A 144179-nucleotide genomic window follows, 5' to 3' on the forward strand; every position below is an offset into this window, starting at 1 on the left:
TGAGGGCAGGAGAAGAAGGGGACGACAGAGGATGAGATGGTTGGATGACATCATCGACTCAATGGACATGGGTTTGGGTGAACTCCAGGAGTTGATGATGGACAGGGAGGCTTGGCGTGCTGTGGTTCATGGGGTCGCGAAGAGTTGGACACGACTAAGTGACTGAGCTGAACCGAACTGAAGGGAAAATAATTTATTTATAGCCTGCTCACTCAAAATGCAGTAGTTGCAGATTATTGTGTAGGTGTAAAGCGTCAATAGTGAAATACTTCAAGATGAACTATTTGTCTGCCCATCAAATACTAATCTTCTTTTTAAAAAGAGATTTCATTGATATATTTTTGGCTGCGCTGGGTCTTCGTTGCTGCTCAGGCTTTTCTCTAATTGCAGTGCATGCGCTTCCCGTTGTGATGGCTTCTCTTGTTGTGGAAAAAGGGCTCTAGGTGTGTGGGCTCAGTAGTTGTGGCTCCTGGGCTGTAGAGCACAGGCTCAATAGTGTGGCACATGGGCTTAGTTGCCCTGCGGCATGTGGGATCTTCCAAAATTAGGGATTGAACCCACGTCTCCTGTATTGGCAGGCAGATGTTTAACCACTGGACCACTGTAGATATCCCAAATATTAATCTTCTTGAGGGCACAGTAGGTTGCACATTATAGAGAATCAGTATATATTATTTGGATTGAGTTGAACTCTGATATTACTTGCTTTCATTACTTGCTGATTTTAACGCCCTTGCCTGAGCTCACAAAACCCCTACCATTTTGAAGTTGGAAATACCTGGTATACATGGCCACCTTAATATGGAGAGCAGTTTTACCATTTGTTAAAATTTGTTTATATTGGTGATCCTATTAATGGAAGTTTTCTAGTCAAGTCTTCATATGAACTGCCAGCAGATGAGTTTACAGTGCTGTCTTACATGCATCCTTGTATCATACACTCAACTTCTATCCAGGCCCCAATCCTCCCTCAAAATTATAAGAGGACTCTCCTGTAGAGGGAGGCTCAAGTTTCCTAGCACCATCTTAATTTGTATCTTTACCTTTCTTTGACATCTACATCTTGATGGAATTAAAGACTAAGGTTTTTCATAATTTAACTTGCCATCAGCATGCATTGAAATCAGAGCAGAAAAACAAATACACAGTGGCGTCAGAGCAGGAAGCCTTGTGCATAACTCAGAGGAATTCAAGCAAAGAGAATGTAATTGCATGCTGAAATCAAAATGCTTATTGATCTGCAAATCCTTACATATATACAAAGAGAAAAAAAAAGGTTTTGTTTTTTTTAAAAAAAACAAAGGACACCCAATCCACCCAGTTGTAACTTCCTGGCATTGTGTTGGCTAAATGATGACTGAGGGAAAGGCCCTGCCTACATGGTTTTCTATGTATTTTGTGTGCATCCTTGGAGACTGCCTTTTCTTCAAGTCATTGCTCAGCATAACTTCAAATATCTTAGGCTGAAAATCCATGGTTCTGGTTTTCAGCTTTCTCCTTATGAGAAAGTCGACTTTTAGGATTCATTAAAGTCTATTGATATTAAATAATATAAAGAAGCAGGCCTCAATTCATGCACACAGAATTGAAACTTGGCACACAATAGATCATGCTTCAGTTTATATTTTCTAAAACACTCTGTTAACTTGCCTATAAGAATTTTTGGTGCATCTTAGGGAATCAAATTTTCTAGACCTTAGTTGCTCATTATATATGTGTGGTTTTAGGGAGGAAGCCGAAACAGCACCAGTAATTTGAACAGGGAATATTAGCATAACAAATTAATCATGAATACAAAGGAGTTAAACCCTAAATGGGGTAAAAGAAGACTCTCGAAGGGGTCTTGGGATAGCAAGTTTTGAAACCAATGATTACAATATCTAGAGTGAGAAGAGCTGAGAATATAAGGACAGTAATTTAGCAGAGGGCCCTCCCAAGACAAGACTGAGGTTCAGATCTCCTGGAAGAAGGCAGGAACAGGCATCCTCCATTGTCAAAAAAAACTTGCCAGAGGGCACATAGCACAGCTAGTGGGCCACTGAGTGGGGAGAGTGTGGCTTGAGAGTGAAGGTGACTGGAACTGATCTGTGAGAGTCCCTAGGCTCCAGTGATCAATAATAAAGTGCCAGCGCTGGAAGGAAAGTGCCTTCCACTTGCTGTTGCTTCACAGTGTCCCTTAAGCTTTTTCTACTGTTGAAATAAACATTGTGTCACTGGCCAAAAAGAAATATTTAGAGAGTGTGCCTCTGATATCACAAACCAAGGCAAGGAAGTTGGGGTTGTGTCAAGAAGTGATTAACTGGCACACTCACATATATGATGAATCTAATTTAGGTGTCCAACCATTTATTTTTAATATAATGGCCAATATAACATGTATATGCTTTCTGTCATCCTCTCACTCAAGAGTAATACTTCCCAAAATCTTAGATGCCCAGAAGTAACTCACATGAAGAAAATAGGAATACTTTGAGACAATAGGTTTCCCTGGTAGCTCAGATGGTAAACAATCTGCCTGCAATGCAGGAGACCCACGTTCAGTCCCTGGGTAGGGAAGATCCCCTGGAGAAGGAAATGGCAGCTCACTCCAGTGTTCTTGCCTGGAGAATCCCATGGACAGAGGATCTTGGTGGGCTACAGTCCTTGGGGTCACAAAGAGTCGGACACAATTGAACAATTAGCACTAATACAAACTACTAAGATAATAAGTAGTTGCGTGAATTATGGTAAAGCAAAGAGAATATGCCTTACCTCCTAAAAGTGATCCAATTCATATAAGTATTTGTAGTCTGCATACAGACCCCATCAGTTCAGTTCAGTTCAGTTCAGTCGCTAAGTCGTGTCTGACTCTTTGTGACCCCATGAATCGCAGCACGCCAGGCCTCCCTGTCCATCACCAACTCCTGGAGTTCACTCAGACTCACATCCATCGAGTCGGTGATGCCATCCAGCCATCTCATCCTCTGTTGTCCCCTTCTCCTCCTGCCCCTAATCCCTCCCAGCATCAGAGTCTTTTCCAGTGAGTCAACTCTTTGCATGAGGTGGCCAAAGTACTGGAGTTTCAGCTTTAGCATCATTCCTTCCAGGACTGATCTCCTTTAGTATGGACCAATTGGATCTCCTTGCAGTCTAAGGGAATCTCAAGAGTCTTCTCTAACACCACAGTTCAAAAGCATCTATTCTTCGGCACTCAGCCTTCTTCACAGTCCAACTCTAACATCCATACATGACCTCTGGAAAAACCATAGCCTTGACTAGACGAACCTTTGTTGGCAAAGTACTGTGTTAACATTTATAAAAGTAGTTACACTGTCCACAAACCAGTGGATTTAGTTTGTTATTTTTTGGTGGGCTTCCTTGGTGGCTGAGATGGTAAAGAACTGACCTGCAATGTGGGAGACCCAGGTTCAATCCCTGGGTTAGGAAGATCCCCTGGAGAAAGGAATGACAACCCACTCCAGTATTCTTGCCTGGAGAATTTCATGAACAGAGAAACCTGGTGGGCTACAGCCCATAGGGTCGCAAAGAATCAGACACGACTGAGCAACTAACACTTTCACTTTTCACTTTTGGTGTTTTGGGTATGAACAGTGAAAAATGCCATTCTCTAATTATGAAGCCACAGATTCAATCAGTCATCCAATTGATTAGAAGGATTTATCTATCATTCATCTACTGTTTAAATGTTTCCTCTATGATGCCCAAATAAATAATTTCTAGTATTTAACCAGATATATGCGTGAGTGGTTTAGGGACTAATTAAAAGTAATCATTTTTATTTTGTATCAGGAAGAAAGGAAGCCAAGGAAGCAAGTTTCCTTGTATTTGATATTCTACAGGTTATGCCTAATTTGAATTAGGATTCATTTTCCACAGTGGCAATTCCCTTGTTTATAATTTAAAAAGCAATGATAATAGTAGCATCAGACTGTATTACAATTGCATCATGGAGGTAAGAAAGCAATAACCACTTAAAGCACTGTAATTACGTCAATGTTATTAAAACCTCTATGTGTGTTTTTAAATGTCAAAACCCTAACATTAATTACCTTTCTGCACTGAAGCATGAAATAGCTTCAAAGTCCTTAGCTAAACAAAGATTGTGACTAAATTAGGAAAGGTAAAGTCTGGTCCTGACAGCATCAAAAAGATTTGGCTATAAAGGAAAAAAGTATGTGTTACAGAACCATATGTTTGGTATTTTCCAAACGGACCATATTTCATGTGATTTTATTTTTCTTTTCAATTAAGGTGGCTTGTCAAACACAGACTTAAATGTACTTTACATTTTATATCTTCATAAGATTTTTCATGTAAAGATGTGTACAAACTGACAACTCTCTATCATACCTCTGGTCCCAATTTCTGGTTTGGAAAAATGGGTCCATTAGTAACTGTACAATGACAACACAGGGACCAGAAGATTTAGCCACAGTCAAAAAACAAAAGTAGTCTTAGATACCTGAATTTTAAAATAAGGTGTATGAGCTGTATTCTATAAAGTGTCACAGATATAGCTACTACCATTGAGCTTCTTCAGCTAAATTGGAGACAGTGTGGTATGATGGTAGAAATTCAGATATGCTCATCATACAGGACTTACTTCTTTCAAGTTCCAGCCATGCCTTATGCAGGTGATGGGGGCCTGGGAAAGATACCCAATCACTGAGGCTCAACTTAACTCATTTGGGAAGACAGCATGGATTGAGCTTATAGAGCTATTTATTGTAAGGACTGAAAGATCTACTCCTCAAAAAGCACTCAAAACAGAGCTTGATGCGATAAGTATTAGCTGTTTTACTTGAAATATGCTACAGTCTGGGTTCGATGCAGAATACAGGATGCTTGGGGCTGGTGCACTGGGATGACCCAGAGGGATGCTACAGGGAGGGAGGTGGGAGGGGGGTTTAGGATGGGGAACACGTGTACACCCATGGAGGATTCATGTTGATGTATGGCAAAACCAATACAATATTGTAAAGTAATTAGCCTCCAATTAAAATAAATAAATTTATACTGAAAAAGAAATATGCTATGGTTTTTTGTATCCATGTATTAGGAGTAAAACAATTTAATATTAGGTTGGTACAAAAGCAATTGTGGTTTTGGACCATGAATTTTAAATCATTATAACTAGGCTCAAATACATCTTTATTTATCAAAATAGGAACCATTACAATCAACATATTTTTGCCAATTAAAAATAAGTTTGTTTATTCCTGCAGCATAAATATCCGTGCTTCAGGATTCAAATAACTCTTGAAAGCATTTTCTGCCTCCTGCTGGCTATCAAAGCATTTTCTATGCAAAAACTTTGTCGAGATGCTTGAAGAAGTGGTAGTTGGTTGGCAAGAGGTCAGGTGAATATGGAGGATGAGATAAAACTTTGTAGGCCAATTTGTTCAACTTTTGAAGCATTCATTATGTGACATGTGGTGGCGCACTGTTGTAGAGAATTGGGCCCTTTCTGTTGACCAGTGCCGGCTGCAGGCACTGCAATTTTTGGTTCATCTCTTCTGCTGAACATACTTCTCAGATGTAATGTTTTTTCCAGGATTCAAAAGGCTGTAGTGGATCAGATTGGCAGCAGACCGCCAGTGACTGTGACCTTTTTTTGGTGCAAGTTTGGCTTTGGGAAGTGCTTTGGAGCTTCTTCTTGCTCCAACTGCTGAGCTGGTGGTTGCTGGTTGTCTATAAAATCCATTTTTCTTCACATGTCAGATTCTGATCGAGAAATGGTTCGTTGTTGTTGTATACAATAAGAAAAGACAACACTTCAAAATGACGATTTTTTTTTTTTGGTGGTCAGCTCATGAGGCACCCACTTATTGAGTTTTTTCACCTTTCCAGTTTGCTTCAGATGCTGAATGACCATAGAATGGTCGATATTGAGTTCTTTGGCAACTTCTCACATAGTTATAAGAGGATCAGCTTCGATTAAGGCTCTAAATTGTCATTGTCAATTTCCAATGGCCGGTCACTGCATTTCTCATCTTCAAGGCTCTCATCTCCTTTGCAAAACTTCTTGAAACACCACTGCACTGCAAAACAGCAATTACTTTTGTACAAACTTAGTAATATAGAATAGTTTAGGTAAATCTGACATTTTATTTATTCCCCGCCTCTTTCCTGCTTATTTTGTCTCTCACCCTCTGCTATTGGTTACCTTCCTATTTCTGTTCTCTTTATTTATACATTTTATTTCCTGTAGCCCCTCTTGTATCTTTGTCTAATGACTTAAAGCACTCTTAAAATATCTCCAGAACATTTGGTCTTCTCCCCTAAAATTGGGCATATGAAAAAAATTTGGACATATGGTTTGATCAGACATTCTGACCTAAAACATTAGGTTCAGGGTTAGACTTCATCGATTACTTATAAAGACCAGAAGAGAATAGAAAAAAGCTGAATTCAGCACTATTCATCAGTAAGACTTCCAGAAAAAGAAATGAACACCACTACCCAACTCTCAGATATTTTTACTTGAAAACATTACATGGTAGCTTCTTAAATCCATACACATAACTTAATAACTAATGTTACAATGCCTGAGTTTACAATTCTAAAGAATTTGGAGATGACTCTGTTTATTGATATATTTCTCTTTGGAGCAGTATCTTATTCACCTTCACTTTAGTGGCCATATTTCATCATACCTTATCTAACTGCAAGATGAAGATAAGTTAAAATGAAAAGAAATTACAGCATTACAGGGGAGACCATCAACCAATGTAAGAAAAAAAGGGCAACAAAAGAATGAGGTCACTGCAGCCACTCAGACAGAATTTCTAAGTAGGTATTCAGGTTCTGACAGCTTCTATCCAAGGACCTTCTTCTACCTATTGTCAGGCCTTCTCACTTGCCCCCAACCCTAATTATTCTACTAACCTCATATCCAGATCTAAATTCTCTAAAAAAACTTTATCTGAAAGGTCTGTTGTTTTTCAGTAGAGACAAAATGTCATTTATTAAATGCACCTCTTCTTAGTGATTAGTAATATCTGGAATGGAGGAATGAAGGGAGGAAGGAAGGAGAAATGAAAGAAGGAAGAAAATCTAATTTAATTCTAAGGTGTGAACTTCTGGTATTAGTAATTTAAACCAAACTAATCTTTACAGATGGTATCCGCACCTCAGTGAAATATACACTTGAACCTCAGAACTACCTTTTCTTGTTCTGAATGTGGACTTTCATCCATCCTCTGATGAGAGAACATTTGCAACTTTCCCATGACAGTGCTGCTTGCCAACCAACACTTGCATTTCTAACGTTTTGCCATCTTAGTGCCCCCATCACAGTGTTTGTGAAGTATCTAAAGAGTTTCTTCCACTTTGCCCTTCTTCTTTTATAAAAATGAATTTTAAATAGGAAAATGAAAAAGAAGAAGATGAGGGTCAAATTTACTACCATTGAGACAAAGATTGAAATCATCTGTACCAAGAAAAGGCTCTCATTGGACTGACTTACATGCAGATCATAAATTCAGCTGTTTAGGAAAATAACTTTAATGGATGCACATTAGTAACTGGATGTTAAGATATGAATCTGTGGCAAGTTTTTGCTGAGGAACAAAGAAAGTCACTCAGCTCAGTCACTCAGTCATGTCCAACTCTTTGTGACTCCATGGACTGCAGCACGCCAGCCTTCCCTGTCCATCACCAACTCCCGAAGTTCACTCAAACTCATGTCCATTGAGTCAGGGATGCAATCCAACCATCTCATCTTCCGTCGCCCCTTCTCCTCTCGCCTTCAGTCTTTCCCAGCATCAGGGTCTTTTTGAATGAGTCAGTTCTTCTCATCAGATGGCCAAAATATTGGAGTTTCAGCTTCAGCATCAGTCCTTCCAATGAATACTCAGGATTGATCTCCTTTAGAATGGACTGGTTGGATTTCCTTGCTGTCCAAGGGACTCTCAAGAGTCTTCTTCAACACCACAGTACAAAAGCATCAATTCTTTGACAGTTTTCTTTATAGTCCAACTCTCACATCCATACATGACCACTGGAAAAACCATAGCTTTGACTAGATGGACCATTGTTGGCACAGTAATGTCTCTGCTTTTTAATATACTGTCTCGGTTGGTCATAACTTTTCTTCCAAGGAACATGCATCTTTTAATTTCATGGCTGAAGTCACCATCTGCAGTGATTTTGGAGCCCAAAAAAATAAAGTCTGACACTGTTTCCATTGTTTCCCCATCTATTTGCCGTGAAGTGATGGGACTAAATGCCATGATCTTAGTTTTCTGCATGTTGAGTTTTAAGCCAATATTTTCACTCTCCTCTTTCACTTTCATCAAGAGGCTCTTTAGTTGTTTGTTTTCTTCCATAAGTGTGGTGTCATCTGTATATCTGAGGTTATTGATATTTCTCCCAGCAATCTTACTTCCAGTTTATGCTTCATCCAGCCCAGCATTTTGCAAGATGTATTCTGCGTATAAGTTAAATAAGCAGGGTGACAATATACAGCCTTGACGTACTCCTTTTCCTATTTGGAACCAGTCTGTTGTTCCATGTCCAGTTCTAACTGTTGCTTCCTGACCTGCATACAGGTTTCTCAAGAGGCAGGTCAGGTGGTCTGGTATTCCCATCTCTTTCAGAATTTTCCACAGTTTGTTGTGATCCACACAGTCAAAGGCTTTGGCATAGTCAATAAAGCAGAAATAGATGTTTTTCTGGAACTCTCTTGCTTTTTCGATGATCCAGTGGATGTTGGCAATTTGATCTCTGGTTCCTCTGCCTTTTCTAAAACCAGCTTGAACATCTGGAAGTTCACGGTTCAGGTACTGTTGATGCCTGGCTTGGAGAATTTTGAGCATTACTTTGCTAGTGTGTGAGATGAGTGCAATTGTGCGGTAGTTTGAGCATTCTTTGGCATTGCCTTTCTTTGGGGTTGGAATGAAAACTGACCTTTTCCAGTCCTGTGGCCACTGCTAAGTTTTCCAGATTTGCTGGCATATTGAGTGCAGCACTTTCACAGCATCATCTTTTAGGATTTGAAATAGCTCAACTGGAATTCATCACCTCCACTAGCTTTGTTTGTAGTGACGCTTTCCTAAGGCCCACTTGACTTGCTATTCTTTGGAAATCTGCATTCAAATGAAAACAAGATGCTGAATGAGGTTTAAAATTACCATGCAAGAACTGCAAAGCTGACCTGATTCTTAGTCCCTCACACATATCAAGTGTGTATACAAATATGGAAGTTGGAAAGGAGAAAGGAATGTTTGGGGGTACCATTTGCATAGTGAAGGCAACGCAAGGTGGAGTGCCAGAGGTACTGCCCCTTTCAACATGAGTCAACACACTGACTTTAAGGAAACAACTGCAGTGGTCTAGGGGACCTCCAACACAAGGGTGGAATTTGCTAGAATGACTCAAATTCACTAAAACTCAGCTACAGTGTTATTTGGGGAGAATAAAAAGAGTGGGACAAGGAATGGCAAAAGTCTGGTACCTGGGTGGCTATAAAGTTACCCATAGTATGAAGCAGAAGCTAAGTGTCTGTTCATGGTCAGAGGTAACAGCTCTCTATGAAGTGTCGACATTATAGATCCATCCTTAGACTTTGCTCACTGCATCCCCCTGGCTGCTTTGGGTCATGCAGGCTACAATGAGGGAAAAAGTAGCTGCAGTCCAGGTGATGACTTGCTTGTTTTCCTCTGTCTCTCCTCTGGGCAGGGGGAGACAGGGCCCAAGCACAGAAGTGAGTTTGTACTTGTTCATGGCTCTAAGTGGGGGATAGGGGAGGGGGGAATGCCTAAATAAGTTCCCAGGGTGGGGAACAAGGCTTTAGATAAACCAGAGGAAAAAAAGAAAGATAAAGAGCCACTCTAGTCTTTTCTTCAGCCTGTAGCTGCTACTGCAGCTCTCCCCTTCCCTCCCCTTGGACTCCATCTAGCTTCTCCTGGCAGCTGTGATGTGAAGGGTGTAAATGGTGAATTTACTGCTAGGGCTTCGAGTAAACTTGGCATGAAAAAGAAAAGGAATTTTAAATCACAGCTTTGTATTTTGTGGCTATGGCATGTAGATGTATGATAAAAACTGATGGAAACTGTTGTTATGTGCTTAATTGCATAAATGCTAGAGGGGTCATCTCCACCAGGGAAAAGAGCAAAGTTAAAAAAAAAATGTTACTGGGACACAGCTCCCTTGCTATCTGCCACCCGTGGGCAGGTTGGAATTGAAACTCTTAGTGCTGGAATCAAGTCTCCAACTGATGGTTTTTTTGCTGTGTTTTTGCCAATGGGAGTCTTTAGGGAAAGGGATGTTTTCAGATGAAGATACATATTTCGGATTTTAGACAACAGTTTTTATTTTGCTAATGAGCTCTCTAAAATCAGATTTATGACCCCTTAGAGGCTGATAATTTTCTGCCCTGATGTGTTTATTTTTTTGTGGGTCAACTTGAACTCTAAGACTGACAGGGTGAAAAGTGCTTGGGAAAGCCTGGCTTGCCTCTTGGACTTGGAACACAGGTGTCTGGCCCTACAGCGTCTCTGCTTTGCTACTGCTGAGAAAAACCCGCTGGCATTTTTGATATGCTGAATTCACAGGTTCTAACTGCTTGGACCTGACTCCAAGCTAAAACCTGATACTGCCCACTATGGGCTGTTTTATGGTCAGTATTGAGTTGTGTTCAGCTGAAAGCAGACACAGGCTCAATGAATGGGACTCAGACTCTGGAACTGCTAGACATTTATTTAGGACACTCTTAGAAAACTACTAGAGCTCATCAATGAATTTGGTAAAGTTGTAGGCTATAAAATTAACATCAAGAAATCTATTGCATTTCTATACACTAACAATGAAAGATCAGGAAAAAAAATTCAAGAAACAATTCCATTTACCCCACATCAAAAAGAATAAAATACCTAGGAATAAACCTACTTAAGGAGAAAAAAGACCTGTACTCCAAAAACTATAAGATAATAATGAAATAAATCAAAGATGACACAAACAAATGGAAAGATATACCATGTTCCTGGGTTCAGTTCAGTTCAGTCGCTCAGTCGTGTCCGACTCTTTACAACCCAATGAACTGCAGCACGCCAGGCCTCCCTGTCCATCACCAACTCCGAGAGTCCACCCAAACCCATGTCCATTGAGTCGGTGATGCCATCCAACCATCTCATCCTTTGTCGTCCCCTTCTCCTGCCCTCAAACTTTCCCAGCATCAGGGTCTTTTCAAATGAGTCAACTCTTCACATCAGGTGACCAAAGTATTGGAGTTTAAGCTTCAACATCAGTCCTTCCAATGAACACCCAGGACTGATCTTTAGAATGGACTGGTTGGATCTCCTTGCAGTCCAAGGGATTCTCAAGAGTCTTCTCCAACACCACAGTTCAAAAGCATTAATTCTTCGGTGCTCAGCTTTCTTTATAGTCCAACTCTCACGTCCATACATGACTACTGGAAAAACCATAGCCTTGACTAGATGGACCTTTGCTGACAAAGTAATGTCTCTGCTTTTCAATATCCTGTCTAGGTTGGTCATAACTTTCCTTCCAAGGTGTAAGTGTCTTTTAATTTCATGGCTGCAGTCACCATCTGCAGTGATTTTGGAGCCCCAAAAAATAAAGTCTGACACTGTTTCCACTGTTTTCCCATCTATTTGCCATGAAGTGATGGGACCAGATGCCATGATCTTTGTTTTCTGAATGTTGAGCTTTAAGCCAACTTTCTCACTCTCCTCTTTCACTTTCATCAAGAGGCTCTTTAGTTCTTCTTCACTTTCTGCCATAAGGGTGGTGTCATCTGCATATCTGAAGTTACTGATATTTCTCCCGGCAATCTTGATTCCAGCTTGTGTTTCTTCCAGTCCAGCGTTTCTCATGATGTACTCTGCATAGACGTTAAATAAGCAGGGTGACAATATACAGCCTTGACGTACTCCTTTTCCTATTTAGAACCAGTCTGTTGTTCCATGTCCAGTTTTAACTGTTGCTTCCTGACCTGCATACAGGTTTCTCAAGAGGCAGGTCAGGTGGTCTGGTATTCCCATCTCTTTCAGAATTTTCCACAGTTTATTGTGATCCACACAGTCAAAGGCTTTGGCATAGTCAATAAAGCAGAAATAGATGTTTTTCTGGAATTCCCTTGCTTTTTCAATGATCCAGCGGATGTTGGCAATTTGATCTCTGGTTCCTCTGCCTTTTCTAAAACCAGCTTGAACATCTGGAAGTTCACGGTTCAGGTACTGTTGACGCCTGGCTTGGAGAATTTTGAGCATTCCTTTACTAGCATGTGAGATGAGTGCAATTGTGCGGTAGTTTGAGCATTCTTTGGCATTGCCTTTCTTTGGGATTGGAAGACCAATATTGTCAAAATGACCCAAAGCAATCTACAGATTCATTGCAATCCCTATCAAATTACCAATGGCATTTTTCACAGAACTAGAACAAAAAATCTGAAACTTTGTATGGAGACATGAAAGACCACAAATAGCCAAAGCAATTTTGAGAACGAAAAACAGGGCTGGAAGAATCAGGTGCCCTTACTTCAGACTACTCTACAAAGCTATAGTCATCAAAACAGAAGGACTCTACTCTGTGGGGTCCTAACAGTAGGACACCACTCTGTGCAGTCTTAGCTCTGTAAACATCTGGATGCTGGCTGGACCAGCTGGGTCACTTACAGATGCCTCAGAGTGAGGGTGATTCTTCAAGGGGCCCATTTGAAATTGAGCTGTAGGTGCTCTGTAGTTCAGATGCACAGCTTGATGGCATTCCTCACTTGTGCTTCCTGCTGAAAGCTGCAGATTGTGTGAGGGCACTCAGGGGGACCCCTCTGCCCTGCTGGACGATCCAACTTTGGAACCCCTGTGCAGGGCAGGGTGGTAAGGAGAGAGGCCTCACCACTGTCAACTTATGTTCTGCTTTCCCAGATTAGGTGCAGTTTGCAGCAGTGGACTGACAAGCTGACTGCACTTCCCTCACCTTTCTCCTGCTGCCCAGGCTTTAAGAAGGCCCTTGGACCATTCAGTGCAGCAGTCTTCACAAAGGGTTTGATCTTTTCTAGGCTGCTCACCAGATAAATGATCAGGGCAAGAGGCATGGGGGAAGGGGGAGGTATATAAATCCATTTTTCCAAATGTTAAAAATCAGACTTTTGTTATCAAGCAAAGGCTCATGTGCCCATGGCACAGAAACCCAAACTCTGACAGTGGGTGTTTGCAGGAAAGTAAGAGTTTATTTGTAGGATGCCAATCAAGGGAGGGGCCTTCCCTGGTGACTCAGATGGTAAGGAATCTACCTGCAATGCAGGAGGCTGAGGTTCGATCCCTGGGTTAGGAAGATCCCCTGGAGAAGGGAGTGGCCACCCACTCCAGTATTCTTGTCTAGACAGAGGAGCCTGGTGGGCTATAGTCCATGGGGTTGCAAAGACTTGGACATGAGTGAGTGACTAACACACACACACACACACACACACACACACACACACACACACACAAGGGAGTAGAAGACAAGCCTCAGATCCTGTCCAACTTGGTCTTTGAGGTAGGGATGTTTTATTTTTTAATTTATTTTATTGAAATATAGTTGATTTACAATGTTGTGTTAATTTCTGCTGTATAGCAAAGTGATTCAGCTATCCACTGTGCTGTGCTCAGTCATATCCAACTCTTTGTGACCCCATGGACTATAGCCCACAAGACTCCTCCGTCCATGGGGATTCTCCAGGCAAGAATACTGAAATGGGTTGGCATGCCCTCCTTCAGGGGATCTTCTCAACCCAGGAATCAAACCCAAGTCTCCTGCATTGCTTCTTTATTGTCTGAGCCACCAGGGTGTATATATATATATATATATATATATATATATATGAACATATTCTTTTTCATATTCTTTTCTATTATGGTTTATCACAGGATATTGAATATTGTTTCCTGTGCTATACAGTAGGACGTTGTTGTTTCTCTATTCTATATGTAATAGTTTGTATCTGTTAATCCCAAACTCCCAATCCATCTCCACCCACCTTGGCAACCACAAGTCTGCTCTCTATGCTGTGAGTCTGTTTCTATTTCTTAGATATGATCTTTTTTGTGTCATATTTTAGATTCCACATGTAAGTGATATCATATGGTATTTGTCTTTCTCTGTCTGACTTACTTCACTTAGTATGATAATCTCTAGTTCCATCCATATCGCTGCAAATGGCATTATTTCATTTTTTTTTATGAATGAGTAGTGTTCCATTGCATATATGTACTGCATCTTTAGGGATGCTTCAAAGGAGAGAAACAAAGTCTGGGATTAATCATTGTCTTATGACCATTTCTGAACCATGGTTTTGGGAGTCAGGATGTCTCTGGTTTATGAATCACTGGCCAGGTGGACCATGGCTCGGGGGTCTGTGAGTTCATTTTGCCCTGGAGAAATAAGCTGAATTTGTACATTAATGATAATATTTATAATAGCAGTTTTATTACATTAATGATGTTATTAACAACAGAAATTTTAGTCATCTAACTGGTTGATTAGTGTTCAGTTAGCACAGGATTGAGGTCAGAGGGGACAAGAAAGGAAATAAAGTTTTGGATGGAGAGAGTAATCATAAACTTGGTAAGGGCACTTGGTTTTAGTCGGACTTGGTTTCAATTTCACCCTGATCAGTTCCTGAATATGATGTGTCTTTTTGTTTCAGTTGTAAAAATGTTCTGTGAAAATGCTTGTGTCCCTCTTGCCAGTGAAAGGTCTGGACCAAAAAGAACTAGTTAGGAAAAAGTGTAAAGTTAGGATTGGTGATTGGGCTCACAGATCTTGTAACAGTGGAGACGTAGAACAAGAAACCTTCAACACCTAAGTAGGCGCAGGGTGAGGGTGAGGCATTCAGGATCTTTGCTTTTCAGAATTGCTTCTGGGAGCTTTATGCTCTTTCTGAAGAAAAAACATTCCTTCGGGCTACCTAGCAAGCTGCTGTGGGAGTGAGTCAGATTCAGATGGGCAGCCATGCCCAGATGGCTTATGACTGTGACTGTGAGAGAGCCCATCTCTTTTGCGGTCCCCACTCACTACTTCCAAATGCAGTTCACCCCTTGGCAGGTGATGAACTGTCACCGGCAAAATGTTGGAATAGACCGCCTCAGGCAGTCCCTCTGAGAGCAAGGACTGAACGGAATGACTTCTGAATCATACAGTTTGAGAACCAGAGGACAAGAGGAACCATGGTGGGAAGCCACTCTGGGGACACTATGAGTTCTTGGACATGCCCGCCCCGTGCATGTCCTCTGTGGTGTGCCGGAACATCAGAAATTCTGTTTCCAGGGGACACATGTGCAGTCAGGGATTCAACGTCTTGGATTGTGACACCCTGACGATTGTGACACTGCAGGGCTTTGGGGTTAGCCTCTCCTTCCTGGCCAGAGCTTTGCTGGGCCCTGAATTGATGTTTATGGCCAGCTTTAAAAAAATAAAAAAGTTCAGACAGAAAGTTATAGAGGAAGGCCCTTGGCTTTCTAAGATAGACCTTTTTGGGTAATGGGGTGTGCTTTAACTGGCTTTGTGGAGATCACTTCTACAGGTTGGCCTCTCCCTGATGTGTTAGGTTCTACTGATCATAATTCTGTAAAGACTCCTCAGCCAAGGGAGTGGATTGTGAAGACAAGTTCACAGAGCAAGAGTGAGACTGCTATCTAGAAGGACCTGCTTGCAGGGTTGGCCCTTGGCTGATATCTGGGAACTTTGGTTTAGGGAGTATTCTCTTCCCTCCTTTCCCTAACTCGTAGGAGTGGCTCTCTGGGCCTAGACAGTTGATGCCAACAATGGGGTTTATGCTGAGCCCCTGCTTCTGTGTATTTGGGATTTTGGTACCTCTTAGGTCAAGGGTGACCATGTGACTAGCCCTCAAGAAAAACCCTAAATTCTGAGTCTCAAAGGGCTTCTGTGGACAAGAGATACTATACACACATTGCTGAATTTTTATTGCTAGGAAAAGCGTGCTTGTGATCCCCCAAGGGAGGGGGAAAGCAAAAGGAACCCTACATGTGGATTCCCCCAGGCTCTGCCTGTCTTTTCCCCTTACGATCTGCCTGTATATCCTTACCACGTCTCTGTGTAAGTCTTAGCCCTAAAGACAACTCTAGGCAGAGACCCACGAGACCTGGCAGATCCCTGAGTGGAATGGTGATCTTGTGGCCTCCTAACACAGCCACCAAAGGATATCTGAAATATTTTCTTATCACTTTATAGATGTAGATTATTTTCAAATTTCAATTGATCACTGCCCTAAAGTTTAGATATGAGACCTGCCACCAGATAGTTTTTTAATGTGTAAAGGAACGTACATTTCATACATTTCAAAATATTTTTTAAAATCTAATGTTTCTATTGAAGTGTAGTTGATTTATAGGATGGATGGACAACAAGTTTCTATTAAATAGCACAGGGAGCTGTATTTAATAATGGGATAAACCATAATGGATTGGGGGCAGGAGCAGAAGGGGACGACAGAGGATGAGATGGCTGGATGGCATCACTGACTCGATGGACGTGAGTCTGAGTGAACTCCGGGAGTTGATGATGGACAGGGAGGCCTGGTGTGCTGCAATTCATGGGGTCGCAAAGAGTTGGACACGACTGAGCGACTGTACTGAACTGTACTAATAACGGAGAAGAGTATAAAAAGGAATGTATCTGTGTATACCTGAGTTACTCTGCTGTACAGCAGAAAGTTTAACATTCTTAATACTATCTTTTGACATAACTCATTTTCTTTGGAATCCTAAGTATTTTATTTGCTGCATTATCAAGAGCCTCATTCTGAGAAGATGTCCATAGATATATCACACTGCCAAAGAAGTTTGCACAAAAGAAATTTCAAGAGTCCTTGCAATGGGTTATTAACCTGGACTAGATGTATTAATCACTGATGAACAATTTATTACCTATGTGAATAAACATTTAGTGCCCTAAATTTTATCCAGGGACAAGAAGAACTAGCTTCATTGATTGCATTTAAAGGGGCAGCAGTAGCCAACGATAAAGTCACTTTATATTTCATACCATACTCATTCAATGTGACAGTTATATATGTAATGCATCTAAAAGGTGAGATAAAATTGGGGATTTAGAATGATGTTGATTTTCTGGAACTATAGAGCCTCCTTATAGAATATAAGTTTCCTGAACTTTATTTACTGTCTACAGAAAAATCCCACAGTAAAACTCTGAAAAACCTTCTATTTCACTTTCAGTTACCTCTCTGATCAGAGATTTCCACTCGACTTTGTACAAAGACAGTCTTCCCCACAGCTAATGGGAGTGGCAAAGAGACAGAGCAAACCTACAAAAGTAATTTTTGTTTACATTGCCTAGGTGTTTAATATTTTTTGAAGCTGTCCTTAAACCCTGATGAACCTTTTCACAACCAAATGAGTGGTTAACAACTTAACATTATAACTTAATGTTCCAAATTTGATTTCAGCAGGTTCAATGGAGAGACTATGATAAAAATAGTGTATGAGTGCAAACCCCCTTCTCTGTCTTTAAAAGATGTACAGAGATGCATTTCCTGTTGGGAAATACTCCTTCGCAGTGACACAGCATGGAACAGAGGATTTTCTCATCGTCTGTAATTAGAGTTTTTCTTTAACGGACTACAAAAATATTGTGTGTAAAAATAATAAGAAACTTTATTTTACACTATTTTACACTTCTGCCCATAGCTGCTCCATTGTGCTTCATGGTGAACAGCACAAGTGTGGCCCGCGTGCCTTCACAACTTTGCACAGAGCATCTCCAGCATCATATCATCCATACTGACTGTGCCAATGATGGGCCTGAAGAACAGTTCAGCCAGGGTGTTAGCGCTGATGAATCTCAGAAGGAAGAGGGCACTGTTCAGTTCGGCAAACCTGGCCCGGTACACCCCGTGTGTCATCCTGACGTGTTCGCTCAGTATCTGTTGAGTTCCCCACTGAAGTCCCTGGATGTACTTCACGCACTGCAGGCCTGGCAGGTCTGCAGGAGAAAAATGGCAGAAAATAACTTGTTTAGAAACACTCACTCAGAACCCTTGACTAGCTTTTTCAATAGATCCTTTTGCTTCCTTGAGGAAATGAAAACCCACTCTAATATTCTTGCCTGGGAAGTCCCATGGAAAACGGAGCCTGGCATGCTGCAGTCCATGGGGTCACAAAGAGTTGGACATGACTAAGTGACTGAAAAACAAATGATATTTAGGGATGGGGGTGGGGGTGGGGCTTCCCAGGCGGCTCAATGGTAAAGAATCTGCCTAACAGTGCAGGAGACTCGAGTTTGATCCCTGGGTTGGGAAGATCCCCGGGTTGGCAAGATCCCCTGGAGAAGGACATGACAATCCACTCCAGTGTTCTTGCCTGGGAAATCCCATGGACAGAGGAGCCTGGTGGGCTACAGTCGTGGGGTTACAAACAGTTGTACACAACTGAGCACATACACATACCAATTAAAACAATGCTCAGGCTCCCTGGTTAAAAGTTCTTTTCAACAAAGAAAGTGCCAAACCAGTTCTAAGGTTTCAGGAGCAAAGCCTCCAAGAAGGAAACATCATGTGACTTATTTAATAGTCACTATGTTTGTAGGTTCATATTCAAAAACTGCTGGTCCTGAGCCAAATGCATATTTAACTCAGTAGGACCGTTGAATATAGTTTAATGAATAGCACTGCTCCAGTTCACTCGCTATGCACTTACAAAGACATTAAAATTATTTCAAGAAGTGTGCACCTTATGTTTTACCTGTAGGAAATGGGCCTTAGTATAAAGGTGAGAAGTTTTGCCAGCTAACATTTCACCATCCTCCCTTGAATTTCCCACCACTGTAATGATTACAGTGCATGGTGGTGGACTTCACAGCTGTCAACTGTGACTGACAGTCTCATTTTAATAATTTGCCTGCAGGCTGATTTTAGTCTGGAGTCCCATAATAATTTAAGAGTTAATACTGGCCACTTGGTTCATTGTACCATGACTTCTGTATTGGGGAAGGTTTTTAAAAAAGTGATTCCAGGGACTTCCCTGGTGGTCCAGCCTTTCAGTGCAGGGGTTTGCGGGTGTGTTCCCCTGGCTGGGGAGCTAAGATCTCACATGCCTCCTGGCCAAAAAACAAAAACAGAAAACAGAAACAGTATTGTAACAAATTCAATAAAGACTTTAAAAATGGTCCACATCAAAAAAATCTTTTAAAAATGGATTCTAATGAGCATTCCAAAAGGCTCTTTTAAAAACATTTTAAAGTAAGCAGTCTTTAAAGGGTTAAAGAGTAAGCATGAAAACATCATTGATTGCAACATGGTGCAAAAGTAACTTTTCAAATACAACCTGAGACCCAAGTAAAAAAGAATGAAATACAATACAGGGAAGATTAAATTCCTGTTAAGTTTTATAAAGAGGGTGGTAAGAGGAGGCTGCTTTTAAAAGTCCTTTAATCCTACACAATGGTGATATTACTGGACTATTACTGTAAACTCTTTAACTTGTATTTAAGTACCAATTTACCATTCAGTTTAAATGGTGTTGATTATTGTAATAATTTTCCTTCCCATTTTCTATGAATCCAACAGAAAAGTATTTTGAAAGCATCATGCTCATTGTCAGAGTAACAGAACCAGCCAGTGTTCTTTTAGAAAAAATACTGGCAATAGGCAAGTTATTTCTATTATAGGCAAGTATCAAATCTGATCGATGAGAACAAAAATAGCACAACATCTATAATCCATATTCCAATTCTGATTACCCCAGTCCATGCATTACCATCCCCTACTACCTACAGTTCATTATCCAGGCTTGAGACCCAATTTTACTGCACTGGGATTCCATTCACGTTGTTTTGTTGTTTAGTTGCTAAGTCATGTCCGACTCTCTTGCAACCCCGTGGACTGTAGCCCACTGGGTTCCTCTAGCTTCAGAAGAAGCTTGCATGAAACCACCAAAAATTGGAAGCTCCACCAGGTCTAAATTCATGGTTTATTAAAACTTCATCTTGTGAACTCTACTCTTCTCTGCTTTCATACCACACTCCTCTTTCTCCATCCTCCTCTAAAAGTGCCCTCCCTGCCCCAACCCTGCCCCCACTGCCCCACCAAGACCTACCCTGAAATTAATTTGAGGAAAGAGAAAGGCAGATTGATGGATTCCATGGGAGGGGGGAGGGACATTTTTAAACATAAAGATCAGGGGATACAAAATGATAAACACCAAAGAAAGGCCACACACTTAGCAGGCAGTACTTTTTCCCAGATAAAGTATATTTGTATTTAAAGTATACCCAACTTGGGTGGATTAGACTCCTTTGAGAGAGAATTCAGAAAAGCAGGGGAAGAGTAAGGGATGCAAAACAGGGTGGAGGAAAAGGTAAGCCAGTGGGATGTAAACTTCTGAAAGCTTAGAGCTTGTCTTACCTTTTTATTCCAGCAGAACAAAGCACATGGTAGATGTCTAATAAAATGCCTGAAGGAGCAAGAAAACAGTCTTCCCAACTATCTTAAGAACCACGTGAGAATCCATTACTATGGATGCACATTTGCAAACCTTGGACCAGAGCTACTGAATCAGAACTTCCAGAGGAAGAACCTGGAAAGATTTTGAATGACCCCCACCCCCAAGAGCACAGGCAAGTTTGGAAAAATGGTATAAGCAAAAGGTAAACTATAATGATCACTGGGATAAGCTGAGGTCTCTAAGTCCTGAAATGTGAGGTCTGAATTATCATCCCATTAAATACTGTTCTTGACCACTGCAAACATGCTAGGTAGGAAGCAAGGACATAACCCCAAGGACATGACAGCAAGACGCCTGGTGTCAGGATAAAGGATGTAGTGGGAGCATGGTGAAAGCTATCTGAAAATTTCCTGCCCACCCACGACCCTCTTGGAAAGATGCTGGTCCAAGATGACTCCAGTAGTAGGACACACTCGAGACAAAGTGCTGGGCTGTCCAGGGAGATGTTCTTGGATGATTTGGTTGTGCTTAGCAGGGCAGTGTTCAGCACCCAACAGGCACCCTGAAAGTGTGGGGCAGTGTACATCCCCTTGGGCCCAGGAGACTCACGTGCCACAACTCAGTGGCCATTTACTTTGGAGTAAGGTCGCTTGCAACTAGACTACCTAATCTGCCAAAGGGATGGAGGAAGAGCGAGAGGCCCAGGGGGTTGACAAGGAGGTCTCTAGGATATCTAAGAGAAAGAGATGGCAACCCCCTCCAGTATTCTGGCCTGGGAAATCCCACGGACAGAGGAGCCTGGCAGGTTGCAAGAGTACGAATGACTTAGTGACTAACCAGCCACAAGGTATCTAAAGGCTCTAAAACAGCGCTCCTGCTTGCAGTCCTGAACATGTCTTTTTCCTATCCCTTTGCTAACCTGTCACATTTAGACGATGAGATAGTTCAACTACTTAGGACCATTAAAATGACCACTCAGAGGCAGACCCACGAAACACCGAGTCCAGTGTTCTTCCTGCCAGTACCCCCCAGGGGATGGATGGTCTCTCTACGGATCCTTAACAAATGTTTCTTTTCTTGCCAGCCTTAACAGACTTCTGCCGACAAAAAAAGCCTCTGGTAAATTTCAGAGCTGAGTTTCACAAACAGATGTTGCAGAATTTGCAGCGAACCCAAACTTTATTTTCTTTTTTAAAAGTACGCTAGTGGATTTAGAAGATTTGACAAGGAATATAGCCAAGTTCCCCAAGCCACAAACTTTTCTGTGGTAACAAAAAGATGTGAGAGATCAAGTACAAACCTTAGCAAACAGCCCCCCTCCTCCTCTCGGCTGGGTTTCTGAAGCCACCACTCCCTGCCCCTCACGAGGAATGGGTTTCCGGAACTCCCCTATCTCTGCTGAGTTAGTCAGGATTCCTCACTTGTGCATCCTCAAACTCCCCTAACTGAAAACTCTTCGAGTGTCTGCGCCCCGGGGTAGGTACTGCGGAGAAAAGCCAGAGCCGAGGCCGGCGCCCTTACCCGGGTTGAAGAGTACGGTCCCCTTGAGGTAGGCGTACTCCTTGGTAGTTATATCCAGGCTCCGGCACTTGGCAAGGAAGCCCTTGATGGTTTGGACCTCGGCGGCCGAGGGCAAATACTCGGCCTCCAGCGGCAGGACCGAGTGCGGCAGCAGTGGGGGTTGGGGCGGCGGCTCGTTGCCCGCGGTCTCCCGCCGCCTGGTGGCGAGGATGCTCTGCAGCAGGCTGGGCTCAGAGGTCTCCACCGTCTCAAAGTTCAGGCGGTCCTGGGCCAGCTCCAGCATGAGCAGCGGCGCCCAGCAGCTGCGCAACAGCACTAGCTGCTGGTCCAGGGGGAGCACCTGGAAGCAGGGCAAGTACTTGACGAAACGCAGCGTCTTCAACAGGCCCGCCGACGCGGCCTCGCAGACCACCTGTGGGCTTTTGAGGGTCACCCGCCGCCTCACGCCGCGCGCGGGGTCCCACCAGGGGGTCCCCGGCGGTGCCTCTCGAGCCAAGTCCGTCGGCTTGGCGCCCGAGGGCACGTGGCAGGGGAGGCTGCCCAGCCGCGGGTGGTCTTCGCCGCAAAAGCAGCAGCGGCACGGGAGCGCACCGGCCTGCCCGCCCCGCAGTTCCTCTCGGCCCCCTAGCCTCCGCGCGCTGTAAGAGCGGTCCCACCACGCGCCCCCCGGCTGCGCCTCGGAAGCTTCCGGCGCCACGTGCGTCTGCTTGGCGCTGGTGAGCAAGCTGTACAGAATGCTGCCCTGCCGCGGGTGGTCTTCCCCGCAGAAGCAGCAGCGGTACAGGAGCACCGTGGTCCGCACACCCGTCAGCCCCTCTCTGCCCGCCGGGGGCTCAGAGCCACAGGAGCAGCCCCAGCACGCGGCCCCCAGTCCTTCCTCGGGCGCCTCCGGAGTCTCCTGCGCTTGCTTGGCGTTCATGAGCAGGTTGTAGAGGATGCTGCCCTGCCGCGGGTGGTCTTCCCCGCAAAAGCAGCAGCGGTACAGGAGCACCGTGGCCGGCGCACCGGTCAGTCCCTCTCTGCCCACCGGGGGCTCAGAGCCACAGGAGCAGCCCCAGCACGCGGCCCCCACCCGTGCCTTGGGCGGCTCCGGGGTCGCTTGCACTTGCTTGGCGCTCATGAGCATGTTGTACAGGATGCTGCCCTGCCACTGGTGGTCCTCGCCCGCCATGGCCCGCAGTGCCCGCAGCCTGGCTCTGTCCAGTGGCCGCCGCTTGCGATCTATTTATACTGAGCGCGCACGCACGCGCATCGGCCGTCTCCGCCCGGGCAAAGGCGCGGAGCGGGGCGCGGCGCTGGGTGTGTTCGCCTGTGACCTCGGCGGTTCAGAGGGGGCAGATGCACCTCACAGGCTAAAAATGGAAGAGGAGAGGAGGCATGGGCGCTCCTGGACACTTCCCCCCTTCGTCTCACTACACCCTTCCCCGCCTCTGGAAGACAGCTGAGCGCAGGGAGCAGGTATTGGGGGCACGCTTCCAACTCTCCATTGAACTCTGGCGTCTCATTGACTCCCTTTACTGGGAGGGCAGGGTTATCAAAAAGGGCAAAAATCTATTTCCATGCCTTCTTTGCAAACTTACATTAAATGACCAAACTTTGCATGACTTAAATTTTGTTTATGGATAGGGAGGTCTTATTTTCAGGGACTTGGAAAAATACAGACCATGGACCAGCAGTATCAGCGTCATAGGAGAACTTGGTAGAAATGCCCAGTCTCAGGCCCCAACCAGACCGTCTGACTCTGAATCTGCATTTTAACAAGATTCTCAAAGGATTTGTGGGCCTGTTAAATTCTGAAAAAGCACTGGTCTAAGAATGCTATCATAAGCTTCTTGTTCAATTCAAGCAATATTCATGAGCTCCCACTCAGTTGTAGCTGTTGTGTTAGCTGGGGACCATGTGACCAGGGTATAAAAGTGGCTAATATTCTGGAATATAATAATCAAAAGGGGCTAAAAAGTTGCTACAGAGAGAACTTTGAGTTCTTCTAGCGATATTGGGTAGATGTGCAATGCACATTTCTCCTCCCACCTTTTCTGAGCAAATAATGAGAAACACAGGAAGCCTGGATCCTTTGGTCCTCACTTGCCATTGGCCTCTGCTCAAGCTCCTTAGAGGCAATGGGATGGGCAGCCCCACATCACCACCTGCCCCCTGATTGCTTCACCAGCCATCTGGTTAACTTGAAATCACAATCTCTTAGTCCTCAAATTCCTTATCGCTGAAATGGGAAGTTTGTTTAGTGATCTCTTGGGTCCATGACTGAAAACATGAAGCAAGGGGACAGGTGAATATTGGATCCCATGTTTCTCTCTCTCTGTCTGTCTCTGTGTGTGTGTGTGTTTGGTTGGTTGGTTGGTGTTAGTTTCTCTGAGATGTGGAATTCTGAGCATAAGAGGAAAAGCTCGGGGACACTGATTTTGCATTCAACCTGAAATTTTATTCTGCCTGTGAGCAGCCATATAACACAGTGCTTAAATCTTCACACTGGCACCAGATAGCCTTGATTTTAACTCTGGCCCTGACACTCTGAAGCTCTGGTGGCCTTGGGCGATGTATTAGTTTCCTACTGCTGCTGAAACAAATTACCACCAATTTAGTTGACTTAAGGCAATTTCCCTGGTGGCTCAGATGGTAAAGAATCTGCCTGCAATGTAGGAGACCTGGGTTTGATCCCTGGGTTGGGAAGACCCCCCAGAGAAAGGAATGGCTACCCACTCCAGTATTCTGGCCTGGAGAATTCCATGGACAGAGGAGCATAGCAGGCTACAGTCCATGGGGTTGCAAAGAGTTGGACACGGCTGAGAGACTTTCACACACACACACACACACAGTTCTGGAGGCCGGAAGTCTGAAATCATTTGTTTCATTGGACTAAAATCAAAGTGAAATTCCTTATGGAGGCCAGAGGGGAGAATCTGTTTTCTTGCCTTTTCCAGCTTCTAGAAGCTCCTTATATTCCTTGGCTCCTGGCCACATCACTTCTACCTCTGGCTTCCATTTCCTTTCTGACTCTTATAAGGAACCTTTTAATTACATTGGGCAAATCCAGAAAATCCCGAATAATCTCTCCATGGCAAAGTTCGTAATTAAATCACATTTGAAGAACATCGTTTTATCATGTTAGCTAACATCTTCACAGGTGCTGAGGATTAGGACATGAACATCATTGGAGGCATTATTTAGTCATTCACGGGACAGTTACTCAAGCCACCTCTGCCTCAATTTCCTTATTTGTAAAACATGGGCAGTAGTCTCTGTCAGGTAATCCTCCTATGTGAGTTAATTCATATAAAATATTTGCTTGGTACTCAAGTGTTGGATGTATCAACCATTGCCTCTCCCTTTTTAAGATAATATGAGAGAAGTTTATGGCTTCCTGGATAGCTCAGTTGGTAAAGAATCCACCTGCAATGCAGGAGACCCCGGTTTGATTCCTGGGTGGGGAAGATCCGCTGGAGAAGGGATAGGCTACCCACTGCAGTATTCTTGGGCTTCCCTTGTGGCTCAGCTGGTAAAGAATCGCCTGCAATGCAGGAGACCTGGGTTTGATCCCTAGGTTGGGAAGATCCCCTGGAGAAGGGAAAGGCTACCCACTCCAGTATTCTGGCCTGGAGAATTCCATGGACTGTATAGTCCATGGAGTAGCAAAGAGTCAGACACAACTGAGTGACTTTCACTTCACTTCTTTAGGGTTAAGAGGTAATACCATCCCAGTGCCATCCTATTCTCTCTGTCCCAGGGAAGCCCACCTTTACCCCGAACCCTGAGATTATCTCCTTTTCTGCCTGTCCACATTTCTTGGCCCAGATTCAAAACAATGGGTGGATCACCTGGTCCACCACAATAACATATATTGGAAATATTAGCTCATCACGTGTTTCCAATATTCAGGTTACTGTTTGGGGTATTGTTACTGCTGTTTCAGGGATCTTCCTGCCTGACGAATGTGCCAACCAGCCTCTCTGAATAACCCAGCCTTCTTCTGTCCCCTCCTTACATTACCAATGCTAGTTACTTTTTATGGTGTTCTATTTTATTTTCTTCCTAATGGTGATCAAAATTGGATGTGATTGATTGATTTAGTTATTTGATGCTTGTTGATTGCCTCCCTCAACTAGTATGAAGCTCCCTTGAGGGAAAGGAGTCAGCCACACTGTATCCCAGCAACTAGAACGTCTGGCAGACAGTAGGTGCTTGAAATTATATGTGTTGGCCAACTGTATCTTGAGAGAACAAGGAGAAGGCCGCAGCTCCTATTCTCAACACAGAGGGCAAGCATTCCCACACAACTGTGGCTGCACTCAGCCTGGAGGGAGGAAAGGTTAGGAGTAGCCCCACTGGACTCAGAGCTTTCTGGAGGCCTTCTTAAAATTGTAAAAAAAAAAAAAAACTTTATTCAAGTATAGTTGATTTCCAGTGTTGTGTTAATTACTGCTGTACAGCAAAGTGACTCATATATTTGTATGTGTGTGTATATATATACACACACATTTCTTTTTCATATTCTCTTCCATTGTAGTTTGTCAGAAGATGCTGAATACAGTTCCCTGTGCTCTACAGTAGGGCCTTGTTGATCCATTCCATGTATAATGGTTTGCATCTGCTAATCACAGACTCCCAATCCTTCCCTCCCCTTTTCCTCCCACTTGGCAGCCACCAGTCTAGTCTCTATGTTCGTGATTCTGTTTCTGTTTCAGAGATATGTCCATTTGTGTCATATTCGAGGTTCTACATGCAAGTGGTATCACATGGTATTTGTTTTTCTCTGTCGGAATCCCTCCGTGTGGCAATCTCTAGGTCCCTCCACGTTGCTGCAAATGCCATTATTTTGTTCTTTTTATTGGTTGAGTAGTATTCCAATGTATATATATATACCACATCTTCTTTATCCATTCCTCTGTTGATGGACACTTAGGTTGCTTCTATGTCTTGGCTGTTGTAAATAGTGCTGATTATGAACATAGGGTTGCTGTATCTGTTTGAATTATAGTTTTGTCTGGATATGTGCCCAAGAGTGGGATTGCTGGATCATACAGTAATTCTGTTTTTAGATTTTTTGACGAACCTCCATACTGTTTTCCACAGTGGCTGCACCAACTTTAAAATCCCACCACAGTGAAGGCAGGTTCCCTTTTCTCCATATCCTCTCCAGCATTTGTTATTTGCAGACTTTTTGATGATGTCCATTCTGACGGATGTGAGATTTATCAGAGTAGCTGTGGTTTTCATTTCTCTAATAATTAATGATCTTGAGCATCTTTTCACGTTCCTTTTTGGACCCCTCTCCCGATTTTGGTACACAGAGTGCTACACATGCTGTGGTAAAGTTAAAACAGAACTGAGTTAACAGCCGAAAGACATGACTTTATTTGGGCCCTTCCACCCTAAAGATATAACATTGAACAAATCATTTAATTTCAGCCTTCACCATTGTGAAATGGGGATCAGTTCTGTAAACCACTATTAATGTGTTCAGCTGGTGTAAGTCTTTCAAGGGTTCTTCTTATTTCTCTCTCAATATAGCCCTTTACAGAAATGTTTGCTGACCTTTTCACTACATTGAAAATATAAAGTAACTTAACCCTCATTAAGTTCAGAGTTATGAAAACTTTACACTTATTCATTTCCTAATGATTTCACATTGAGGAAAGCATTTAACATTTTGTTAGCCTTTTCAGCTGTGAAACCAGAAAAAATGCTACAAATTCTTTTATATATATATTCTGGCCACATATAATTCAAGAGTTTTTCTAAAACTTTTTAATCTGATCAACTAGTTATTTTTTAAATCCTAGTAACTTAAACCCATTTTTGGTGGCTTTAATCATCTGCACCCTGCCGGTATTTGATGCCTTTGACTTTGAGGCATTGTCTCAAATTGAAACTCCAGTGCAGTGCTGAGAACCATGATCTTGTAATCTATTGGTGATAATTCCTCTTCTTTCCCGGGATCAGTCTTCTGACTTTCTCACTTGTTCACCAACTATGAAGGACTTTCTTGGTTCTTGGGATTGACTGCAAAAAGGAGAGATTGCCTGCTTATCCTTCATATGTATTCATCCTTGGAAATGTCAGAAGAAAACTGACTTCATCTCTCCACTTTCCATTTTTTCCCCCTGAACAAATAGTTTCTAAGAAACAAAATCATCCAAACAATTGCAGAGATCCCCATCAAGTTATGCCAGTCGGCCGCTTGCTACAGAGTTAGTGAAGACATAACCTTCCAAGGCAGGCACAGGCGTCTTCATTTGATTTGTTCTGTGTCCTCAGGCCACGGTGACAGCTAGACAAAAGGACACTCATCAGCTGCAACTGTCATGTACTGAGGTTGTCTGCAACTGCAGTTTGAGTATTTACACTGAGTCATTGTTCGATGACCTTGGTCCATTGAACACCTGCTCTGTAGAATCCTTTATCTGTTTCAACTCAGGGTGGGAGTAAAGCTACTCTGCCTGCCCCAGTGCAACCTTCAACTTCAAAGTAATGCAGTGTTCACTAAAGGATGGAGGAGGGACGTACAGGTGGGGATAAAGCTGGGTAAAATTGTAAACTGACCTTTGCACAGTGAGCAGCTCTTGACCTGGGAAGGCATGGTGATCTGAAACATGATAGGAATTTTCAATACAGCTGAAAAGAGCTGAAATGCCTCGGAGCTCAGTTCCTTCAGTAAACAGGTGCCAGGGAGTAACACTAGTGTTTTCCTTACTTTTCAATGTAAATATGGGGTAAACACCATGTAGGAAAATAGTGGCTGATAAAATCCAAGAGGTAACCTCCTTCCTCTTCTTTTCCAGGACCCAAAATGTTGAAAGCTCTCTTGATGGAAGAATTAATAGGCTCTAGTTGCTGACTCATGAAACCCCTAAAGAAGATCAAGTCATCATTATTTATTTCCTTCAGATGAGCTATGAAGAAGGTAATCTGTTGCCTGAGGGGTCGCATGGTTGCTGAGCTAGAATACTGACTCATCTGCTCACAGTAATTCTGGAATGTTCTAAAATCAGCTTTCTAAATCATTCAAACAGCCATTCTGTGCAAGGTAAAAAACGTTCCTCAAATCAATTTATTTTACTGCATCTACCAATTTTGAAGACATCCCAATAGGGGATGTTGATCAAGTGATCCAGTTAATAAATTCAGTTGACTAGCAGCTTTCAAGATGATTCCCCCGTTGATTAGCAAGCTATTAAAATTGATTTCACTGGCAGGTTGGAAAATCATTACTCTGTTGGTCCACACAGCTATGTCCCCAGTGCTGATGGTAGTTTTAGTTACAGCCTCCCCCTATACTGGGGTCTGGAACTAGAGTAATACCTTTCTCCCTGGAAATAGCTTTGTTTTCTCCTGCAACTTTTCCTAACAACTTCTTCCCACAACCCTTATATGTAGAGTGCCTTGTACATTCCCTGGCATATTAAAGGCACTCAACAAACACCCGCTTAATGAAACAGAGTGAAGTTTCTTCACAACTGCACATCTTTTAACTTCATTGGATTGCCCAGCCTTTTCTTCCTTCCCATCACTGTATAGGTTTCAACAACCTTGCCAGCCCTGGTAGAAAGGCCCTGGTCCATTTTGCCAAATACTAGCTACCTGTTTTATTTTTTTAATTTTGTGGGAGTATAGTTGATTTACAATGTTGTGTTAATTTCAGGGGCACAGCATAGTAATTCAGTTACACATATATTAATTTTTTTCAGATTGTTTTCCGATCTAAGTCATTACAGAATATTGAGTAGAGTTCCCTGTGCTATAAAGTAGGTCCTTGTTGATTACTTTATATATAGCAGTGTATGTATGTTAATCCTTAGCTCTTATCCTTCTCCTCTTATCCCTTCTCCCAAATCACATTTCCCCTTTGGTAACCATCAGTTTATTTCCAAATCTGTGAGTCTGTTTCTGTTTTGAAAATAAGTTCATTTGTCTCATTAAAAAAAAAAAACACACTAGATTCTACACATGAGTGATATCATATGATATTTTGTCTTTGACTTACTTTACTTAGTATGACAATCTCTAGGTCAATCTATGTTGCCACAAATGGCATTATTTCATTCTTTTTTGTGACTGAGTAGTAGTCCATTGTGTTTATGTTCCACATGTTCTTTAATCATTCCTCTGTTGACGGACATCTAGGTTATATTCATGTCTTGGCCATTGTAAATAGTGCTGCAGTGAACATTGGGGTGCATTATCTTTTTGAGTTATAGTTTTCTCCAGATATGTGCCCAGGAGTAGGATTGTTGGGTCATATAGTAGTACTAGTTTTAGTTTCTTAAGGAACCTCTGTACTGTTCTCCATAATGGTTGTACCAACTTATATACCCACCAGCAGTGTAGGAGGGTTCCCTTTTTCCATACCTTCTCCAACTTTGATGATGATTATTCCGACTGGTGTGAAGTGATACCTCAATGTAGTTTTGATTTGCATTTCTTTAATAGTTAGCAGTGTTGAGCATCTTTTCATGTGCCTCTTGGCCATCTTTGTGTCTTCTTTGGGGAAATGACTATTTAGATCTTCTGCCCATTTTTTGATTGGGTTGTTTTTCTTAACATAGAGCTGCATGAGCTGTTTGTATATTTTGAAGGTGAATCCCTGGTCAGTTGCTTCAGTTGCAAATATTGTCTCCCATTCTGTGGGTTGTCTTTTCATTTTGTTTCTGGTTTCCTTTCCTATGCAAATGCTTTTAAATTTAGTTTGGTCCCACATGTTTATTTTTGTTTTTATTTTCATTACTCTAGGAGGTGGATCAAAAAAGATTTATGTTAGAGAGTGTTCTGCCTATGTTTTCCTCTAAGAGTTTTTTAGTATCTAGCCTTACATTTAGATCTTTGATATGTTTAGAGTTTTCTTGGTGTGTATGGTATTAGAGAATGTTCTGATTTTATCCTTTTACATGTAGTTGTCCAGTTTTCCAAGCATGTCTTATTGAAAAGTGTTTTCTCTGTTGTGTATTCTTGCCTCCTTTGTCATAGATTAATTGACCATAAATGCATGAGTTTATTTCTGGGCTTTCTGTCCTATTATGTTGATCTATATTTCTGTCATTGTGCCAGCACTGTACTGTTTTGGCCATTGTAGCTTTTTAGAATAGTCTGAAATCAGGGAGCCTGATTCCTCCAAATGTTTTTCTTTCTTGGGATTGCTTTGGCTTTTAGGGGTCTTTTGTGTTTTCATACAAATTAAAAAATGTTTTGTTCTAGTTTTGTGAAAAATGCCATTGGTAAATAGCTACCTGTTGTAACCACTCTGATTTCTAACTTGATAATCTCAAAAATTATAATAAATATATTATCTGTGTTTGCTTTACAACATTGTCAAATGTATGAAATGATTAACAAATGCATCATAAATGTGAGTTATTACAGTTAGATTGCAATTTCTTTAAATCTGAAGCATCAGTCTTTGTGAAGTGATATATTGCTCAACTAAATCAAATATGTGCATTTGGAATTCTCTGTACATATATGTCTAAAATGCATTTGAAATAAGAGATTCTACAGTTGATAATAAGTCATTCAAGTTTGGAGTTAAATGTACCTAACATTAGTAGTGCTGTAAAACTTAATTGCTTTCTCTGAGGCTGGAATGACAAACACATGAAGAACAAAAAATACGTGAATGGATGTAGGTGAATTTCTTTGCAGCCAAGCCAAATGCTGGTGACAAAAAAACCCCAAGATTTTCATTTCCAAACTGATGCTTTTGCCATGATAGGTGTGTCTGTGTTATTAAAAAGAAGCTGTGTTAGCTTGAATTCTCTGGAGTAGAGCCCTCTATGAGTACTGCCCATGTGTCCTGGGGAGATGGCCCCAGAAAGCAGTGATGAGAATGCAGGAAAAGTGAAGCTGGGAAAGAGGGGAATCAAACATCAAGGTGCATGGCTGAGGTCACTGCTCTGGGCACCAGGAGTGACTTTACCAGGGCCTCCAGAGAGAGATAGAGACTGCCTCCCAGAATTGTCCACCCAGGGAGGAGCCAGCAGTCATTATTTGTTAGTTTCCATTTTCCAAGGTTTAATATTGCCCCAAGATTCCACCAGTGTCCGTAGTGTTGCAAAACACAGTTAATATGAAAAAAGGCCACAGGCCATATGGAACCAACCATCCACCCACTTGTGCTTAAATCAGAGGTGCAGGCAAGAGGATACTGGGCAGGGGATAAGAGACCTCTGAGAGAAAAGTTCATAGCTCAGCATCCTAAATTTACTGGCCTGATGTCAGTCTCACTTGATATGGGAATGAGTTGAGGTGAAAGAATGACTATATCCTCACTCTTCTGCTGAGTTTGTTCATCTTTGAAGACCATGTTACCATTATGTCCCAAGATGTCCATTTCTTTTGATAAGTAAGGCTTGAGTGGGAGAAGTAGGCAAGAACAATTGAATAAGTGTTGGTCCTGACTGGGCCTTTATTTAACAGTATTATCAGCTATCTTCATAGATAGATTAGGAGGAAAAAGAAAAAACAGCCTATACTATTTACCAATAAAATGGCACAATTTCACCAGATAGCCACAACTTTCTGCAAAAGTAGGGGTCATAGCCTTGCATGTATGTTTGAGGTATTTTTAAATACTTTGACATTATTCACAGGTTCTTAAGATTTTTTCAGTCTATTCCAAGAAGTTTAAACAAAACCTGAACATTTGCACAGACTTCTTGAGGTGTGGCTTGATCCAGGTCGTCAAACTACGTTGCCTGGACATGTTTCTGAAGCTTCTGACCTCTCATTCCAGTGTGAGTTATCCTTGATTCAGAGCCTGTATCCAACCCAGTAGTCAATTTTCTCAACTCTCCCTTCAAAAGGTATCTCAGATCCAGCACTTTCCCACGACTGTTATCAGTATACCTGGCTCACACCTCCCATCTTTTCTGATCTCAATTCCTGTAGTAACCTCCTAACTGATCTGTTTCTGCTCATTCTCTGCCTACAGCTAGTTCTCCAAGAGTTATGCTTAAATACAAGTGAAATTGTGGCTTCTCTAGCATGGCAGAGGTAAAGACTCTGTACTTCCAATACAGGGGGCATGGGTTTGATCCCTGGTTGGGGAACTAAGATCCCACATGCTGCATGGTACATCCACAACAAACAAACAAGCAGAAAAAAGCCCCTAAAACCCATAAAAATATAAGTGAGATTGCATGACTTTCTGTCACACCTAGTGGTACAGGACCTTGTTTTTAAAATCTTGCAGGAGCTGGCCGCGGCTCTTTCCAGCTCCTACCTGTCACTTGTATGCTCTAGCTACACAGCTCCCTTGATGTTCCTCAAGCCTACAGCTTCCCTCATCCTTTACACCTCTTCCTGCAGATAATCACACGGTTCATTCTTTTAACTTCCATTAGACTTTGTTCAAATGTCATGTCCTCAGAGAGACCCGCCCTGCCTGACTGCCGTGTCTAAAATGGAACGTCTGTCAGTCTTTATCCTTGTTGCTTTCTTTACTTTTCTTTTTGGGCTCTATCTGCCTAATCTTTCTGTCTGTTTATTGCTTGCTTCTCCCATGAGAATTACACATTCTTTTTTAAAAAAAATGTCTATTGGAGTATAGTTGCTTTAAAATGTTTGTGTTAGTTTCTGCTGCAAAGTGAACTAGCTATACACATACCTATGCTATGCTAAGTCGCTTCAGTCGTGTCCGCCTCTGTGCGACCCCATAGATGGCAACCCACCAGGCTCCCCCGTCCCTGGGATTCTCCAGGCAAGAACACTGGAGTGGGTTGCCATTTCCTTCTCCAATGCATGAAAGTGAAAAATCAAAGTGAAGTCAGTCATGTCAGACTCTTTGGGACCCCATGGACTGCAACCTACCAGGCTCCTCTGTCCATGGGATTTTCCAGGCAAGAGTACTGGAGTGGGGCGCCATTCCTTCCCATTTAGGTCACCACAGAGCATTGAGTAGATAAGGATTCCCTATGCTATACAGTGGGTTCTCATTAGTTAACTGTTTTATACATAGTTATATATATATATCAGTTCCAATCTCCCAATTCATTCCACCACCACCCCTTTCCCCTTTGGTGTCCACAGACTATACATTCTATGAGAGTGGAGATTGAGGCATTCACTGCTGTCTCTAGTGCCAAAAGCAGTGCCTGGACCATGGAAAGTGATGGATAATATCCTGGTTATTCTTCAGGTCTACTGCACCTGACTGCCTGTCTGAATTTTTGTTTGTTTGTTTGTTAGTTATTCTCTTGTTGACTGAGCAAGCTACTCCATTTACAGTCCCTTAACTGTTCACCTGAACAGTTGAACGGCAACCCACTCCTGCTCCCCATGCCTGCTTTCTCTGCCCTGGAAGCCTCTCAGGGCTCTGCCAGGTGGAAAATGCCAGCCTTCTCAGTAGCTTCTGTCTGTATGTACTCTGGGTCATGTCTTCCTCAGACCTGGTTGGTTGATCTATGAGTGTGACTGTATGTCCCTTTCGTCTTCCAAAAATCATTTACTTTATCATTTCAGTAGGATTCTGTGAGGAGAGGTACATGTATGTATTCCACCAGATACTTTGAGCCATGAGCTCCTGGTTAATAGCTTTTTAAGCATGAAACTGTTAGGACTGTGTGTGTGTGTTTCTTTAGAAATTGTATAATGTAAAGGGAGTATTCCAGGGCCTTAGCCAGAAGTGGTCTGGAGCCAATAAGATCCAGATTGGTGGAATTTGGTTTATAGGCTGGTAAAGGAAAACCATCCAGTGTCATTTCTGTAACCTTCTTTCAGCTGGAGTCTCATGGATGAATTAAAAGGTTCCACTAGGGACCAGACCCTGAAGATTATGTCAATAACCACTCAGCAGCATTTCAAGTGGGCCTTCCACATATAAGAAAGGACACACAAATAAGAAGTTAAACTTTTCACAAAAATTCTGCCAACATGCACCAGTACTAGAAGTGTTGTGCTGTGCTTAGTCACTCAGTTGTGTCTGGCTCTTTGCAACCTCATGGACTATAGCCCGCCAGGCTCCTCTGTCTATGAAGATTCTCCAGGCAAGAATACTGGAGTGGGTTGCCATGCCCTCCTCTAGGAGACCTTCCCAACCCAGGGATCAAATTCAAGTCTCCCACATTGCAGGTATATTCTTTACTGTCTGAACCACCAGGGAATATAGAAATGTATAAATAAAATATGATTTGACATTTCTCTCAAATCTAGAGCTCTGAGTGAAGTAACTTTTGAAAAATTTTTTCTGAAATTGAAAAAATTGAATATTTTTTTTGAAATTGAAAATTATATTTTTTGGAGTATAGTTGATTTTTAATATTAGTTTCAGATATACAGTACAGTGCGTCAATATTTTTATAGATTATACTGTTTCAAGTTATTACAAAATAATGGCCATATTTCCCTGTGTTGTATAATACATTTATGTTGTTATGTTTTTATACCTAATAGTTTGTATCTCTTAATCCCCCACCCTTCTCTTGCCCCTTCCCCTTTTCTTTCCCCACTGGTAACCACTAGTTTGTTCTTTATGAGTCCATTTCTCTTTTGTTGGGCTTCCCTGGTGGCTCAGAGGTTAAAGCATCTGCCTGCAATGTGGGAGACCTGGGTTCGATCCCTGGGTTGGGAAGATCCCCTGGAGAAGGAAATGGCAACCCACTCCAGGATTCTTGTTATATGCATTCATTTGTCTTATTTTTTAGATTCCACATATAAGTGATAACATACAGTATTTGTTTTTCTTTGCCTGACTTATTTCACTGAGCCTAACACCCTCACCATCTGTTGGTGGACACTTGGGTTGCTTCCATATCTTGGCTATTGTAAATGATGCTTCTGTGAGCATTGGGGTACACGTATCTTTTCAAGTTAGTGTTTTCACTTTTTTCAAATATATACCCAGGAATGGAATTGCTGGAGAATATGGTAGTTCTGTTTTTAGTTTTTTTGAGCCACTGCTATACTATTTTCTGCAATGACTATACCAATTTACATTCCCACCAACAGTGCTGAAGCATTCCCATTTCTCCGCATCCTGGCTAACATTGATCATTTGTAGACTTTTTGATGTTAACCATTCTGACAGGTGGGCTCCCCTAGTAGCTTAGTGGTTAAGAATTTGCCTGCTAATGCAGGAAACACAGGTTTAATCCCTGACCCAGGAAGATCCCCTGGAGAGGGAAATGGCAACCCATTCTACTATTCTTGCCTGGGAAATCGTATGGACGGAGGAGCCTGGTGGACTATGGTTCACAGGGTCACAAAGAGTCAGACACGACTTAGCGACTGAACAATGACAACATTCTGATAGGTGTGAGGTGATATGTCACTGTAGTTTTGATTTACATTTCTCTACTAATTAGTGATGTTAAGGAGTTTTCCATGTGCCTCTTAGCCATCTGTACGTCCTCTTTGGAAAAAAGTCTATTCAGGTTTCTCCCCATTTAAAAATCAGGGTTTTGTTGTTAGAGGTATCTGAGCTTTTTATATATTTTGGATATTCATCCATTATGGGTTATACAATTTGCAGATGTCTTCTCCCATTCAATAGGTGGTTTTTTCATTTCTTGATGGTTTCCTTTGCTGTGCAAAAGGTGAGTGAAGTAACTTTTGTGTTATAGACATCTTTTAATTTGGCAGGTAAATTTTAACCTCATAATAAAAGTACTTCCTTTTCAGACAGAAAAGATAATTCTAAATGTATTAGTTTACTTGGTATCTTTTTTTTGTTTGTTTTTGCTTGGTATCGTTTCAGTGTTCTTTGAGTAAGGGTCAGTACCAGCAAGTCCTATTAAAAGGCTTCACTGTATAGTGCAGTGTTTCACTATGTGTAAATTTCCGCTGAGTTTTAGTTAAGCAAAGCACAGTGGCTTTTGATCACCACTCCATCGATTACTTATAAAAGGGATGACTAAACAGGGGGCACATACTTAGTTAAAATTCCAAATATAGCTCTAGGAGGAAAGGGGAAGGAAAAAAATTGTTCCTTGATAATCACAAATAATAATGTCTCCCTTAAAATATCCTAAAACGGTTTCATCATAAAGGTATTAATGTTCACTAAGTCCTGACTATGTGAAGTGTGTCTTCAGAGCTGAGCACCAGCATCACTGGGGAGCTTGTTAGGAATGCAAAAGCTCAGGCCTGGCCCCGGATCTATTGAATCAGAATCTGCAGTTGAGCAAGATCCCCATGGTGATTTGTATGCACCTTAAAGCTTGCAAATGTGTGCGTGGTCAGTCATGTCCAACTCTTTGCGACCTTGTAGACTGTAGCCTGCCAGGCTCCTCTGTGTGGAATTCTGCAGGCAAGAATACTATAGTAGTTGCCATTTCTTTCTCCAGGGGAAAGGCGACCCCTTAGTTCGATCTAAGACACTCCATAAATCTCTGCTTCTCAAATGTGGCTGCTCTTTGATATCACTTGGCAAGTTTGAAAAATTACTTAAGACTGGATCCCACTCCCAGAGATTCTGGTTTAATTAGTATGAGGCATACTAGGTTACTAGTATGGCTAGTAACCTAGGCATAAACAGTTTGGAAAAACTCCCCAGGTAATTCTAATGAGCAGCTGAGACTGAGAATCAATCTTAAAAATGAAACCCAACATCATATTCATTATGTCATAATAAATGATAGTAGTAGTATTGGAGGACAATAAAGTCTTCAGAAAGCCCAGATGAAAGCAAATATGGAGACTGTAATTAATGAAAAGGTTTTGTCCCATTATCACATTAATACTGATCAGTTCATCAGATTAGCAGAGTGATAAGGGGATGGGAGAGAAATGATAGTAAAGGGTAGGACTTGAAATACAGGGTGAGGCATAGTAACCTAGACCTTGAAAAGTATCAGTCCCTAAATACATGGCCTTCAATAGCGAGGGTTCAGTACCTATGCTAGGGTGGCTAGCAAAGGGTCACCATCATTCACCTTTGGAAAATTGGAACCCAAGGAAACCTCAAGTGGTTCTCTTGTGCTTCCCTGTCCTGTCATGAGCATTGATATATGCCCATGACATATAAGAAGTTCATAAGAAGGAAGGAGGAAAGCCAGGTATTATTACTGCCTTTGCTTGAGTCCTCATCATCTTTTATTTCATGTCACTGAACTCCTAAATGGCTTCCCTGCCTCTCATCATCCTCCTAACTTCATCTTCCAAGTGCTTCCAGAGTGATCTTTCTCATGTAAGATTTTGATCCCATCAATCCATTGCTTAAAACCCCTCCAAACACATCCCCCTTACATGAAACATCACCTCCATCCCATAGTGGGTCTAGGAGGAAATTAAGATTTATTGAGCATTAAGTACTGCTTTTGTTCTCAAAACAAGATCTGTGAGGTAGGTATTATTGATCCCATTGTACAGATTAAGAAAGTAATGTCCTTTATCATGGGTAGAATATTTAATGTCAGAGGTGAAATTAGAATTCTCATGTGCCTGGATCTTCCCTGTCTAGCATGGTATAGAAGATCTTTCATAATCTCATACCTTTTGTGGATTCATCTTTCAACTTTTTCCCATGTTATAGATGCCCACGCAAGCATTGCTGCTGCTGCTGCTGCTGCTAAGTCGCTTCAGTCGTGTCCGACTCTGTGCGACCCCATAGACAGCAGCCCACCAGGCTCTCCTATCCCTGGGATTCTCCAGGCAAGAACACTGGAGTGGGTTGCCATTTCCTTTTCCAACGCATGAAAATGAAAAGCGAAAGTGAAGTCGCTCAGTCGTGCCTAACTCTTAGCGACCCCATTGACTGCAGCCTACCAGGCTCCTCCGTCCATGGGATTTTCCAGGCAAGAGTACTGGAGTGGGGTGCCATTGCCTTCTCCACACACAAGCATTACACATCCTCAAAACACATGCTTCTTACTATTTCTTTAAAATTAATTTCCTTTAAACTTTTGAACACGATATTTGTTTCTGTAATGTACCCCTTTAAAAAAAGAATCTTTGAACCCTTCTGTGGCCTTTCAAATTCAAATTCAGTGTTATTTCCTACATAAAGTATTCCCCAAACCCCCTCAATAGAATGTGTCTCTCTCTCTTCAGTGTAATTATAGTACTTTCCTCATATCCTGTAAGCTTTCAACATCTTGTTTTATAATTATTTTGGTCTCTTTATTTCTCTCTTATACAGTGAGGTTCTTGAGGATGCAAATCATGTCTTACTCATTTTTGTAAGCAACATCTTCTTCATCTTGGGATCTGTATCAGTCCTCTTGGGCTAAGTTATGCCATATAACAACCCCTTAAAACTGAGTCTCCTAAAAAAGCAAAGGTGTGTTTCTTGCTTATGTATGAGTAGGTTGTGGTGCTTTTTCATGCTGTCTTCTCTCCAAAATCCAGGTTGATAGAGCAGATTCCATCTGGAATGTGGCTGGTTTTGTGACAGAAAGGAGAGAATGTGATCCATGAGATTATAAATTTTCTGCTTAGAAATGAAACACACCTCACCTAGCCATATTTCTTTGGCTAAAGCAAGTCATATGGCTACTTCTAATTTCAGTAGTGTTATGATATATAATTTTACAGCAGGAGTGAGCATTTCAAGTTACATGGCCAAGTCCAATGTCAATGAGACAGGGGTTTGTAAGCCTCTCTCCAATGAGAGAAGGCAGTGAACAGTCCCGTCTACTGCAGGGCCATCTACATGCCAGGAACATTCCCCATTTGTCACACAGCAAGTTGCATTTTATATGAACTTGCATTGTATTCCTTTTAAATATTAAAGCTGCTGCTGCTGCTAAGTCGCTTCAGACATGTCTGACTCTGTGCGACCCCATAGACGGCAGCACACCAGGCTCCCCTGTCCCTGGGATTCTCCAGACAAGAACACTGGAATGGGTAGCCATTTCCTTCTCCAATGCATGAAAGGGAAAAGTGAAAGTGAAGTCGCTCAGTCGTGTCTAACTCTTAGCGACCCCATGGACTGCAGCCTACCAGTCTCCTCCGTCCATGGGATTTTCCAGGCAAGAGTACTGGAGTGGGGTGCCATTGCCTTCTGTGATACCAGGTACTAGGGAACACATTTTTTATATGCAGCTTCACCTATTACGGGCAAACCATATGTATTTCAACCCATTCACCACTCTTCCACTATAACAAATGTAATTCCCAATTTTATCCCTGATACGACCACTCAACCACTTCCACAGACTTCAAAGCAAGTCAGATTACTTTTCCTCCTCATTTTTGTGATGACTAAGAATATAATGCTAAGATTCAGTTTTGCAGATTAGGTGGGTCACAACATCGTATTTTAGATTCTCCAAATTAAGTCTCAGTTCTGTTTTCCATTATCTAGCCAATTAACAAAGCAGTTATAATACGTGGGTTCAGAAACTTTTTTCCTTCTTTGTCAATATTCACCAAGCCAAAACTTGGTTGAAGAAGGTTAAACTTTACTTAACAACTGCTATAAAAAGGTAAATGAGAGAAATAAAAAAGAAAGAAGAGGATTTTTCCCTATCAAACCTTTTATATTCAATTTATCAGTATCGTGGAGACATTATACCAAGGTCTGTTACTTTAGTTAACCTGTAAAAATGCAGATGTGTTTTTATTAGCATGAAAGCTGACCTTATTCCTGCTCCACGCAGTTCTGCACATGCCATGTTGCTCCTGCAAATGACATGATACACCTTTGAAACATAGACTGCTGACAGGGAATTTTCTGTAACAATCATTTTGAAGATAAATTAGACAAAGGCTTTTTGCCCTAATACGAGCATTTAACTCATGTGAGGTAACTAAAATATGTTTTATGCCTAAGTACTTGATTTAAATCTTAATTGAAATCATTGTGACACTATGCATATACAGATGTCCAAAATATTCAAACTCTATCATACCAGGATATTTTTCAATGTGTCCTGCATATTTGACCCATTTTGCATTATTGATCAGTGAGAGTCTTTTCATTCAGCAGATTTTTTTTGAACAGTTAGTATATTACACGTACTGTGCTAAGCATTTTCTGTCGATTATTTCATTCAATATAAGAGTGTCAGGAAATACTTTCTTTGAAAATCATACTGAAGTCAAGCCCTGAAGAGCACATGGGGTTTGCCAGGGGAAGAAAGAACCTTTCAGGTGGAAGGTACAGCTGGACAAAACCCTAAAGTGCAATACATCTTTGCATGTTCAAGGAACTGAAAAGAGACAAGTGTGGCTGGGACAGAGGATAAGTGGTAACAAGTGGGTAAGATGACAGTACTGTCACCATGTGTGGAGATGTTGAGCTAATGTATATTTTCTGTATCTAATATATGAGTGTCAATTTGTATTTATTTAAAAAGCAACCTCACTTGGCTTTGGAGGAAAGAGAATCCTCCTATACTGTTGGTGGGATTGTAAATAGGTGCAGCCACTATGGAAAACACTCTGAAGGTTCCTTTAAAAAGTAAATATAGCAATGACCATATGATCCAGCAATCCCACTCGTGGTCATATATCTGGAAAAGATGAAAACTCTTAATTTGAAAAGATACATGTACCCCAATGTTCATAGCAGCACTATCTACAATAGCCAAGACGTGGAAGCAACCTGTGTCCATTGACAGATGAATGGATAACGAAGATGTGATTCGTATATGCAATGGAATATTACTTGGCTGTAAAAAAGAATAAAGTGATGCCATTTGTAGCAACATGGATGGACCTAGAGATTATCTTACTAAGTGAAGTAAGCCAGACAGAAAAAGACAAATATCATGTGATATCACTCATATGTGGAATCTAAAAAGGTGATATAAATGAGCTCACAATATGTGACCTTTTGTGTATAGCTTGTTTCACTTAGTGTTGTGTTTGCAAGATTCATCCATGTTGTAGTATATATCAATACTTCTTTCCTTTTTATGGCCAAATTTGTCTCATTGTGTGAATGTACCACATATTGTCTACCCACTCACTAGTTGATGGATACTGGATGTTTAATTTTTATTTTACTGATATATTAAAGTATACTTGATTTACAATGTGTTAATTTCAGGTGTACAGCAAAGTGATTGAGTTACATATATATACATATGTTCATTCTTTTTCAGATTTTTTTCCCTTATAGCTTATTACAGAATATTGAGTAGAGTTTTCTGTGTTATACAGAAACGGTTTTTTTCTGCTTTGGGCTATTATGAATAATGCTGCTATCAACATTCATGTACAAATTTTTGTTTGGACATATGTTTTTATTTCTTTTGGGTATATACCTAGGAGTGAAATTGCTTGGTTATATGATAATGCTATATTTAACTTTGTGAGGAACAGTCAAACTGTTTTTCATAATACCAGCAATTTATGAGGATTAAAACTTCTCCAGGTCCTCACCAACATTGCTTATTTTCTGTTTGTTTCTGTTCTAACTATAGCATCTTAGTGAATGTGAAGTGGTATTTCATTGTGGTTTTTATTTAAATTTTCCTAATGATGCTCGTAATCTTTTGTGTGTTTATTGACCAGTTATTTGCATATCTTCTGTGGAGAACTGTCTGTTTGAATCTGCCCACTTTTTAACTTAGTTGTTTATAATAGCAGTAAGAGTTCTTTTTATATTCTAGATATTAATCTGTTGTAAATGTTTTCTCTCATCAATTGAGGTGATCATCTGTCTTTTTCCTTCATTTCTATAAATATGTATTACATCAATTGAATTTTATATGTTGAACCACCCTTATGTTTCTTGGATATGTTCCACTGGGGATGGTATATAATCCTTTTAACATGCTGCTGCATTATCTTTGCTAATGCTTTGTTGAAGATTTTTGCATCTATATTCCTGAGGGATATTGGTCTATAGTTTTCTTTTCTTGTGATGTCTTTGTATAGTTTTGATATCAGGATAATACTCATAAAATGAGATTAGAAGTAGTTCCTCCTCTTCTGTTTTCTGGAAGAGTTTGGGAAGGATCAGTGTTAATTGGTCTTTAAACATTTGGTTGAATTTATTAGTGAAGTCATTTGGTCCAAGATTTTTCTTTGTTGGAAGTTGTTTGCTTACTGATTCAATCCCTTTGCTTGTTATAGATCTATTCAGATTTTATATTTCTTACTGAGTCAGATTTGGTAGTTTGTGTGTTTAAGAATTTGTCCATCTACTTTAGGTTATCTAATTTGTTGGCATATAGCTGTTCATAGTGTTCTCTTACAATCCTTTTTATTTCTGCAAGGTTCCAGTGAAGTCCCTACTGTTCTTCCTGATTTTAGTAATTTGAGTCTATTCCCTTTTGTCTTTGGTCAGTCTAGCTTGTCAATTTTGTTCATCTTTTGAAGGAACCGAGTTTTGGTTTCAGTGATTCTTTTTATTATTTTTTCTAGTCTCTATTTTATTTATTTCCACTCTAATCTCTATTATTTCATTTTTCTACTAGTTTTGTGTTTAGTTTGCTCTTTTTCTGATTCCTTAAGGTATAGACTTAGGTCATTGATTTGAGTTTTAAACAGGTATCTTACAAGGATGAAAGGGGGGCTTAAAGCAACCATGTATCCAGGTGATACCTGATTAGTTCCAGAACACAGATATATAATCACTGTGAAAAAGTCTTGAAAGCGTTTGTCACTCAGTCATGTCCGACTCTTTGTGACCCTATGAACTGTAGCCTGCCAGGCTCCTCTGTCCAGGAAATTCTCCAGGCAAGAAGAGTGGAGTGGGTTGCCATTCCCTTCTCCAGGGGATCTTCCCAACCCAGGAATTGCACCCAAATCTCCAGTATTGGCAGGTGGATTCTTTACCATTGAGCCACTGGGGAAGTCTCATAATCAGTGTGTTTACCATCAAAAACTGCTGGGAGGGAGGAAAGAGGAGGAAAGGAAAAAGAGGAAAGGAGGGAGGGAGTAAATGAACTCTCATCCTTAAAGTCAATTCCAAGGGATAAATCACACCAAGTTTTTAAATAATTTAAATAACTGTTTGACCTCCCAGGTCAACTATGAAAAATATGTTGAGGTTTGTTATTGGTGGTGTTACTTAAATATTTGTTACTCTCTCTGTGCACGCTGTTAAAGCCTAATGAGTCAAAGATCACCAGAGACAAGCCTAGTTTGACATAATCTTATGTACTGCCTCAGTGAAGTGATAGAAGTGCACCCCGGAGAGACTGAATTGCTGCTCTCAATGAGAAGAAAGATGGAGGCATCTTTTGTAAGGTTTGGCTTCCTGTTGAAAGATTCAATGAAGTCAGTTAAGTGGGGATCAGTTCTGAACTGGTTGGTGTTTCTGAGGTGGGATCAGGGAAAGCAGGGATTAACTAAATGTTAGTGTTGTCATGACTCAAGGGCAGTTTAACAGTTGGGTATCCTCAGTGATAGATAGAAATAGCAGAGTGTACTTGGGAGCATTATTGGTAAAGTGAAAGTGAAAGTCACTCAGTCGTCTCCAACTCTTCACGACCCCATAGACTATATAGTCCATGGAATTCTCCAGGCCAGAATACTGGAGTGGGTAGCCTTTCCCTTCTCCAGGGGATCTTCCCAACCCAGGGATTGAACCCAGGTCTCCCGCATTGCAGGCAGATTCTTTACCATCTGAGCCACAAGGGAAGCCCAAGAATGCTGGACTGGGTAGCCTACCCCTTCTCCAGCAGATCTTCCTATCCCAGGAATCGAACCAGGGTCTCCTGCACTGCAGGTGGATTCTTTACCAACTGAACTATCAGGGAAGCATTATTGGTTAAGGAAAGTAGTAAAAATTAAAATCAGGACAAGGAGTAGGGAGAGTGATTGCATAGCCTTGAGTGAACCACATTTCCTGTTAATTTTTTGCAATTGTCTGTTTCTGTCCTCCCAGCATGATTAACAACAGAGTTGCTTTTTTTTTCTGTTTTAACCTGAGGCAGTTTTTTTTCAATCTCAGACAGATTTTCATTATTTTAGTGTCTATATTCTAGTCATCTGGTGAATGTCATGTATAATTAAGAGCTTGTTTAGTTGTAAATGACGTTAAATCTTTAGAGGTACTCTTTGCTACAAAAGCGTCATGATAAAGTAATTTCTATTCCTTTGGTTAAATTTCAGTTCTCTTTTAAAAATTGACTAGGAAGTATGTCTTTAGGACCTCCTTCTCTCTGTCTTGATCATTGACTCTTAGGGGATATAAAACAAGAGGGTTAATCAAGTATTGCCTCCAGCAGCTATGCCATAGTTTTTTAAATCTTTCATACTACTAAAAGAGCTAATTTCATACAAAGCTCAGTCATAAATAAATTGTCTCAGGGTATCTGAAAACTCCTTGAGGGCCAAGATCTTGTTATATTCACATTTGTACCCCCTCACAGCTTAGCACGGGGCCTTGTATATGTGACTCTCAATAAATATTTGCTGGGTTGAATCCTATTTGAAAAAGAACTTTGAGAGCACTACATAAAAGATTGAGTATATTGTAAGACAAGAAAGAAATGTTGATCTTAACTGTACCTGGAAGTGTGTATGTCATTTTAATACTTTCCCGAAGGCTAAGAATAATCAATCTCAAGAGACAAAACCACGTTCTTTTTTCCAAAAGGAAAGTGAGTTTCCACATCGATTTAGTGAAGCAGTGTCCTATCCTTTACTGAATACCTTCAAATCATCTTTATCATGTTTTATTTTTCTACCAATCTATCTAAAATGCATTTAATATAGAAGTATCTACCAGAACGTAGAATTATAGTAATAATGTTCATTCTTATTAGTTAGCATATTAACCATTATAATTACAGTAACTACATGCAACCTGTAACTTAGTGTTTCTTTTAGAAACAAAATTCTCCCTGAACACAATGAAGTCTATTGGTAATAATGGCAACCTTTGTAATTTTTTTCTTTTAACAGTCCATATCTGTGCTCTGCAGAACATTGGATAATAGTTTGTTTTATTTCATTTTTTGAAAAAGCCTTTTTTTCTTCAAACCTGCTTGTTTGAAAAAGTGGAAAAAAGCTTGCTTTGTTTCAAATTGAGCCTATATTTACAGTTTGAACAGTGCATTTATATTATGATTTCATTTATAATGTATATATGTCTGTGTGTATCCAGTAAGGGGAGAATATACAAAGAGCTATGAGAGTTAAGATGATCCAGACATCTCTTTCATCTTGGGAACACTGGGCATAATTTCAGAGAGGCTGAATGTGAGCTGGATATTGAGGAAGAGAATGTTCTTTTAATGGAACGCAAGGCTTTTCTAAGGAAGGGGATGATATGAGTATTGGATGCGGTTGAGAAAACTCTCCTTGAATTTCAGGTTTTCCAGTTTGGTGTGGATTGTTTTTTAAGGTTAATTTGGGTCAGGCGATTTTGATTTGGATTCCCTTCAAACTTGACTCTGAGACAAAGATTTGGGTGCCTGCAGGTTGTTTATTTGGGAATTACTTTCAAGAAGTATAAATGAGGAAGTAAGACAGTGAAGGGAGAAAAGCACCAACACAGGGTTCATTGATGAGCGAGTTACCTCTGTGGGCACCTGGGGCCCAGTCTCTTTAGGGAACCCCCTAGTAAACCATGTGGGACACATTATTTCACTGGAAGAGGGGAAAGTTGGGTCATTTATCTTTGAAGTCTCATTCTGCATTGGTTGAGAATTGAGGAGTAAGGTAACTACATCGACCCTTGTCTGGGTTGCTACTGTAGGCAGCAAGTCGCACTCCCCAGTTGTTGGGGAAATGCCTCAGAGAGAGGAGAAACACAAGAGCTTGAGATGAAAATTTGACAGCAGGTTGGGAATCGTGTCCATCTATAGCTTTAGGTGTACTCATGATAGCTGAGAGGGTATGGGAAAGGGCATCAACAGAGTCTACTTCAAAGACCTTGAATACCAAGGTAAGGCTTTCTTTTCTTTTTTTGACCACACAGTGTGACATGTGGAATCTAAGCTCCCCAACCAGGGATTGATTGCTGTGCCCTTTGCATTGAAAGTGCAATGCCTTAACCCCTGGATTGCTGGGGAAGTCCCAAGATGAGGCTTTTTCAACAGGTGATGGAACTCTTGAGATTAGCTGAGAAATAAGAAGACAAGTGTATCAGGAAGACACATAGTGAATTGCTTGCAGAATAAACACTGCAGGGCAAAGCAACCAGATATGGGATATGATTTATGCAGTAATAGTTAATCAGACTTTGAATTACACATGGTATAGGTAGAATGAGAATGAGTCAGTGGGAATGAAGAGAAGAAATATTCTGGGTAGCTGATTCATGTTGAGGTTTGAAAGAGAACAACAAAATTCTGTAAAGCAATTATCTTTCAATTTAAAAAATTAATTTAAAAAATAAATAAAAATAAAGTGACATGAAAGTAAAAAAAAAATATTCTGGGTAAAGTTTGAAGAAAAGATGTCAAATGATCATTCCTAGGGGTTATAAGAGAGAGAGCTGAGAAGGAATACAAACTTAGAAACTTTCTGTGAGGAGTAGAGACCTTTTTTGAGCCTAAATCATTTGGAGATTCATAGAAAGCCAAAGAATGTGCACTAGGGGTGGGGAGGGAATGCATAGGAATGACAAAAATTAATTTTTATCCACTCAATTCAGAATCTTAGGAACATTAAGAAATCTCTGATTCCTTCCAGTCTCATTTCCACCTGTGGGACAGGTTCTCATTTGAGTCATAGCTCTCAGTTCCACTATCCACTAGAATTATCCAAGAAAGCTTGTAAAAATCATGTCCAGGCCTCTTCTCAGGCCAGTTAGATTCCAGGAGTGACACTCAGGCTTTAGTGGTTTTTACAGCTCCCCAGATTACTCCACAAGGGAGAACCACTGGGTTATTTTCATCAAGTATTTAATAAATTCTATTTTAATCCTCAACATCAAGTCATCAGTTCTAATTCTGATTTTCTCTTATAAATGGGTTACTGTTTTGTTTGTTTGTTTGTTTGTTTTTTGGAAAGACTTAAATTTCTTATTCAACCATTGTGGTAACTGTACCCTGCTACCTTGATGACATTCAGTTCAGTTCAGTTGCTCAGTCGTGTCCGACTCTTTGCGACCCCATGAATCGCAGCACACCAGGCCTCCCTGTCCATCACCAACTCTCAGAGTTCACTCAGACTCACGTCCATCGAGTCCGTGATGCCATCCAGCCATCTCATCCTCTGTCGTCCCCTTCTCCTCCTGCCCCCAATCCCTCCCAGCATCAGAGTCTTTTCCAATGAGTCAACTCTTCTCATGAGGTGGCCAAAGTACTGGAGTTTCAGCTTCAGCCATCATTGCTTCCAAAGAAATCCCAGGGCTGATTTCCTTCAGAATGGATTGGTTGGATCTCCTTGAGTCTTCAAGTGACTCTCAAGAGTCTTCTCCAACACCACAGTTCAAACGCATCAATTCTTTGGCGCTCAGCTTTCTTCACAGTGCAACTCTCACATCCATACATGACCACAGGAAAAACCATAGCCTTGACTAGGCGGACCTTAGTCGGCAAAGTAATGTCTCTGCTTTTGAATATGCTATCTAGGTTGGTCATAACTTTCCTTCCAAGGAGTAAGCGTCTTTTAATTTCATGGCTGCAGTCACGATCTGTAGTGATTTTGGAGCCCCCCAAAATAAAGTCTGCCACTGTTTCCACTGTTTCCCCATCTATTTCCCATGAAGTGATGGGACTGGATGCCATGATTTTAGTTTTCTGAATGTTGAGCTTTAAGCCAACTTTTTCACTCTCCACTTTTACTTTCAAGAGGCTTTTTAGTTCCTCTTCACTTTCTGCCATAAGGGTGGTGTCATCTGCATATCTGAGGTTATTGATATGACATTACTAGCATCCAAATCCTCTTTTTTTTTTGCCAAACTTCTCTAGCCTCGAATAATATCTGAACTTTAGTCCTAAGGGTAAAGCTTTGTTGTCAGGCTTTCCTAATGCCGATAGATAGCCTGCCAGCTTGAATGTGTTCATCACAGTCCCATGTGCTGTCCCAATCTCTAATATAGGTAAAATTCCTCCAAAGTTCACAGCCAAACTTTGTTTCTCCTGATTTTAAAAATCATGTATTTTTTTTTCTGTCATGTTATAAGAATCCATTATGTTTTCCTTTTCTGTATGGGCTGAGTGAAACTTTAGATTTTGGGGAATGTAAAATTTAAATTTTACACTTAAGTTTAGGGAGTATAGTACACTCGCTACCAAGAAATTGAAGCCAGTTGACCAGGCCAACCACCTCTTCCAGCCTGCTCCCGCCCTGTTCAATATCAGAAGGTATTGAACCCCAATGTCTTGGCCTCCCACAATGTCATTATTCAACACATGTATCTACTTATCTTGTATCTGTATCAATCGTACCTGTTCCCTCTAGTGTCTGTTTATGAGATGTTTCTGTCTTTCTCTAATCTAATCCAAACCCTTGTGCTATGGATTTTATATTTTCCTTCTTCCTTAGTGATCTTACTTTATTTAATTCCCTCCTTCCTCCAGTTACTTAGATCTCTAAAAGACTATTTTTGTCTTCCATCTTTAAAACCACAAACAAATGGAAAGCAATCAAACAAGTCATCTCTTTTGGGTCCTAAGTTTTCCTCTTGTCAATCTTAGCCTTTCTCCTTCCCTTCACTGCCTGCTACTGCTAAGTCGCTTCAGTCGTGTCCGACTCTGTGCAACCCCATAGACGGCAGCCCACCAGGCTCCCCCGTCCCTGGGATTCTCCAGGCAAGAACACTGGAGTGCGTTGCCATTTCCTTCTCCAATGCATGAAAGTGAAAAGTGAAAGTGAAGTCGCTCAGTCATGTCTGACCCTCAGCAACCCCATGGACTGCAGCCCGCCAGGCTCCTCTGTCCATGGGATTTTCCAGGCAAGAGTACTGGAGTGGGGTGCCATTGCCTTCTCCACCCTTCACTGCCAAAAATAGTTTAAAAGTAGTCTACACTACATACATTTACTTTCTCACCACTTTATGATCTGACCTATGACAGCTCTTCTTTACTGAAACTGCTTTGCAGAGGTTCCCAGTGACCTTCCAAGTTGCTGAAACCAAATGTTTCTCTATCTGATGTCCTCCTTACAAAAGTTAATAGTTTCACTATCTCTCCCTTTGAAATGTACTCCACCACATGGAGTGACATCATTTTCTTGCCTCTCTAGCCACTCTACATCAGCCTCTTTTACAGGCTTAGCTTTACTCTGGCCTTAAACATTATTTTTTACTACAGTCCCAATCTTCATACTCTTCTAGACTTTATATATTTTCCAGGAGTTAATTCTTGCATTAACTCATGTTAATGTTCTTGTAAATGAGGCAGAGTGCCAAAGAATTGATGACTTCAAACTGTGGTGCTAGAAGACTCCTGAAAGTCCCTTGGACTGCATGGAGATCAAACCAGTCAGTCTTAAGGGAAATCAACCTTGAATACTCATTGGAGGGACTGATGCTAAAGCTGAAACTCCAGTAATTTGGTCACCTGATGCAAACAGCTGACTCATTGGAAAAGTCCCTGATGCTGGGAAAGATTGAAGGCAGAAAGAGAAGAGGGTATCAGAAGATGAGATGGCTGGATGGCATTACCGATGCAAAGAACATGAACTTGGGCAAACTCTGGGAGATGGTGGGGGACAGGGAGGCCTGGTGTGCTGCAGTTCATGGGATTGGAAAGAGTTGGACATGACTGGACAACTGAACAATAATTCTTGCATATCATCAATTCCAGGATCTTGATATCCCACACAAATATCTCATCCAAATTCCAGGTTTGTGTTTTCAACCTCCTTTTGCATGTACCACAAACACCTCAAATTGATCCTGTTAGTTCTCAAGCTATTGCCCCTGGCTACTACATCTACCACTCTGTTGAACATGCTTGGGAAAAAATCTCTAATGCTCTCCTAGCTGAAAAGTCCAATTGACATTCTCTCCTTAAAACATCATTTTGACTGCAGGGTTCTGTGGTTTCCTGTGGCATATACTTCTCTCTAAACGTTTCTTCTCTCTCTTTTTTAAAAAAGTATTTATTTTATTTATTTGCTGCTCTGAGTCTAGCTGTGCCACATGGGATCTCCCATCTTCATTGCAACACATAGGATCTTTAGTTGCAGCATGCAAACTCTTAGTTGTATTATGTGAGATCTAGTTCCCTGAGCAAGGATCGAACCCAGGCCCCCCACATTGGGAGCATGGAGTCTCAGCCACTGGACCCCAGGTAAGTCCCTCTTCTCTCTTTTTTACACACTTCTCTCTTTCCAACTTGCTTTGTAGATCTTGTTATTACTCCAGATTCTGATGTGGTATAGTTAACAGTTAAGTAGCATCCTCATGCCTGGTATGATGGAGAAAGACCATATGTAATGGAAAGAACGAGATGGTTGGATGGCATCACTGACTCAATGGATATGAGTTTGACAATGGTGAAGGACAGCAAAACTTGGCGTGCTGTAGTCCATGAGGTCACAAAGAGTCAGACATGACTGTGTGACTGAACTGAATGGAAAGAAAGTTAAGTTCCAAGATATTAATTAAGGAAGTGGTAAGAGAATGATGCTAGCATGACCCATGATGAAGAGATGCAAAGTTCTCTGTTTAGGTTCAGTACAAGTGAGAACATTTTTTTTTAATCAAATGTAATGACTTTAAGTTACTATCTCCAATCTTCAAGTTTTTCTGAATCACACTAACTCACAGCTATTTAAAGAAGACTAAAGACAAGAATGGAATATATTATAATTTACTGTTTTTTTGTGAGTTACTTGAAGACAGAACTCATTCTTTCATCTCTGAATTGCTAACATCTAATGCACTACCTGATCATTTCAATACAAACAAACAATATTTTGAAAACAAAGGAATGACTCAAAAGCCCTCAGTGCCCAGCTAGTGAGATGTTTGTACTTTTCAATCTATATAGCCTTCAGAAGCTCAGTAGCAAGAGGAGAAAAAAAAGGGTGGTGGGTACGTGTGCTGGTTGATCATTTGCAAGGTAGGCCCAATGGAAGGTGATGAAGTAAAACTAAAGGGGATCTTTTTTTTTTGTTTGTTTTATTTTTATTTTTATCTTTTTTTTTGGTTTCTTCCTTTTATTTTTTATTATTTTTTTTTTAAATTTTAAAATCTTTAATTCTTACATGCGTTCCCAAACACGAACCCCCCTCCCACCTCCCTCCCCACAACATCTCTCTGGGTCATCCCCATGCACCAGCCCCAAGCAAGCTGCACCCTATGTCAGACATGGACTGGCGATTCAATTCTTACATGACAGTATACATGTTATAATTCCCATTCTCCCAAATCATCCCACCCTCTCCCTCTCCCTCTGAGTCCAAAAGTCTGGTATACACATCTGTGTCTTTTTTCCTGTCTTGCATACAGGGTCGTCATTGCCATCTTCCTAAATTCCATATATATGTGTTAGTATACTGTATTGGTGTTTCAGTTCTGATAAAGGGGATCTTTTTAAAGAAGATGGATTGGATTCCAATGATAGATAAAAATATACATCTTGTAGAAACACGTATAGGATAGGTCATAAGATAGCAGGCTGTGATCAGAAGGGAAACTTCAGAGTTTCTAATCTTGAGTGAGGAGAGTGACTATTCCAGAGTCAATTAAAGCTGTGAGGAGATGAGGTAGGGCAAAGGTCTGTGATATGAAGTGGTAGGAAACAGGGGCAATGGGGATAGGGAAGAACACTGTTATCCAAGCGCCAAAGAAAGTAAGAGAAGTTTCTATCCCTGAGAGGTAGTATAGCTCAGTGCTTAGAAGTGCAGACTGTGGATTCAGAACTGAGGTTTAACTCAAACTTCTATTATTTACCAGCTATATGACCCTCAGTAAGTGACCTTGGGCAAATTTTTTGACCTAGCCGAGTCTAAGTATCATCATCTGTAAAACAGATAATAGTATCTGTCTAATAAGGTTGTTATCTGGATTAAATGAGATAACGCTTAATATATGGTAGCTAACATAGATTAAGCTTTCAGTAATTGTTATCTAAAACACATAGACAGAGACTTGCCTGGTGGTCCAGTGGTTAAGACTTCATGCCCCTACTTGCAGGGGGCTCAAGTTAGATCCCTGATCAGGAAACAAGATACTACATGCTGCAACTGAGACCTGGCACAGCCAAATACATACAGAAACAAACAAACAAAAAAAAAAACCCAAAACATAGACATTGGCTTTGAGGACAGGGCCATAATGATATGAGAGTTGGCTTGATTTTCAAACATTGAAAAGTGAGAGTAGATACTGAAATTCTTTCTAGTCACCGAGTCCAAATAATAAATTCTTTACAGAGAGTTGAAAAATAAGATCTCTCAATGTGATCATGGAACACTTTCTAGTAATCTTTGGAGAGCAACTTAATTTAGCCTGGGTTCCACAGAAAATCAGTCTTGCCGAAGCGAGCACAAGCAAATCAAATATTTATTGTGAATACTTTATAGAGGCATGTACTCGCAAGAATCAAGAGTGAGAGAAAGGAGTGCTGAGGCAGAAAGTGAAAGCAAATATTGGGTTGGCCCAAAAGTTCGTTCAGGCTTTTCTGTAAGCTGTTCTAGAACAAACTTTGTGGCCAACTCAGTATAAAGACCATGCTACGCGATTGGGCATAGCTTCATAATAAGCTAACTAGCTTCATCTTGACAGATGGCTTGAGGGCAGTACTGCCCTTATCCCAGGCAGCAGAGGGTACTTGCCTTGAGCCATGTTTAATACATGGGCTTCCCAGGTGGCTCAGTGGTAAAGAATCTGCCTGCCAATGCAGGAGACATGGGTTTGATCCCTGATCTAGGAAGATCCCCTGGAGAAGGAAATGGCAGCCCACTCCAGTATTCTTGCCTGGGAAATCCCATGGACAGAGGAGCCTGGCAGGCTACAGTCCATGGGGTCACAAAAGAGTCAGACACGACTGAGCAAGCATGATGTACAACACACAGGCACACATACACACACACACACACACACACACACTTAAAGAGCACATGTATGCCTGCTTCACTAGAGACAGAGCACTAAGGAGTTCTGGGACTGCCACAGTCCATGTTGTAAACATCTGCATTTGTGACTTATACCATGGAGACCCCAGGGAAATATCTCTTGATATCTCTTGCCTTATGTTATCTGATGCCAATTACAAGTCAACCCACTGCCATTGTTGGAAGTGGAGTTGTGCTCTGCTTCAGATTGCAGGGAAGATTTGAGTGGCAGAAGCACTTAGGTAAGAGAAAATACAAAACAATTCACTTGTTGTGAATTCTTGCATTCCCTCATTAGGAAGTGGCCTGATGAATATATATTTTTTTAACTTCACCTCCGTGTTTCTACAAATGCCCCCATTATCCTTCTAAGACCTCCAGGAAACTTAAAGGAAACTTTTTTATATAAGGAAAACATTATATGCTTCAGACCTTTCTTGTCTCTTACCTTCTCCAGTAACTCATACTTTAGAGAAGAGATGTGTTTCTGTTTACATGAGGTGCGTGACAGGAGCAGGTGTCTCCTCGGTTCAACATCCCCACCAGTGAGAACCTCACTGCTCATGTGTGCTCAGTCATTCTGTCATGTCCAACTCTTTTTGTGACCCCAGGAAGTGTGGCCTGAAAGGATCCTCTGTCCATGAAATTTCCCAGCAAGAATACTGGAGTGGGTTGCCATTTCCTTCTTCAAGGGCTCTTCCCGACCCAGGAATCCAACCTGCATTGCAGGCAGATCCTTTACCACTGTGCCACCTGGCTACTTATCTTAGAAGAAAACTTATCTCACTAAAGAAGTGCTAACATTTTTGGCATCTGAAGACAAGGCAAGTATCTTAAAAGGAAAGCATTTTCTTCCTGTTACTATGACTCTGTTCCTAGCAGAATAATAATAATGATAAAATAGTACTTACCAGCATTTGATCCTTCTAGAACTTGATTTATATAATAGGATCCACATCTCCTGTCTCCTGCTGTCTCACATTAGCTGTGAGTGGCTCCATCACACTTACCCTGAATGGGTGGTGTCAGCCTCAAATGAATTCTTTCAGATTCCACCTCTCTAGATTGATTGAGCCTGGTGGTCTGCACTCCATGGGGTCGCAAAGAGTTGGACACGACTGAGCGACCAAGTCAGCACAGCACAGGTTGATTGAGAAAGGAGTATGGAGGGAGATGTGAGGGGTGCAGGCTGAGAGGTCGTTCAGTTCATTGTGCATGTGAGGAAGTGAGATATAGTTGTGATTTTCTAACGTCTGATAGATTTCTAAATGACCTTTGCCCAGAATTTCTATAAATTCCTAACAGTAGAGTCTCTCTCATGTTCCGCACTGTTATCCCTGGCACCCAGAACAATACATTGTATGTGGGAAATGATAAAGACTGTTTAAATGAATCAGTAAATTAATGAGTAAAAATAATTATAATTCTGTTGGATTAACAGTATAGAAATAGAGCCAAATGTATAGGTATAATGAATTGTGTTGTGATCATGTGAATTCCTCCTCAAAGGCTCAATGACTCAGTGGAAGTAATTTACAGAAAATTTTAAACTATAACCATTAATATCTATAGTCCTTCTTATGTCAAATAAATTCTTCTTCTTAGGAAACAGAAAATAAAGTGGTACCAACATAATAGCCATATTTTTTTTTCTTTTACAGTTTTCACATTTTATGTTACCATATTTTTGTTCATTCCTTCATTGTGTGCACTTATTTTAATAACATCAATTATGTAAACATTTTGATATAAAATAAATACAAATTTCCACAATGATTATTTTCATTTCTGTACTAGATCAGAGACCAAAACAACATGATAGAATATATTTTATCAAGAATATCCTAGAAAATGTCCATCCTTCTGATTTTTTTAAAAGCAGGTACTATATCCAAATTAAATAACTGTAGATTGTTTCCATTTGTGTAAAAACAGATTTTAGATATGTGAAAACTATTCATACTTAACTACAAATGGATAAATTATTAAGAATTTCTTTATGTTCACAGTTTTCAAGTTAATTTATCCATTAATTCCCTTATTCAAATACAATCTTATAAGGGAACCTAATATATAAGACTAGTAGAAGGCATGTCACTCTGGTTGAAATAGGGGTGCAGCCCTGACAACTGCTTATTACCTCTACCACTGAGGCAATTGAGCTTGGAGGTGAATTCCAAATTCCCAAGGACTTCACTCAAAACAGTTAAACCACATTTCTCATGGTTTCTTTTTTGGTACTCTTCCAGGGGGCTGACAAAGCAGTCAAATTGTTGAAAAGTAACTGTACTACTTTGTGACTGATCATTAAGTAGCAAGTCATTTCTTGAGGAAACAATCTATAGAATTTAATCTTAGCAACAGAATCTAAGTCATATGATTTCTAAACACTAATATCATTTCAACTCTTTTTATGAGAATAATTCTTACTGTTTAACAAACATGTTCATCTATCCTACAGTATTGTGATAATGAGATTTCTTGAACAGGAAAAAAAAATTCTAAGTGCCTTAAGCCTGCAAAGAATACATATTATTCAGGTTCAGGAATTTATTCTGTCTGCCACAGACCCTCACTGTCTCTTGCCATATAGTTAGACTAAATTATCAACTTTTATCCCTGTCTTCAAACTCTTTCCTCTACCAAACCATCCTAAACTCATTAGTTGAACACTCTTGAAAACCCCTTCTGATTGTATCATATTCCTGCTGTAAACACCTGTAATGGCTACTTTTTTCCCACCAGAGTTTTAAAACTCTCAGAAATAAGTGGAAAATACAGTCACCAACAAATGCTGACGCATGACCAAACACATCACACAAGAATGTCAAAGATGCCTGATCTCTAGGTCTATGAATCTGTTTCTATTTTGTAAATAAGCTCATTTGTATCACTTTTTAAGATTCCACATGAGTTATATCATATGATATATGTCTTTCTCTGTCTGACTTACTCCAGTTCAGTTCAGTTCAGTTCAATCGCTCAGTTGTGTCCGACTCTTTACGACCCCATGAATCACAGCACGCCAGGCCTCCCTGTCCATCACCAACTCCTGGAGTTTACTCAAACTCATGTCCATTGAGTCAGTGATGCCATCCAGCCATCTCATCCTCTGTCGTCCCCTTCTCCTCCTGCCCCCAATCCCTACCAGCATCAGAGTCTTTTCCAATGAGTCAACTCTTCACATGAGGTGGCCAAAGCACTGGAGTTTCAGCTTTAGCATCAGTCCTTCCAAAGAACACCCAGGACTGATCTCCTTTAGAATGGACTGGTTGGATCTCCTCGCAGTCCAAGGGACTCTCAAGAGTCTTCTCCAACACCACAGTTCAAAAGCATCAGTTCTTCGGCACTCAGCTTTCTTCACAGTCCAACTCGCACATCCATACATGACCACTGGAAAAACCATAGCCTTGACTAGACAGACCTTTGTTGGCAAAGTAATGTCTCTGTTTTTGAATATGCTATCTAGGTTGGTCATAACTTTCCTTCCAAGGAGTAAGCGTCTTTTAATTTCATGGCTGCAGTCACCATCTGCACTGATTTTGGAGCCCAGAAAAATAAAATCTGACACTGTTTCCACTGTTTCGCCATCTATTTGCCATGAAGTGATGGGACCAGATGCCATGATCTTTGTTTTCTGAATGTTGAGCTTTAAGCCAACTTTTTCACTCTCCTCTTTCTCTTTCATCAAGAGGCTTTTTAGTTCTTCTTCACTTTCTGCCATAAGGGTGGTGTCATCTGCATATCTGAGGTTACTGATATTTCTCCCGGCAATCTTGGTTCCAGCTTGTGCTTCTTCCAGCCCAGCGTTTCTTATGATGTATTCTACATATAAGTTAAATAAGCAGGGTGACAATATACAGCCTTGACGTACTCCTTTTCCTATTTGGAACCAGTCTGCTGTTCCATGTCCAGTTTTAACTGTTGCTTCCTGACCTGCATATAGGTTTCTCAAGAGGCAGGTGAGGTGGTCTGGTATTCCCATTTCTTTCAGAATTTTCCACAGTTTTTTGTGATCCACACAGTCAAAGGCTTTGACTTACTCCACTTAGTATTAATATGATAATCTCTATGTTCATCCATGTTGTTGCAAATGGCATTGTTTTGTTCTTTTATTTATTTATTTTTTACTGTATTGGTTTTGCCATACATTGACATGAATCCAATGGCATTAAAACATATATACTATCAAGTAAGAAATGAATTGCTAGTCTAGGTTCAATACAGGATACAGGATGCTTGGGGCTGGTGTACTGGGATGACCCAGAGAGATGATATGGGGAGGGTGGTGGGAGGGGGGTTCAGGGTTGGGAACTCATGTATGCCTGTGTTTTGTTCTTTTTTAAGACTACGTAATAGTGCATTGGGTATGTGTACCACATTTTCTTTATCTGTTCATCTACTGATGGCCTTTTAGGTTGTTTCCATGTCTTGGCTATTATAAATAGTGCTGCAGTGAATATTGGGGTGCTTGTTTCTTTTTGAATTAGAGTTTTCTCCATGTATATATGCCCAGGAGTGGGACTACTGGATCATATGGTAGTTCTATGGGCTTCTCTGGTGGCTTAGCTGTAAAAAATCTACCTACAATGCAGAAGACACAGTTTTGATCCCTGGATTAAGAAGATTCCCTGGAGAAGGAAATGGCAACCCTCTCCAGTATTCTTGCCTGGGAAATCCCATGGACAGAGGAACCTGGTGGGCTACAGCTCACAGGGTCACAAAAGAATTAGAAGTGACTTAGTGACTAAACAACAATGGTAGTTCTATTTTTATTTTTTAAGGAACTTTCATACTATTTACCATAGTGGCTGCACCAGTTTACATTTCTACCCACAGTGTAGGAGGACCCTTCACTTTCTTAATGTCGTGCTGGTCTGTATGCTTCAGTTATGTCCCAGAAATGTCTTGCTGTAGCTCTTGATCCCACATTATTTAGGCAAAGCAAATTTTAGCTGGTTTACACCTGGAAGTCTTTTCTCCCTGTTAGCCATAGAGTAGATCTGTTGCTTCCCACTCCCATGTTCTTTTTAATGTGGTGACCATATGACTCAGTTTGATGAATTAGTCCCAGTTATGCCTGTTCTCCTGGCAAAATTATTAAAACTGCCTTCTTTTTGGAGCTTCAAGGAATCAGAAGGTACTAGGGGTACTAGTGCAGTAGCAGAGAGGAAGACAGTATGGAAGACATAGTGTGTTCATGGAATGAAAGGCTCAGTATATTAAGGATATTAATTCTCTCTAAACTGTGCAATATTTTAAAAACAATACTAATAAAAATTCCAGCAGTATTTTTGGTAAATATAGGAAAACTGATTCTAAAGTTTCTATGGGAGTGAAAATAAACTAGAATAGATAAAATATTTTGAAAAAGAAGAATAAAATGGGAGGAATCATTTTAATAGATATTAAAACTTACTGTATAACCAGGATAATCAGAAAAGGAGAGATACACATATAGAACAATAGAATATAGAGTCCAGAAAAAGACAAATGTAGCTATTTTGTTTTTATAAAGGTGTAGAAGAATCCAGTGGAGAAAGGATAGTCTTCTCAGCAAATGTTTTTAGAATAACTGATCATTCAAATGCAAAAACAGACCAACACAAAGAACTTTTAACCTACCTCACACTTTATACAAGGCTTACTTCAAAATGGATCATAGATTTAAATATATACATAAAATTATAAAACTTTTAAAAGGAAACATAGAACATCTTCATCACGTGAATTTAGGTGAAAAGTTCTTAGATATGATACCAAAGATACAATCTATTACAACAAATTGATAAATCAAAGTTTATCAAAATTAAAATGTTATGCTCTGTGAAAGATACTTTTAAGAGGGAAAGAAAGTTACTGACTGTGAGAGCACATTTTCAAATCATTTATTTAGGATCACATAAAGAACTTTCAAAACTCAGCAATAAGAAAACGGAAAATTTTATTAAAAATGGGAGAGAACTCGAGCAGACAATTCACCAAAGAGGATGTAAGGATGGCTAGTAAGTATATAATAGGATATAAGTATATAGTAAGATGTTTAATGTCATTAGTCATTAGGGAAGTGCAAGTTACAACCACCATGGTATCTCACCACAACCCTTAGAATGGCCAAAATAAAGAATAGTGACATTATCAAGTGCTGATGAGGATGCAAAGTAATGAGAATTCTCGCATAATTCTGATGGGAATACAAAAAGGTATAGCTGCTCTGAAAAAGTGACTTGATACTTTTTAAAAAAGTTTATTGTTGTTCAGTTCCTCATCGTGTCTAACTATTTGTGACCCCATGGACTGCAGCACACCAGGCTTCCCTGTCCTTCACCATTTCCCAGAGCTTCCTCAAACTCGTGTCCATTGAGTCGTTGATGCCACCCAACCATCTCATCCTCTGTCATCCCCTTCTCTGCCTGCCTAAATCTTTCCCAGCATCAGGGTCTTTTTTAATGAGTCAGCTCTTTGCATCAGGGTGCCAAAGTATTGGAGCTTCAGCTTCAGCATCAGTCCTTCTAATGAAATTCAGGTTTGATTTCCTTTAGTGTTGACTGGTTTGATCTCCTTGCTGTCCATTATGTTTTTTTTTAAAATGAGTACAAATGTGTTCCAATGAAACCTAACGAAAACAGATGGTAGAACAGATGTGATATGAATGTTCTGTGTAGTTTGCTGACCCCTACCTTAAAGAAATGAAAACTTATGTTCACACAAAACCTGTACACTACTGTTTAATGCAGCTTTATTCATAATTGCCAAGCATTCAAAGAACCTAAATGTCTTTCAGTATGTGAATGGGTAAGCAAACTAGTGTAGTTGTTCAGTGGCTTACTACTCAGTAATAAAATAACCATCGATAAACACAAGTTGGATGGATCTCAAGGGAATTACACTGAATATAAAAAGTCAGTATCAAGGTTGCATACTTCATGATTCCATTTATATGACATTCCAAAACACAAAACTATAGTGATGAAGAACAGGTCAGTTATTGACAGTGGGTTTTGGGGGCCAATATAATTATAAAGGCATAGCACAGGGAGTTTATTAAGGTGTTCTCTATACTGCTTGCAATGTTATTAACACAAATTTATGTGTATATTTAAGTTCAGAGAACTTTTCACATGTTAAAATTTTTAGAAAAAAAGTCAGTTTTACTTTATGGTAACTTTTTAAATTGCAGAGAAAATTAAAAGTGTACCCTACCTCTCTTAATGGGATCCTAGTTCCCCAACTAGGAATTAAACCCATGCCCCCTGCATTGGAAGGACAGAGTCTTAATCACTGGACCACCAAGGGAGTCCCCATCTTGAATGATAAATTATTTGGTCAACCTACTTGTTGACTCTTTCACAACAGTAATATCTACCCCTATTTTTATTCCTAATTTATAGACGAGAAAACTGAGGCCAATAGTTATTTAGTTATTGGTGGTTGTGCTAAGCGCTGAGCCTATGAGTTCCAAACGCAAAGCTTGAGCTTTGTGTATAAGATTACACAGCCTTCATCAGATGGCTGTTCACCAGGTGAGCTGCCTCTGTGCAGTGGTCTGATTACGTCAGGTCATCCTTTTTGCTGAAAGTTATCAACAAGTTGTGAGATAAGGTGGGCAGAGAGGACCTTTCTGGGGAGTTAATATTTTAGGCCTGAATGAAAGGAGGAGGTGAACCATGTCAATTTCAATGGTAATGTCCATTACAAGTATAGGAAACATCAAGTGCAACATTTGAAACAAGATCAGATCCATGTGTTCAACTAGTAGTAAGAAGGTCGTTGTGACTCAGGGAGAAGGTCATTGTGACTCGGGTACAGAGAGTGAAAAGGGGAATAGTAGGATAAACACTCAGAGAAGTAGACATTGCCCAAATCATGTAGAGTTTTGCAAGTCATCATGGAGACTGGATTTTAATGTAGGTATTGGGTTGGCCAAAAGGGTCATTCAAGTTTCTCTGTAACAGAGGTCAGTAAAACCTGAGCAAACTTTTTGGCCAACCCAGTATACTGGAAAACCAATTAAGAGTTCTAAATAAGGAAGTGATTCATCTGATTTATGTTTTTGAAATATTACTCTGCACTCTGGGGGAGCCAGCATGAGGGTGGAATGGAGGAGGATCAGTCAGGAGATTATAGCTGTATTCCAGGGTAGAAATGAGGGTTATTCCAGCTGGAGTGGTAACAGAGAGGCCATGGCAAACAGTGAGATTCAGGATACACCACCAGATAGGTGTCTAAGAGAGAGAGATGTTATTCAGGTTCTGGGGTAAGCACTGTAGAAGTTTTATCTCAGTGCAGTGGAATCAATGAGAAGTGGTCAGATGGAGGATGTATTTTTGAAGACACACAGGGCATGATAATTGACTGGAGGAAGGGTTGAGGGAAAAGGGAAGAATGAAAGTTAACTCTTAAGTTTGAAGACTGAGAAAATGGCTAAAATGAGTTACTTATATAATAAGATAGGAAATACCAAGGAAGCAATAGCTTTGGGAGGGAACTGAAAATCATGCTTCTTAATCCAAGTGAAAATGGCAAGCAATGGCAAATGGTTCCATGTATGAATCTGGTGTTTGGGAACGAAATCAGAGCAGGAGATGTAAATTTTGGAATTATCACTGCCTGGGTATTATGTAAAAGTCACAGGACTGGATGAGATCACATAGGGATAGAGTGTATACACACACACACAAAAAGGGACAAAGACTGTGCCCCAGGTCACTGTATTATTTAGACATTGGGAAAGGAAGGGTGCATTAGCAGATGAAATTGAGAAGGAGCAAGCTGATGAGGTAGGAGGAAAATCTGGAAACCCAAGTGAAGGAAAGATTTCAAGGATGAGAGTATCATCAACTTGTGTAAAATGTTGCTGAGAGGTCAAGGAAGGTGGGGACAGAAAACCGATCATGGGGCTTGGTGTTAAGTAGGTTGGTTACCGGTGACCTTGATAAGAACCTTTTCAGAGTAGAGGGAATAAAAATCTGAGAGTGGGAGGTAAGAATGTGGAGACTAACTCTTGCATGCTAGTTCTCTTTTTGAAGGAGTGGAGTAAGAGGGGCATGACTTCAAGTGGATGATTTTTAAGTGGGTCCAAATGTAATCTAGTTCACGGTTGATAAGAGTGTCTGGGTAATTACCATGTTTCAAGGACACATTGTTAGGGAGCTCTGTTGTAATTAGAGTTTTTTTAAAAATCAATAAAAGTTATTTTCTATCTTAAAATATAAATGTCATATATTAAATGATGGAGCAGAACCAAGTTAATATTTAATTCAATATGAGGATAATCTTTGAGGTCAATTCCATACATTTAAATGAAGCAAAAGACTAACTCTGAAGATAGCTTAATAACTTTACATCTTTGAGAGGCATCCCTAAAATCACCATAGCTGATAAAGCTATCTTCGGAGCTAGTCATTTAATACATGGCATTGACCTACTTTCTGTTTAATTATTTAAGAGTTAGCTGTTCAGTTGAATCTTGTCCTTGCAATGTGAAGAAAAGGACTATAATTTGTTGTACATTTTTTAGTCAAAATTATGGAGTTCATATAACAAAAGGATCTGTTACAAGTAAATGTAAAATAAATTATAGGATACTGAACTTGTTTTTAAAAACAATGGTTTTTCAGTATGAGGAATTTATATTACCATTTGATTACCATTTGTTCCTATTTCTTTTTGACGTTAGACAAATTGACTTCCAAGTTATTTACTTGAGTAGTAATTTACATCTCGTAGATGTGTAGGCAGTTTTGAAGATTGAGATGTTTCTTTTTTTTACTTTCCCTCAGTAAATAAAAAGTGGGTTTATAGGGGTGAACAACAAGGCTGTGTTACCTGTCCAAATATGATAAATCTCCTGTATGATATTATGTGTTATGATTTCCATATTTAAAAGCCTGATTACTTTCCTCTTCTATTCAAGATTATACACCTCTTAATTCACTGGCAGGTTATGACAAAAGCATTGCCCAAACTAAACTGCCACATTGGGTCTAGAGCAAGAGTCCCACTAGAACCACAAGCCTCCTCTTTCCCTCTGCCCAACACTGACTCTGACTCATAAATTAGCATAATGAGTGATGGATATTATTCGCAGTGAGAAACAGAGTTTTGCTAGAAGCCAGGAGTAAAAGAACTGATTCAAACTTTTGCAAACCACCAGGAACACTGATGACAGAAACCACATAACAAACTTTATAAAGTTGTTTCCAGTTTGGCTCTGAAGACAAAGCTAAGTAGATATGTGTTTTTGTTTTTGTTTTTAAAGAAAGAATCATTAAAAAGCGAACAAACCCAGACTTCTCTGGAGATCCAGTGGTTAAGACTTTTAAAATGGTTATCAAAAAAAAAAAAAAAAAGAATCTTTAAAACTCAACCCAGGACAGGTGAACAATAGTTAATTTATAATCACTATGTCACAGACTCACAGATGTTGTGAATATTCATATTTTAAACCACTCTTGTACATTTTCCTAAGTGGTTCCTTTTCTAAAACAAACACCCACAATCTCATCCCTGTGGGACATAATTTCTTGGTAAAACTCAAGGTCTTTATAAGCCTACATTTATACGAAAATTTTATAATATCAAAATTTCTTAGTAACATAGCAAGTATAATATTGAAATGAATAAATTAAAATCTAACAAATTATGTTTAATATTATCTTCTTTTTATGCTCATGTTCATCTCTAGATTCTTTTTAATTTTTATTGGGGTATGATTACAATGTTGTGTTTCTGCTGTACAGCAAAGTGAATCAGCTAAATATATACATATATCCACTCTTCTTTAAATTTCCTTCCCATTTTGAACACCACAGAGCATCGAGTAGAGTTCCCTGTGCTATCCTGAGTGTCATAGGATCCATAAGAGATCAACAATTGATATGAAATATATAGAATTTGGAAATAATTTAGAGAAAAGCAAAAATAATGATAAAAATGCGGTCTTGGGAAGTCAACAATCTGAACAGAGAGTGAATGTGTTTTTCAAAAATAGAAGACAAGGTTTTAATTAATTTTTGTCCTGCTTGCTTATAGAAAAGAAACAAGATTATAGTACCAACAGTTAGTGTTTAAAATAAGCAAGAAAATCAGCAAAGAGGGTATAAGAACAGAAAAAATAAGACAAAGAGATTAAGAGTAAAATAAGCACACAGGATACATCCCAAGAGGCTCTATATTGTATGTGCTTGCAGGAGGTGGACCGCCTATTTTATTCCGTGCTTCCCCTGAAGCAAATGTAAAAAGGTTAACAGAGTAAATTACATCATCATCCAGAGAAGATTTTTAGAACAACCACACCTTTTCCTAGTACTAGGACCAGACAAAAAAGCTATTATCTTACACAATTATCAGCACCCTCAACAACTGCCTTTCAGTGATACAGCAATGTATTTCATAGGACTGCTTCTTGAAGATTTCCTTAATGAATGATTAGCGTGAGAAGCATTTCTAGGAGATAGTAAGACAGTATGCCCAGGGTTGTCACATGGTCAGTCTGACATCATATAGAGTAAGACTTCAGTGCTGAGCTGTTGAATACAGTAGCCACTAGCTATATAAGGCTGCTTAGATTTAAATTTAAATTCAGTCAGTTCAGTTCAGTCGCTCAGTCATGTCCAATTCTTTGTGACCCCATGAATCACAGCACGCCAGGCCTCCCTGTCTATCACCAAATCCTGGAGTTCACTCAAACTATGTCCATCAAGCCGGTGATGCCATCCAGCCATCTCATCCTCTGTCGTCCCCTTCTCCTCCTGCCCCCAATCCCTCCCAGCATCAGAGTCTTTTCCAATGAGTCAACTCTTTGCATGAAGTAGCCAAAGTATTGGAGTTTCAGCTTTAGCATCAGTCCTTCCAATGAACACCCAGGACTGATCCCCTTTAGAATGGACTGGTTGGATCTCCTTGCAGTCCAAGGGACTCTCAAGAGTCTTCTCCAACACCACAGTTCAAAAGCATCAATTTTTCAGTGCTCAGCTTTCTTCACAGTCCAACACTCACATCCATACATGACCACTGGAAAAACCATAGCCTTGACTAGACAGACCTCAGTCGGCAAAGTAATGTCTCTGTTTTGAATATGCTATCTAGGTTGGTCATAACTTTTCTTCCAAGGAGTAAGCATCTTTTAATTTCATGGCTGCAGTCACCATCTGCAGTGATTCTGGAGCCCCAAAAAATAAAGTCTGACACTGTTTCCGCTGTTTCCCCATCTACTTCCGATGAAGTGATGGGACCAGATGCCATGATCTTCGTTTTCTGAATGTTGAGCTTTAAGCCAACTTTTTCACTCTCCTCTTTCACTTTCATCAAGAGGCGCTTTAGTTCCTCTTCACTTTCTGCCATAAGGGTAGTATCATCTGCATATCTGAGGTCATTGATATTTTTCCTGGCAATCTTGATTCCAGCTTGTGCTTCTTCCAGTCCAGCGTTTCTCATCATCTACTCTGCATATAAGTTAAATAAGCAGGGTGACAATATACAGCCTTGACGTACTCCTTTTCCTATTTGGAACCAGTCTGTTGTTCCATGTCCAGTTCTAACTGTTGCTTCCTGACCTGCATATAGGTTTCTCAAGAGGCAGGTCAGGTGGTCTGGTATTCCCATCTCTTTCAGAATTTTCCACAGTTTGTTGTGATCCACACAGTCAAAGGCTTTGGCATAGTCAATAAAGCAGAAATAGATGTTTTTCTGGAACTCTCTTGCTTTTTCAATGATCCAGCGGATGTTGGCAATTTGATCTCTGGTTCCTCTGCCTTTTCTAAAACCAGCTTGAACATCAGGAAATTCATGGTTCACATATTGCTGAAGCCTGGCTTGGAGAATTTTGAGCATTACTTTAATAGCGTGTGAGATGAGTGCAATTGTGCGGTAGTTTGAGCATTCTTTGGCATTGCCTTTCTTTGGGGTTGGAATGAAAACTGACATTTTCCAGTCTTGTGGCCACTGCTGAGTTTTCCAAATTTGCTGGCATATTGAGTGCAGCACTTTCACAGCATCATCTTTCAGGATTTGAAACAGCTCAACTGGAATTCATCACCTCCACTAGCTTTGTTCCTAGTGATGCTTTCTAAGGCCCACTTGACTTCACATTCCAGGATGTCTAGCTCTAGGTGAGTGAACACACTATTGTGATTATCTGGGTCGTGAAGATCTTTTCTGTACAGTTCTTCTGTGTAGTCTTGCCACCTCTTCTTAATATCTTCTGCTTCTGTTAGGTCCAGACCATTTCTGTCCTTTATCGAGCCCATCTTTGCATGAAATGTTCCCTTGGTATCTCTAATTTTCTTGAAGAGATCTCTAGTTTTTCCCATTCTGTTGTTTTCCTCTATTTCTTTGCATTGATTGCTGAAGAAGGCTTTCTTATCTCTCCTTACTATTCTTTGGAACTCTGCATCCAGATGCTTATATCTTTCCTTTTCTCCTTGGCTTTTTGCTTCTCTTCTTTTCACAGCTATTTGTAAGGCCTCCCCAGACAGCCATTTTGCTTTTTTGCATTTCTTTTCCATAGGGATGGTCTTGATCCCTGTACAATGTCAGGAACCTCCGTCCATAGTTCATCAGGTACTCTATCAGATCTAGTCCCTTAAATCTATTTCTCACTTCCACTGTATAATCATAAGGGATTTGATTTAGGTCATACCTGAATGGCCTAGTGGTTTTCCCTACTTTCTTCAATTTAAGTCTGAATTTGGCAATAAGGAGTTCATGATCTGAGCCACAGTCAGCTCTCGGTCTTTCAATTTAAATTAATTAACATTAAATACAGTTAATAACTTCATTCCTCAGTCACACTAACCCCATTTCACATCAAGTGGCCATTTGTGGCTGGTCCCATGGTGTTGGACAATGCAGATAAAAAATATGTCCATCTTTGTAGAAAGTTCTATTGGACAGTGCTAGTTTAGGCTTATAAAAAGAATGTACCAAACATTTTTCAGACAAGCTACTCGTTTTTTAAAGATAATTTTTCACTGAAGTATAACCTTTTTTTACAATATTGTGTTAGTTTCTACTGTACAGCAAAGTGAATTAGTTATATGTATACATATATCCCCTCTTTTTGAATTTCCTTCCCATTTGGGTCACCACAGAGCACTGAGTAGAGGTCCCTGAGCTATACAGTAGGTTCTCATCAGTTATCTATTTTACACATCGTATCAATAGTGCATGTATATCCGTCCCAATCTCCCAATTCATCTTCCCCTCTTGGCCTCCATACGTTTGTTCTCTATGTCCATGTCTATTTCTGCTTTGCAAATAAGATCATCTGTAACATTTTTCTAGATTCCACATATATGTGTTAATATATGATATTTGTTTTTACAGACAAGCTACTTGTGATAGTCATTGAGCAATTGTGAGTTCATGGTTGTAGTATCACAGCCACCAGTACGGCACCAATATCACATTGTTAAAGCCAGAACAATAGCTTTAATAGGCAATGCAGAGGTCTTACTAATTTCCTCCCAAAACAGAAGGAGTGGTAGTGGGCTTAATGCTTAAATGAACCAGGCTGGAGAAAGGCAGTGTATAGTAATGAAAAGATGAAGGTAGGACAATAAGAAACACTTTAAAGAGTTGGGGAGGATGTTCAGAGTTATGAGATTGCAATGAACAATTATATTTCAGTTATGAACAAGTGGCCTCCTACACCTTGAAATGCTATGAGCTTGAAGATTTGACTATATACCTAATAATAGTTTTTAACAGTGATCATTATCTTCACTTATGAAAGTTTTATTATCAGCCTCAGCAAAATATTTTGGGAATATAGAAAATGATGATCTTTGGCAACTGATTTTGTTATAAGCTCAGAATTCATAAACCTAGATAATATTTGAAAGTATTCACTTCTTCTCACACATTGCCTGCAAAACACTGTTGCAGTCCTTTTGGTATTAGCTTCATAGCCATTTTACAAAATACATAAGGAAAGAAGGCATGGTCTCACTGCTTCTACCTTTGTTCCCCTATAAATATTCTTAACATAGGTGCTCCTCTGTAAATGTAAGAAAGAACACAGCACTCCTCCATTCACAGTTTCACAGTGGCTGCCATCTCACTTGGAATAAGTACTGAAGTAGTGAAATGTACCCTGTTACCTCTCTTGCCTCCTCTCCTACTGCTTGCTAGGCTCAGCAGCACCAGCCACACTGGCATCTCTGCTCTTTGTCGAACGAAACGTGTATGATCCTTCCTTGGGGCCTCTGCTTTAGCTGGGCTGTGTGTCTAACCCATTCTCACACAAGACATTGTTTAGTTGACTCCTTCATCTTTTCCTTTAGGTTTTTGTATAATCCTCACCTTTTAAATGAGATGGTCTCTAACTACTCTATTTAATACTGCCACCTGCCCACCCCTTCCCAGCCTCCTAACCACTGCATGCCCCATATTCCATACCTCACTCTACTTGTATTTTTCTCATTGCACTTGAGTGAGTGAAAATCGCTCAGTTGTGTCTGACTCTTTGCGACCCTGTAGACTATACAGTCCATGGAATTCTCCAGGCCAGAATACTGGAGGGGGTAGCCTTTCCCTTCTCCCGAGGATCTTCCCAACCCAGGGATCGAACCCAGGTCTCCCACACTGCAGGTAAATTCTTTACCAGCTGAGCTATCAGGGAAGCCCATTGCACTTACCCTATAGTATATTGTAGTGCTGTATAATTGATTGATTTCTTACCTTCATTGTCCGTTATCTGTCTCATCTGTCTAGAATTCAAGTGCCACAAAGACAGAGCTCCTTATTTTTTAAATTGTATCTCTAACGCTAAGGAGAACGCCTGGAACACAGGAATTACTCAAAAAATATTTGTTAAATGAATAAATGAGTTTATGAGCATATCTCTTTCTAAATACATAAAATGATAGCTCTCCAGTTTCAACACTGATTTCTGGCTGTTTCCAAATACAAGTCACTAAACTGGGTAATTTTACAGTTGGAAAGGCCATTGACAGTAATGTAGCATAATCGTGCCTGTATGTATATAAGTAAACCAAGACCCAGAGAGATTAAGTGACAGTACAAGGTCAACCAACTAATTTACAGCAGAGCTAGAGGACTAGGGAGTCTCAATCCAACTACAAAACATGATTTTTAACACTCTTAATCACTCAGTCATGTTCGGCTCTTTGCAACCCTATGGAGTATAGCCCACCAGGCTTCTCTGTCCATGGGATTCTCCAGGCAAGAATACTGGAGTGAGTAGCCATTCCCTTTTTCAGGGAATCTTCCTGATCCAGGGATCGAACCCGAGTCTCTTGCATTGCAGATGGATGGTTTACCATCCAAACCACCAGGGAAGCCCTACACCACTGTTTTTCAGAGTTATACCAGAAAAGAGATGCTCACGTATTTTCAGCTACAGCCTCATCATTGAAATAAGTGTTATCCTAAGGAACAGCATGAACTTGAATGAGTACATTAGAAGGACTTCAGATAATCCCCCTCACCAAACTACAGTTTTTAAATATAGTGCTTTACTTGGAGTAACAATCAAGTATTTCTAGAAAAAGAATTAGGATCTCATCATAAATACATAAATTAAACCTTGATCATTTTCCACTTCCTTTATATTTTCTGTTGCCTGGGCACTACTTTATTCCCTTGCTGACAGCTGCAGTCTTAATGTGCATCTTTGAGAAAATAGGTGCTTTTTGGTCCAAAACACTTTTATCTTTGGCTTATTAGAAGCATCCATATATCATAGCCTGGGGAAAGAAGATAAAATAGGGCATCTTTCTTGCATATAAATCATGGCTTGTGGATCATTGCTGTTAATTAAAAATCCTTGCAAGGCTAAATTCACCATGATGGAAGCTTAGGACATCCTTGCTAAAGGACAAACCTGGAAGGAAAAGTATCTTCAAATTTCTATGAGAAAGAAAATAGGATCAGGTCTGTGTCAGTCCCTCTTTGGGATTTAGGTTAAAATTTCTTACACATATTATACAGATGTGAACACACTATTCTTTGATGTAATTTGATTACTTTTTTGTCTCAGTGACGTTCGCTTGTTTCACCAGTGTCTGGCAACAGAATAGTCTTGGTATTAACTGGAGATAGGAAATACATAGCCATGATCATGTAATGTGTAAATTTCACAAGGTCAGAACAAAATAAACAGAATTTTCACCATCCCATTTTAGTGACATATTCAAAAAAGAGGCCCATTAACCTTGAGTCTTGTTTGCATGGTTAGTTGATACCCTTAATGCCTAAAGGAAAATGGTTAGTGTAGGTGCCTTTTCAAGGTATGAACGGATGTTTATTTTAGGGTTGTGCCTGGTTAGTGCCAGTCAGGTCAATAGGATTATATTCCAGAAATTGATTTTTCCCCCAATGAGTAAATAATGAAGTAATTTAACCTCATCTGCTTCCTAATCTAAAACCTTTCACTTGTACCGTGAGGAAAGGCGGCTGTTTTCGCTCGCAATATGCTTGTGCACAAGGCCAGTAAACACCTTTGGGTTTTATATGAAGGTCATGCTGCGCTGATCATTCAGGAAGTGTGTACAGTTGAAGTGCATCTTCTGCTCCTTGCTGCCATCAATCCTGGCTTTCTGAGATGTCTTCACCTATGTTAAAGGGTGAACCCAAGACCGCATTAATCATGCCCAGGGGATTTCTCTCTCATTTATTTTAATTTAAGTGTTTATTCGGATATGAGCCAGGAAAGAAAACAGCACTTAGATGGAAGTAAAAATAAAAAGACATGTGGAAAGTAGTGACTGTTGAGATTATGCGTTATCTGGGCTTGCTGTATATAGTGCCTGTTATTTTTTTTACTGTACAGTCCGTGGCTTCTTGAAGGATCCTAACACACCCAGAAATCACAGTTAGATGAAAGATTTGACCCTAGTGTTATAAATGGAAATACCTAGTGGTCAAAGGAGTCCCATTTGTCTTTCTTCACGATTCATGAAGCTCATAATGATGATGGTATCTAACATTAGCATACACTCACTGCATGCCGATAGTAAATGTACACTAATACTGTACTTGTGTTCTTTCGTTTCATCCTTTTAGGATCAGAAATCTAGCTAGCAGTGGGTCAGGGTCAGAGTCAAGCCACTTGATCCCAAAATCTAGGTGTTTGGGCACTGGTTTCACAGCTTCCAGTACCTGTTGTTGTTGAATCAGTAAGTCACATCTGACTCTGCAACCCCATGGACTGTAGCCTACCAAGCTCCTCTGTCCATGGGATTTTCTAGGCAAGAATAATGGAATGGGTTGCTATTTCCTCCTCCAGTGGATCTTCCTAACCCAGGGATCAAATCCATGACTCCTACATTGGCAGGAGGATTCTTTACCACTGTGCCACCTGGGACGCCCCCCCCCCCCCGTGTCCATAGTTACTGGTAAGCTACAAGAATCGTTATCGTCCCAGTCATTTATTAGCTGGTCATGCCTCCTGTGTAGATACAGGATTATACTAGAGAGGACCTTTGGGGGAGCTTCCCATTCATTTGAGGAAATAAAAGAGAAAGGGGCTGAAAAACAGTATAAAAAGTGATAATTTAAAATTATTTTCCTTTCCTTTTCTTCCCTAATGCTTTAGAAATTCACACGTGTCTGACTCTTTGAGACCCCACTGACTATAGCCCTCCAGGCTCCTCTGTCCATGGGATTTCCCAAGCAAGAATACTGGAGTGGGTTGCCATTCCCTTCTCCAGGGGATCTTCCTGACCCAGGGATCCAACCCAGGTCTCCTGCATTGCAGTCAGATTCTTCTACCATCTGAGCCACCAGGGAAGGTATTTTAATTTTCTGAGAGTTTGTCTTATTTCCTACCAGACACAGTGATTGCAGGAAGAACATCTACTCTGTGTAATATACAATCACAAGTGCCTAATGAGTTGGTTATGGACAGGGAAGACTGGCGTGCTACAGTCCATGGGGTCACAAAGAGTTGGACACGAGTGAGCAACTGAACTGAACTGAATAGAATATTTGGTACACACTGGCTGACAGAGGTAAAGCTCACCATGTCAGCATTCTTCCTGAACACATAGCTTGACTCATTTTTCCAACCTCCCTTGAACATGTGTCTGAGTAATGGCCAATGGAATGTAAGCAAACAAGTAACTCTTCCAGGACTGGCCCATGGAAACCTTCCACTCTCTCCTCCCCAATCCATAAGTTGAATCCAGAGGACTCCAATGACCTCAAGGAAAGCAGGCCTATAAGATGGGAAGAGCTTTGGTCCCTGAATGGAACGTAGCCATCTATCCTTCTGGTCAATCCTCACTGGCGTGCAAAATGGTAGGCAAATCATGTTTCATTGTGTTAAGCCAGAATTTTCTGGTTCATAGGTTTCAGAAGCTAGGTTTATTTACCTTAACTAGTATAGAGAAACAAATAAAAGAATGAAGGAGCACTCTTGTCATTAAGGGGTTTTGTCTTTCCCATTTGAAAAGCCTTTTAGGAAATCATTGGGTAGTTGGAAAATACAGAAGATTTTTTATGACAGTTGCGTAAAGTGTGCTCAGAGGAACCACTTGGGAAAGACATCATGGAAATCTGAAAATCATTTGCCTCCACATATGTAAGTTAGGCTAGCTCCCAAAGGATAAAAAGAGAAAAGACAAAATTCATGCCTTCAGGGAACTTGCATTCTGGTGGGGAGAAGAGGAGAGTAGGTAGAAACTTACACCTCTGTATCATGACTCGTGCTCATGCAATCCTTTCTCTTTTCTCTTCTCTGTACTCCCTCCCAACCATCTTCCTGTGGCTTTATCATCTGTATGCTGACAGCTTTCCATATACAGCCCTCCCCCACAACCGCTTCTTTGAGATTCAGCTGCTTACCTGACATCTCATTTGGATGTCTCACAAACATCTTGAAGTCAGTACATAAAAATTGGAACTCATAATGGACCCTCCCCAAACCTGGTTCTCAACACACAAAAAATGGCACCACCATTCCCCCCACACAGTTGTGCGGGAAAGGGAGCAAGTTTCCAAATCATTCTTGACTCCTTCCTTTTCCTTGACTTCCCTGGTGGCTTAGACAGTAAAGTATCTGTCTATAATGCGGGAAACTGGGGTTCGATCCCTGGGTTGGGAAGATCCCCTGGAGAAGGAAATGGCGATCCACTCCAGTGCTATTGCCTGGAGAATCCCATGTAAGGAGGAGCCTGATAGGCTACAGTCCATGGGGTCGCAAAGAGTCAGACACGACTGAGCGACTTCACCCACTCACTCACTCCTTTTCCTTATTTTTTATCTCCTCTCAATCTCCTGTCAATTTTACCTTCTATTTCCCTAATCCTTCTACTCTTCTCCATCTTGGCCTTCATTCTTATCTAAGCCTGGGTGGTAGCAGATGCTACCAAACTAGCTGCCCCATGTATATTGCAATATATCTTTTATCTGTTACCTAAATTACATTCAGAATGACATTCAAAAAGCAGAAATATGACTATGTATCCTCTTAATTGAATACCTTTCAATGACATCTCATTTTAAATTGACGAAAATAAAATCCTTAACAATTCCAGAATCCTTGAATTTTCTGGCCCCTGTCTGCCTCACCACTCCCATGTCACACTAGTCCCTCTCCATGGCTTCATCACCCTGGCCTGTTTCTTGGATGTGTTCCATGCTCCTTGTGATATCAGGGCTGTTCACTCCCTGCAAATGGCTCTCCCAGTTTTGTCTCAGCAGAAACATCATACCCAATGGAATCCTCCCCTTCCCTCTTCTATATTATCAGGTTCCTTTCCCTCTTCTCACACAGTCACTTATTCAGTTCAGTTCAGTCACTCAGTCGTGTCCGACACTTTGCGACCCTATGAATCACAGCACACCAGGCCTCCCTGTCCATCACCGTCTCCTGGAGTTCACTCAGACTCGTGTCCATCGAGTCAGTGATGCCATCCAGCCATCTCATCCTCTGTCGTCCCCTTCTCCTCTTGCCCCCAGTCCCTCCCATCATCAGAGTCTTTTCCAGTGAGTCAACTCTTCACATGAGGTGGCCAAAGTACTGGAGTTTCAGCTTCAGCATCATTCCCTCCAAAGAAATCCCAGGCACTTATAATTGCAATTAAATACATAATTATAATTAGCTATTTAACTGTGACCTCCCTGGTTTGACCTTACATTCTGTAAGAACAGGGAGAAAGTCTATTGAGTTCACTGCTATATTCCTCCTGCCTGATACAGGGTCTGACATAAGATACTCAATAATTCAACACATGATGTAATACAGACATATCAGAGAGATCACTAACCACATTAGGGGCACTGAGATGCTTTCTCTGAGAACATACCTGAGCTTCTTTAGCAAGGATTAGTAAAAATTGGCCAATAAAAGTTGGTGATTGAGATCTCCCTGGAAGGGACTTCCTTGTTGGTCTAGTGGTTAAGACTCTGTGCTTCCAATTCAAGGGGCGCAAGTTTGATCCCTGATCAGGGAACCAAGACCCCCACATGCTGCATAGTGTAGCCAAATTTAAAAAAAAATCTTGAAAAATATACCTGAAGCACTTGCAAGCACTTCCTGTTTCCTACCCCATATGACATTTGAAGAAGCGGGAACACAGGGAAACTGAAGAATTCGCCAACATGACAGTCAGGATTTGTATCCAGATGTTTTGACTGGAGAGGCCCTGAGACATTATAACTGTAGACCTTTCTCTGTGAAAGAACCTCAGAATTAAAAAAAAAAAAAAAAAAAAAAAAAACAAAAAAACAGTAGTAGCCTATTAAAAATCTTCAGGGACTTCCCTGGTCATCCAGTGGTTAACACTCCATGCTTCTGTTGCAGGGGACAGGGGTTTGATCCCTGGCCAGGGAGCTAAGATCCCACATGCTGTGTGGCATGACCAGAAAAAATTTTTTAATGTTTTTAAAACATCAGCAGAACCGTGTCTCTGGTTTTGGACCCTGTTATACAACATCCCGGGAGCAGATTTATAATCAGTAGAACTACAGAGACTGAGGGTTGTCGGTATTTGTCTTTGCATTTGATGATGATCTGGGCTGATTGACGGGGCTGGGACTGGATAGATCTGGTTGTCTGAAATGAACCGCTGTATGACTGGCCAACTGGGAAGAGGGACTCCACTCATGAGGCAGGCAGCTGGGTGAGTGAGTGACTGCTCTCTACTCCTGGATTGAGTGCAATTGTAGATGACAGTCTGCCTCAGCTTGTAAGTTCTTGTCAAGGAGATGATCTCAAGCAAAATCACACTAGAAAACATTTACCAGTTGGGAAGTCTGTCTGAAAGGGACAGTGTTCTGTACTAGAAAAGAGACTGTGAGGCAGAGTAAGCATCCTTGGGGGTAAGAAAGCAATATAAGGAGCTACAATGATTGCAGCTCTGCTTCTCATTCAGGTGTTCCCTGTAGTTTATTTTCTTGGCAAAATTTTTGGAATATTACATTATCTGGAGACGGGGACATAGTGTATCCAGTATTCACCTGGATATTGCATAAGCAGTAGCTGCACTCCCTCTGATTTCCTGTGGCCTGTTTGCCAAGTTCAGGAGCCAAGAACTCGCTCCCTTTGTACTTCCTGTAGATCTCTCCAACAGGTCTAATCCTGCCATTCTTTCCTGATATACTGGACAGTGATTCTTTCAGTCAATTCTCTTCCATCTACCTCCACAAGTTAAATAACACCTGTCAGCCAGTATGGATTTTGGAGATGTCAGGGGAGGAGTTCTGACTTTAACTGACCATGAGATTGTATCAGCCCTCTTTGAAACACTAGCCTGGCAATGTGTGGGTAATGACCCAGTTACAGTATTACTGGATATGGTTTTAACACTAAGTATTTGAAAGACATTTGGCAAAGACCAACTCTTTCTGTAGATAGAGCTCAACTGGAATTAAAGCAGCAGTCATTTCTCCCACAGCCTTGTTCACTCCCGGATCATTAAACATTTTCATACTTTAAAGGATGTCTTTTGTTGTGGCTGATGTGGTTCTATTCCTATAGGCAGCATCCCAAAAAAGTAGAAGAGAAAAAAAACACTTTTCTCAATAACTTAGAGTCTGATGCTGGAATCCATGGAAATGGGGAAGATTTCATGAAACAAGTTGGTATGTTGCAGTGAGATGGTTCTCAAACTGATTCCACTCCAGGAGTGACCTATAGACCTCACCACATTAGGGTTATTTGGTACTTGAAAACTGGAGCTTAAAAACATCTCTTATTTCTCCTTGCTAGCCAGACATTTGGAAAAGGAAATGGCAACCCACTCCAGTGTTCTTGCCTGGAGAATCCCAGGGACGGGGGAGCCTAGTGGGCTGCCGTCTCTGGGGTTGCACAGAGTCGGACACGACTGAAGCGACTTAGCAGCAGCAGCAGCAGCCAGAGATTGTCTGAGAATGCTAGTAGGTCTGTGTGTCTATTTAATGGCAACGATGTTAAAGTAGACTGTAGTTTTCAAAAAGTCCCTTCCAAGTAACCGTGGTAATTCGACTCCAAGTAATCGTGTCAAAGAAGTGGTCCTAACTCAGTTCCTTTACAGAAGTTGGAGCAAAGAGAGTTTGTAAGTTTTGAGCTTCCCTGGAAAACTCTGGAACAGAATTCATGCTCTGATGTATAGAAAGCAGGTGGTTACCTTGCTGTTCCTAGACTGGTTTTCTCCTGACTTAATGATTTGCCTATGTATCCATGCTACCTTTTCTGTAGACCAGAGCCAAGTTCACTATTCTTGCACATGTGAATCTGATACCAACTACATGGCAGGGAGAGGGAAGATGTAGAGGAGATGGAACATGGGTCAGGCAGTAGCTGCTTTACTCCAGGGCTGGTGCGTGTGGCCATACACACACCATTCATACATTCAGTGCTGAAGGGTACCAAGCCCAGAAATCAAGCCTGTACTTCTCTTGCCACATCATGCACATGTTCTTTACATCAAACCACCAATTCCACTGTCTAACAAGGTTACAGTACCCTTACAACCCTGGGTTATACAGGATGCAAGAAGACGCCTTAGATCAGATTCTTTAGAGGCAGAGCCTGAAACAGAACTTCTTGTTTAAATGTAGAATGACTGAGCATTGTGGGTTGTCCAGGACTGAGGGATTGCCCAGGAGGTGGAGCTTTGAGTCCTCAGACTGGGAGAGTCTTGAGCAAATCACAGTGATTTGACCACACTCTCAAGTGACATATCGCAGGAGTTTTCAGGACAAAGAAAGTGAGGGAAACAGGATGGGGTAAGGGAAGTAAGCTAAGCAAAGAAGTAAGCTCAGCTGGAGAATTGTTTTAGCCCAGTCCATGGGGGAACTCTGAGGCATGGATTGGTTCCTCCTGTCTTGAGATAAGGGCATTGGTTTCTGTAACCTTGTATCAATCAGTCATTGACCACTGGGGCATGGAGGATGTGGAACTTCCTGGATGTGACAGCACTCTTGAGGCAAACAGCAGTGCAGGCAGTTCCCCTGAAAAGGGGGCAGTGGTGTGGGCTCACCCTCAGAGGAGCTGGGTGCAGCTACCTCGTGAAAGAAATATGAGAGGAGCCCAGGTGTTCACATCTACACTCTGTGCATAACAGTGACTCCAGGGGGAGTGGTAGAGGATAACACAAGATTTGTATCACTTAGTACCAAAGAGAAAGCATGCTTTGGAAGAGCAGGTAGTTCTTGGCCAGATCAGGAGTAAGAACGCGGGGGGGGGTGGGGTTTGCTCTTAGGGCAGCAAACCCACCATATTCTTCTGTGGAGAAAGAATGGTGATGTCATCTCCTCAAGCACCATAACTCTCCACCCCACCCTTGGTGTGTCTCTGTCCTCACTGTGTAAGAGTGAGAGCAAAAGAGTTTTATGTTCTCTCAGTGTCTTGGAAAATCCTGGAAGCAGCATTTTTGCCAGTGTCCCAGGTTGGGTGGCCAACTTTTTCTGGTTTGCTTAGGAGTCCCCTGGTTTTAGTAACAACAACAACAACAAAAAAGGCCCCACATCCTGGAAGACCCCAGTCCTAGGCAAACCAGTACCACCGGGAAACTCTAGTTCCTAGAGTTTAAACCACTAAATGGTTCCCCAGGCATCAGGATTTTCATGCCCTAGATGGTCTCCAAAGTAAAAGAGCCAATGGATTGCATTCAAATCTGGAATCCTTTTAGGCATTATAGTACTAATACATGTTGAATACCAATAAAACTCTACTATAGCTGCTGGAGGGTAGAGTAAAAGTGAAAAACTACAGATAAATAAGAAATACAAGGCAACGAATTCCAAACTGGGCATTTGGATTGTTGGACTAGATAAGTAAGAGATCATTGGAAGACTGAGTAGTATTCGACGTGATTGGGGATGCACTTGAGGAAGATTGATCCAGAGGGAGGTGTGTAAAATCTAGAACAGAGAAGTCCCAAAGTAAATCAGTGTAAATTATTTTCTCTTTGGGGAACTTTCATCTAGTGGGCTGGCAGCAGTATCAGTCACACCCTGTTTTTCTTGGCCTCACTCTGATTTGATCTTTGAAATTTCACCTACGCTCTAGAAGCTGGATGTATTTGCATAATATGCCACTAGAAGGAAATTTGAGGAATTGGGCCCCCCCAAAAAATTCCTTTGGGGAGAACTGCATGGCTAGAGAACAGAGTGCTGGGGAGATAGTTAATCATATGCCCTTTGGAACTTTTGAATTTTGAGCAATGTGAATGTATCATCAATGCAAAAATTAATAATATCATTTAAATTTAATAAGCAAGAAAAACAGAAAAGAAGCTAGGAAGGAGGAAAGAACCCAGATGAAACAGGCTGAACTGCATTTTTGAATTCTGCATCTAATTTTCCAGGCCAAATTGACTAATTCTGAGTCTTATTTAATTCCATCTGTATATAGCAATCAGTGAATAATTGATGTTTAATTTTATTTTGTTGGTGATGTAAATACGAAATTACTTGAAGTTATCTTCTATATTTCCATGTAAAACAGCAACAACAAAAATAAATATAAAACACATATGTACATGGGGAAGTTAAAGTTCAGTTTAAGCAACATGATATGGTGAAGTGTATGGGTTTTGGAATGAGTCAACTGAGTTAAGATCCTAGTTGTATCACCTAATAGCTGTTGGCTTGGGGGGCAGGTTAGTTATCCTAATTGAGCCCATTTTCTTATCTGTAAGTGATAATGCAAATAAGTTCAATAACTGATAATTTTAAAAGTTTATTTGAGTTTTTCAGGAAGGTGTTACAGAAAACTCCAAATGATCTTTTGGCCAACTCAATAATAGCTACCTCAAACGGTCACTGTAGAGATTAAATGAGAATCTATACATCAAAACTCACAAAAAGAGGAATGTTCTCCTCCCGCTGCCAAAGCATCTAGAACCATGCTCTGTACACAGATGGTGATACATAAATATGAGCTCAGTAATTAAAGAAATGATTGTTAGGTGGTAAGTGACTTGGCATCAATAGCATAGTCTATTATTTAAAGATGAATCCAGGCTTTAGGATACCTGGGTTCCGGCCTCGCTACTCTTTGACCTTTAAAGAGTTCCTTATTCTCTTTAATATTGAGTTCTTCCTCCCTGGGACGCTTTTTTCCTCAAGCTGCATGGCTCACTTATCCTTCAAATCTTTATTGAAGACTTTTCAGTGAGGACTTTCCAGAACACATGCTTAAATCTGCAAATCGTTTCTTCTCTGGTTCTCTAGATTACGTATCACCACCTGCCATGCTATTTATCTTACTTGTTTGTTTAGTATATATTTTCTCCCCTCTTTAATAAACCCCATAAGAGCAGGGGTTTTGTTCATTGTGTTCCCTCCTCTCTTGAGGATCTAGAGCAGTGCCCCGTACATGGGAGACATGAAAAGTTTTGTTGAGTGAATGAATGTATATGTAAGTGTGTAAGTTGAGAGGCTGGAGTAAAGAGAACTTTAATTGTCCTTATCAGTTCTACCATTCCATAGCAAATGCTTCCAGTTTCTATTTTGTTCCAATATTAACCTATCTTTAAAAAGATTTTAGGTCTCTGTTACTAGAAGAGCTAACTTCACCAATAATGACATTCTACATGATTTTTAAAATGAGACCAGTAAATACAAATATGTCCTTTAATAGTGTCATGTTTAATTAGCACAAGTGTTTTATTCTTTGAAAGTTGGAAAAACTCTGAAGACTGTGAGGGAAAAAAAGAAAACAACCTAAATAACCCAATGTGATTATTAAATTATGAGAGGAAGATGGGAAAATTTTATGTACTCTTCAGAAATGTGATAAACATAACAATTCAGGTTTTTTTCTTTTGGGAATTATTTACTTTGCCTTCTTTTATTTTGTTGTCATTGTTCAATGGCTAAGTCCTGTCTGACATTTTGTTACTCCATGAACTGTAGCACTCCAGGCTTCCCTGTCCTTCACTATCTCCTGGAGTTTGCTCAAACTCATGGCCATTAAGTTGGTGACACCATCTTTTATTTAAATTTCATTTACTATATAATGGATAGAAGCTTTAATTATGACAGTAAAATTGCCGGGTATACTTATGGATTTTTCAGGTCAAGATTTAAACACTCTCTTTTTAATTATTTGATCCTAAAGTTTAGTTTGTTTCTATGGAGCCCTTGCTTCAGGAATTACAGTCAATTTTAGCGTTGGTGGTATAGTCATACAGTTCAGTTCAGTCGCTCAGTCGTGTCCGACTCTTTGCGATTCCATGAATCGCAGCACGCCAGGTCTCCCTGTCCATCACCAACTCCTGGAGTTCACTCAGACTCACGTCCATCAAGTCAGTGATGCCATCCAGCCATCTCATCCTCTGTCGTCCCCTTCTCCTCCTGCCCCCAATCCCTCCCAGCATCAGAGTCTTTTCCAGTGAGTCAACTCTTCACATGAGGTGGCCAAAGTACTGGAGTTTCAGCTTCAGCATCAGTGCTTCCAATGAACTTCCAATGAACAGTCCTTTAGGATGGACTGGTAGGATCTCCTTGCAGTCCAAGGGACTCTCAAGAGTCTTCTCCAACACCACAGTTCAAAAGCATCAATTCTTTGGCACTCAGCTTTCTTCACAGTCCAACTCTCACATCCATACATGACCACAGGAAAAACCATAGCCTTGACTAGACGGACCTTTGTTGGCAAAGTAGTGTCTCTGCTTTTGAATAGGCTGTCTAGGTTGGTCATAACTTTCCTTCCAAGGAGTAAGCGTCTTTTAATTTCATGGCTGCAGTCACCATCTGCACTGATTTTGGAGCCCCCCAAAATACAATCTGACATTGTTTCCACTGTTTCCTCATCTAGTTGCCATGAAGTGATGGGACCAGATGCCATGATCTTTGTTTTCTGAATGTTGAGCTTTAAGCCAACTTTTTCACTCTCCTCTTTCACTTTCATCAAGAGGCTTTTAGTTCCTCTTCACTTTCTGCCATAAGGGTGGTGTCATCTGCATATCTGAAGTTACTGATATTTCTCCCAGCAATCTTGATTCCAGCTTGTGCTTCTTCTAGCCCAGCGTTTCTCATGATGTATTCTGCATATAAGTTAAATAAGCAGGATGACAGTATACAACCTTGACATACTCCTCTTCCTATTTAGAACCAGTCTGTTGTTCCATGTCCAGTTCTAACTGTTGCTTCCTGACCTGCATATAGGTTTCTCAACAGGCAGGCGAGGTGGTCTGGTATTCCTATCTCTTTCAGAATTTTCCACGGTTTATTGTGATCCACACAGTCAAAGGCCTTGGCATAGTCAATAAAGCAGAAATAGATGTTTTTCTGGAACTCCCTTGCTTTTTCCATGATCCAGCGGATGTTGGCAATTTGATCTCTGGTTCCTCTGCCTTTTCTAAAACCAGCTTGAACATCTGGAAGTTCATGGTTCACGTATTGCTGAAGCCTGGCTTGGAGAATTTTGAGCATTACTTTACTATGGTGTGAGATGAGTGCAATTGTGTGGTAGTTTGAGCATTCTTTGGCATTGCCTTTCTTTGGGATTGGAATGAAAACTGACCTTTTCCAGTCTTGTGGCCACTGCTGAGTTTTCCAAATTTGCTGGCATATTGAGTGCAGCAGTTGACAGCATCATCTTTCAGGATTTGAAATAGCTCCACTGGAATTCCATGACCTCCACTAGCTTTGTTCGTAGTGATGCCTTCTAAGGCCCACTTGACTTCACATTCCAGGATGTCTGTCTCTAGGTGAGTGATCACACCATCATGATTATCTTAGCCAGGAGTGACTTAAATTTAGGTTTTCTCAGAAATACACTGGAAAGCAGCATCTCTCTTCCCAACTTGCACAGATGTTTATTGATCTTTGTCCACTTAAGTCAGTGAAAAGTCAGTTTTGGGCTAGGAGACTAGAAGGCTGGTACTCTAGTTCAATGGAGTTTTGTCCTATAGTGCCTCTGACTTCTGATTCTTTAACTGTAATAAAATATAGAATGAATAATGACCTTCATTAAACTGTCATCACCTTGCTGTCAGTGAAAGAGGCCATTGCTTGGTCTTTCTTGACTTTTTCTCTAGAGACCTTATAGGCCTCTGACATGCCACTTTTAACTCAGAAGAAGGAAAACATGGCTGTCTATAATTTGGGATTCTGCAACCAGTTGACCACAGTAGAGACATAGGCAATAAGTCGTTATTTCAGCTCTGTAATATTTGCCTACTGTGGCAGAAACAATCCTATCTGTCCATCAAGCTACTTCATTATTTCCTGGACACACAGAAAGACTATATTTTCACATGTTTGTATGTAGATGAAGACATATGACCAGTTCTGTACAATGGGTTGTAAGCAAGGTTATATATCCTCATTGAAGACAAGGCCCCTTAAATCTTCAATGAAATCTTCTAAACTCTCTTCTCTTGTCTCCTACATGGATAGAGAGCATTCAGTGGAGATGGTCTATGAAACATGATGCCTTGGTCCCAGAGTAACTGCATAGTCAGAAATAGCTATTCTGAAGCTTGCATTGACAAGAACTGAACTTACTGTCTCTAAGGTTTAAAGTTGATTCTTATAGCACTTGGAGGGCTTCCCTTATAGCTCAGTTGGGAAAGAATCTGCCTGCAATGCAGGAGACCCTGGTTTGATTCCAGGGTTGGGAAGATCCCCTGGAGAAGGAAATGGCAACCCACTCCAGTATTCTTGCCTGGAGAATCTCATGGGCAGAGGAGCCTGGTGGGCTACAGTCCATGAGGTTGTAAGAGTCAGACACGACTGAGTGACTAAACCACTATAGCACTTGGATCTATGCTAAATAATATACTCCCCTTCATTCTGCAGTTAACCAGCCAGTAATTATTCTGCGTGGTTTGGTTTCCTTCTAGATTAAGGAACTAAACAATAATTCATGTTAACAACTGATTTGACCATACAGTCAGATTTTGACATGGTTAGATTTGGGGCATGTGTTAACATGGACTGAAACTTAGCTCCGGGATTCATGTCCCTATACTGCTAATACATTTATAGGTGAGCAGAGAAAGAAAAGATTAAAGAACCACTACATATTATTAAAGATAATGTCTTACCTTTCATCCAGAGGCACATAGGAAAGTATTTAAAATATAGATTCACTAGGGCAGCTTACCAATTTACATATAAGTTTAAAAATTAGTGTTGCCCTGATAATGTAAGCTCTTCTAAACTGTGTATTACCTTTGGTTCAAGGTCAAATGGATGTAGCTAAGCCTCAAAGAAGAAATTTCCATAAAATTATGGGAAACTGAAAATAGTGTTTTATACTAGAACCCTGAAGAAACTTAAATTATGGTTTTTAACTTCTTCTGGAAAGGGGGGAAATATTTCTTAATTGTTACAAGAAAGTGTGTTTTATTCCTAAAATGATGCATGAGTTTATATACTTAAATGGGCTTATTATTTATTTTCTTATTATAAAATGAGAATGTTTATTCTTAGGAGTGTGTTGTTGAGTCTCTAAATATTGGGGGTTTTCTATATTTCTATTATTGATTGTTTAATTCCATTGTGATCTGAAAGTATACTTTGTATGATTTTTATTTTTTAAATTTGTTTGTGTTTTATGACCCAGAATGTGGTCTGCCTTGATGAATGTTCCATGTGAGTTTGAGAAGGATGTATATTCTGCTGTCTTTGGGTCAGGTATTCTATGAATGTCAATTAAATCCAGTTGATTGACAGTGCTGTTCAGTTCAATTATATCCTTACAGATTTTCTAGCTGATTCATCTGTCAGTTACTGATGGAGGAGTATTGAAATCTTCAACTATAATTATGGGCTTGTGGATTTCTCTTAATCACTCAGTCAGTTTTTGCCTCATGTATTTTGATGCTCTATTGTTAGGTACATACATATTAATGATTGTTACGTCTTTTTGGAGAATTGACCCCTTTACAGTAAAGTAATGCCCCTCTTTTGTGGCTTCACAGGTGCTGCAGTGGTAAAGAATCTGCTTGCCAATGCAGGAGATGCAAGAGATGCAGGTTAAATCCCTGGGTTAGCCCTAGAAAAGGAAATGACAATCCACTCTAGTATTTTTACCTGGGAAATTCCATGGACAGAGAAGTCTGACAGGCTACAGTCCAGGAGTTTGCAAAGAGTTGGACATGACTAAGCGTCCATGCACACACACACACACACACACACACACACACACACAATGCCCCTCTTTATCTTTGGTAAATTTCCTTGCTCTGAGGTCTGCTTTGGCACTAATGCAGTTACAATGGAAACAGTGACAGATTTTATTTTCTTGGGCTCCAAAATCACTGCAGATGGGGACTGCAGCCATGAAATTAAAAGACGTTTACTCCTTGGAAGAAAAGTTATGACCAACCTAGATAGCATATTCAAAAGCAGAGACATTACTTTGCCAACAAAGATCTGTCTAGTCAAGGCTGTGGTTTTTCCAGTGGTCATGTATGGATGTGAGCATTGGACTGTGAAGAAAGCTGAGTGCCAAAGAATTGATGCTTTTGAACTGTGGCGTTGGAGAGGACTCCTGAGAGTCCCTTGGACACAAGGAGATCCAACTAGTCCATTCTAAAGGGGATCAGCCCTGGGTGTTCATTGGAAGGAATGATGCTAAAGCTGAAACTCTAGTACTTTGGCCACCTCATGTGAAGAGTTGACTCATTGGAAAAGACTCTGATGCTGGAAGGGATTGGGGGCAGGAGGAGAAGGGGACGACAGGGGATGAGATGGCTGGATGACTTCACTGACTCGATGGACGTGAGTCTGAGTGAACTCCAGGAGTTGGTGATGGACAGGGAGGCCTGGCATGCTGCAATTCATGGGGTTGCAAAGAGTCAGACACGACTGAGCGACTGAACTGAACTGAACTGAACATTGGGTTGGCCAAAAAGTTCATTGGAGAACAGCTTATGAACACCTGAATGAATTTTTTGGCCAACCCAATACATAGAGATAGTAGGGAACAGTTAAGTAGTACAGAAAAGTTTAAAATGAAAAGCAACCGTCTCTAGGCCTTGCTTGTCACACCTTCAGGGGCATTTTCCAGGTGCAACTTCTTTATCCTTTTTTAGTTCTTTGGGTGTTTATCTTAGTAAGTCTAAATAATATGCTTATGCATCTATTCTTGCTTTATCAACTTTATGTTTATTTACAACTTTCTATGAAAAATGTAGATTTTATTCAATACTATTAACCCTAATTCCCCATCTCTTACTTCTGTTTTTTATTAATTATGCAAACTGTATGATTTCCTATTGATTATTATAACTTTCAATAATATACATAAAACTCCACATATTCCATATATTCCCCATGTTATTATTAATGTTTTTATTGTTTGCTTTTGAAGCTTTAAATAATGCGCCTTAAACTCTATGTCATGCCCTATCAAGTTTTAACTGTCATCTTTCTACTTTCTACATTGTGAGATGAATATATCCCCCCTTTTATCTGTTTCTTCCTTCCACTTCTCACCTATCATCAGCTTTTCCTTTATTTTACATTGTCAAGGCTGCTAAAGCTTTCATTCCAATTTGTAGTCCTATTTAAGTATTTCATGCTTCATGTAAATATTGTAAAAGGTAAATAGCAAAAACTTTTTCATGGTGCTGAAAATGTTATTAACTCTTCCATCAACTAATATTTACTTTTCCATGGGCTGAATGCCGTCAGTCTTGGATCCTTTAAAGAGAAATGTTCCTAGGAGCAAGGTAAACTCTAGTCGCATTTCTTACAGTTCATCAGTTACTTCAAAGCGTATAATAATTTTTTTAAGTTTCCTATTAGCTTGACTAAAATTTAAAAACCTAGTGAACAGTGAGAGTTTTACTTCTTCTTTTCCAATTTGGATTCCTTTTATTTCTTTTTCTGCTCTGATTGCTGTGGCCAAAACTTCCAGAACTATGTTGAATAGTAGCGGTGAAAGTGGACACCCTTGTCTTGTTCCTGACTTTAGGGGAAATGCTTTCAGTTTTTCACCATTGAGGATAATGTTTGCTGTGGGTTTGTCATAGATAGCTTTTATTATGTTGAGGTATGTTCCTTCTATTCCTGCTTTCTGGAGAGTTTTTATCATAAATGGATGTTGAATTTTGTCGAAGGCCTTCTCTGCATCTATTGAGATAATCATATGGTTTTTATTTTTCAATTTGTTAGTGTGGTGAATTACATTGATTGATTTGCGGATATTGAAGAATCCTTGCATCCCTGGGATAAAGCCCACTTGGTCATGGTGTATGATCTTTTTAATGTGTTGTTGGATTCTGATTGCTAGAATTTTGTTGAGGATTTTTGCATCTATGTTCATCAGTGATATTGGCCTGTAGTTTTCCTTTTTTGTGACATCTTTGTCAGGTTTTGGTATTAGGGTGATGGTGGCCTCATAGAATGAGTTTGGAAGTTTACCTTCCTCTGCAATTTTCTGAAAGAGTTTGAGGAGGATAGGTGTTAGCTCTTCTCTAAATTTTTGGTAGAATTCAGCTGTGAAGCCGTCTGGACCTGGGCTTTTGTTTGCTGGAAGATTTCTGATTACAGTTTCAATTTCCGTGCTTGTGATGGGTCTGTTAAGATTTTCTATTTCTTCCTGGTTCAGTTTTGGAAAATTGTACTTTTCTAAGAATTTGTCCATTTCTTCCACGTTGTCCATTTTATTGGCATACAACTGCTGATAGTAGTCTCTTATGATCCTTTGTATTTCTGTGTTGTCTGTTGTGATCTCTCCGTTTTCATTTCTAATTTTATTGATTTGATTTTTCTCTCTTTGCTTCTTGATGAGTCTAGCTAATGGTTTGTCAATTTTATTTATCCTTTCAAAGAACCAGCTTTTGGCCTTGTTGATTTTTGCTATGGTCTCTTTTGTTTCTTTTGCATTTATTTCTGCGCTAATTTTTAAGATTTCTTTCCTTCTACTAACTCTGGGGTTCTCCAACTCTTCCTTTTCTAGTTGCTTTAGTTGCAGAGTTAGGTTATTTATTTGACTTTTTTCTTGTTTCTTGAGGTATGCCTGTATTGCTATGAACTTTCCTCACTGTTTGCAGATGACATGATCCTCTACATGGAAAACCCTAAAGACTCCACCAGAAAATTACTAGAGCTAATCAATGAATATAGTAAAGTTGCAGGATATAAAATCAACACACAGAAATCCCTTGCATTCCTATACACGAATAATGAGAAAGTAGAAAAAGAAATTAAGGAAACAATTCCATTCACCATTGCAACGAAAAGAATAAAATACTTAGGAATATATCTACCTAAAGAAACTAAAGACCTATATATAGAAAACTATAAAACACTGATGAAAGAAATCAAAGAGGACACTAATAGATGGAGAAATATACCATGTTCATGGATCGGAAGAATCAATATAGTGAAAATGAGTATACTACCCAAAGCAATTTACAAATTCAATGCAATCCCTATCAAGCTACCAGCCACATTTTTCACAGAACTAGAACAAATAATTTCAAGATTTGTATGGAAATACAAAAAACCTCGAATAGCCAAAGCAATCTTGAGAAAGAAGAATGGAACTGGAGGAATCAACTTGCCTGACTTCAGGCTCTACTACAAAGCCACAGTCATCAAGACAGTATGGTACTGGCACAAAGACAGACATATAGATCAATGGAACAAAATAGAAAGCCCAGAGATAAATCCACACACATATGGACACCTTATCTTTGACAAAGGAGGCAAGAATATACGATGGAGTAAAGACAATCTCTTTAACAAGTGGTGCTGGGAAAACTGGTCAACCACTTGTAAAAGAATGAAACTAGATCACTTTCTATCACCGTACACAAAAATAAACTCAAGATGGATTAAAGATCTAAATGTAAGATCAGAAACTATAAAACTCCTAGAGGAGAACATAGGCAAAACACTCTCAGACATAAATCACAGCAGGATCCTCTATGATCCACCTCCCAGAATTCTGGAAATAAAAGCAAAAATAAACAAATGGGATCTAATTAAAATTAAAAGCTTCTGTACAACAAAGGAAAATATAAGCAAGGTGAAAAGACAGCCTTCTGAATGGGAGAAAATAATAGCAAATGAAACAACTGACAAACAACTAATCTCAAAAATATACAAGCAACTTCTGCAGCTCAATTCCAGAAAAATAAACGACCCAATCAAAAAATGGGCCAAAGAACTAAATAGACATTTCTCCAAAGAAGACATACGGATGGCTAACAAATACATGAAAAGATGCTCAACATCACTCATTATTAGAGAAATGCAAATCAAAACCACAATGAGGTACCACTTCACACCAGTCAGAATGGCTGCGATCCAAAAATCTGCAAGCAATAAATGCTGGAGAGGGTGTGGAGAAAAGGGAACCCTCCTACACTGTTGGTGGGAATGCAAGCTAGTACAGCCACTATGGAGAACAGTGTGGAGATTCCTTAAAAAAATTGCAAATAGAACTACCTTATGACCCAGCAATCCCACTTCTGGGCATACACACCGAGGAAACCAGAATTGAAAGAGACACATGTACCCCAATGTTCATCGCAGCACTGTTTATAATAGCCAGGACATGGAAACAACCTAGATGTCCATCAGCAGATGAATGGATAAGAAAGCTGTGGTACATATACACAATGGAGTATTACTCAGCCATTAAAAAGAATTCATTTGAATCAGTTCTGATGAGATGGGTGAAACTGGAGCCAATTATACAGAGTGAAGTAAGCCAGAAAGAAAAACACCAATACAGTATACTAACACATATATATGGAATTTAGGAAGATGGCAATGACGACCCTGTATGCAAGACAGGAAAAAAGACACAGATGTGTATACCAGACTTTTGGACTCAGAGGGAGAGGGAGAGGGTGGGATGATTTGGGAGAATGGGAATTCTAACATGTATACTGTCATGTAAGAATTGAATTGCCAGTCCATGTCTGACGTAGGGTGCAGCTTGCTTGGGGCTGGTGCATGGGGATGACCCAGAGAGATGTTGTGGGGAGGGAGGTGGGAGGGGGGTTCATGTTTGGGAACGCATGTAAGAATTAAAGATTTTAAAATTTAAAAAAAATTAAAAATTTTAAAAAAAAAATTAAAAAAAAAACAAAAAATAAAATAAAATAAAAAATAAAAACCTAGTGAATCTAAAATCCTAGAGCCTATTACACAAAGTGAAGTAAGTCAGAAAGAGAGAAACAAGTATCATATATTAATGCATATATGTGGAATCTAGAAAGATGGTACCGATGAAGCTATTTGCAGGGCAAGAATAGACGTAGAGACAGGCATAACAGACTTGTGGACACAGTGGGGGAAGGAGCGTTCAGTTCAGTTCAGTCCCTCAGTCGTGTCTGACTCTTTGTGACCCCATGGACTGCAGCACACAAGGCCTCACTGTCCATCGCCAACTCCCGGAGTTTACGCAAACTTATGTCCACTGAGTTGGTGAAGCCATCCAACCATCTTATCCTCTATTGTCCCCTTTTCCTCCTGCTTTCAGTGTTTCCCAGCATCAGGGTCTTCGCATCAGGTGGCATGAGTCTGTTCTTCGCATCAGGTGGCCAAAGTATTGGAGTTTCAGTTTTAGCATTAGTCCTTTCAATGAATACTCAGGATTGATCTCCTTTAGGATGGACTGGTTTGATCTCCTTGCAGTCTAAGGAACTCTCAAGAGTCTTCTCCAACACCACAGTTCAAAAGCATCAATTCTTTGGCACTCAGCTTTCTTTATGGTCCAACTCTCACATCCATACATGACTACAGGAAAAACCATAGCTTTGACTAGACAGACCTTTGTTGGCAAAGTAACGTCTCTGCTTTTTAATATGCTGTCTCGGTTGGTCATAACTTTTCTTCCAGGGAGCAAATGTCTTTTAATTTCATGGCTGCAGTCATCATCTGCAGTGATTTTAGAGCCCCCCAAAATAAAGTCTATCACTGTTTCCCCATCTATTTGCCCTGAAGTGATGGGACCAGGTGCCATGATCTTAGTTTTCTGAATGTTGAGTTTTAAGACAACTTTTTCACTCTTCTCTTTCACTTTCATCAAGAGGCTCTTTAGTTCTACACTTTGTGCCTTAAGGGTGGTATCATCTGCATATCTGAGGTTATTGATATTTCTCCCAGCAATCTTGATTCCAGCTTATGGTTCATCCAGCCCAGCATTTTGAATGATGTACTCTGCATATAAGTTAAATAAGCAGGGTGACAATATACAGCCTTGACATACTCCTTTCCTGATTTGGAACCAGTCTGTTGTTTCATGTCCAGTTCTAACTGTCACTTCTTGACCTGCATACAGATTTCTCAAGAGGCAGGTTAGGTGGTCTGGTATTCCCATCTCTTGAAGAATTTTCCACAATTTGTTGTGATCCACACAGTCAAAGGCTTTGGCATAGTCAATAAAGCAGAAGTAGATGCTTTTCTGGAACTCTCTTGCTTTTTCTAGGATCCAATGGATGTTGGCAATTTGATCTCTGGTTCCTCTGCCTTTCTAAAACCAGCTTATACATCTGGAAGTTCTTGGTTCACATACTGTTGAAGCCTGCCTTGGAGAATTTTGAGCATTGCTTTGCTAGCGTGTGAGATGAGTGCAATTGTGCAGTAGTTTGAACATTTTTTGGCATTGCCCTTTTGGGGGGATTGGAATGAAAACCGACCTTTTCCAGTCCTGTGATCACTGCTGAGTTTTCTAAGTTTGCTGGCCTATTGAGTGCAGCACTTTCACAGTATCATCTTTTAGGATTTGAAATAGCTCAGCTGGAATTCCATCACCTCCACTAGCTTTGTTCATAGTGATACTTTCTAAGGCCCACTTGATTTCGCATTCCAGGATGTCTGTCTCTAGGTGAGTGATCACACCATCATGATTATCTGGGTCATGGAGATCTTTTTTGTATAGTTGTTCTGTGTATTCTTGCCACGTCTTAATATCGTCTGCTTCTGTTAGGTCCATACCATTTCTGTCCTTTATTGAGCCCGTCTTTGCATGAAATGTACCCTGATATCTCTAATTTTCTTGAGGAGATCTCTAGACTTTCCCATTCTATTGTTTTCCTCTATTTCTTTGCATTGGTCACTGAGAAAGGCTTTCTTATCTCTCCTTGCTATTCTTTGGAACTCTGCAGTCAAATGGGTCTGTCTTTCCTTTTCTCCTTTGCCTTTCGCTTCTCGTCTATTTGCAACTATTTGGAAGGAGGGGAAGGGATGAATTGAGAGAATAGTATGGAAACATAGGCATTACCTTATGTGAAATCGATGGCCAGTGTGGAGTTGCTGTATAACACAGGGAGCTCAACCTCGTGCTCTGTGACAACCTAGAGGGTTGAGGAGGTATGGAGGGAGCCTCAAGAAGGAGGGGACATATGTATACCTATGGGTGATTCATGTTGGGTGTGTGGCAGAAACTAGCACAGTATTGTAAAGCAGTTATATTCCATTTAAGTTCATTTAAAAAATAACCTGACAATGTCAAGAATGTGGAGCAACTAGAATTCTCAGATACTGCTGGTCAAACTGTTCATTGGTATAGGTACTTGGGAAAATAGTTTAGCATTGTCTATTAAAACTGAAGATATGTGCACTTATGATCCAACTCCTCCACTCTCACATATACACTGCAGAGAAGACTGAGTTTAAGAATATCCATCACAGCACTATTTATAATAACCAAATCTGGAAGTGTCTGAGCTTCCCTGGTAGCTCAGACAGTAAAGAATCCGCCTGCAGTGTAGGAGACTGGTGTTCAATCCCTGGGTCAGGAAGGCCCCCTGGAGGAGGAAATGGCAACCCACTCCAGTATTCTTGCCTAGAGAATCCCACTGACAGAGAAACCTGGCAGGCTACAGTCCATGGGGTTGCAAAGAGCCAGGCACGACTAAGTGAGTAAGCATGCAGGCTGGGGTAGGGTAGATGTTGTCATTTATAATACCCAAATCTGGAGGTAATCAAAATATCTATTAACAATGGAATGAATTAATACATCGTGATACATTCATAAAATAAAATACTATACAACAATGAGAATTGTTGCTGTTTGCAATAGATAAATAATATTGAATAAAAGAAGACAGATATAAAAGAGTAATATACTCTGTGACTCGTTTATAAGACAGGAAGAAATATTCTATAGAGTGTTAGAAGTCAGCATTGTGCTTGCCCTCAGGGATTCAGGTAGTAACTAGGATTGTTGTTGTTTAGTCACTCAGTCGTGTCCGACTCTTTGCAACCCTGTGGACTGTAGCCCACCAGGCTCCTCTGTCTATGGGATTTCCCAGGCAAGAATACTGGAGTGAGTTGCAATTTCATACTCCTTAAAATGGTTCTTTTAGTGGTCAAATATAAGTGGCTTATTTTCTATTGGGTTCAAAAATAATTTTTAAAGATATCTTTTTATTTATTTGTCTACACCAAGTCTTAGTTGAGGTATGTGGAATCTAGCTCTCTGACCAGGAATTGAACCAAGGCCCCCTGCATTGGGAGCATGGAGCCATAGCCACTGGATCACCAGGGAAGTTCTTCCAAATAGTTTTTAAGTAAATTACATGTTTTATTCTCTTCTTTGGAACTTTCTTTGTAAAGTTTGTACCCACTTCCTACTTTGCCTCTCTTTTGTGGTCACTTTAGTTTTCCTAACCCATTGGACTATGAGTCAGCATCAAGCTAGTAGTTTGTCAAAGTAACAGCTGTAAGCATTTCAACTTTCCCATCCCATGACACATTTGATCATTTTCTTTCTTTTTCATGGTGGTTGATAAGGCCAGTCAACAGAGTATATCTCTTCTCGTAATTTGTTTTTTACTTAGAATCCTAATTAGCATAAAGACAGTTAAAAAGTCATTTCTATGTGGAATACTTACTACCAAGGTTGAGAGACACTATGTTTAACATTTAATTGGTTTATAGTGCTGTGAGGCTAGTCTTCAAGGTCATAAAAATCTTACTTATGAACATACCCATAAAAATGTTAACAGCTGTTTTAAAAACATCAAAGTTGCATTTTCTTCCTGAGCAATGAGGAGTTGTTACTTGCACAAAATACCAAGTCTAATATATCTTTAAGTGTTCTTTTGATTAGCAGAACTAAACTTGACCCTTTCCCCAAGAACAAATGAATTGCCTGCAAATGTGACTTCTTTTTATTCCCCTGACATCACGCCATGCACAAACCAATTTGCCAACCATTCAGATTATATTGACAAGACGTTAAGACTGACTTGTGAATCTGCTACAGCCTCACAGCCTCCTCTCTTACAACAACTTGTTGGCTCGGTGCTCCATTGCCAATAAAGTACCTAACCCTGTATTGTCTCCTAACTTTCTCCCTTTCCCTAACCTCCTATCCACCACAACTCATTTTTTTTTTTTTACAGAAGCCAGAGTGACCATCTAAACATGTAAAATGCAATATTCTACTCTCTGTTTAAACTCTAAAAAAGGCTTTCTACACCTTTAGAATAAAATTCAGACACTCCACATGATCCACCCTCTAGCTCATAATCTTCTTATTCCTAGCTTAGCACTGGCCATTCTTTCTGTCTACAGTGCTCGGCCCACAGATTTTCCCATGGCCATATCAGTGTGAATTCAACTCAGTGGTTACAGATTGCAAGAGGCTTTCAAAGGAGATGCTTCACTCCCATGGCCAGGGTGTCCACAGATTGTAACTCAGTTTTATTTTGCCTGAAATTATTAATCACATGTTTCTGGACTTGATGTTTGCCCTCATCATTCTCACCCAATGCTAGATTATAAATTCTATTAAAGTAGGTTTTTTTTTTTCATCTTGAATTCTGCCTGTTGCTTTTAAATAAAATAGTTCTGGTATGAGTGAATAAATACAACTAGTTTGATAAATGCTATTCCGCCTGCAATGTAGGAGACCTGGGTTCAATCCCTATGTTGGGAAGATCCCCTGGAGAAGGGAATGGCTACCCACTCCAGTATTCTGGCCTGGAGAATTCCATGGACTGTATAGTCCATGGGGTCACAAAGAGTTGGACATGACTGAGCAACTTTCACTTCACATCTCTTCTTCACTCTGGATATAGGTCCTCACTCAAAATTATCACTAATTTATTATCAATGCTTCATATTTCCTTAAAAAGGTAGTCATATGTACAATCATACCTTTTACTATATGTCCATTGTATTTATTATTTATGGATTAGTAACAGAGTGCCCTCAAAACTTATGGTTTAAAATAGCATTTTAATAGTTATCTCAGTTTCTGTGGATCAGAAAACTAGGAATGGCTTAGCTAGGTCCTCTGGCTCAGGGTCTCTCAGGCTGCAACCAGCCAAGGTATTGGCCAGGGCAGCCGTCCTCTCAAGGCTCCCCCAAAGTGTAAGTGTGTGCTTCCAGGCTTCCTCTGGCTATTGGAAGGATTTGCTTTCTCATAGGCAGTCAGACTGAAAGCCATATCAGACTGCCTATTTATTTATTTATTGGAGTATAGTTGCTTTATAATGTTGTGTTAGTTTCTGCTGTGCAACAAAGTGAATCATAGGGGTGTGTGTGTGTGTGTGTGTGTGTGTGTATATATATATATATATATATATCCCATATGTTTATGCTATGAATATATGTATGTCCCTTCCCTCTTGAGCCTCCTTCCCTCCCCCTATCCCACCCCTCTAGGTCATCGCAGAGCACTGAGCTGAGCTCCCTGTGCTCTACAGAAGCTTCCCACTAGCTGTCTAGTTTATTCATTGTAGTGTGTATATATTAATGCTACTCTCTCAATTCATCCCACTCTTTCCTTCCCCCTCAACTGTGTCCATAAATCCATTTTCTACATCTGTGTCTCTACTTCCAGCCCTGGAAATAGGTTCCTCAGTACCATTTTTCTAGATTCCAGACGGACTGCCTATTGGTGGAGGCTTAGTCCTTGTCATCTGGGCCTTTCCATGCAACAGCTCGTCACGTGGCAGTTTGCTTCAGCAGAGTGAGAAGATGAGAGAGAAGACAGGTTGAGCAACATAGACAGTAGATCATCTGGTAGCCAAATCTTGGAAATGACATGCCATCACTTTTGCTCTATTTTGTTTGTTACAAGTGAGTCACTAGGTCCAGCCCAAATTGAGGGGAAGGAGGTTTCTCTTGAATCCGAGGAGGCAAGGATCACTGGAAGCCAATTTAGCAGCTGCCTACCACAGCTCCATACCTCCATGTTTGTATACAATTTTGTCCCATTCCTTTTACTCTGTCTTGTTTTCCTGGAATTTTCTCCTCTTGGGGGCCAAAGCACTGGTCATCATGCTCACTTTGTGTCACTTGTCTCTGAGTTTATCCTTTCCAACTTAGAAATTTTGAGGGAAAAGTGTTAGTTTAAGATATATAGGAAGTTGGGAAAAATACCCCAGTTACAAAACTTCAATAAAATATTGATATCAGAACAATGTGTACTAAGAGCTGGTTGTCATTAAAAGGCAGATATTATTTCATTCTTTCAAGAAATATTTTTTGAGTGACTGTGTGCTAGGCACTGTTCTAGATGTTAAGACACATCAGTGTAGGAAACAAACAAACAGAAAAGCTTGCTTTCAAGAACCTTTATAAACTGATATATTGGGTTGGCCAACAAGTTCATTTGGGGTTTTCTGTACCAGCTGCTGGTTAAAGCCAAACGAACTTTTTGGCCAACCCAAATAGAATGAAGATAGTAACAAGACATGGTAAGTGTTAGGGTGAAAGAAAGGGGATCTAATGTGCTAGGTTGAGAGGAGGGTGACATTTTACCTACCCTAGACCATCCTTCTTCCAATAAAACAAATTATATACCTTCCATTTTTCTCCTGAGCACATATTACTCTATTCTCATTGAGAAGATGCCCTTTGAACAAAGACCTGAAGGATCACCTGCAAATATCCCAGGAAGATTACCCAGGCAGGTGAAAGAGCAGGTACAAAGGAGAGACCAGGAGTGGTGTGTTTAAGGACAAAAAAGTTTAGTGTATCTGAAATGAGTGAAAAGGGGAAAGTGGATACAGAGATAAGGTTGGAAAGAAGGGCCAGATCCTTCAAGGCCTTGCAAAACATTGTCAGAACTTCTATCTGTTTTTCCCTGTGAGTGATGTGGGGAGCTCTTTGGAGGATATTGAACACAAAAGTGGATATGATCTATCATAATATTTTAACAGGGTTGTGTTGACTGCCATGTTGAGAATAGACTAACAGGGACTTGAAAAAAGAAGACAGACCATTTAAGCCAGAAAAGAGATGCTGGGGACTCAGACTGGAGCAGTAACAGTGGGAGTGAAGAAGTGTTGAGATCTTGGGTTTATTTTGAAAGCAAAGTTAACGTTCGTTAGAAGATTGGAATTGGATGGTATCCGTTGGAGAAAGGGAAGTCAAGGATGACTCTCAAGAACCTGGCCTGAACCAACAAAGTTGCCATAAACTGAGATGGAGTCAGTCAGTCCATGGAAGGAACATGTTTAGGGGAAGATCATTTAGGGGCTCCATTATAGACACGTTAACTCTGAAAAGCTTACTAGCCATCTGAATGGAAATGCTGAACAGCAATAGTCTGAAATTCTGGACTTCTTGGACTCCAGAAGTCTGAACTTCTGGAAAAGAAGTTCACTCTAGGAATATATATTTGCAAGGAGTTAGCATCAGTTCAGTTCAGTTCAGTTGCTCAGTCGTGTCCGACTCTTTACGACCCCATGAATCGCAGCATGCCAGGCCTCCCTGTCTATCACCAACTCCCGGAGTTCACTCAGACTCACGTCCATTGAGTCAGTGATGCCATCCAGCCATCTCATCCCTTGTCGTCCCCTTCTCCTCCTGCCCCCAATCCCTACCAGCATCAGAGTCTTTTCCAATGAGTCAACTCTTCGCATGAGGTGGCCAAAGTACTAGAATTTCAGCTTTAGCATCATTCCTTCCAAAGAAATCCCAGGGCTGATCTCCTTCAGAATGGACTGGTTGGATCTCCTTGCAGTCCAAGGGACTCTCGAGAGTCTTCTCCAACACCACAGTTCAAAAGTGTCAATTCTTCGGCACTCAGCCTTCTTCACAGTCCAACTCTCACATCCATACATGACCACAGGAAAAACCATAGCCTTGACTAGATGGACCTTAGTTGGCAAAGTAATGTCTCTGCTTTTTAATATGCTATCTAGGTTGGTCATAACTTTCTTCCAAGGAGTAAGCGTCTTTTAATTTCATGGCTGCAGTCACCATCTGCAGTGATTTTGGAGCTCCAAAAAATAAAGTCTGACACTGTTTCCACTGTTTCCCCATCTATTTCCCATGAAGTGACGGGACCGGATGCCATGATCTTCATCTTCTGAATGTTGAGCTTTAAGCCAACTTTTTCACTCTCCTCTTTCACTTTCATCAAGAGGCTTCTTAGTTCCTCTTCACTTTCTGCCATAAGGGTGGTGTCATCTGCATATCTGAGGTTATTGATATTTCTCCCAGCAATCTTGATTCCAGCTGTGTTACTTCCAGTCCAGCGTTTCTCTTGATGTACTCTGCGTATAAGTTAAATAAGCAGGGTGACAATATACAGCCTTGACATACTCCTTTTCCTATTTGGAACCAGTCTGTTGTTCCATGTCCAGTTCTAACTGTTGCTTCCTGACCTGCATATAGGTTTCTCAAGAGGCATGTCAGGTAGTCTGGTATTCCCATCTCTCTCAGAATTTTCCACAGTTTATTGTGATCCACACAGTCAAAGGCTTTGGCATAGTCAATAAAGCAGAAATAGATGTTTTTCTGGAACTCCCTTGCTTTTTCCATGATCCAGCGGATGTTGGCAATTTGATCTCTGGTTCCTCTGCCTTTTCTAAAACCAGCTTGAACATCAGGAAGGTCACGGTTCACATATTGTTGAAGCCTGGCTTGGAGAATTTTGAGCCTTACTTTAATAGCGTGTGAGATGAGTGTAATTGTGTGGTAGTTTGAGCATTCTTTGGCATTGCCTTTCTTTGGGATTGGAATGAAAACTGACCTTTTCCAGTCCTGTGATCACTGCTGAGTTTTCCAAATTTGCTGGCATATGGAGTGCAGCAGTTGACAGCATCATCTTTCAGGATTTGAAATAGCTCTACTGGAATTCCATCACCTCCACTAGCTTTGTTTGTAGTAATGCTTTCTAAGGCCCACTTGACTTCACGTTTCAGGATGTCTGGCTCTAGATGAGTGATCACACCATCGTGATTATCTGGGTCGTGAAGATCTTTTCTGTACAGTTCTTCTGTGTAGTCTTGCCACCTCTTCTTAATATCTTCTGCTTCTGTTAGGTCCAGACCATTTCTGTCCTTTATCGAGCCCATCTTTGCATGAAATGTTCCCTTGGTATCTCTAATTTTCATGAAGAGATCTCTAGTCTTTCCCATTCTGTTGTTTTCCTCTGTTTCTTTGCATTGATCGCTGAAGAAGGCTTCCTTATCTCTTCTTGCTATTCTCTGGAACTCCGCATTCAGATGCTTATATCTTTCCTTTTCTCCTTGGCTTTTTGCTTCTCTTCTTTTCACAGCTATTTGTAAGGCCTCCTCAGACAGCCATTTTGCTTTTTTGCATTTCTTTTCCATGGGGATGGTCTTGATCCCTGTCTCCTGTACAATGTCATGAACCTCCGTCCATAGTTCATCAGGCCCTCTATCTATCAGATCTAGGCCCTTAAATCTATTTCTCACTTCCACTGTATAATCATAAGGGATTTGATTTAGGTTATACCTAAATGGTCTAGCGGTTTTCCCTACTTTCTTCAATTTGAGTCTGAATTTGGTAATAAGGAGTTCATGATCTGAGCCACAGTCAGCTCCCGGTCTTGTTTTTGCTAACTGTATAGAGCTTCTCCATCTTTGGCTGCAAAGAATATAATCAATCTGACTTTGGTGTTGACCATCTGGTGATGTCCATGTGTTGTGTTGTTGGAAGAGGGTGTTTGCAATGACCAGTGCATTTTCTTGGCAAAACTCTATTAGTCTTTGCCCTGCTTCATTCCGCATTCCAAGGCCAAATTTGCCTGTTACTCCAGATGTTTCTTGACTTCCTACTTTTGCATTCCAGTCCCCTATAATGAAAAGGACATCTTTTTTGGGTGTTAGTTCTAAAAGGTCTTGTAGGTCTTCATAGAACCATTCAACTTCAGCTTCTTCAGCATTACTGGTTGGGGCATAGACTTGGATTACAGTGATATTGAATGGTTTGCCTTGGAAACAAACAGAGATCATTCTGTTGTTTTTGAGATTGCATCCAAGTACTGCATTTTGGACTCTTTTGTTGACCATGATGGCTACTCCATTTCTTCTGAGTGATTCCTGCCCACAGTAGTAGATATAATGGTCATCTGAGTTAAATTCACCCATTCCAGTCCATTTTAGTTCACTGATTCCCAGAATGTCGACGTTCACTCTTGCCATCTCTTGTTTGACCGCTTCCAATTTGCCTTGATTCATGGACCTGACATTCCAGGTTCCTATGCAATATTGCTCTTTACAGCATCGGACTTTGTTTCTATCACCAGTCACATCCACAGCTGGGTATTGTTTTTGCTTCATTCTTTCTGGAGTTATTTCTCCACTGATCTCCAGTAGCATATTGGACACCTACTGACCTGGGGAGTTCCTCATTCAGTATCCTGTTATTTTGCCTTTTCATACTGTTCATGGGGTTCTCAAGGCAAGAATACTGAAGTGGTTTGCCATTCCCTTCTCCAGTGGACCACATTCTGTCATACAGAAGATAAAGCAATAAGACTAGATGAAGGTACACAGAAAATATAAGAGGTGAAAATAAAAGCATCAGAGTGAAAAGCACAAGTCTTCAATCAGCTCTGTGCTCAAACTAGGTCCAGTGACTAGGAGCATGGGAGCCCTTTCCTGCCAAATGGATAGCTGGGCTGCTCCCAGGAGGAGGGTCCTGCTTGTTGAGATTTCTTTTCACCAGCATCAAGATGACTTAAATCAGAACTCCTTCTTCCCTTCCACTAGGGAAGCCTCAAGGTAAGCTCTGCTTCACAATTGGATTTCAAGAAAGCCTACTCTTTCCTTTCCCCAGCATGGGCCATCTGCTTCCTCTGTATAGAAGGTTCTCAGGCCTTAGTGTACATAATAATCCCCAGGAAAGCTTGGGCTTGCTTACCTCCACAGAGTTTCATTCTGTAGATGAAGCTAGAAATCTTCATTCTTAGCGAGTGCTGAAATTAATGAGCGTGCTCCATGTTGAGAAAGCTAAATCAGCATAAAAAATACTAAACATTCTGTTACTGTAGAAAGCTTACATATTCATAGAGGCTATTGACCTTAGCTTTCTGATGATTCTGTGGTTACTTCCTAAAAACTGTCATAGATCTTTAAGCTTCAAACTGTACAGAACCAGTTAAGAAGCTGCTTGAAAATATACATAGAAAACTTAAATACTCTGACTCTATTATTTTTTTTTCTTTTTTCTTTTTTTCTTTTTTTGTTTTTAATTTTTACTTTATTTTACTTTACAATACTGTATTGGTTTTGCCATACATTGACATGAATCTGCCACAGGTGTATACGAGCTCCCAATCCTGAATCCCCCTCCCACCTCCCACCCCGTATCATCTCTCTGGATCCTCCCCATGCACCAGCCCCAAGCATCCTGTATCTTGTATTGAACATAGACTGGCGCTTCATTTCTTACATGATAGTATACATGTTTTGATGCCATTCTCCCAAATCATCCCACCCTCTCCCTCTCCCTCACAGTCTAAAAGTCCGTTCTATACATCTGTGTCTCTTTTGCTGTCTTGCATACAGGGTCATCATTACCATCTTTCTAAATTCCATATATATGTGTCAGTATACTGTATTGGTGTTTTTCGTTCTGGCTTACTTCACTCTGTATAATCGGCTCCAGTTTCATCCATCTCATTAGAACTGATTCAAATGTATTCTTTTGAATGGCTGAGTAATACTCCATTGTGTATATGTACCACAGCTTTGTTATCCATTCATTTGCTGATGGGCATTTAGGTTGTTTCCATGTCCTGGCTATTATAAACAGTGCTGCAATGAACACTGGGGTACATGTGTCTCTTTCAATTCTGGTTTCCTTGGTGTGTATGCCCAACAGTGGGATTGCTGGGTCATAAGGCAGTTCTATTTGCAATTTTTTAAGGAATCTCCACACTGTTTTCCATAGTGGCTGTACTAGTTTGCATTCCCACCAACAGTGTAAGAGGGTTCCCTTTTCTCCACACCCTCTCCAGCATTAATTGCTTATAGACTTTTGGAGCGCAGCCATTCTGACTGGTGTGAAATGGTACCTCATTGTGGTCTTGATTTGCATTTCTCTGATAATGATGTTGAGCATCTTTTGAAAAAATATCCACTATTATTTTCAGAGTCTTGGAGCATGCAGTTCATGTCTAAAGACTGTTGTGGTAGAGACATCTCTGTTCTTCCATATCTTAATTTCCTCTCCTTCAAATATAGGAGAACATTCCACCTTGGGTTTTGGCCAGTTAGTTTTGGCCAAAACTAATTTTGGCCAATTAGTTTTGGCCAATGAATTGTGAACAGGCATATTAGGTGTCACTTTCAGACCAAAGTATTTCACAGCCAGTGTTTGGCTTTCTAGGATTTTCTTCCTCGCCACAGCAGTTGTAGAGAAGGTCTCATGTTGAATTGATGGAGATGGAAGATCAAAACAGCCTGCATCTTTGCTCATCTCATGGCATTGTTTACCATGGAGAGTCTCCAGATCTTCATCAGATTTTGTGACTGAAAATAAATTTTGTGTTAAGCCACTGAGATTTATCTTTGTTTGTTACCATGGCCTAAGTTTATCCTATCCTGACTCATCACCTGCCAGTATATCACAGGGTCTCTATAAAAGTATAGAACTGGAAGAGATTTGATCACTGCAAGTTTCTAACTCTGATTTTCAAACTTCTTACCCCATATTGAAGTGCCTTCTTGCTATACAAACAAGTAACTCAACTCTCATGCAACAACTCATCATCTTGCTCAAGTCTGCAATTTCAAATTATTCTCTAAATATAAAAGGAAATTTGGCTGCATGCATGTTCCAAATAATTCTACTTTATGTATATTATGAAATAGAAACAGAGTGCATCACATTTTTCAGACACTACTTTCTTTAGGAGCCCATTCACCTCCTCACCTTCTTTCCTACTTTCTGTTTTGCACAGACTGGACTGTAAAACATCTTCCTTTGCTGCCCCCATATCAATTCAGTTCAGTTCAGTCACTCAGTCGTGTCTAACTCTTTGTGACCCCATGGACTGCAGCATGCCAGGCTTCCCTGTCCTTCACCAATACCTGGAGTTCACCCAAACTCATGTGCATAGTCAGGGATGCCATCTAACCACCTCATCCTCTGTTGTCCCCTTTTCCTCCTGCCTTCAATCTTTCCCAGCATCGGGGACTTTTCTAGTGAGTCAGTTCTTTGCGTCAGGTGGCCAGTGTATTGGAGTTTCAGCTTCAGCATCGGTCCTTCCAATGAACATTCAGGACTGATTTCCTTTAGGATGGACTGGTTTGATATCCTTGCAGTCCAAGGGGCTCTCAAGAGTCTTCTATAACACCACAGTTCAAAAGCATCAATTTTTCAGCACTCAGCTTTCTTCATGGTCCAACTCTCACATCCATACAAGACTACTAGAAAAACCATAGCTTTGCCTAGACAGATCTTTGTCAGCAAAGTAATGTCTCTGCTTTTTAATATGCTCTGTAGGCTGGTCATAGCTTTTCTTACAAGGAACAAGCATTTTTTTAATTGCATGGTTGAAGTCACCATCTGCAGTGATTTTGAAGCCCAAGAAAATAAAGTCTATCAATCACTGTTTCCACTGTTTCCTCGTCTATTTGCCATGAAGTGATGGGACCAGATGCCATGATCTTTGTTTTCTGAATGTTAAGTTTTAAGCCAGCTTTTTCACTGTCCTCTTTCACTTTCATCAAGAGGCGCTTTAGTTCTTCTTCACTTTCTGCCATACGGATGGTGTCATCTGAATATCTGAGTTTATTGATACTTCTCCTGGCAATCTTGATTCCAGCTTGTGCTTCATCCAGCCTGGCATTTTGCCTGATATACTCTGCATGTAAGTTAAATAAGCAGGGTTACAGCCTTGACATACTCCTTTCCCAATTTGGAACCAGTCTGTGTTTCCATGTCCAGTTCTAACTGTCACTTCCTGACCTGCATACAGATTTCTCAAGAGGCAGGTCAGGTGGTCTGGTATTCCCATCTCTTGAAGAATTTTCCACAATTTGTTGTGATCCACACAGTCAAAGGCTTTGGTGTAGTCAGTAAAGCAGAAGTAGATGCTTTTCTGGAACTCTCTTGCCTTTTCTAGGATCCAATGGATGTTGGCAATTTGATCTCTGGTTCCTCTGCCTTTTCTAAATCCAGCTTATACATCTGGAAGTTCTTGGTTCACATACTGTTGAAGCCTGCCTTGAAGAATTTTGAGCATTGCTTTGCTAGCGTGTGAGATGAGTGCAATTGTGCAGTAGTTTGAACATTCTTTGGCATTGCCCTTTTGGGGGGATTGGAATGAAAACCGACCTTTTCCAGTCCTGTGGCCACTGCTGAGTTTTCCAAATTTGCTGGCATATTAAGTGTAGCACTTTCACAGCATCATCTTTTAGGATTTGAAATAGCTCAGCTGGAATTCCATCACCTCCACTAGCTTTGTTCATAGTGATACTTTCTAAGGCCCACTTGACTTCACACTCCAGGATGTCTGGCTCAGGGTGAGTGATCACACCAGTGAGGTTATCTGGGTCATTAAGATCTTTTTGTATAGTTCTTTGTATTCTTGCCACCTCTTCTTAATATCGTCTGCTTCTGTTAGGTCCATACCATTTCTGTCCTTTATCGAGCCTATCTTTGCATGAAATGTTCCCTTTGTATCTCTAGTTTTCGTGAAGAGATCTCTAGTCTTTCCCCTTCTATTTCTTCCCTCTATTTCTTCGCATTGATCATTGAGGAAGACTTTCTTATCTCTCCTTGCTATTCTTTGGAACTCTGCATTCAGATGGGTATGTCTTTCCTTTTCTCCTTTACACAGCCTCTGTGACTAAAGGCTCAAACCTAATATGTACACAGCAAGTTTTAATACCCCATGGTGAGAGGTATGCATAATTCATGTCTCATTTGTGCCTGTTACCTCGCCCAATAAAGGCACTCAATGAATATTGTTGAACTGAACCTAACTGCTTGAATCATGTGTATAAAGGATGTATGCAGCTGCCCAAATGGCATCTGTTTCTAACTCATACCCTAGATTGCATGCTTAAATTTTTAAAATTGAGATATAGTTGTTTTACAATATTGTGATAGTTTCTGCTGTACATTGAAGTGATCAGCCATAAGTATACATATATCCTTTCCCTCTTCCTATCCCACCCCTCTAGGTTATCACACAGCACTGACCTCAACTCCCTGTTCTATACAGAAGCTTCCCACCAGAGATCTGTCTTACCCATGGTAAGGTATATATATCAATCCCAATCTCCAACTCATACCCTTGAGAAAAGAGATAACTTCTCTGGATTCTCAGGGGCAGCTCTCATTCCAGACCTCAGATAAAGTCCCAAGTTTCCCTGGTGATATTCATAAGATACCCTTGTTCTTAAAAGGAATATTAGCAGTTGTTAAAGACAAGCAATCCTGGTTGATTGCTCCAGAGCAATGCGTCAAAAGATTCATAAAAGTATAGAGAATGCAGTCACATTTTAAAGCAGTCACCATATGCAATAAATACAGTCTGATTGCTAATTCGGGAAATTTCTATTATCCATCTTCTGAAAATGAATTGGAAATCAAGTTTTATAGGCATCCTAATTTTATTTGATTAGTATAAGAACGAAAAGTACGAGTTAATGGTGTATTACCATTCCCATGTACTGGAAAGATGTGTTAATGAAATATAATTGTCATGTATTCCATACATTAATATGAACCATATGTGAAAATTTGATGTGCTTGTCTGCTCTATAAAACATCTTAAACAGGCCTTTATTGATATTTTACAGTTAATTCAGAGATCTCAACCACGGCCAAGAAGAGTAACTTGATTTTTGCATCACTATCTTCCTTTCTGCAAAGTGAGTATCATTGCAGTTTGAGAGCAGAGAACATTTTTTTCTAAACTGTGTTGTATAGGACACTACTGATCTTCGAGATGTTAATAGGACCCTGTGAACAAAAATTTTAGAAATGGTAGGTAATAGTTTTTCTCTTTGCAAGACTTGTGCGAGTCTTTACCATATATTATGTACAGGGCTGATTTATGCACTGCTTTCCTGGTGGCTGAGATGGTAAAGAATCTGCCTGCAATGCAGAAAACCAGGGTTCAATTCATGGGTCGGGAAGATCTCCAGGAGAAGGCAGTGGCAACCCACTCCAGTATTTTTGTCCGAAGAATCCCTGGACAGAGGAGCCACAAGGTTGCAAAGAATTGGACATGACTGAAGATTTATCCACTAGGCACTATAGGCACAGTGCCTAAGATCCACAATACTTTTAGGAGCACACAAAAATCTTTTTATGTCTTTTCAAATAAGAAAAATGAAAAGATAATAATGAATCCAGCCTGGATTACTTTACAATGAAGTGAAGTAAAGTGAAGTAAAAGTCGCTCAGTTGTGTCCAACTCTGCGACCTCATGGACTGTACAGTCCATGGGATTCTCCAGGCCAGAATACTGGAGTGGGTAGCCTTTCCCTTCCCCAGGGGATCGTCCCAACTCAGGGATCAAACTCGGGTCTCCCACATTGCAGCCGGATTCTTTACCAGCTGAGCCACAAGGGAAGCCCACAGTCATAAGCAATATTTTAGTAATTTTCTATGGAGAAAGTAGCCCACAAAGTCAAAAGTATCTAGAGTCCACAAATATCATACTGTAGCCCTGGTTAAGATTCTCTAGAAGATGTGATGTGCAGGATTTTCCAGCAGTTACTTTTGCATGAGTATCTATTTGTAGAGTTTCTCAGAGGACAAGCGTTAAGAACACATAGAAATATTTATGTACTGAAATGAACACTGGAACAAGAGTTACAAGAATTAATTTTAGCGATATCTGCTACTAAGTAACCATGCTACTTTGAGTAAGCCATGAAACATCTCTGGGTCCTAGACTTTTTTTAAAATATCTAACTACCTACCTACTTATCTACCTATCTATCTATCTGTCTGTCCATCTACACTGGGTCTTAGTTGCAGCATGTGGGATCTAGTTCCTTGACCAGGGATTGAACCTGGGTTCCTCTTTTTGGTTTCATGGAATTTTAGCCACTGCCCACCAGGGACGTTCATCCTAGACTGTTAAGAGACAAAGTGATGGCATTCAACTGGATGTGTCAACTATGCCTTGCAGCTCAGAAGGAATATGATTTTATATTATTTGTATCCTCATATGGTTTGTTGATTTTTTAAAAGCTTACACACATAGGTTAGAACACACAACTTTCAAAGAAAAGAGTACTATTCTGGATTGAAAGTTAGAAATAAAAGCTTTAGCCCTACTTTTGGCCTTAAATCACTTCTACCAATAACAAAATCCTCCAAAGGTTTGTCTCTCAAACAAGAAAAAGAATAAGAAAAATGAGAATGTTTCTATCTTTAGTATGTTTTCTCCTCAGGTACATGGCAATTAAATTGAGAATCTTCTCTTCTCGTGATGGGGCCTGTGGTGGGGAGGTTGACCAAGAGAGAAAAGGTGAATTTGTCTTCTGTGTTTCAAGTTTGTGTGACTCCTTGGCTGGTTGTACTACCAACTTATCTTTTTTTTTCAATTTTATTTATTTTTGGCTGTGCTGGGTCTTTGCTGCTGCAAGAGTTTTTCTTGAGTTTTGGTGAGTGGGGGCTGCTCTAGTTGCAGTGCACAGGTTTCTCATTGCTCCTGGCCTGTGGGCTTCAGTAGTTGCAGCCCATGGACTCTAGAGCAGCAGTTGTGGTGCATGGGCTTAGTTGCCCTGTGGCATGTGGGATCTTCCCGACCCAGGGACTAAACCCATGTCTCCTGCATTGGTAGGCGGATTCTTTACCACTGAGCCACCAGGGAGCCACCAACTTATCATTTTGACAGGTTGAATTTTGTTTTTTTTTCAAATAACAAAAAAGAGATGGAGTACAGATAATTCTGTTTGCATGCTAAGTTGCTTCAGTTGTGTCTGACTCTTTGCGACCCTATGGACTGTAGCCCGCCAGGCTTCTCTATCCATGGGATTCTCCAGGCAAGAATACTGGAGTGGGTTGCCATGTCCTCCTCCAGGGAATCTTCCCTACCCAGGGATCGAACCTGGGTTTCCTGCATTACAGGTAGATTCTTTACTGTCTGAATCATGAGAGAAGCCCTATGGTTCAATGCATGAGTCTAAAATTCAGGAGAGAGGTCAGGTCTGGTGTCTTCTATTTGGGAATCTCTTGTCTAGTGGAAGTAGTTCAAACTGAAAAAGTGAAAGTGAAGTCGCTCAGTCCTGTCCGACTCTTTGCGACCCCATGGACTGTAGCCTACCAGATTCCTCCTTGCTGCTACTGCTGCTAAGTCGCTTCAGTCATGTCCGACTCTGTGCAACCCCATAGATGGCAGCCCACCAGGCTCCCCTGTCCCTGGGATTCTCCAGGCAAGAACACTGGAGTGGGTTGCCATTTCCTTCTCCAATGCATGAAAGTGAAAAGTGAAAGTGAAGTCACTCAGTCATGTCCGACTCTTAGCGACCCCATGGACTGCAGCCTACCAGGCTTCCCTGTCCCTGGGATTCTCCAGGCAAGAACACTGGAGTGGGTTGCCATTTCCTTCTCCAATGCATGAAAGTGAAAAGTGAAAGTGAAGTCACTCAGTCGTGTCCGACTCTTAGCGACCCCATGGACTGCAGCCTACCAGGCTCCTCTGTCCATGGGATTCCCCAGGCAAGAATACTGGAGTGTGTTGCCATTGCCTTCTCCAAGGGATCTTCCCAACCCAGGGATTGAACCCAGGTCTCCTGCATTGTAGACAGACGCTTTACTGTCTGAGCCACCAGGGAAGGAGTAGAATAAGAAAAATCCTAGGGAATAAGAGAGAAAGGTAATGAATTTAGGATCTAAGTGTAGGGAACATCAACTTTAAGGGGTAGTTATAGGAAAATAAAGTCCTAAATATGAGATTAAACACACACACACACAAAGCAGATAAATACAAGGAAAACTAGAAGAGGATATTATCAGGAAATAGAACAGAGGATATTTTTGTGGTCAGGCCCCTCAAGATGAGTGTTGTTTTGCTCTCTGTCCACCACCACCCCCTGCTTGACTAGTGCCTTCTTGACCTGTGTCTAACTGCAAAGTTCTGACTTTGCCCCATATTTGCCCCAGGCCCCAGCTGGAGATTGTTCTCATCCCTTTTGAGATGAGGCGGTAAGGGGTGTGCCATCTACTGGTTTCCCTGGTAACTAATGAGCCCATCTGAGGTCAATTCCCTTATAACTGGTAATCTCCTCTCCTCTCCCCTACCCCTGGGAACAAAGACTGCCTGGCGATCCTGTCTCCTGCGCTCGCTGAAGTGTCACTCCAGGACCTTGCTTCAGACAGGTAAGCTCCTCCATCGATTAAGCCAGTGATGTCTCTGTTGCTGACTTTGGGCCCTTTCTTTGGTCTGGAAGCTGGACAAGCACAGCTTCAAAGAAGATTATAAACAAAGAACATTATAATGGATATAGAGCAGAAAGTTTGAAAACAAGCCCTTATACTCACTGCAAGTGAGACATGAGTCACTCCAGCTTTGCTGGGAGGCAGCTCAGCATTGTGTAGCCAAGCCTAGAGAATATTTATACGCTTGCACACAGTAATTTTTTTTCAATAATTCTAATGAGATAATCCAAAAGAAATGGTCAAAGACTTATGTAGTAGGAGGTATATAGTAATTTTAGTTACAATAGAAAAGATTTAAAATATGGGTGAAATATCTAGTAGTAGAAAAATGGCTTATATATGGCAATTCATCCACTTTATAGAATATTATGCAGCAGTTTATAATAATTTTCAAAAATATTTAAGGATATGGGTTATATAAAAAGCAGGTAAAACCTCCTATACAGAATTGTGCCTGTATTTATCTATATCTATGTATTTATATCTGTATCTTTGCATATTTATATACTTCAAAATATTAACAGTGGTTATCACCAATTAGTGCCATTAAAGATGATGTTATTTTTCTTCTTTGTACTTTCCTAGATTTTCCACATATACTGTAATTGCTATGGTATGAATAATGTGTCCCTCCAAAATTCATATGTTGAAATTCTAACCCCCAAAGTGATGGTGTTAGAAGTTGGGGCCATTTGGGAGGTGGTCAAGTCCCAAGGGTGGAGCCCTTGAGAATGGGATCAAAGCTTTATGTAATAAAAGAAGTTTCAGAGCTCTCCCTGCCGCTTCCACCAGGGGAGGATCCAGTGACAAGTCTACAGCCTGGAAGAGGGTCTTCACCTGACCACTGGGCACCTTGATCTCAGACTTTCAGCCTCCAGCACAGTGAGTAATGAATTTCTGTTGTTCAGAGTTGACCCAGACTGTGGTATTTTGTTATAGCTCTGAGTAGAATAAAACAGTAATGAACAAGCACTGCTTTTATTATCAGGAAAAAAAAACACGCAAGATTACGCTTTGAAAGGAGAAAGCAATTAGCAGAGTCAAAGAGCGAAATCTGGTTACATAAAGCTGGAAGATGTGTGTTAGATTTGGCAATTAGGTCATTATGTATCTTAGGGAAAAGCTTCAGTAGAGGAATGTGGAAGGAGGATTTCAGAACTCAAGGAGTAAAACTGAGGTGAAAAGATTTTTTTAAAAAAAGCCAGTTTTTCTGTGATTTCAAAAGAGCAGAAAATGGAGGAACAGAAGCTTGGTGAGAGTTGACTAGGACGCAGGTGTGAGAGCCTTTTAAAATGAAAAGGTCTTCAGGTGTTTATGGGCTGAGGGGAGGATCCAGTAAAGAGGCCGAGGAAGAGATGACTGACAGGGCAAGGACAGGGCGGATACAGAGGGAGATTGAGATGGGCCACTGGCATGGGTTGGCCTTGAACCGGTAAGGGACGTTGCTGACTTCCAGAGTGAAGGAAAGAAAGTAAAAAGCAATGAATATAGATATGTTTACAGAGAAATTGAGTGAGACCTCCCTGATGACCTCAATTTTTCCACTGATGTAAAGGCAAGGTCACCTGCTGGGAATGAAATCAGCAGTTGTTTGGAGGAAGGACTTAGGGTAAGTTTGGGGACTTTTGCTGATGGGAATCGAAAAGAGAGCTGAGTAAAGTGACTGGAAGGTTCCCTGGGAAGCCACCCCTTTTGCAGACAGTAAATGTGTGTGGAGCCATCATGTGTGAAAATTTTAAAATTGAACAGAGTGAAGCTATCAGATGCGAATAAGTTGATGAGGAAGATAGAAATCAGGAAGTTGTGTTCAAGTGGAGCAGGTACTAAGCCCTGACAAGATTGAGGGTGTGGGTTTTTGAATAAGGAGCTAAAGGCATTGCAAGGCCTTTAAGTTGGATGATCTATGTCCATGAATGTTAAAATCTCCTAGAATTATGTGAGGAGAGGAAGACTGTGAGTTGGGCCTTTGGTGAATAAATGGATAACCAGTTGGCAAGTAGATTGGCCACATATTAGAATGGCTCAAGGATGGAATATGAATTGTAGTGAATCTCTAAAGAGAATGCAGTTTTCAGGGAGCTCAGCTGAGTGCTCTCTGATGACCTAGATGGGTACGATTGCAGTGGATGGGGAGAGTGTGGACAGAGGTCCAAGAAGGAGGGATATATGTATATGTATAGCTGTACAGCAGGAACTAACACAACATTGTAAAGCATTATACTCCAGTAAAGTTACAAAACAAACAAACAAACAAACATAGAATGCGATTTTACAAGAGGATGGAAAAATCATGTTCAGAAGCAACATTGACAGTCTGTTGAAATGCCAGCTTACCTCTTGGATTCACTGCTCAAGGAGTGAGAGACCTGGCAGCCTCTCTGCTATAATGAACTAAACAGGAGAAAGTAAGGTGCTTGGGAAGGGGCTAGATATAATTAAGGCATAAAGAGAGAGAGCTTGTTTCCCCCAAATTTAAGATGGATAGGAGTTTGATAACAATAGAATGAAGTTTTCAAAAGGACCCACGGTTGAATGGGGTCAGTAGTTACAGGAATCAGGAAAAGAAAACAGGCAATGGCAAGAAGGTAAAGATCTATATAGGAGAGAACAAAAAGAGGCTTATTGTTCAGAAGTAAACCAGGGAGTATGTAGGGGCAAAGAACTGGCCTTAGATGCTCTGAATTTGTACCAAGTGGTTTGGGGGCCAGAACTAGGTGACTCCCAGGCAATATCTGCCTCAGTGAGATGGTGAGTAAAGCCACATATGCATATATTAAAAAACTATGATAAACATGGGGGGAAGAAAGTGTTTTTCTTCATTATAAAAAAGGCTCTGTGTGTGTGTGTTCATGCTCAGTTGCATCCAACTCTTTGCAACCCCATGGACTTTAGCCCACCAGGCTCCTCTGTCCATGTGAATTTCCCAGGCAAGAAAACAGAAGTGGGTTGCCATTTCTTCTTCCAGGGGATCTTCCCAACCCAGGAATCACACCTGTGTCTTCTGCATGGCAGGTGGGTTCTTAATGCCACTGAGCCACCTGGGAAACCCAAAAAGAATTCTGGTATAGCCTAATACTAGATTTCTGCTTATTAGGAGCTACAGAATCATTAAAAGTTATTTCAGAAACCTCAAATGTATGTTCAGGATTGATACTGAGGTCATATTTATTAAATATGTAATCAAGCAAAATACTCATGATTTTTGAAGAGCTGAATTTAGGTGGTGGTTTTATTTCCTAATGGAATGAAATCAATACCTGTTTGTTTTTTCCCAAGATATTTAACTTAGGAAGAAATAATCAGTCTTATAAACAGATTTTTATGCCCAAAGCTGCACCCTATTCTATTCTTCTGTTTGGAAAGTGCCTGCCTCACTTTTCCAGGCTCCCTTGCAGCTGTGACCTGGACGTGTGACCTGGGCCTGGCCTATGAGCTGTGTACACACACCAGACTTCAAATCAGTAGCTAGAGATGTGAAGAAGCTGAGACTAAGGCATTTCTCTCTGGCAGTAATAGGGGAATGCAGCATTATGAGTCTGTTGGCAAGAGTTCAGTGTTGGCTGTGCAAACTATGAGGTCTGGTATACAGCATGACTGAAACAGTGTTCTCCTGGTACTAGTTCCATAGTGTGATGTTGGCTGCATTTCAACCCATGTGGCCCTCCTATCTCCTTGCCTTTTCCTGAGCCTATTACTCAAATTCTCCCAGTGATTTTATGGCCTACTAAATGGTCTTTCAGTAAATTCCTTTCTTCTTAAATCTGCCAGAATTGGCTTCTGGTACTTTGAACAATAAACCCTGGTTGAAGCTTAAATTCCTACCACCAATTCTGAGTATTTTGAATGCAAGCTTACCCTATCACCCAGCAATTCCACTCCTAGGTATAAGTTGAACAGAAATGCATACATTTATTGTACTGAAATGTTTATAGCATCATTATAATACAAGATCGGAGAAGGCAATAGCACCCCACTCCAGTACTCTTGCCTGGAAAATCCCATGGACGAAGGAGCCTGGTAGGCTGCAGTCCATGAGGTCGCTAAGAGTTGGACACGACTGAGTGACTTCACTTTCACTTTTCACTTTCATGCATTGGAGAAGGAAATGGCAACCCACTCCAGTGTTCTTGCCTGGAGAATCCCAGGGACAGGGGAGCCTGGTGGGCTGCTGTCTATGGGGTCACACAGAGTTGGACATGACTGAAGCGACTTAGCAGCTTAGCAGCAGTATAATACAAGATAAAAACTGAAAGCAATGCAAAAACATCAACATTTAAATTTTTGTATTTTATACAGGGGTTAAGTTGATTTACAATCTTGTTTCCAGGTGTATAGCAAAGTGATTCTGTTATACATAATCTCTTTTTTCAGATTCTTTTCCCATATAGATTATTACAGAGTATTTAATAGACTTCCCTATGCTACACAGTAGGTCCTTGTTGATTATTTATTTTAAATATAGTAGTGTGTATATGTTAATTTCAGACTCCTGATTTATCCCTCCCCCGACCTTTTCCCTTTGATAACCACAAATTTGTTTTCAAAATCTGTGAGTCTGTTTCTGTTTGGTATATGAGTTCATTTGTATCATCTTTTTAGATTCCACATATAAGTTATATCACATGATATTTGTCTTTCTCTGGCTGAGTTACATCACTGAGCATGATAATGTGTAGGTCCATCCATGTTGCTGCAAATGTATTTCGTTTTTTTAAATAATGTTGTTCAGTCGCTAAGTCGTATCCAACTCTTTGTGAATCATGAACTGGAGCATGCCAGGCTCCTCTGTCCTCCACTATCTTCTTGAATTTGCTCAAATTCATGTCCATCGAGTCGGTGATGCTATCTAACCATCTCATCCTCTGCCGCCGCCACCTCCTCCTTTTGCCTTCAATCTTTGTCAGCATCAGGATCTTTTCCAGTGAGTCAGTTCATCTCATCAGCTGCCCAAAGTATTACAGCTTCAGCATCAGTCCTTCCAGTGAATATTCAGGACTGATTTCCTTTAGGATTGACTGGTTGGATCTCCTTGCAGTCCAAGGGTCTCTCAAGAGTCTTCTCCAACACCACAGTTCGAAAGCATCAATTCTTTGGCGCTCAGCCTTCTTCATGATCTGGCTCTCTTGTCTGCACATGACTTCTGGAAAACCACAGCTTGGATTTTACAGACCTTTGTTGGCAAAGAGATGTCTCTGTTTTGAATATGATGTCTAGGTTTGTCATAGCTTTTCTTTCAAGGAGCAAATGTCTTTTAATATTATGGCTGCAGTCACCATCTGCAGTGATTGTGAAGCCCAAGAAAAAAAATCTGTCACTGCTTCCACTTTTCCCCTTCTGTTTGTCATGAAATGACAGGACCTGATACCATGATCTTAGTTTTTTGAATGCTGAGTTTCAAGCCAGCTTTTTCACTCTCCTCTTTCACCTTCATCAAGAGGCTCTTTAGTTCCTCACGTTCTGACATTAGAGTGGTATCATCTGTATATCTGAGGTTGTTAATATTTCTCCTGGCAATCTTGATTCCAGCTTGTGCTTCATCCAGCCCAGCATTTCAAATGATGTGTTCTGCATAGAAGTTAAATAAACATGGTGATAGTATACAGCCTTGTCATACTCCTTTCTCAATTTTGAACCAGTCAGCTGTTCTGTGTCCAGTTCTGACTGTTGCTGCTTGGCCTGTGTATAGGTTTCTCAGGAGACAGGTGAGATGGTCTGGTAATCCCATCTCTTTAAGAATTTTCCACAGTTTGTTGTGATCAACATAGTCAAAAGCTTTAGCATAGTCAATGAAGCAGAAGTAGATGTTCTTCTTGAATTCCCTTGTTTTCTCCACATTATCTCCACATATGTTGGCAGTTTGATCTCTGATTTGTCTGCCTCATCAAAACCCAGCTTGTACATCTGGGAATTCTCAGTTCATATACTGCTGAAGCCTAGCTTGAAGAATTTTGAGCATAAACTTGCTAGCATGTGAAATGAGTGCAATTGCAGAGTAGTTTGAATATTCTTTGCCATTGCCTTTTCTGGGGGATTGGAATGAAAACTGACCTTTTACAATCCTATGGCCACTGCAGGATTTTCCAAATTTGCTGGCATATTGAGTGCAGCACTTTAACAGCATCATCTTTTAGAATTTTAAATATCTCAGTTGGAATTCCATCACCTCCACTAGCTTTGTTCATTGTAATGCTTCCTTAAGGCCCATTTGACTTCACACTCCAGTATGCCTGACTCTAGGTGAGTGACCACACCATCATGGTTATCCAGGTCATTGAGACCTTTTTTGTATAGTTCGTCAGTGTATTCTTGCTACCTCTTCTTAATCTCTTCTGCTTCTGTTAGGTCCTTACTGTTTTTGTCCTATATCATGCCCATCCTTTCTTGGGTAACTCAATGAAGCTATGAGCCATGCTGTGCAAGGCCACCCAAGACAGATGAAGAAGAACTTTGGATGGAAGTTCAAAACATTGTGTAAGAGACAGTGACTAAAACCATCCCAAAGAAAAAGAAATACAGGAAGGCAAAGTGGTTGTAAGGAGGCTTTACAAATAACTGAGGAAAGAAGAGAAGCAAAAGGCAAGAGAGAATGGGAAAGAGATACCCAACTGAATGCAGGGTTCTAGAGAATATCAAAGAGAGATGAGAAGGCCTTCTTAAATGAACAATACAAAGAAATAGAGGAAAACAATAGAATGGGAAAGACTAGAGATCTTCTTTATGGCTGGGTAATATTCCATTGTATATATGTACCACATATTCTTTATTATTCCTCTGTTGATGTACATTTAGGTTGCTTCCATATCTTGACTATCGTAAATAGTTCTGCTATGAACATTGGGTTGCACATATCTTCAAAATACACTTTTTTCCAGATATATGCCTAGGAGTGGAATTGCTAGATCATATGGTAACTCTATTTTTAGTTTTTCAGTATTGTCCATAGTGACTATACCAGTTAACATTCTCATCAATAGTGTAAGAGGCTTCTCTTTCCTCCACACCCTCTCCAGCATTTATTGGTTGTAGATTTTTTAATGATGACCATTCTGACTGGTGTAAGGTGTTAACCTCATTGTAGTTTTGATTTGCATTTCTTTGATGATTAGCAATGTTGAGAATCCTTTCATGTGGTTTTTGGCCACATATATGTCTTATTTGGAGAAATGTCCATCTAGATCTTCCCATGTTTTGATAGGATTGTTTGGGTTTTTGATATTGAACTTCATGAGCTGTTTGTATATTTTGGAAATTAATCCTTGTGTGTTATTTTGTTTGCAAATATTCTCTCCCATTCTGTGGGTCTTTTTGTTGGTTTCCTTTGCTGTGTAAAAGCTTTTAATTTGAACTAGATCCCATTTGTTTATTTTTGTTTTATTTTCATTACTCTAGGAAGTGGATCAAAAAAGATTGCTGCAACTTATGTCAGAGAGTGTTCTGCCTATGTTTTCCTCTAGGAGTTTTAGAATATCAGGTCCTATATTTAGATCTTTAATCCATTTTCAAGTTTTTTTCTGTACAGTGTTGGAGAATGTTCTAGTTTTGTTCTTTTACATGGAACTGTCCAGTTCTCCCAGCACCACTTATTGAAGAGACTGTCTTTTTCTCCATTGTATCATCTTGCCTCCTTTGTCATCAGTTAATTGACCATAGGTGTGCAGGTTTTCTGTCCTTTTCCATTGACCTATAAGTCTGTGTTTGTAAAAGTAAATCAATATTTGTTCATTATGTAAAATGAATAATTTCTGGCTAATTTTTACAACTCTACAACAATGAAATTGAAGAACTACCACTATTTCAACAATATGGATGAGTATCAAGCCAAATGTTGACCAAAAGACAGCAAAAATTACATACCTATTCATTCTATTATATAAAATTTAAAAACAAGTAAGATTATATTAGAAGTCAGGATGCTGTTACCTTTGGAGAGGGAATAGTAATAACACAAAGATTGGGCTTCTATGTTTCTGGTCGTGTATTGTTTGACCTATGTCAGGATCATGTGAATTTGTTTCTTTTTTGATCATTTGGACACTACTCTTAAGATGGGTGAACTTTTCTCTTTGTGGTTGTCTATGGAAGTGCACATGGAACAAATAAAACTGAGGCTGCAAGAGGTCACTTTAACTGCCCAAGATCAGATAAATGTTCAGTTAGCCAGGCTGTCTGACTCCAGTTTCAAGCTCTTAGAATTCCCACAACTATCCTGTGAGGAAGGCATTACCAGCATCATTGAGTGAAGAATCTGAGGTTCAGAGAATTAGGTGCCTTGCCCAGTCTCAAAGCTAGTTGGTAAGTGATGGAGCCATGATATGTATACACCCAGTTTCTATGTACTTTTAGTTTTCCTGAAAATGAGAAAAACAGATGATACTGGTGTCATACAAATAGCACATATAGAAACTCTACTGCTGATCTGGAATGATGTCCACGGTATACTTAAATGAAATCAAACCAACAGGGTACAGAGTCTCGTGTATGGTATGCTGCAATTTGTCCCAAATTTGAAAATCTTTGTATATGCATTTGTGTATTTTCTCTCCTAAATATCTCTGGAAGGATCCCCAAGAAAGTGGTAACACTACATTGCCTCTGGGAAGGTGAGCAAGGTGGCTGAAGGACGGAAACAAAAGAGAATTTTACTGTCGACCCTTTAAATCATTTCAGTTTTGAAACATGGGAATATACTATGTATTAAAAAAATCATTTTAAAATCTTAATTCTGCCTGCAACCAAAGTTAAAAAAGCTCCCCAGGGTAATGAATGAACAGTGCTTAGAGATCAGGAACTCAGGATTTTCTGGGACTCGGTTTACATCTTCATTTTGGGTGAACACTTATTTTCCTTGTATCTTGGGTTCTTAATCTTATAATGAAGTGAGATTGTGTGTTAGCTCCTTCTTGGCACTTTTGGAAGGTCAGTGGCATAAAAGCTACAGTTTTTTTATGATTAAAAGCGCTTCTCCCACATGACATCTCACTAGAACATGATCCTCTGCCTTCTCTCTCTTTCCTAAGTGAACACACTCACCAATGGCCCTGTCTGATCCCTCCTCATTCCAGATCCCCCAAACACATTATCCACAACATGAAAAGCCCCTGCCACTTTCAAAGTGTGTTGCTCTGGGCCTAAAATTTTGTGTGTGTAATCAAATTTTAAAACATTCAGAGACTGGCCAGTAGGGCCTTAATATGTTTATAATGAAAGAGAGTAAGTTGTGTGAAGTAACTTATGCCTTTTGTAGGAGAAATGTCTTAACAGAATTCTAAATATAATGAATGAATAGATGGAGTAAAATAAAACACTCTGCCCATAAACAGTCAGTATTTGGAAGGGCTCTTGGCTTTATTTTGCTGTGACATTTGGTCTTCAGTGCTATCAGAGTCAGAGGGATAGTGTCTCTTTTTGTAATATTTATTTATTTGTAATATTTAATATAATATTAATTTAATTACTATTGATTTACTTAGTTGTGGCATGCGGGATCTAGTTTCCCAGTCAGGGATGGAACCTGGGCTCCCTGCATTGGGAGTATGAATTCTTAGCCACTGTACCTACAGGGAAGTCCCTGGAGGGTTAATGTCTTAATAATCTATTTTGTTATGAAACTCTTTTAAGGAATAGCCTATACTTTGGAAAGGTCAGTATGCATTATTTTTATTTTTCAGACATCAGTTGATATAACCATATGTATGGAGGCAAATAATTAGCACCATTTACAAATTAATCATCCTTACTGAGCATTTGGGCATTAACTGGTTTTTCAGAGAACTCTTATGTCCTAATTGCATCAGGACTCCCAAGAACAAAGAGAAATTTTCCACCTTGTAGGTCTGTTCATAGCTCTCTTTTTCCATTCAACAATGCTGCAAGTAATCACCCAGGTTTTACATAATTGAATACAGCATACATACATAAACATATGTTTGGAGAGAAACCAGTACACGAATCAATAAAACGTGCATGAAGATATTTTCTAAATGATGTTGAATGGGAACTGAAATGCTTCAAGGACATCAGAAACAGTTGGCAAGCCTGTTTGAATTGATGAAGCTTTTTGTGGGAAAGTACATGTGAAGATGGAATAGTCATACTGGCAGAGGTTTAAAAAACTACCTTATAATTTTGAGTATTACTTTGACAGTTTTTAGTATGGCTCAAAGATAGTGCTGGAAATTTTAATTCTTTGTTACTATTTTGTACATTGTCAGCAATTAACTTCTTTTTCTGTAATTGGTCTTCAAGATTTGCCATTGTTTTAAAATTTTTTACTGAGGTATAAAATATTGCAGTAAAGCACACAAATCTCAAATTTTTGGCTCCATGAACTTTTGCTCTGACACACTATACATACACACATACACTAGGATAACCACCACTCAGATCAAGATAGAGAACATTTCCAATACCTCGAAAAGTTCCCTCATGATCTTGTCATTCATAGCATGTTCCCAGAGGGAACCACTCCTTTCACTTTATCACTGTACATTTTGTTTGCCCATTATTGAAACTTAGACAAATGGAATCTACTCTTTTGTGTCTGACTTTTTGTTTTCATCATTATGTCTGTGGCACAAATGCATGTTGTTTTGAGTATAGCAGTAGTTCATTCCTTTTTATTGCAGAGTAGTATTCCACTGAATGAATATACCATAGTTTGTTTATTCATTTTACTGTCGATGGGTATTTGAGTTTGTGGTTTGATGCAATTATGAACAAAGGTGCTAAGAACATTTGCATACCTGACTTTCACCCTCAGTTTCTTGGGAATCTAAATGTACAGTTGCTAAGTCATAGGATCAACCTTATGTCTAGCTATAGTAGATACTGACAAACATTTTTCCAAAGTAGTTGTACCAATTTGCATTCCTGAAGCAGTGTTTGAGAGTTCCAGTTGTTCCATATCTTGGCCAATAGTGGGTGTTGTCAGTTTCTTTAATTTTTGATAGGTGTTTAGTTGGATCTCATTGAAGTTTTAATTTGCATTTTTCAGAGGAGTAAAAATGTTGAGAATTTTTACATACACTTATTGTCCATTTGGTTATCCCCCCTCTGAACAAATAATTCACATCTGTTACCTGTTTTCTGACTTGCTGCATTCTTAATGTTTTTTAGATTGCATTTATAATCCAGTGGACTTCCCCCAAAAGTTTAGCGGTCAATTGCAAAACAAATTTGACGTACATTTTCTTCATGACATATTTACTATACTACATCAGTTTTTTTAAATAAAATATTTGTGTGTATATGTGTGAGGTAACATGAAAGAGTATGTGTATCACAAGAAAGTAATTGATCAAAGAACTTGCATTATCAGTTACAATCATTTGTTCTTTTAAACTAAAAGCTTGTTCTACCATTATAAAAATGAGCCGTATGCAGTGACAAAGTTAAATGCTGGTGAGGATGTGAAACATCAGGAACTCTCATAAATTCCTGGTGGGATGACAAAATGGTATGGCTACTTTGGAAGACAGTTTGGGAGATTCTTACAAAACTAAATATACTCTTACCATCACAATGGTATTTATCCAGAGGAGCTGAAACTTACCTTCACACCAAAACCTGCACATGGATATTTATAGCAGCTTTATTCATAATTGCCAAAACTTGGAAGCAACCAAGATCTTCCTTAGTAGGTGAATGGATAAACTGGGTCCATCCAGACCATGGTCCATGGAGTCTTACTCAGCACTAAAAAGAAATGAGCTATCAAACTATGAGAAAACAAGGGAAAATCCTAAATCCATATTGTTAAGTGAAAGAAGCAAATAAAAAAAGGGCTTCATACTATATGATTCCAACTATTTGACATTCTGGAAAAAAAAAAAACTATGGAGACAATAAACAAATTAGAAGTTGCCAGGAGTAGGGAGATGGTATGGGAGAGATGAATAGAGAACAGTGGGTTTTTAGCACAATCAAAATTTTCTGTATGATATATAATGATGGACATACATATCATTGTACTTTTATCCAAAGTCATAGGCTATATAACACCGAGAATGAATCCTAAGATAAACTATGGACTGTGTGTGATTATTATGTGTCATTATTGGTTCAACCTTGTTTTGAAATAGTGTACCATTCCAGTTAGCAGTCAGTGATGTTGATAGTAGGGGAGCCTGGGCACGTGTGGGGACAGCAGCTATGTATGAACTAGCTATACTTTCCTTCCACTTTCACTGTAAACATAAAACTGATCTAAAAATAGTCTGAAAAGATGAACCAAATTCTTCCAGACCTTCCTGCCTTGCATTTTGTTTCTAGAGCCTGATATCAAGACCTAGAACCTTAATTTGATAGTCATTATTCACATCAGAACAACTAACAGAAGCTCTGCTAATATGACTGTTAATTACATTCTTGCCTCATCAGATTTATAGAAGGTGTGGTTGTTCAGTCGTTCAGTCATGTCCGACACTTTGCAACCCCATGGACTGCAGCACGCCAGGCTTTCCTGTCCTTCACCATCTCCCGGAGCTTGCTCAAATTCATGTCCATCAAGTTGGTGATGCCACCCAACCATCTCATCCTCTGTGTTCCTTTCTCCTACCTTCAATCTTTCCCAGCATCGGGGTCTTTTCTAATGAGTCTGCACATTGTGTCAGGTGGCCAAAGTATTGGAACTTCAGCACCAGTCCTTCCAATGAATATTCAGGATAGAAGGTATAACGATACACAATTTATAAAGTAAACTTTGCAAAAATGACTTAGTTACATTTTGAAGTAACAATGGTAGTAACTGAATGAAAAAAAAAAAACCACTTTTGATTCTTCAAACCCCATTTACCTGCATTATTTTCACCAAGACTGGTGACAACCTGTGAGAAGGGTGAGGTGGGTATATTCTGTACCATGTAAAATTGAACATTGAGGAAGAAAAAGCTTAAGTGTGTGTATAAAGACATGTTTCTCAATTTCAAAAGTACTGCTACATATCAATAATGAGCTATTGATTGGCCACCTCAATTTACTTCGCTATGGAAATGATAGAGAATGTTCTTTCTTGTACTCACCCCCTAGCATTCACAGAGCCCAATCAATGGACAATTGATCCAAGTATTTTCTTGAGTTAAATCCATCTCAAAATGAGCACAAGATTGACTATTCTTTGGTGGCTTGTGACATCAGCTGAACAACATGAGTGAATTACAGCTGCATGTCTCCTCTAGGGCTATCTATTATCCAATATGTCTTATTTAATTTTCGGTTTCAGGCAGGCAAATTGACCATGTATACTTGCTTGTGTCAGTAGCTAATTTTAGATCACTAATCTAATTGGAAATGGCATGCCCCTTTAGCTTGTCATGTAAAAATTCACATTTTCTGATTAATGTGATTCATTTATATTAGATTTGACTTGACAGAATGGCAGTGTATAATATAGAAGGCAAGTATGACAGGCTTTTTCTCTCTCCCACTCAGTCACACTCTTTATAAATGATCCAGTCAAGGCATCAGCCTAGTGTCTTCCCTTTAATGAGAGAAATTGTGAAGTTGCACCTATTCTAATGGGACTTTTTTTGGTGTTTTCTCACAAGCAGGCCAACCTTTCTCAGAAGGGCAACCGTTTTATTCAGAGTCCTATGTTTACATTCATTTATGGCAAATGGACTAACTGCTATGAGACAAAGGCAGCTATTGCGTGACTTCAGAGTGGGTGGGTGTGTGTGTCTAAATTACTTGGAGGACTTCCCTAGTGGTTCAGATGGTAAAGTGTCTGTCTACAATGTGAGAGACCTGGGTTTGATCCCTGGGTTGAGAAGATTCCCTGGAGAAGGAAATGGCAACCTATTCCAGTACTTCTTGCCTTGAAAATCCCATGGACGGAGGAGCTTAGTGCAGGCTATCCATGGGGTCATAAAGAGTCAGGCACGACTGATCAACTTCTCTTTCTTTCTTTCTTTTGGAGAAGGCTAGGCATTCATGTTTTAAATGCAATTTAAAGGAAATTATAGGAATTACTAACTGTATCAGTGAGAAGTGATGTTGCAGTCAGTCTGGGAAAAGTAAGAACTGGTAAAAATAAAAGGAAATGTTTTTTAAAAAACTAAAAAAGGAAACAAAACAGGTTAGGATCTCTTGTTAAAGAAGACAGCTTTACTGTAAATGACTTATGTGAGTTTTATATACTCTATGTAATTCCATTTTACAACTTTTTCTTACTATAATAATTAGTAATTCCCAGAGAAATTGAAGGATTTGTTTTACCTATTTTTCTTTCAGTTGGATTGGAAAGAAATGGTCTGCCTGGGTAGCATTGCTCAGATTTAATCTTTAAAATATCTGTAGGCCTCATATCTGTCTTGTATTCATAAATAAATTTTTTTAGAAATCTCAGAAACCTTCATTGAAATATAATTTACCAATCAAATTATATATATTCGAGGTATACAACTAGATGATTCAATATGTGTATATATGATTACTGCAGTCAAGCTAATTAGCACATGAATCACCCCACATAATTACCATCGAATACTTAAGATCTACCTTCCGTAACTTAGAGTCATTTTTGCAAAGTTTACTTTGTAAGTTGTTTATAATTACACCTTCTATACATCTGATGAGGCAATAATGAACAATTAACAGTCATATTTGCAGAGTTTCTGTTAGCAAATTTCAAGTATACACTACACTATAACTAACTATAGTCACCGTGCTCTATATTACATCCTTACAACTTACACATCTTATAACTTAGAGTTGATACCCACTAACCAGTATCTTGACTAGTCGGACTTTTGTTGGCAAAGTAATGTCTCTGCTTTTGAATATGCTGTCTAGGTTGGTCATAACTTTTCTTCCAAGGAGTAAGCGTCTTTTAATTTCATGGCTGCAATCACCATCTGCAGTGGTTTTTGGAGCCCCCCCAAAATAAAGTCTGACACTGTTTCCATTGTTTCCCCATCTATTTGCCATGAAGTGATGGGATCAGATGCCATGATCTTCGTTTTCTGAATGTTGAGCTTTAAGCCAACTTTTTCACTCTCCTCTTTCACCTTCATTACTCAGGGAGATGGTGATGGACAGGGAGGCCTGGCGTGCTACGATTCATGGGGTCGCAAAGTGTCGGACACGACTGAGCGGCTGAACTGAACCAGTATCTTCCCATTTCCACCACCCAGCACTCAGCTACCGCTATTCTACTCTCTGCTTTTGTGAGTTTGACTTTTTTAGATTCCACATATTAGTGAGATCATACATATTGGTTTTTCTGCATTTATTTCACTGAGCTTAATGTCCTCCAGGTTCATCCATGTTGTCACAAATGGCAAGATTTCCTTTTTTTCTCAGGGCTGAAAACTACTCCATCACATGTATATTCCAGTTTCCTTATCCATCTGCTTAAGTTGTTTCCATACCTTGGCTATTGGGAGTAATGCTGCAGTAAGCATGGGAGAGCAGGTGTATTCAAGGTATTGGGCACACTGATTGCTTTGGTACTATAATTCTACCCAGAAGTAAAACACTCATTCAGCAGTTAAATTCTTAATTTCTTGAGGAAACTCCATACTGTTTTCCCTGAGCTGCACCAGTTTACATTCTCACCAACAATATACAGGGGTTGCCTTTTCTCAACATCTTTGCCAACACTTGTGACTTTTTATTTTCATTTCATTATCTCTTTTTTGATGATAGTCATCCTGACAGTGGTGAGGTGAGTCCTCCTTATGGTTTCAATTTGCATTTCCCTGATGATGAGTGGTGTTAAGAACCTTTTCATTTATTTGTTGGCTATTTGTAGGTTTTCAGAGAAATGTCTGTTCAGAGATGCTGTAGGCAGCTTTGTCTAAAAAGAACTGTGGGTCACTGGTGGCCTTCTGCCAAACAAAATTTCTTAAAAGACATTTCTATTCCTCCATGAAGTTATTTTGCTCATATATCTGCCCCATTCATCCCTGGAAGCTACTTTGTCATGAAATTGGGATAAATACCTAGATACTTAGAATAAGAAAAGTAAGGACTAGTTCCATGGTTATGAGTGGTCTTTATGCAGAAGACCTAGAACTCTTAAATATATTTGCTTTGTGGGAAGCACAAAACTCTCAACTAGAGTCACAGGGCCAGTAAGTAGTGGAGCTAGGTGTTTTGATTCCAAATCTGATGGTGTTTTAAAGAGTCAAAACCCCAAAATGTACCATAAAGTATCCATTGCACTTTTCTTGACCAAAGTTGGGAGTGCTAAATGGGAATTAGAACATAAATATTCTCTAATGTAGCTGGTTGTTCTTATATGTCTAAAAGGATTTCATTACTTAGTATAAAATTGGGTGTTGCTTTAAATATTCTTTACAACTGTGTATTTCCCTGAAGGTAGGTGGTAACTGCATTCTGTAATTTCACTGGACAATAACTGATGTTCTGGTTGATCACAGATGATTAGTGAAATGATTTCAGCTGTTTGTCAACAAAATAAAGGAAAATTATTCACAACTAACTCTGCTGCTGCTAAGTCGCTTCAGTCGTGTCCGACTCTGTGCAACCCCATAGATGGCAGCCCACCAGGCTCCCCCGTCCCTGGGATTCTCCAGGCAAGAACACTGGAGTGGGTTGCCATTTCCTTCTCCAGTGCATGAAAGTGAAGTCACTCAGTTGTGTCGGACTCTTAGCGACCCCATGGACTGCAACCTACCAGGCTCCTCCATCCATGGGATTTTCCAGGCAAGAGTTCTGGAGAGGGGTGCCATTGCCTTTTCCAACAACTAACTCTAATGTGTATTATATCACACCATTTAATATTCTCTGTCTGAAAATTTTTTATCTTTCATCTTAGCCACTAGACTTTGGATCTGTCAGTACTGTTAACACACTGTGAGTATGTGTGTGTTGATATAAACTAAGTACTTAACTGCTGACCCTGAGATTATAAAATATATCCTCCCTGTATTCTGTGCAAGTTAGTGCCTGTCATAACATCTTGTATATGCAAGCTCAATAAGGAGCATTCATTTAATTGGAATTATTACTGTCTACAATTTAACACTAGAATAAGATCATCAACCTACAGCCCCAGAGAGGATTCTTATCCATCTACTTTTAAATACAGTTTTTGTACAAGGTTGATTTCATATGCTATTGAAATATCTATGATGAGGAAAGCCAAAATGATGGCCAACACTCCAGAGCTTAGAGGCCGACCCTTCATTATTCCTTTGCTATTGCCATAATCCAGAATTTGGTATCTCAGCCTGGGACTTCTACAGTAGTCTTATGGCACGCTTTCCTAAGTCTGGTCTCCAGCCAACCAGTTTGTTTTGTCACTAGCAGGAATAACTTTTCTTACGGGCTACTATAATTTTGCTCCTTTCCTGCTCAACAAATGTCTTACCACACGGAGGCTCAGTCCTTCTGGGCTGATGGCAGTTTTCCATCCTCAGAAGAATTCTGCTGATGCGTACGAGCTCACATATGTGTATTTAATCCTCAGCAAAGGTATCGTTTTACAGATGGGAAAACTGAGACACAGAGTGGGCAGTGACGTGCAAGACATTACAACCAACCTGTGTTTGGCAGAGAAGGGGTATGACTTTAGGTTGTCCCTCTGTAAGCCCTGTTGTGTGCTCTTTCAGCTGTGTCGTATGCCTGTGTTTAGTTTTCTAACCTTAGTTCTTCTTGCTTTTCTACACATAAAATTGGTGCTGGTCATTCTGATATCCACAGTATCTCCACAAATACAACACGCTGGTACGTTTGTTCACCCTAGCCCTTTATCGGAATACCCCTGTCTCCTTGGAGAGACTCAGATCCCACTCATCTCAGGGGTCCCACAAGCCCCCTTCACTCTGCCCTCACTGCCCTTCCTCTCCTTTCAATTTTTCTATCATACAGTTCCCAGTATTAGCATATTGTCATCATTATTTGATGGATGTTAATCATTCCTACCAAAACATATTGTGAGCTGCCTGAGGGTGAGTACTATATTTTATATGCCTTTGATAATTCTTAGCACAGTCATAAGCCCATTGTAAATGACAGTAAATGCTGGCTGTTTAACTGTTACTTTTGCTTTAAACGAGCCTTTCCTTTTTTTTTGACCTTTTCCCAATAAGGATTTGTTCACAGACTGAAACTGAATGTTAGCCATCAGTCATACTACATTTCAGTTTTACAATATAATAACAGTAATTCTTGTTAGGTTAATTTCCGTATTCAACAGAAAACAGTAAATGTAAAACATGGGGAAATAACAAGTTGCTTTAAGCCATTTCAGATGCCATTTGGAATTTTCAGGTTGAGCTGAAGAAATAATTTGAAAATGCTGGTGTCATGCATTTAAAAATATTGATTTATTTATGTTTGGCTGCGCTTGATCTTGGTTGCTGCGTGTGGGCTTTCTCTAGTTGTGGCAAATGGGGCTACTCTCCAGTTGTGCTGCACGGGCTTCTCACTGTGGTGGCTTCTCTGTTTGTGCAGCACAGGCTCTAGAGCACACAGCCTTCAGGAGTTATGGCTCCTGGGTTCTAGGGTGCTGGCTCCGTAGTTGTGGCTCACGGGCTCAGTTGCCCTGCAGCATGTGAGATCTTCCCAGACCAGGGATTGAATCTGTGTCTCCTGCATTGGCCGGTGGATTCTTGACCACTGAGCCACCAGGGAAATCCATGTGATGCACTTTTATAGCACCCCCACCCCCGCACCGCCAAATGGTCTATTAAAATGGATTAGCCAAACGGTTTGTTCAGGTTTTTCTGTAAATATTTATTTCATTATTTATTAAAAACAAACACAGATCTAAAAAATGTAGTAGGCAAAGTAAGATTAGACACTCTAGTTCCTAATGTCACTTCACACTGTCTAAACAACATACTGATGAGGAAACACGCCTTAAGAACCACATTTCTCTCCCAATTCCTCCTCCTATCCCTTGTACCCTCTCCTACCACCTCCTCTTTCCCTGCCCTGCCAAATATCTGACCATTCTTAGGACTCATATAGTCTAAATAATTGTTTTTGCATTTTTCCGATTTAGTACGAGTCTCAGAGCCAGAGAGAGAGAAATAGAAACAGGCAGGCCCAGGGAATCTCCATACTAACTTGATATAACATTCTGTACAAATTCCTCATGATAAATACTTATATGTAATCTTTGTATCCTTTTTGGATCTTTTCTAAAATGTCCACATCACTCTTTTCTTAACTTTTTGCACATTAATGATCCTGGTATAGGCATTTTCTAAGATTGATGGATAACTAGCTAAAAGGTTTCATAGCCCAAGGCAAGGGAGAGGTCCATTAACTTCACATGGTCAATAATTTCCCTGGGTAATGCCCTCTTCTGAGACTTTATTACTAATAAAACCCATGTTTTAATGTTCGGAAAAATTAAACATCATTGTAAGCTGTTCATTCTTAAAATTATGCCTGTCCTTGCCTTTTTGCTGTGTCTTCATTCCTCAAATAGACGTTGTTACACTCTTCTTATATATTTCTTTAAAACTTAAACTTTGTTTCCTTTTTATATATTGAGTTCCACACCTAGAAACTCATGTTCATTTTCAAGGGACACATTTATGTATTCCCTTAAATACAGGAATTAAGCATGGTATTCTGAAAAGGAGTATCTGTAACAAGTAGCTTTAGTCAAACTATATATTTATATCTGATGGGTCTACTAGGATTACTGGGATGCAAAACCACCATCTGAAAAAAAGAGAAAAAGATACCATCCATTGGGGAAAATAACATAACTTTGTTTTGTTGCCCTCTTGTTTAATGGATTGACTGACTCGGACTGAATATGAGGCTCTCTCTTCTGCAGACCTTCCTTTTTCATCCAGAAAAACCTTCTGTGGACTATTACTGGCCTTTTTGTAACTTGTCAGCGTATCTGAAATCGTTCACTCTTTTCATGGCTTTAAATTTTTAAATCTCTTCCAGTCACAAAACTTCAAAGGTCCTTTTTACTTTCTGAAATAAGTCCAAATGCACTTTTGTTTTCATTTAAAATAAGCTTAAGGCATTAAATGATCAACTAACTGAGAACATCTACCTATATTTTTAACTCACACTAGTAAATTGTCAATAATCTATAGACTCGGGTGCATACTGTCTCATACTGTTTCCAGTCCCAGTTTTTTTTTTTTTTAATTTCAGTGATCTAAAAAACACAGAAGGAATGGGTTGGGAATCAAAAAAATCTTATTTCGAGCTCACCCTTACCAGCCAAGTGACCTCCAGGAAATATAGTAGTACATTAGTTGTACATTACCTCTCAGAACCAATATTGAAAAGCAGTGATACTTGGCTTGCCTTGTTTACAGGGCATTAGTAAGAAGGAGTGGAGGCAATGTGGATGAAAATGCTTTCTGAAATCTAAAACCCCAAATAAAAAGTACTATTGCAATAACTAGCAAACTGGAATAGATGTAGCTGCATTTCAGCCTTTCTGCTTCTCTTAGTGTGGAATGTCTCTCTATAAATTACTTTGTCTGCCATTGGCAATTTGTGAAACAGAAAAAAAATCAAGGTCAAGAAAATATGCTCATGGGTTATTCTTCTGCATATTAATAAGTGAAAATGGTCCCCATTATTGCCCGATAAGTTATAAAACCTGGGGGAGCCATGTTGGCTAATTATGTTAATAGTTAGATGCTGGAGGATGTTGAAGATTAATTCCTATATAGAATTCGTCTCATCATCCACTTCTTACCTGCCAATCTGTTCCAACTACTAATCAATCAGGCAGAAAGCACAGAACTCCAGCCATTAGAAAACAAATGTCCACACATATTTAACTCCAATGTGCCTGGATCCTTCATCTTTGATGAAAATATATTGCCTGTGATGAAATTATATTGTAAATATTTGCTTGACCTTTTCAAATGGAATGGATTTACCATTCTCTATAGAGCTGTGTAATATATGAAAGTGAAAAGTGAAGTTGCTCAGTTGTATCAGACTCTTTGCGACCCCATGGACTGTAGCCTACAATGCTCCTCCATCCATCGGATTTTCCAGGCAAGAGTACTGGAGTGGGTTGCCATATCCTTCTCCAGGGGCTCTTCCCGACCCAGTGATTGAACCCAGGTCTCCCGCATTGTAGGCAGGCGCTTTACCATCTGAGCCACAAATGGCTGTTCAGTCAGATCAAATAAATACTTCCAGTAGTATTTTCTGTATAATCTGCTCTAGAAAACCCACTCCATTTTCTAATGGATTTGATAGACCACTAAAGGAAGCTGCTGATGTGAGGCAACTTAAAATGAGCAGCGGGAAAATGATTAAAATTGGTAAAAAGTTGGGCAGGAAATCTTTATCATGAGAAATTCATCAGGTGTAAAAATTCATGTTCCTTGATAAAAGGAATCACAAATGTGTGCAGTGCTTTCAACTGGGGTAGTATTGTCATTTGGGAAAGAACTTCATTGTGAGGAACCCTCTCTCTCAGATGGCAGGATATTTAGTAGCCACGCCTGCCTTGGCATCTAATGACCCTACCCACTGTCATTGTAACAGACAGCTTTTTTTTAGGACTAGAAATCACCCACTATTGAGAACCACTGGAATAAAAAGTCTACATGTTAAAGTTGGAATAAGATCTAGGTTTTTGTCAGACAGTGGATACTAGAAACACACAGAATAATAATTTTGAAATGACAGATAAATTGAATTTTGAAGATAATTTTAATTATATTGGAGAAAGCAATTTTAGTTGTACTTGATTATTACATTTACAGGTGAGTAGCTTCTGTTGAAACCAACTTTTAAATCTTAATCACTTTCTGTTATTTATGATAAAATGCAGTTTACAAGTGAATTTTATGAATTCTGTGAATTAATTTGACTTATAAATTGACAATTTCCTATCACTGACTTGAATTTTCTCAGTCTGGACAAATTGCACTAAGTCCTCACCCACCCACCCCCCCCCACCCCCCCCACCCTGCCAAGAATGCCAGCTCTGCTGTCACAGTTACTAATATACATCACCCTGTCCTCACATGGCATTGACCCAATAAGTTTCCTGTTGAATTCTTCTCCAAATAATTATCGACTGACAAATAAATGTCATGTACTTTCCATAAAATACAGTCAAGAGCTGATAGCTACAAATACCATCACTGTTTTGAAATAGAATCTTTATTATGGCCTATAGGTTCAGTGTGATTTGGTCCCTGGCTATCTCCAAGACTTCATTTCCTACTTCTTTGAAAAACAAAAACAAACATTATTTGGCTGTGCTAGGTCTTAGTTGTGGCACTCAGGATCCTTACTTGCGGCATGTGGGATCTAGTTCCCTGACCAGGGATCGAACCTGGACCCCTGCATTGGAAGCACAGAGTCTTAGCCACTGGACCACCAGAGATGTCCCAATTTCCTACTCTTTAACTGCTCCCTTCTCTTAGTTGCACTGGCTTCCTTGTAGTCCCTGAAACTGCTTTCTGCCAGGTCCTTCAGGGGGTCTTGCCCTGGCAAACCCACCTACCTGGATCTTATTATTCCTGATTGTCACATTCTTCTTTTCTCCTTTCAGAACTCCACTCATCCCCTCAGAGAGCTCTTCTAGGACCAGTGTATCTAAATGTGTTTCCTGGATTCAGAGTCCAAAGTGCTAACCATTCTAACATGTATACTATCATGTAAGAATTGAATCGCCAGTCTATGTCTGATGCAGGATACAGCATGCTTGGAGCTGGTGCATGGGGATGACCCAGAGAGATGTTATGGGGAGGGAGGTGGGAGGGGGGTTCATGTTTGGGAACGCATGTAAGAATTAAAGATTTTAAAATTTAAAAAATAAAAAAATAAATAAAATTAAAAAAAATAAATAAATGTGTTTCCTTTCACTCTGTCATTCTCTGTACCCTTTAGCTGGCTTTTCTTGTTTAAAATTTATTTAATTGGAGGATAATTATTTTACAATGTTGTGATGGCCTCTGCCATCCATCAGCATGAATCGGCCATAGGCATACATGTGACCCCTCCCTCGTGTACTCCCCTCCCATCTCCCTCCCCACCCTATCCCTCCAGGTTGTCAGAGCACCAGCTTTGCATTCCCTGTTAAACTCCCACTGGCTATCTGTTTTATGTATGGTAATGTATATGTTTCCATGCTCTTCTCTCAAATCATCCCACCCTCTCCTTTTCCCACTGTGTCCAAAAGTCTGTTCTTCAAAGAACTGCCGCCTGCCATTTACTCCATAGTAATTATCAGTAGGGCTTCCCTGGTGGCTCAGTGGCAAAGACTCCGCCTGCCAATGCAGAAGACACAGGTTCAATCCATGGGTTGGGATGATCCCCTGGAGTAGGAAATGAAAACTCACTCTAGTATTCTTGCTTTTCCCATGGACAGAGGAGCCTGGCGGGCTAAGTCCATAGGATGGCAAGAGTTGGACAGGATTTAGCAACTAAACACAACAGCAAAATTATTCAGTAAATCCTTTATTAGTAACATATTGAGATGGATTAGAGTAGACTGCCTGGATTTGAGTCCCAGTGCTATGCCTTACTGATTGGGTGACTTTGGGCAGGTTACTTAACTTTTAGTGCCTCAGTTTCCTCAGTATCCACATCATAGTACTGTTGGCCCATCTTCTCCCTTAGCATTAAGATATATCCAAGTTAGAAAGAACTTCAGAGAATATTTACCACACTTTTCCATCCAAGGCAACAGCTCTCTTCCTGTTCTGTGTCCCTGTATTCTTTCATAATTTCATCTTTTTCTTGTTACTCAAAAATCTCATAATGGTGAGAAGAGTTACTTTTGGAGTTATTAGTGTCTTGTGTATGGCCCTTTTTATACAACTCCTACATGGAAAACTTCAGTGGTCTTGATTTCATCTCAAAACTGATTTTCAACAAACATAGATCTTGAACTGAATTGATTTTCTCCATTACATGCTACAAAAAGTGATAATTATCATTTGGTTATTTGACAGTTTGTCTCAACAAACATTCACCTTGAATATTTCTTATGTCCTTGTAGGAGGTGGTGGGTTTTTGGAACAAAGGGGGAGAATGAAGAAAAAAATTATATATAATCCATGTTCTTACAAAATTTAGAATATAATTATGACCCAGAGAGATGTTATGGGGAGGGAGGTGGGAGGGGGGTTCATGTTTGGGAATGCATGTAAGAATTAAAGATTTTAAAATTTAAAAAAATAAAAAATTAAAAAAAAATTATGAATGTAAAAATTAATGCTCATCACATAGGGACTCTTACTTTGATTTTTTTGAGAACATCTGAGGGCAGGGTTTTTCATTTATAAAAGAAAATTTTTGTTGCTGCATGTTTTAATGAACATTTTGGTAAAGTTAAATTTAAAACCCTGATTTTCTTAGGCATTTAATTTATACTTGTTATACTGTTGCAGATCAATAATCATGGTACGTATTCTTTGATGGGTATTCTCTAGCTCACACTTAACAGGTTAAATTATGCTAAACAATTAACCTCAGTTTTACTTAAAGTGTCTAAGAATCTCCATTTACAAATTTAATATATCTGATTCTCACAAGTTCTTCAAAAGCCTCCCAGGATAAGAGTAGAAACAAAATCTTCCTGTTCACTTAAGCAACTCCTCTGAATCAAATAAAGCAGAAACATTAATAGAGCAGGAGCACTTACATATTTAAATGATCTTTAAACTCCATGAGATTGTCTTAAACTTTTCAAGTCAAAGTCACAAGTCTAATATTAATTAACAATTTCAAATTAACATCAGATTCTCCAGTATATCAGATTCTTTTTAAATGTGCCAATAAGCATCTTAAAACAGAATACACTGAACTGACAAAAGGTAATCCCAAAGTTAATACAAAGTAATATTGCTCCGGTTTTGATTTTAGTTATATTTTTTCTCATTGTGTAGCTGCAAAATGCAACTAAAGGTTCTAAGACTTGAGGCCATAATTTCAATTTGTGGTTGGAGAAGTCAAGGCCAGGACATAGGAGCCCTCTCTTGTAGTATTGGCTCTCTCTGACTGATTCAACATAGTCAATGCTCTTACCACCTGATTGGATGCCACATTGTTTTGTTTGTTTTGGGTTGTTTTTTTTTTTTTTGAGGGGGTGCCACATTCAGAAAAATATTTTTGGCTGTGCTGGGTCTTCATTTCTGTGCATGAGCTTCCTCTAGTTGCGGTGCCCGGGCTTCTCATTGCTGTGACCTCTCTTGTTGTGGAGCACTGGCTCAGTAGTTGCCCCACAGCATATGGAATCTTCCTGGACCAGGGATTGAACCTGTGTCCCCCACACTGGCGGGTGGATTCCCGACCACCAGGGAAGTCCTGCCACATTGTTTTAATACTTCTTCCTGACTGATTCTCATCAGCCTCCACTAGTTTGTTTGGGGTTTCTTGGGCAGTGGGGTTACCATATTGTTTTGTTTTGTTTAAAAACTTTTTATTTTCTATTGGGGTATAGCCAATTAACAATGTTGTGATAGTTTCAGGTGGACAATGAAGGGACTCAGCCATACATATACATGTATCCAATCTCCCCCAAACTCCCTTCCCATCCAGGCTGCCACGTAACATTGAGCAGAGTTCCCTGTGATTATCCTTGTTGGTTATCCATTTTAAATAAAGGAGTGTGCCATGGTGTTTTAATACTTCTTCCTGGCTCATTCTCATCAGCCTCCACCACTGTGTCATAATTTCATAAAAAACTATATATAGCTCATGAAAGCTACTATATAATACCTAATAGTTTACTATACCATGCAGATACATGCACAAAATAAACTATTTTCATCTTACCTTAAGTATTTTTGTGAGTAAATACATGCTGGTATTAAAAGATGAGATTCAGTTTTAGCTCATGTTCATGGTTCATTTCTGAAATACACAGTTGTTTATTAACAGGTCTTAAACCAAACAGGGTAGCAGAAAACACAGCATTTTGCATTTGATTGAGCACATTTTTAGAGTGAATGAGAAAAGTTGATTAAAAGGTAAAAGGGATCTGAAAACCGGTTGGTCTTTGGGAGGGTTTCACATGTAACTTTCCAAGCTTTTTTAAAGAATCTATTTTTGCAGTAGAGTCCACATGCAACCTATTACACAGGAAAATATGAGCTGATGGCCCATTTCGATGGATAGAAACATGTATTCAAATCAGATTTCATTTATAGCCCCCTTTCCTTGATTTTAAACTGCTTCAGTGTATTTGTATTAGTGGCATTTAACTAAACCCAGAGCTAGAGAACAGAACCTGAGGACAGAAAAAGCAGCTGAATTAACTTTAAAGTACTCTTCATATTATCCTTTAAAATCTTTACCTCTACAAAAAAAAAGTCCTCTAAGTGTGACATTATGTAAAGGAAATGTTCAAGTGCAGGCATTTACAAAGCTGGCTGAAGGAAACTATAAGCAATGAAGTAGCCGAAGAAAGAATGTCAGAGTGAGCCTGAGGTTTCCATGTGAAGGCCTCACTTCCTAATTGTTATTATACTTACAAGGACACTCTGTAAAAAGAAAAATGAACGCCTTGTTCAACACCTGCTATAAAAAGATGCTGGGACTCTGTGGCTTGCTTAAATCATTTTTTTCCTGAAACAAATTGCCGAACAAGCCCTAGGCCATTTAATTTCCAAATACCAGTAATTAAAATGAGTAACATCGTCAGAATTTGGCAGGGCCACAGCTTTCTTTTCTCTTTTCATTTTCCCATAAATTTTAGTGAAGGTCAGATTTGTTGAAGGGAGGAGAGGGGGCGAAATCTGCCGGCTCTGTGCTCATGGGAGGTTAAAATATGACTTGTTCACGATGTCCCTCATAGTTCAGGACTTAATGGTCCTTGACGGGGATAACCTAGAAGTTAATTTTACTCTGTGTCCCAAAAGCAGTCATTGTCAATGTAATCTTTCTTGTGGGCTGAAGGGTATCGTCAACAAATGATCTGACTTTCAGTAGCAATTGACCAACAATGTCTCGGACCCAAAAAGTCAAAGTATGGCTCCTTATGGATCTGTTTCCTACTTATAGTGGTAAAAATATTTTTATCTTTTTTTTTTTTTTTGCTTTAGCTCTTATACAGTCCATTTTTACATCTTTCTTCCTGAGAATTAGTTCTTAATAGTTCTCACTTTATTTTTTTCTTAAGTTGGTAATGTATCCAACCCATAAACTGTAAAAATCCTTCAGAATGCAGTATAGACTTGTATGAAGAAAAAATAAAACTTTTAAAAGATATGGCTGGCTCTTTTTTTGGGAGAACTGGGGTAGAACAATGCAGAGCACATGTGCCTCCGTCTCAGTCTTTGTTTCTCATCTTAGCCCTCTCCCTTCCTGGATAGGCAAACTGGATTGAGTTGTCTCACCTCTCTTGGTCTCATTTTCCTAATCCAGAAGGAAAGATTAAATTTGGCCTTGGTGAAAAGTCAGTGAACTCAGTCATGCATCACAGGGCAGATTAGCTTTCCAGGGAATAATCCGAGTCTCATTCCCATGAAGGACTCATCAGGGATAAACAAGTAGGATTTTCCCTTTTCCAGTCTCCCCTCACCATAAAGAGAGTAGTAAAGTCTGATCTTCAGATTTGGGTTCACCTTCCCCAGATGAGAATAACACGCATTGCTTTGCAAAATGTTGGCCCCCTGGGTTGTTCTCCACGGTGGCCCAGACAGAGAGGATGACTATCGGAATCTATGGAAGCTAGACAGTAAATGCCAAGGACATGAGTATCAGCAAGGGCCTTGAGTGGAAGAGCCTGCTGGGAGGAACATTGCAGTAGAAGGACTGTACTCTCTAACTGAAGGCCTGTAATGGTGGAATATGTGAGAATAGAGGACAAAGAATCAGTCTTTAAAAAGGGGAGGCAGTGGTAAGAGCACATGGAGATGACATATTTGTATATAGCATGGAATATAATCCTATGTGCAAATAAATGAACTGCAAGACTGAGGTCTGCCTGGTTCTCCCTAATTGAGCCACAGGATACCAAAAGCTCAAAAGGAACAAAAATTGTGGGTGTGATTAAAACCCCGAATTGTGTTCCTGAAAGGACTATTGGATGTGTGTCTGATCCCAGATGTCATAATACAACCTGAGAGTTGGTTCTCGTCATAGGATTTGCCAGAAGATTTCAGGTATGATTGCCAAATAAAATTGTAAGATGTTTAAAATGTACATCATGGTGATTTGATACAGGTATACATACATTCTCACCAAAAATGATCCACAGGAGATGAAATGGAGCAGAAAGAGCAACATGAACCCAAACCAAAACAGAGATACACGGAGTACAGTAGACCTAGGAGAGAATTGGGTGACAACTAAGGCTGCTGGAAATGTTTCATTGCTTAGATCATGTTCCCAGGCCTTATTCATGTGTGTGTGCTCAGTCGTGTCCAACCCTTTGTGACCCCATTAACTGTAGCCCACAAGGCTCCTATGTCCATGGGATTTCCCAGGCAAGAATACTGGAGTGGGTGGCCATTTCCTCCTCCAGGGGATCTTCCTGACCCAGGGATCGAACCCACATTGCCTGCATCTCCTGCATTAAAGCAGACTCTACCCACTGAGCCACCTGGGAAGCTATGGAAATGTGGTTACCTTGACAATAGTAACATTTTCTAGGCCTAATCCACTTTTCCAGGACATTTAGGAAACCCAAAGAGGGCTGTGCTCAAGAGCAAGTTCACTCTCATGTTGTGACAAGGCTCTCCCAGGACCATGCTACTCTGAGCGGAGAAGAGAGTAGACCCCTTCTGTTAAGTTGGGTTCTGAAGCAGGGTTGCCTCTAGTCCATACGTGGTTAGGGACATTTAATGAAGTATCTTCCTCAGTCTTAAAATGTCCTTTTATATTAGCACTTACATAAGTAGCCAACTGGCTGGAGAAATGGATTCCAACAAAATGCAGAATATTCCTCTTCCCTTTGAGTACATAAGACTAGGTTCAGCCTAGTTCTTAAGACAGATCTTGTCAATGTCCTGTCTATGTCCCTGAAACTTTATGTGTATTGCTATAGACATTCAACTGCCTAAATCTATATTCCTGTGCCTTAGGATCTTCCTTATACAAGGAAATCCTGAGGAATTTATGTAACATCTCTTGGGAGCACCTGCAACCATTGAGTCTCAGGATAGGTGTGTAAACCTCCCAGCTCTGTTACCTTTTGGCACCTCTTGAGTGGGTGTTATGCATTGTTTGCCAGAGGATTCCAGCTCCAAGTGCCCACAATGTCTTAGCTACCCTCCCTGCCCTGTCTCATGATGCCAATTCCTCTACCAGTGTTACCTGCCCTTGCTTACCAACTGAGCTACTTGAATTCTTACTTCAGGATTCAAATCTTGAAGGTAAGGCAAACACCTTCAAATGAGCTCTTTCCAAGAAGCTTCTAGTAGCCCCTACAAGTAGACTCTTCTTTGGTCATGTTGCATGCTCATCAGAAGCATTCAGATATGTCTGTGGATGTAGCTGGAGTTCTTTTCCAGAATACTTCCATGCCCTCATCTGGCAGGATCACTCCACCAGTTCATCAGTCATGATAGAATTCTTCCTTGACTTACGCTGTCCATCCTCCTGTACCCATGCTGCAGCCCAAATGACTTTTTTTTTAATTTCAGCTTTATTGAGGTATAATTGACAAATAAAATTGTAAGGTATTTAAAGTGTACATCATGGTGATTTGATACATGGATACATTGTGAAGGGCTTCCCAGGTGGTTCAGTGGTAAAGAATCCATCTGCCTGTGCAGGAGACCCTAGAGACTCAAGTTCCATCCCTGGATTGGGAAGATGCCTGGAGGAGGAAATGGCAATCCGCTCAGTATTCTTCCCTGGAGAATCCCATGGACAGAGGAGGCTGGTGGGCTACAGTCCATGGGATCTCACAGAGTTGAACATGACTGAGTGAGCATGCATGCATACATTGTGAAAGAATCCCCCCATCTAGTTAATTAACACATCTATCAACTCACACAATTATTTTTATTTTCCCTTTTTGGTGAGAATATTTAAGTTCTCTCTTAGCAGATTTCAACTATAAAATTCAGTGTTATCAGCCAAATTGCTCTAACCCAGAAATAGCAAAGGGATTTTGCCATGAAGATTCAGTTATCAGAAGCTTCCATAGTTGTTTGAAGCCACAGAGCATGGTGAAATTCAAAATAATATACAACATAAGGCAACAATAGTAGAAATCATATTGTGTATTATCTAAGATGATTATTTCCATTAATATTTTCTCTTATTTATATTGAGGCTGTATAAGCAAACTACTCCATTCCTTGCTTAGCAGGTATGAGAAAGAGGAAAGGGGTGGGAGTGGGAAGAGAAATATGGTGTATTTGACAAATTTTTCATTTACCTGTTCACTGTTAACCTTTTGTTTTCTCAAAGGCAAAAATAAGTGAATATAACATAATTCAGGTACAAAAACTCCATGTTACTATATTTTTTATTCATAAAAAACTAAAATACTTCTCATATTTTGGCCAACCCAATAAATCTCTCCATATAGAGATAGAAAAGTTACCTTTTCAGGGTGTGGTAGGCAGAATCCTTGAAGAAGGCAATGGCAACCCACTCCAGTACTCTTGCCTGGGAAGTCCCATGGACGGAGGAGCCTGGTGGGCTGCAGTCCACGGGGTCGCAAAGAGTCAGACACGACTGAGCGACTTCACTTTCACTTTTCACTTTCATGCACTGGAGAAGGAAATGGCAACCCACTCCAGTGTTCTTGCCTGGAGAATCCCAGGGACAGGGGAGCCTTGTGGGCTGCCGTCTATGGGGTTGCACAGAGTTGGACATCACTGAAGCGACTTAGCAGCAAGCAGAATCCTAAAATGGCCCCCAAGATTCCTGCCCGCTGGTGGATGCACCCTTTACAATCCTTGAATATGGGGTGAAACCTATGTATATAATGAGAAATAACTCCCATGGTTAGGTTGTTAATCAGTTGGTTTTTAATTGGGTGGGCTGTACCTAATCAGGTAAGTGTTTAAGAGAGAGTTTTGCCCCTTCTTGAAATCAGAGAGATTGAAGGTATGAGAAAGATTCTTCTGGCATCAAAGGAGCAAATATTCATGTTTCAAAGTAGCCTATCCAAACTAAGGATCCACATGGTAAGGAACTGAAAGTGGCCTCTAGGGGCTGAGAGCTACCCCTGGCTGGGGTAGCAAGAAAACAGGGATCTCAATCATACAACCTCAAGGAAATGAATTTTTCCAGCCACTTGAGGAAGATTGAAAGGGGCTATTTCCTTGTCAAGTCATCAAATAGGGACACAGCTGGCCAACATCTTGATTTCAGCCTTTTAAAACCGTGAGCAGAGGACCCCAGCTAAGATGTGTCCAATTCCTGACTCTTGGAAACTATGAGATAAGTTTGTGTTGCTCTAGACTTCTAAGTTTGTGATTTGTTAAACATGGGGATAAAACTAATACACATAATTTCCAAGGAAATAGCATACCATGGCCAACCTATTACATTCAAGGTTGACAATCCTGTACATAAACCTTGCACCTCAAAGGACACTATCAAGTAAGTGAAAAGACAACCTATAAACTGAGAGAAAACATTTGTAAATTGTATGTCTAATAAGAAACTTGTATCCAGAATACTTATAGAGCTTTTAAAATTCAACAATAGACTAGTAACCTAAAAATGCAAAGATTCTGAATAGATACTACTACAAAGAAGATAGATAAATGGCCAATAAGTACACAAAAAAGATGCTCAACATTATTAGTCATCAGGGAGATGCAAATCAAAGCTATGGTGAAATTCCACTTTAAATTCACTAGGATGGCTATAATAAAAAGAATATGCAGAGACATCTGAACCCTCATTCATTGCTGGTGGAAATGTACAATGGTGCAGCAGTCTGATAGGTTCTCAAGTGATTAAACATGGGGTTACCATAATGCCCAGCAATTTCCCTCCTACCCAGGAGAAATGAAGACATACCCACACAAAAACTTGTGCATAAATGTTCATGGCAACATCATTCATAAAAGCCAAAAGTGGGAATAATCCAAATGTCCATCAGTTGACGAATAGATAAGTAAATTGGGGTACATCCAAATAATGAAATGATATTCAGCAATAAAAAAGAAGTACTGATACATGCTACAGCAGGTGAAAGAAGCCTATCCCCAAAGACCACATACTGTATTATGTCATTTATATTAAAGGTCCAGCATCAGAAGAGAAAGCAGATTCGTGTTTACTTGGGCTGGGAAGTGGAAATGGGGTGTGGCTGCTAGTAGCACAGGGATTCTTCTGAGGGAAATGGCAGTAGTGGCTGTTGCACAACTCTGTAAATATACTGAAAACTGTTCAACTGTACATTTAAGACAGGTGACTTTTTATAGTACGGAGACTATTTGCTTAAGCTGGGGGGTTTTTTTGTTTGTTTTTGTTTTTGTTTTTTTAAGCCTAGTTTCTCTTTTGTTTTGCTCGGGCCATGCTAGGAAACCAAGTGTTCTATAGAAATAAGACCAAAAAAAAAAAAATTGAGTCCTCTGGTTGGCATACCTCAGAGGCCAGATCTGATGCGTTTCATGGTGTTAGAAAGGTCACATGGCAGAGGGAGAAGCATCCATTGTCAAGTTGTGAGGTTTTTAAAGATTTTATCTATTTCTTTTTGATTGTACTAGGTCTTCGGTGCTGCCCAGGCTTTCTCTAGTTGTGGTGTGCGGACTTCTCGTTGCGGTGCCTTCTCTTGCTGCAGAGCATGGACTAGGCGCATGGGCTTCAGAACATGTGGTGCCTGGGCTCAGTAGTTGTGGCGCATGGGTTTAATTGTCCTGCGGCATGTGGAATCTTTTGGGAACAGGGGTTGAACCTGTGTCCCTTGAATTGGCAGGCAGATTCTTTACCACTGAGCCAAGTCATGACTCTTCTTATCCTTGCTCTCTCCCTAAGAACTAGGTGATCTCTCTAACCTCACTATGGCTTGGGGAAAAATAAGGAGGGATTGAATTAGACAAATTCCCAGTCACTAACAGTTCTAACTATTTTATTCAGCCTGATGATGTATACAAAGATAATCACAGAAATGGCATTCAAGGTATCTGATTATACCAAGATATCACTGAAAATGCTATCTTGACTGTTTTAAACCAGAGAATTTATTAAAATTAATACACGTAGCCAAGAAAGAGCTCAAGAGTTTCATGTCACCTTTTTCTGTGTTAATTATTCTCTATTTTACTGTGAATTTAAGATCAAGATTGTATCCAAACTGCCACTTATATCTGAAGCACAATTATTTGCCTTGGGTTTCCTGATACTAATTTTACTCTTTAATCCAAATTACTTTCAAAAACTCTTAACTGTCCTGAAAGCTCGGAAATGAGGAAAGGGAAAAACACAAACTAGTTTAATGCAATGAAAAAAAATCTTTCGGCTCCACTTAGAACATCTAAATGGCTTTCCACTTTCCTTGGTCACTAAATACTCACAAGGCCTTATTCTATTAGTTACTAAGGTAACCCAAAGCTGGCAGCATGTTGACATACCTTTCAAGGACGAGAGATTTTGCAGTATTTCATAGATAATGTCACATTAACCTCAAACTCGTTCTTTTTACAAAAGAACGATAATTATTGGAATGAATCTGTTGTAATTTTATTCTTTGGATATTTTGTTGTTGTTGTTGTTGTTTAGGGACTTCTTGCTGCACTTTTCTTCGGCTTGAATACTATTCTGTTTTTAAAATAATGCAGAAGTAGAAGTCAGATATCTTTGTTGATTCCTGCATTAAATCACTCATTTGTTCCTTGTATGGATTATACATAGCCTGCGTCAGAATCCGGGTAGTCATCCAGATGGTCCTCAAGAGAGGACCTCCTTTGATCTCCCCTTAAAAGCCCCTTATGTTGTTGTTGTTCAGTCACTCAGTCATGTCTGACTCCATGACCCCATGAACTGTAGCATGCCAGGCTTCCCCATCTTCCACCATCTCCCGGAGTTTGCTCAAATTCATGTCCATCGAATCAGTGATGCCATCCAACCATCTTATTCTCTGCTGCCCTCTTCTCCTTTTACCTTCTATCTTTTCCAGCCTCAGGGCCTTTTCCAATGAGTTGGATAAGGATATACCTAATGAAAATTAAGGCAAAAAGGATGTAATAAAGATAAAAGATAAAAACAGATGATCTCTTTGTCATTAACTGCAGTTCATAAACTCAGGTAAGAGAAGTAAGATTTTCTGTCCTCGTGTTATAAATGAGAATTGTAGCTAGGAATCAAGTGTATTTCCCCCATAGCCCATCCTTAGAATATGAATGTAGATGTGCTACCAGTTGTGTCTAAAAATCAGCTTCTTTCCAAAGTCAAACAGTGCTGAGAGTTCATTAGTCTTCTCCAAATAATCCAAAGTAGTGATAGATTTAGATAAATGTACATTGAAGTAGATGCAGTAAATATTAACAAAATCAATACTGACAGTACTTCTGTTGAACAATTGAACAATTATACACTTATGAAAAAAATTGATCATTGATATATAACAAATCTGATCCAAGAAAATGCCTGAATCTAAAATCATGGTAATGTTCAACTATTTGCAGACCTTCTCAA

General features: G+C 40.1%; 1 protein-coding gene, 1 long non-coding RNA gene and 1 other non-coding gene across 3 annotated transcripts; 1 reads left to right on the forward strand and 2 right to left on the reverse strand.

The window, feature by feature from the left end:
* Positions 1–17611: 17611 nt before the first annotated feature.
* Positions 17612–23337, reverse strand: NR0B1 (nuclear receptor subfamily 0 group B member 1). Its single transcript, XM_018044060.1, has 2 exons — positions 21945–23337; positions 17612–17964 (listed from the first exon to the last, which is right to left on the reverse strand). The coding sequence occupies exons 1-2, from the start codon at positions 23113–23115 to the stop codon at positions 17720–17722; spliced, it is 1416 nt and encodes a 471-aa protein (XP_017899549.1). The 5' UTR covers positions 23116–23337; the 3' UTR covers positions 17612–17719.
* LOC108634368 lies at positions 21927–107782 on the forward strand. The gene is made up of 5 exons (XR_001917592.1): positions 21927–21972; positions 28742–28863; positions 105479–105551; positions 106100–106171; positions 107708–107782. It is a non-coding gene; the product is annotated as an uncharacterized LOC108634368 (long non-coding RNA).
* A 24152-nt stretch (positions 107783–131934) lies between these two features.
* Positions 131935–132006, reverse strand: TRNAG-UCC. The gene has a single exon. It is a non-coding gene; the product is annotated as a tRNA-Gly (tRNA).
* Between the last annotated feature and the right edge of the window lie 12173 nt (positions 132007–144179).

Source organism: Capra hircus (genome assembly GCF_001704415.2).
Source record: "Capra hircus breed San Clemente chromosome X unlocalized genomic scaffold, ASM170441v1, whole genome shotgun sequence".
Lineage (NCBI taxonomy): Eukaryota > Metazoa > Chordata > Mammalia > Artiodactyla > Bovidae > Capra > Capra hircus.

Coding starts and splice junctions, on each gene's coding strand:
- NR0B1 (XM_018044060.1), bottom strand. CDS start 23,115: ATGGCGGGCGAGGACCACCAGTGGCAGGGCAGCATCCTGTACAACATG. Junction 17,965..21,944: donor GACCGTACTCTTCAACCCGG/GTAAGGGCGCCG, acceptor TTTCTCCTGCAG/ACCTGCCAGGCCTGCAGTGC.